Source organism: Xenopus laevis, chromosome 2L, assembly GCF_017654675.1.
Source record: "Xenopus laevis strain J_2021 chromosome 2L, Xenopus_laevis_v10.1, whole genome shotgun sequence".
Lineage (NCBI taxonomy): Eukaryota > Metazoa > Chordata > Amphibia > Anura > Pipidae > Xenopus > Xenopus laevis.
Window position 1 is genome coordinate 166,250,079 of NC_054373.1, and position 121,896 is coordinate 166,371,974.

General features: G+C 40.9%; 1 protein-coding gene across 4 annotated transcripts; it reads left to right on the forward strand.

The window, feature by feature from the left end:
- Positions 1 to 66,468: 66,468 nt before the first annotated feature.
- Positions 66,469 to 119,373, forward strand: LOC108708716 (spermatogenesis-associated protein 13). Of its 4 annotated transcripts, XM_018247722.2 has the most exons (13): positions 66,469 to 66,856; positions 70,767 to 72,509; positions 89,633 to 90,001; positions 93,356 to 93,500; positions 103,664 to 103,800; positions 104,752 to 104,931; positions 105,188 to 105,373; positions 105,601 to 105,780; positions 106,902 to 107,134; positions 111,239 to 111,368; positions 112,540 to 112,912; positions 116,026 to 116,100; positions 118,757 to 119,373. In XM_018247722.2, exons 2-13 carry the CDS (start codon positions 70,923 to 70,925, stop codon positions 118,927 to 118,929), a joined length of 3,768 nt encoding a protein of 1,255 aa, XP_018103211.1. In that variant the 5' UTR covers positions 66,469 to 66,856; positions 70,767 to 70,922; the 3' UTR covers positions 118,930 to 119,373. The 4 variants fall into 4 exon arrangements, with proteins under 4 accessions (XP_018103211.1, XP_018103212.1, XP_041438598.1 ...); XM_018247723.2 differs by lacking the exon at positions 89,633 to 90,001 and having other exon boundaries at positions 66,471 to 66,856; XM_041582664.1 differs by lacking the exons at positions 66,469 to 66,856; positions 70,767 to 72,509; positions 89,633 to 90,001 and adding an exon at positions 72,588 to 73,778.
- The last annotated feature ends 2,523 nt before the right edge of the window (positions 119,374 to 121,896 follow it).

Sequence of the window (121,896 nt, forward strand, 5' to 3'; positions counted from 1 at the left end):
TTTATGTTCTGCAAAGACAAGAAACATCCCTTTTTTATGAGTCTTACCAAAACAGTCATACACAGTGGAACTGCATGTTCCTTAGCTCCTTAGAACATTCTTTGCAACATAAGGCCAATTTTGTATTTATTTTTTTAATTATCTGTATTAATTACTAATCAGCCGTATATGGTGATATTTCTACTCTACGTGTACTGTATATTGTGAGTGGGTCCCTAAGCTCAGTAAGTGACAGCAGCACAGAGCATGTGCAGTGAATCAGCAGAAAAGAAGATGGGGAGCTACTGGGGCATCTTTGGAGACACAGATCTTTACTGCTAAAGGGCTGTGGTTGCCTTGGGCTGGTACAGAAGCACAAAACATAATGTACAACATTTCTATCCTGTATTTTCTATCCTGTATTTTCTATCCTGTATTTTCTATCCTGTATTTTCTAACCTGTATTTCTGTATTAATATATTGATAATGGGTTGAGTGCAGAGGACTCTTGTATTTGTCTATATGTATTTTGTGGTCACAGGCTCATTGCACCACCGTTTAATGTCTTGAAAAAATTAGTGGTGAGCACAATTTTCACTTGTTTGAGATGTGACAACATCTCTAAGTCTGATCATTTAAAGACTCTGATAATTTACCACTAGTATCTCATAACTTCATGGAGAAGAACATGGTTGTGTTATTCTACAACTCACCACAATGAAAACATAAGGATTTATAGCTGATTTTGTCCTATACAGCCCCAGGAGGTATGTCTGAACTGAAATGAAGATAAGTTCAACACAGCAGTGCTCTATCAAAGCGGTAACAAAGCTTCAAGGAGAAGAATGATGAACTAATGTTGGAATGTTTAAGTCTAATGGAACATGGTGTTCCAGCACTGAGAAGTGAAAATTTGATTGAGTTTGAGAGATTGTGGACTCTTGCAACTGTGATGGCTTTGCTGTAAGGAACAACTATTGGGATGTAACAACATCATCAGAAGAAACAAGAAGAACATAGAGGTCTAAGAGAGTGATGTCAAATCATCAAATTACAATCTTCAGGCCTTCAGCAGAGCTGGTGACATAAATATGTGAGCACAGCTCCTTAAATCAGATGGCACATTCATTACCATCCACATGACTATGATTTCTATTAAATGATTTCCTTTGTGACTCTTACAATCTAATTTAATTATGCTTAATGCTAGCTTGCCTAAGCTGCAGGAAATAGCAAATTGCTTCAAGATGAATCTTAGGATAAAGGTCTAATTAACCTGCACGAACACGTTTCAATGTACTAGAAAACTCTGTAGAATAAAAGTAATTTGACTGTATTAAGTCTTGTTTCCAATAACTACAATAATGGTTTATTTAACATCCCTAAATAATAGAATAGGGATACAGCGACCGTTCCCATTGCAACTCACTGCCTGAGAGTGAACTGAGTTTGATAAAGATACACCTCAGCTAATTTAGCCACATGGGAACAGAACCCCAACATAGTAATCAGATTTCTTCCCATTTCAGTTAAGGCCTTTAGAGTCTAATCACATCTAATTATTTCTTTAATGTGTCCACAAAATAAACAAATGCCACCTACAGATGCAAGAAATTCCATAACTATGTTGTTATGGTATCTCTTATCTGGAAACCTATTATCTAGAAAGCTCTGTTTATGGAGAGGACATCTCCATTTCCAGCCAATAATTTTTTTTTTTTTAAACTAAATGGCAGAGGTCCCTTGAACCATTTGTAGATGATTTTAGCCTTCATGATTTTTGGGGGTTTTTTTCGGTAATTTTTCGGTGGAAACTCAATCAATTATGGGGTTATTTACTAAACCCCGAATGCAAAATTCACGAAAAATTCTTGTTTTTTTTATAAAATCGGACTTTTAAAAAAATGTATTAAACCCCGAGGCTGGAAAACTCAGAATCTGAAATTTCAGACCTGTTGAGGTTGGATATCAGTCAACAGGAGAAGTCCCAATGATTTTTTGATCTGCGCTAGGTCTCGTACCAAACCCCGAAGTTTTGGGAGGTTTCGGTCGAAACCTCCGCAAAAATTGTGAAAATCTGAGTTTTTACCGCAAAGCAAATTTTCTGGGAAAATGTAATAAACATTCGAGCTGTGACTTTATTTGAGGTAGAAAAGAACCTCACAAACTCAACAGATTATAAATAACCCCCTAAATATTTCTGACCCATTAATCAGAAAACCCTCTATACATGTATTTAAATTTGTAAATAACCCATTCCTTTGCTTGTTCTTGGTTACTCTCTTCTTTTCTTGCAATGTACCTCAACCTTTCCATATAGAACCTCAGCATAATTCTAGACAAGAAAAGGTTTTATACACAGACGCCATACGTGAGATAGAAATGACTAATGCAAGCACATGGCAAGATCAATACACCTGTCCAGAAACACACTGATGGGGCAAGTAATCAGCCCAGAATATATGACTCAAGCTTTACATTTGGAACCAATTTCTTTCCAGCTGTTGTTGACCCACAGCTCCCCAGTCCCCCAGTCAGTCATAAGCTGATGTCGGAAGCTATGGAGGAACAACATCTGGAGAGCCTCAGATTGGAGAACCCTGATTTACATCATTAGCTCATTCCAGGATTACAATTACATTTCCAAATGTCATGGGTATGCAGTTTGCAACCCCTCAGTTAAGGGCAAGTAAAAGAGTCAGTGACTACATCATACCTTCAGCTGTTTGGGGATATTATTAATTCCTGGCTTCGTAACGGGACCGAAAGATTTAACATTGCAACACTCTTCTACACAGTCTTTTCACAGTCTTTTCAGATAGTTCAAAGAATTATGTTATGATTTGGTGCAGTTTTTATTTCTAAAGTACACTTTTTTACATTACAAATAATTCACTCTAACATATAAATTTTTATTAACACTGACTCTGTACTTTTATAAAGCGCCAGCACTCCACAATGGAACTGCTTTCAGATAAGCTATTGTTTCTCCAGCTTATTATAACTGAAGGAGTCCCAGTCGGACTTGGATTTTTACTATTGAGTGTTATTCTTATATCTACCAGGGAGCTGTTATCTTGTTACCTTCCCATTATTCTGCTGGTGGGCTACTGGGGGGATAAGGGAGGGTGTAGATATCACTCCAACTTGCAGTGTAGCAGTAAAGACTAAAGCGTGAGTGAACAGGGCCGGATTTACAAAGCAGGCGACCCTACCCGCTGCCGTTCGTTACCCCCTGTCCCCTCCCTTTTATTTGTTTTTATTGGGACTGGAGCAATTTGGATTGGCGCATGGGAGATTTAATAAACGATCATATCTCCTGCGCATTCCCAGTGTTTCTGAACGTGGGTGTGGTTGTGCAGCATGCCGCCCCCTAAAATCCTGCCACCCTAGGCCCGGGCCTTTCCACAAACCTGGGCCTATGAGTGAAGTTCATCAGAGAACATGTCATATGACTGAGGGCACCTGGTAAACTAAAAACATCTCTAGCCAGATTTCAAAATTAAATATAAAAAAAATATTATTATATTTTTATATTATTGTTATTATTATTATTATTATTATTATTATTAAAAAACTGATTTCAGTGCAGACTTCTACTGGAGCAGTGGTATTAACTGATGCGTTTTGGGGGAAAAAAACATGTTTTCCCCATGATAGAAACTGCTATGCTACCAGACTATATTATTTTTATTTATTTATTTATCATTTATTTATATACGGCCGACATGTTACGCAGTGCTTTACATTGAGCGTCAGTCATGGCTACAAGAAGCAAAGCAAGAAAAATCTGTGGTTTAAATTATAAAGGAAAAAAATGTACATAAGCTGGATATGAATTAAAATGTTCTTTTTTTTACTCTTACTAGTCCTTTAATAAAAGTTCTGTTTGAATGCTAACCCTGTGATAGCACTGATTTAATTACACCATTACCTAAGAACATATATCGGTGAGAATGTGGAACGACATGAAACCTCAGCAGCAGCAGCAGCAGCATAATGAGCAATTGAAATGAGCTGCTACTGACATTGGCTACTTTCCTGCCAAGCTCAGTGCAAAAGAAAAGGCCGTACTGTATTTGTTCTATTTAAGGTTGTCTTTTAGATCTGCTGCGAGCAGCCTGGTGTCAGGCAGAGGAAAGCACAGATCCTTGTGTAACTCCTGCTCACGGAAGTGATAACTGAGCCTCATTCTGTGGGAACAAACCCTCCAGTGCTCGCTGTTCATGCAGTACAGAAGATTCTTACAAATAATACACAGAAGGGAGTATTTACAAAGGTGGCCACACTGTGTATCCCTGCCCAGATGGCATCACAGGGTGCTCTGAACTCCTGTAAACAAGCCCTAAGATAGAAGACTGAACAGTTCTTTTTGTGATGTATAATGATCCAAGTATCATGTCTACATCAGATCATTGATATTGAATACAGGGGGCCAGGGGTCCTTTTCAAGGCTTCTACTTAGAGAAGCTCAGACGCCTGTCAGAATCAGATTTCCAGAACTAAATTGAACATGTGAAGAACATTCACAGGCACCACATGGGGATTAAATGTAAGTTTTTTAAGGTTAGAGTGAGAATGCAGTCCGCGCGAAACGCGTTAACGATCAGGCAATATATCTGTTTTAACTGTACATGGATGGGATCCATTATCCAGAAACCCATTATCCAGAAAGTTCCAAATTACGGAATGGCTGTCTCCCATAGACTCCATTTATTTCCTCTATAATAATGAAACAGTACCTTGTTCTTAATCCAAACTAAGATATATTTAATCTTTATTGGATGTAAAATCATTTTATTGGGTTTAAACCAGGAGAAAGAAATAGGAAGGCGGAAGTAGGGCAAAATGCAAAGCAATAATGGCGCCTAACGCCTCATAATATGCTAATGAGCAAGTCATGATGTCACGGTGCATGTCAGGGCACATGTGCGGCAACACTTGATGTCTAGGTAGACACGTGTATAAGCACAGGCATCTGCAGGACCTGGTACACACCCGCTGGGTGGCACAAACGAAGGCAAGAGAATGCACTGGTCAAGAATTCCTTTTATTTTGAGTATATCCACTTGTGGAGGCACATTATTTGTTAATAAATACATCTGCACTATTATATGATGTTCATATATTCATGATTATGAACATTGTATGAGTACTTGAAGACACCATGGACTCAGCATAAACTTGCCTGATGTTTTTTATTTTTAAACTTTGGTAAGTAGGCATTTTTACAACTGGGCCGGCTGAACTATCATCCTTTGTCTAACTTACCTGAAGGGTCCTCAGCAAATGCCACTTTTCTAAACAAGTTTTACAACATTCCCTACAGAGATTTGTTTTGTACCAGAGAGGCCAGCAGAGTGGACCAGTGAAGAGCAGCTGCAATGAGGAACAGCTCATCTCAATTGAAGATTCCACAGCAGTATGAGCGCTGGATGAACTTTGTTTGTACTGAAGTACTTGGAGAAGCTGCTCCATCCCAACAGAGGCCAGCCCTGGTTTCCTCCAACAAGCCAAAAACATACAAGCAGATGATCTGGTTTGTTGGTAAAGAAGAGACTGTAAAGCACCATTGGCACATGGACTTTGTAAATTATTAAGTGATCCCCATAAAGTGCTGGGTATTATCTTGTAGCTATATAAATATAATATAATAATAATTATTATTAATATTATTATAAAAGTAGAGGAAATAAAATTCAGTTTACAAATGCCATGAACTCTAACGCCTGGTATGAAAAAAAAAAGAAAAATGGGGTGAGTTATGATGTCCCTCTTTCAACCCAGTCTAGGAAGAAGGTTTCAGTAAAGCCTCAATCAGTGCCAGGACTAGACCCAAAATATAATTAAATATTACTTCAACCTACAAAAAATTCTCGCACCCAAGACATGCCTTTTTGGTATCATCATAGATGATATTGGTTTAGACTCGACAACGCGTATTCTATTTAGAACCTTGTTATTTTATGTCATGAAATCTGTTCTTTTTCATTGGATGGCCCACTCCTCTCCAACACTCACCAGTTGGCTCAATCTAATCAGATTGCATCTGATACAATTTACTTATATGGCAAGAGGGTGCCCGCATAAATATGATAAGGTTTGGGGTGAGTGGGTGGAAGCTATAAACTAATACCATTTTGTTGCTCCCCTGAGATTAAGAAGGGAAACTGAACCCTCCGCCCCAAGCTCCAGAAACTAGATGACATTATGGGGCAGATGTATGAAGGGTCGAATATCGAGGGTTAATTAACCCTCGATATTCGACTAGGAACTAAAACCGTTCGACTTCGAATATCGAAGTCGAACGATTTAGCGCAAATCCTGCGATCAAACGATCGAAGGATTATTCCTTCGATCGAACGATTAAATCCAACGATCGAAGGAATATCCTTCGATCAAAAAATCTCAGGCAAGCCTATGGGGACCTTCCCCATAGGCTAACATTGACTTCGGTAGCTTTTAGCTGCCGAAGTAGGGGGTCGAAGTTTTTCTTAAAGAGACAGTACTTCGACTATCGAATGGTCGAATAGTCGAACGATTTTTAGTTCGAATCGTTCGATTCGAAGTCGAAGTAGTAGTCGAAGGTCGAAGTAGCCCATTCGATGGTCGAAGTAGCCCAAAAAACACTTCGAAATTCAAAGTTTTTTTAATTCGAATCCTTCACTCGAGCTTCATGAATCGGCCCCTATGTGTAGACTGCTAGTAGGTGTTGAAAATAAGAATGCAATAAGTTGTTGAACCAATGTTGTCTTGTTTAATGTTGTTTTTATGTTATTAATGCAGAAATAAAAACCTTTTAAAAAAAATATTACTTTACATTGCAAAAAAATACTATGTCCCTTTCCCTTGATTTCAATGTTGTGTCCATGCCGGCAAGATCACCAGATTGAGTGAGTTCTGCTGCGGTATGACATGATTGGGCATTTGGTAGCCATATCCAGCATTACACAACAATTGCATTTCACCTACTTATCTTTATAGCCTACAAAAGTACAGGGAATACACAAACAAAGCAATAAAACAAAAATCCTGTCCACCCAGACATTAAAACATACAGTTTTCCCAGTCTGCTCTGTACCCAACTAACAGGTTTACCAGGATCAAATGATCTATTTGGTGTCACCACTGTACTCACTAAGCAAGATTTGACAAACCTTTGTTTGTACAGTGCCCTCCCTTAACCATCAAATGAAAGTGGCCTAACATATCTAGCCAATAGTAGTGCATGTTACCCACCCTCAAGCTCATTCTTTCCTAATAATGAACAATATTCCAATGATACTGGTATGATTGGTACTAAAATATCTCAGTTTGAAGCATGCATTGACACCATTAATGGAATTCTGGTTATCACAGATCATCAGTCTACTTTCTAATTGCTAGTGTCTGGTTGCTAGTGTCAGTAGTCATACAGTCAGTCTATTATTTGTTTGCTGTGGTCGGTAGTTTTACAGTCAGTCTCCTTTCTGGTTAGTAGCTGTATAGTCAGTCCAATTCTTGGTTGCTAGGTTCAGTAAGCTTTACAGTCTCCTTTCTGGTTGCCAGGGTCAGTAGCCTTACAGACATTTTTCTTTTTGTTTGCTATGATCAGTACCTGTGCCATCAGTTTACTTTATGTTTGCTAGGGTCATCAGTCTTTTTGGCTGCCAGGGTCAGTAGTCATACAGTCAGTCTATTTTGTGGTTGGTAGGGTCAGTACCAATATAGTCAGTCTACTAGGTTGCTAGGGTCAATAGACTTACAGTCGGTTTGCTTTCTGGATGTTAGGTTCAGTAGCTTTACATTCAGTCTTCTTTCTGGTCACTAGGGTCATTAGCCTTACAGTCAGTCCTTTCTGGATGCTAGGGTCAGTAGTTATACTGTCTCCTTTCTGGATGCTAGGGTCAGTAGTTATACTGTCTCCTTTCTGGATGCTAGGGTCAGTAGCTGTACAGACAGTCTACTATTTGGTTGCTAGGGTCAGTAGCTTTACAGTCAGTTTCCATTCTGTTCAGTAGATCTTACAGTCAGTCTCCTTTCTGGTTTCTAGGATCAGTAGCTGTACAGTCAGTCTATTGTTTGGTTGCTAGGGTCAGTAGCTGTACAGTCAGTCTACTTTTTGGTTGTTAGGGTCTGTAGCTTTACAGCCAATCTCCTTTCTGGTTGCTAGGGTCAGTAGCTGTTACAGTCACTCTACTTCCTAGCAGCATATCGTGGCACAATCGCAGCTTGAAAATGTATTCATGTAATGTAATACATATGCTCCTTAATGTTGCCTGTAGTATTGGTCTTCTAACCAGGAAGAGAAACAGCACCGTGTTAATAATTGCTTTGTTTGAATTAATGATTGTTTTAATTACACATGACAAGTGACCAATGTTTCAGAACAGGTCAGAAAATCCAAAATGCGCCAACGGATTGTGGCTTTTCCAAAGTCAGCTAACTGCAATTAGGAAGATTACAAAGAAGTGAGCTTTAATCATGCCGAGAAGCTTTAAAGGAAATATTAAATAGAATTCCAAGGGGTAATGAGCTGATAATGCCAAAACAAACTGAAGAGCAATGTGCAGCCCATAGCAGCTCCACTTTATTATGCCTAATGTGCGGCCCTAGCTCAGGGCTGGATGTACTTTGTACCTATGCGTATGGCACATTTTACCAGCCATGACCTTTATGTGCATTCTTGCATTACCTGTAATCAATGGCGAACATCCTAGGAATAGTCATGCCATGGGAAATACTCCCAATTATTGTCTTTTATTTATATAACATATTTACACAGTGCTACCAATATTCTCATCAGTTGCGTAACTGGTGTGCACAGGGGCCCCCTGCAAAAAAATGTCTTTGGAGGGGCCATGCACGACAATCCCTACCCGCCACACCAGAAGCCTTTTCCCTGCCCACTGCCAGATCTCTACCCCCATGCCGGCCCATTCTGATGCATTGTTGTGTCCTCCCTTCCCAATGTCCCTGCTTAAAGGTAAGTGAGAAGATGGGGAGGGATGTTTTAGAACTATAGAGGAATTGAACCCCACGGTCCAGGCCCCCTCCCCCACACCCGCAGGGTCTGCTTCTTCCATAGTTATGCTACTGATTCTCACTCTCATCAGTCCCTGCTCCAGTGAGCTTACAATCAAATGTCACTATCACATTTACACACACACACACACACACACTAGTGTCCATTTTTTCAAATGCCAGTTAACCTGTCTGTTTATGGCGTGTAAAATCCAGGCCAACACAGGGAGAACATACAACGCCTTGCAGATAATGCCCGTTTGGGAACAATAACGGGTTCGATATTATTCTAAAGTAATTTAATCTAATCTAATAACAGGTTTGATCTAAAGGCATTGGGCAGAAGGCATACTTGAGAGTTCCCACAGAGGCACATACTCATGAATGACTCTGGGTAAATGTAAACAGAGCAAGAACAAAGTATCTGACAAACATTATGATGTTTTTTTAGCCCTTGGTTCCTGGTCTTCTTTCATTGTGTGTCATTGTACAGGACCAACTTGTTCTTTTAATAAATGGGTGCTTCATAGTTACATTGAAGTACAAGTGTTGCCCATGTGAATAATGGCAATGGAATTATCTACTAAACCAGTAATAACCAATCACCAATAACCAATACCCAAACCAAGGGTAGCTAAACCCTTAAGGTGGCCATAGACGTAACAATTACGTTCTTTCTTGGAAAAGATCTTTCCAAGAAAGATCGTTCATTTCAATACACACGTGTAGAGCTGAATCATCACATATACAAATAGAAACAATAGAATTCTACCTGTATCTGATGATTCAGCACTAACAATGGCCGATGTTTGGGTAACTTCAAAGGCACCCAATCAAAATTTCCGTCCAGCCCAATCAACGATACAACCAATATCCAAGTCTTCTGCCGACATCGATCGACTCTTTTTCCACCGCACACGCACCGAATATTATACGAAATTTTGTTTTGTATTATATTATCTGTGCGTCTATGGCCACCTTTAGTAATAACAGGATCATCTTCCAGTGTCCTCTCTCCCACCTCCCAACCATGCCTGTCATTGCACACACATACAGGGGGTGGAAGGCAGCGGATGGGCTTGTTTCCATCCAGAAAATGAATAAGTGCAGCATAATTGCAGATGTAAGGATGGGTTGAGCCTGATGCATGCAATTGCACTTCGACATGAACTGGATGTGGATTACCTGGTGCTCTGCATAAAAATCAAGTAAACTATTGTCTAATGATCCAGGTCACTGTGCAAACAACGGAACCAGGGGCAATAAGCAGAGTTGTGTATAATTCCCAACAGGAGACAGGATGGACACAGTCAAGCCATATGCAACTATGTGGACATGCAATGAGTGACCTCCATGTGTAATAAAAGGCACTATTATTTTTTATTATTTTTTTTGCCCAGGAACAGCAACCTATTGCAACCAAAAATATTTTTCCTTTTAAACAGGTGACCTGTAAATGCTACCTGCTAATTAATTATGGGTTACTGATTCTGTGTAAACTTAGTGCCTTTTGTTACACAGGCCCAAATGTCTGCAGCTATTTTTGTGCACAATGTCTGCACCTGTGGTTACAACTCCTAAATAAGCCCTTATATTTTATGAATAAGTGACTGTCTTGGAGCCTGACAGTACATTAGCCTAAAGATACAGCGAAGAGATACAAACATTGCCAAACAACTTAAAGGGTACATTAAATAAACAATTCTGAATGCTGTGAAATGCGTTGAGTCAACTTGTATTTCAGGTTTAGTGATCTGTTAATGTCCCACTATTGCAGCAATCAAGAATAACTGCAAAATACCCTTCTAATTAAAGTGTTCAGCTCTGCCAACATTTCTCTCTCTATATATTTACATTCCTTATTATCTGGTGCCTTTGTAGTGCTTCTCTACTCAAAGATAATTTGTAAGCGTTTTGGCACGGGGCCCCTTTTCCTTGTGTATCCAGATGAAAAAAGTCTTTACTGCAGCGAGTATCTTGTGCTCTGTAAATACTGTAACTGATAATTATAGCTGAAACATGGAACTGGAGGAATCACTACTGAGACATAAAAACCTTTCCGGAAGAGAATTAGCTCTGCATGCCTTGACTTACAGTACATAGTGTAAATGATTCCCAGCTGTAAAACATCTGGCTCCCATCAAACCTGATGTAATTAGAGAGCTCTATTCATTGAAGGGAAAAGCCTGGAAACCCAAGAAATGGAGAGATACAATAATGGTGTCGTGGATAGTTTTGCGTCATACGTTTTACCCGGTCAGTCTTTCCTTGACCTTCTTCCATGAAAGAATGTTTTAAGGAATATTGTCCTCGGGAAATAGGTGTTACTGCCATGATCGCTTTAGGCAGTATCTGGGGGAGAAAGGGGAAGTTCTTATTTGGTGAGCCTACCAGTAGAAGGCTTTCCATCAGACAACTTATAATTATATAGCGGTTCAGCTCTATTTTTGGGGACACTAAGCTTCCTTAAGTCTTAAATATTCTATGCATTTTCAAAACAGGGGGGTTGTGGGAGCACTCTAAAGGCTTTAAAGTATATATATATAAGTATAATAAATACTATTGGATATGAACCCAAATAGGGGTTATTTTGTTACAAAGTTATGATCATAAAATTGATAAGCCACTATACCACGTCAAGGTAAACCCCGAATGGCGGTCCCTAACTTTGTAACAAAATAACCCCTGTTTTGGGTACATATGCATTAGCATTTATTATACTTATATATATATATACTTTAAAGCCTTTAGAGTGCTCCCACAACCCCCCTTTTTTGATATTGTATATTTAGCCGGAAGCTGTGGTGTAGCACCCCATACCCCCCCTTTAAACTAGTGGTGATCCTATGCTTTTAAAATTGGGCGTTTGTTTTGGGAATATCTCTCCTTTAAAAGCCTGATTGCTGGCTGGGGAGGATTTAGCCCTCAGTGAAAAAACATTGATTAAAGGTAATGCTAGAATGCACATAAAAAATAAAACAAGTTAGGGACCGCCATTCGGGGTTTACCTTGACGTGGTATGGTGGCTTATCAATTTTATGATCATAACTTTGTAACAAAATAACCCCTGTTTTGGGTACATAAGAATTAGCATTTATTATACTTATATATATACTTTAAAGCCTTTAGAGTGCTCCCACAACCCCGCTGTTTTGATATTCTATGCATTTTCCCAAATATCTTTATGAGAACCGTTACACATATATAGGATGCTTTGACCACAGAGGCCTTAGCCATCAATCAAACTCTGAGCAAAATAATAATCTGTCTCTTCAAACAACATGAATCTGATAACATAAAGTGCAAAATGTATCAGCTGTTGTCATTGTTAAAATGTAAGTGACAAAATCTCGATTCAAAATCTGCTGCTTCTGTCTGCACCCAAGCCAAGCCAATGCCAAACGCCAGCGACTTTTCTCCAGCATTGCCACATTCAGTAACAGGCGCAGGCGCCAATTCGCTAGCAAATGGGGCCTACTCTAGCGTTCATTCGCACTCTATCGACAGGCGACTTTTCGATTTGTTGAACGATCGTTACTTCGCAAATTCACTAAAGTGCGTATTTTACTGAACGTTACCTCTTTCGCCAGAGTTGACTTTGCCACCTCAGACCAGGCGAAGTGCTATAAAGAAAACTAGATCTTTCTTTATCTTCTGTCACTTACATCATACACATACTGTGTGCTGAAAATGCATTACAGTTCAAAAAAAACTTTTCCTTTTTTTAAGTGGGATTGGCTGCAAAAGTCCTAACTTCGACTTATTTTGGGTAACCGGTTTTATTAACCCTCTTGTCTTTATTAAGGTTCCCTGGACATTTGTAATAAAAAGTGGTAACTTCAAGCATTTGCACCAACATTTATAATAAAGACCTCCATACAAGTTTATATTTCCCACCCTTTGCAACATGACCTAAGCGCAAGATCACTAGCGAATTTTTGGTAGGCACAAATGAATGCTAGCGCATTTTTGATATGAAATTCTCGCATAGCCGAAGTAACACTTCTGAAAAGTCGCCGAGTTCAACGCCTGGGACGAAACTTCACATTTTAGTGAATTAGCGTATTCGTAGTGCATTTGCACTTGGCGAAGTGGTGCGAGGGGTGCGAAGCTGACGCTGGCGGAAATTCGCCTTTTAGTGAATCTGCCCCAATGTATTCAGGTGCAGGCACAATGAGCATCAGGGCAGCAGCGGAGAAGCAGATTCTCAAACTGTGGAGAAACACAGGGGTATATTTATCAAAGAGTGAAGTTAATAGGGAAGGTCCGCCACTAGAGTGAAATTCCGCCACTCTCCATTCATTTCTATGGGATTTTTATAGGCGTATTTATCAAAGGGTGAACTTTCAACCATTGATAAATACGCCTTTCAAAATCCCATAGAAATGAATTGAGAGCTGTGGAATTTCACTCTAGTGGCGGAACTTCACTCTTTGATAAATTTACCCCACAGCATCTGTCCCTAGTAGGAAAAGGCACGTGAATAAGGCGCAATGTTGGGGGGCACTAGTCACGTACTTCTATATTACTACCCCTACTCCAGGCGGTCATCACCTGGCTTATGGCCCTATTTACCATACCCCAAATTACTGTATGCCAGTATGACAAGCTTTGAGACAATGCCTACTGGGGCAAGGTTAAAACTGTAGCCCTATACCATGTATTGAGCTTTTAATACAGGTATGGGTCCCTCATCTCTGTAATAATAAAACAGTAGCTTATACTTGTAACTAAGCTGCTTGGATCCATATTGGTGCCAACAATCCTATCGTGTTTAGCAGACTTAAGGGATGGTCATCTAAATGACAGAAAGAGCCCTTATTCTGAAAATCCCAGGTCCCAGGCATTCTGGATAATAGATCCAATACCTGTATCTCTATTGAGCATAAGAAATGAAAAAATGAAGAGCAGCAATATGTCTGGCGTTGGCCTAATAACAAATAAATGTCCCACACCCCGAAGACAGAACATGATTGTTAGCATTGCCCTTTCTTTATCTTCTATTGTGTGTAAAATGCTGTGCAATTTCTGCCCACTATTCATACAAGCAAATAATATTCCCATCACACAAACGCATTCCTGTTTTGAAAATAATAAACCTTTTCTTTCACCACATATACACACTCTGACCGGTGTTTCTGGCTTATCAACCATAAAAATCTATGTTGGAAGACAACATTTTCACAAGGCTAAGCAAGCTGTAATTCTATATCTAGTGCTCACCAGTTTATAAGAAATATCATGGTTTCCAAATGTTCAGAGATCATCTCCTGATACCTCTTTGCTAGTTCTTCCCAATCTGTTGAAAATTCTATTCCTGATAGCAAAATATGGTAGGCTTTTTAATTATGATGACGGACTTTTCGAATAATTAGGGAAAATGTAAAAAGTAACATTATTTGGAGAAAATGGGGTGCATCAAAAGTTTGCAAATATTCATGCCCTTGTTTTTTGCCCACGCAGGTTCAAATAGTGGAAAGAAAAACATGTTAGGCCAGGGGTCCCCAATCATATCTACCCATGAGCCAGATTCAAATGTAAAAATAGTTGGGAACTTTGGGAAGCAATACAAGCATACAAATAGTCCCTGGTGGTGTCATATAATAGCTGTGATTGGTTATATTGCCACAAATCTGGGCCTGCTCCCCAAGGACTTCATTGGAGCTCCTTATGGGCAAGTTTGGGAACCTCAAACCTTTAAACTACACAAATGGTTAGCATTGGAACCTTCTCTGCACTTAATGAAGATAAACATTTGTGTTTGTGCACTAAAACCACCATTGCAATTGCTTTAAATCAATGTTAAACAAGCGGAATGTTTGCAGGTTTTTTTCCCTGTGTCCCTATGTTCCACTGAATAAACCACCAGGAATCCGTGAGTGCAGGGTCTCTAAGGTCAGCCATAAAAAGCAACAGCTGCCATTGAAGCAGTAGGATAGTATTAACCACGGCAACTCACAGGTCATATGGAAACATCCCTTATTTTATGGCATAATTGCAATTAGAGATAAGTGAATACTTTCTTTGTATCTGTCTCCTTCTGAATACCTTATAACTTTGTATGCTCCATAAGCTTTATCCAAGTACCTTTAGGTCTGTACCTTTGATGGGCCTCTAAATAATTCATCAGTGGATGCAATCCATTTAGCCCTTACATAGAGAGTCTTCAGAATTCCCATTTTATTCTAGGATTATGTAAACTGTAATTATTCTTCCATTGGTTAATATAATCTTAACTAGGGATGCACCGAATCCAGGATTCGGTTCGGGATTCGGCCTTTTTCAGCAAGATTCAGATTCGGGCGAATCCTTGTGCCTGGCCAAACCAAATCAAAATCCTAATTTGCATATGTAAATTAGGGACGGTAGGGAATTCATGTTATTTTTTGTCACAAAAGATGAATTTTTTCCACTTTTTCCTTTCTTTTCCTTCGGTTCGGATTCGGTTCGGTATTCGGCCGAATCTTTCTCCAAGGATTTGGGGATTCGGCCGAATCCCAAATAGTGGATTCGGTGCATCCTTAATCTTAACATCAAAATAATTGATCCGTAGTGATTATGCTGTGGATGACTATGTATTCCACTAATCGCATATTCAGAATGGAAAGAAGATTACAGTATCTAAATATTTGCTAACAGCTAGAAGTTCCTTACCCTGCATATTTTGTTTTAGGAATAGAAAATCTCAAGCATGGGAACAGCACAACATATGGATATAAACAAACTAACTACATTCCTCTACACTGACAGTTACTCTGCAAACATAAGGCCCTACCTACAGTTATAATATGCTGTAAAGTTTTTTCTGCTTTAGTATAACACACTGGGTCTTATTTACTGTGGGGAGCGACCACCATAATCTGCAACAATCTAACCATAGCCCCTCCTTGCTATGGTTAAAAAAAAAAAAGCAGTGCTTACTTAGAGGGGTCCAGCATGGACACAGAGGACCCCTGTAAACAGCAAATACAAGTAAAAAATAGTGTGCAAATTTACACTAAACCAATACTTATTAACTTTTTGACTGTACAGAAAGAAAGCAGATCTGTTGCTTTGTAATAGCCTCCAGGGGCAGCTGGAGCTGTTTAAAAACATGTATAGGTATAGTAGGGAGAGATGGTGCCTATAGTAACAGTGGTATAATAGTCTCTGGGAAGGGAGTGTGACTGTGGGATAGCAGGTATAGTAGGGAGAGATGGTGCCTATAGTAACAGTGGATAATAGTCTCTGGGAAGGGAGTGTGACTGTGGGATAGCAGGTATAGTAGGGAGAGATGGTGCCTATAGTAACAGTGGTATAATAGTCTCTGGGAAGGGAGTGTGACTGTGGGATAGCAGGTATAGTAGGGAGAGATGGTGCCTATAGTAACAGTGGATAATAGTCTCTGGGAAGGGAGTGTGACTGTGGGATAGCAGGTATAGTAGGGAGAGATGGTGCCTATAGTAACAGTGGGATAATAGTCTCTGGGAAGGGAGTGTGACTGGGGGATAGCAGGTATAGTAGGGAGAGATGGTGCCTATAGTAACAGTGGGGATAATAGTCTCTGGGAAGGGAGTGTGACTGTGGGATAGCAGGTTATAGTAGGGAGAGATGGTGGCCTATAGTAACAGTGGGGATAATAGTCTCTGGGAAGGGAGTGTGACTGTGGGATAGCAGGTATAGTAGGGAGAGATGGTGCCTATAGTAACAGTGGGATAATAGTCTCTGGGAAGGGAGTGTGACTGTGGGATAGCAGGTATAGTAGGGAGAGATGGTGCCTATAGTAACAGTGGGATAATAGTCTCTGGGAAGGGAGTGTGACTGTGGGATAGCAGGTATAGTAGGGAGAGATGTGCCTATAGTAACAGTGGGATAATAGTCTCTGGGAAGGGAGTGTGACTGGGGGATAGCAGGTATAGTAGGGAGAGATGGTGCCTATAGTAACAGTGGGAATAATAGTCTCTGGGAAGGGAGTGTGACTGTGGGATAGCAGGTATAGTAGGGAGAGCTGGTGCCTATAGTAACAGTGGGATAATAGTCTCTGGGAAGGGAGTGTGACTGTGTGATAGCAGGTATAGTAGGGAGAGATGGTGCCTATAGTAACAGTGGATAATAGTCTCTGGGAAGGGAGTGTGACTGTGGGATAGCAACATATGGATATAAACAAACTAACTACATTCCTCTACACTGACAGTTACTCTGCAAACATAAGGCCCTACCTACAGTTATAATATGCTGTAAAGTTTTTTCTGCTTTAGTATAACACACTGGGTCTTATTTACTGTGGGGAGCGACCACCATAATCTGCAACAATCTAACCATAGCCCCTCCTTGCTATGGTTAAAAAAAAAAAGCAGTGCTTACTTAGAGGGGTCCAGCATGGACACAGAGGACCCCTGTAAACAGCAAATACAAGTAAAAAATAGTGTGCAGATTTACACTAAACCAATACTTATTAACTTTTTGACTGTACAGAAAGAAAGCAGATCTGTTGCTTTGTAATAGCCTCCAGGGGCAGCTGGAGCTGTTTAAAAACATGTATAGGTATAGTAGGGAGAGATGGTGCCTATAGTAACAGTGGTATAATAGTCTCTGGGAAGGGAGTGTGACTGTGGGATAGCAGGTATAGTAGGGAGAGATGGTGCCTATAGTAACAGTGTGATAATAGTCTCTGGGAAGGGAGTGTGACTGTGGGATAGCAGGTATAGTAGGGAGAGATGGTGCCTATAGTAACAGTGGTATAATAGTCTCTGGGAAGGGAGTGTGACTGTGGGATAGCAGGTATAGTAGGGAGAGATGGTGCCTATAGTAACAGTGGTATAATAGTCTCTGGGAAGGGAGTGTGACTGTGGGATAGCAGGTATAGTAGGGAGAGATGGTGCCTATAGTAACAGTGGATAATAGTCTCTGGGAAGGGAGTGTGACTGTGGGATAGCAGATATAGTAGGGAGAGATGGTGCCTATAGTAACAGTGGATAATAGTCTCTGGGAAGGGAGTGTGACTGTGGGATAGCAGGTATAGTAGGGAGAGATGGTGCCTATAGTAACAGTGGGATAATAGTCTCTGGGAAGGGAGTGTGACTGTGGGATAGCAGGTATAGTAGGGAGAGATGGTGCCTATAGTAACAGTGGGATAATAGTCTCTGGGAAGGGAGTGTGACTGGGGGATAGCAGGTATAGTAGGGAGAAATGGTGCCTATAGTAACAGTGGGGATAATAGTCTCTGGGAAGGGAGTGTGACTGTGGAATAGCAGGTATAGTAGGGAGAGATGGTGCCTATAGTAACAGTGGATAATAGTCTCTGGGAAGGGAGTGTGACTGTGGGATAGCAGGTATAGTAGGGAGAGATGGTGCCTATAGTAACAGTGGGGATAATAGTCTCTGGGAAGGGAGTGTGACTGTGGGATAGCAGGTATAGTAGGGAGAGATGGTGCCTATAGTAACAGTGGATAATAGTCTCTGGGAAGGGAGTGTGACTGTGGGATAGCAGGTATAGTAGGGAGAGATGGTGCCTATAGTAACAGTGGGGATAATAGTCTCTGGAAGGGAGTGTGACTGTGGGATAGCAGGTATAGTAGGGAGAGATGGTGCCTATAGTAACAGTGGATAATAGTCTCTGGGAAGGGAGTGTGACTGTGGGATAGCAGGTATAGTAGGGAGAGATGGTGCCTATAGTAACAGTGGATAATAGTCTCTGGGAAGGGAGTGTGACTGTGGGATAGCAGATATAGTAGGGAGAGATGGTGCCTATAGTAACAGTGGATAATAGTCTCTGGGAAGGGAGTGTGACTGTGGGATAGCAGGTATAGTAGGGAGAGATGGTGCCTATAGTAACAGTGGGGATAATAGTCTCTGGGAAGGGAGTGTGACTGTGGGATAGCAGGTATAGTAGGGAGAGATGGTGCCTATAGTAACAGTGGGATAATAGTCTCTGGGAAGGGAGTGTGACTGTGGGATAGCAGGTATAGTAGGGAGAGATGGTGCCTATAGTAACAGTGGATAATAGTCTCTGGGAAGGGAGTGTGACTGTGGGATAGCAGGTATAGTAGGGAGAGATGGTGCCTATAGTAACAGTGGGATAATAGTCTCTGGAAAGGGAGTGTGGCTGTGGGATAGCAGGTATAGTAGGGAGAGATGTTGTCTATAGTAACAGTGACGATAAAATGGGAAGATATAATAGAAACAGATGGTGACTAATTTCTACTTATGCAAACCTGTAAGGGAATACAATCTATTTTGATCACCGAGTTCTCATTTAAATTATGTCACACTGGGTTTCTTGGTTTCTGGAACCTCTGAGACTTTTGTATCTATTGCTACACTCATGTAGAATACTGTAAGACATGTTAGGTTTGTACTGAAATACTCTGAAACATGCAATAGTATGATAAAAGTCATTACAGTGATGTCATTGCAATTTTTAATGCAAATCAGTATCCTGTTACATTTTTAAATGACTTGTAATGTTAAATGAGGTTATATGCAAAAAACAGAAATCATTGTTGATTTTTCCTGCAGATAAACATCCTGCCTAATAAATTTCTTTCACATGTTGAGCCAGAGGCTTTTGGTGCTCGGCAAAGCAAGTATCTCTCTGTAGTCTGAAAGAATAGTTTCAGGCATTGGGACAGACAAGCCTCCGGCATTTATTAATTATCTTAATATTGTACAGCACAAGAACTCAAGCAATGCCACCGTATATTAAATCTCAAAAACCGAGGGAGGTTCTGAGCTTCTATGGAAGCCAAACTAGCAACTGTAGGGACATACAATTTAATAGTCTAAAAAGCTAAGGTCAATACACTAAGGTCAATACACTAAGGTCAATACACTAAGGTCAATAGAAATTGCCTACGAACACAATCCATTTACTGATTGATGTTTCAAATATCTTTAAGGGGGAAACTCTTTCTGATGGGACCCCAAGGAGGAATAATATAAATTAAGAAAGTTCATGGTAAATACTACAGCAAACTTCTAGAATGACTGTTTTCTCAAAGGCTTTTTACCTTAGTCTATTATTACATTTCTTTAGTGTTGTAGAAAAGCAATATAAGGGCAGAGACAGACGAGAAGATTTGGGGAGATTTAGTCGCCCACGACAAATCGTCTCTTCTTCGGGTGACTCACCTCCCCGAACTGCCTCCCCACCGGCTAGAATCTAAATTGCCGGCGGGACGGCACTCGGAACACTTTGTTTTCCGTAATCGCCCGAAAATTTCCCCGTGAGATATTCCAGTCCAGGGAAGCCTACAAGAGCAATTTATTGATAAAACTGTTGGTCCCCTTTATATCTCTAGACAGATTTGCAATATTTTTGGTTGACTATCCTTAAAAAGTGAAAAAGAGGCTCCCCTGAATCCAATAAATAATGAGATTGCAAATCATAAACATTTTATTATGATAGTTATTGGATATTGGATTTAAGAGTGTACATTTGCCTCTCATTTTCTCTTTTTTAAGATTTTGCCTACTTTATTTTATTTACTTACTTTATTTATGAAAGAAAGCAGTCTATCCACTGATGCAATATGGCCATTCATGTAACTGCTTATGCATTTATGCCATATACCGGAAATATGCTACAGGTATGGGACATGTTATCCAGAATGCTTGGGACCTGGCATTTTCTAGATAATGGATTTTTTCATAATTTGGATCTTCATACCTTAAGTCTTCTAAAAAATCATGTAAACATTAAATAAACCCAATAGGCTAGTTTTACTTCTAATAAGGATTAATTATATCTTAGTTTGGATCAAGTGCAAGCTACCAGTGTCGGACTGGCCCACCGGGATACCTGGAAAAGTCCCGGTGGGCCACGGTGTCAGTGGGCCCTTATGCTGCTAGACATGTGGCCTATTTAATGGCCATTCCCTATTTCTATGAGAACAAAGAGGCTAAATAGATGGAATAATAGATTAAACTGTGTAAAGAAAAGAGACTGGGCGAATAGAGGTTGAGTGAGGAGAGGAATAAGATTAATTGGTGGGCCCCTAGTCAAAGGTTTTTGGGTGAGCCCTGGTGTCCCAGTCCGACACTGCAAGCTACTGTTTTATTATTAAAGAGAAAAAGGAAATAATTTTTAATCATTTGTATTATTCAGATAAAATGGAGTCTATGGGAAAAGGCCTTTCCTTCTGGATAATGGGTTTCTGGGTAACAGACCCCATACATGTACAGGGACATTGGGGGTCACCTCTACATCATGACCTGCAAGCTGAGACACTTGTTTGTGAACACTGCTGGCTGTTACGCAGGAAATATGAATAGAAACTCTGCATTATGGGTAAAAAATATAGGAATGTGTCGAAATTGAGCTTTGTACACTGCTGTTGGGGTTGTAAATGACCCTTGTAGAATAATTTTAAGAGGTTTATCCAAGCACTAGTCAGTGTGCAATCACAATTTAGAACCCCTTTTAATATGCTAGCAGGGTCTGAAACTCCTAATGTTTTAAGATAATGTTTAAGAGTCTTAATCTTCCTCAGAACAAAAACATTCTCTTCAAAATTCAGGCCTCAGTTTCTACAACAAGCTACCTTGCTCTTACAGCTCAAACGACAGTTGGGAAATACACATGTTGTGTTGTTTTATCCGAGCCAGAAGTTTCCTTGTGAGGCACCTTCAGAAAAAAGAAGCAAGGCATTGGTTTTCCCACTGGCGTTTCACCTTATTACTGATTTTTGGGAGATTTGTAGCTCAGATATATATCGTGGGTAACAAATCTCTCCATGTGCCATGCCCCTAAAGGTGTTTCCACTAGTTTTGTTACTACACATTATGTAATTCAAAGACTATACCACATGAGTTACAAGTCACTGAGCTATTTGTGGCGGGATACAAGTAACTTCCACTGGGACAAACTTTGCCTTCAAAGCACAATGAAACCTATTAGTAGGCAGCAACAAGCATGTAATGGTTCTTCTAGTCCGTATCTCTAGCTTCAGGGCTGCAATACAGCAGACAAACTAGGTCAGATCCTATTGCTTTCTCCGTTCCAGTTTGAATTTATCTATGTTCCTATTTCCGCACATTAACACAATGACAGCTAGTCAATATGGAACTCACCACAGGACTTGCTAATTACAGAAGACTCAATCTTAAAAAGCATTGACACATTGTCAGTAGGTTAAGCTAATTATTAAATGGGTCACTGTAGAACGCATCTACACACCACAACAGAAACCTTTTACAAATACCCACTCCTGGATGTCTGCCCTTGCCACAAGGGAAAGTACACAGGTTTGCAGGGGAGAAGCGAGTCAAACTGCCCAAACTGGTGTCTCCATCTGATTCCCTTAGACAGCAATGAGGGCAAATTTGGGCATTTTGATAACATATATGAAAAATGTAGAGGGCAATGCTCTGAACTGTTATGGATGACTTTATAGAGAACAACCATGAGCAGAGCTTCATAATCGCCTGGAAATATTCACTAGATCATTTCAGTAGTAGTTTTCAAACTGTTGTTTGAATTTTTTCAGTTTCTGTTGTCACCCAGTTTGATGATTTTCAACCAAAGCTAGAGGTCACCTCTTTGTGTGGAGCTACAGAACATTCAAAAGCTATCTTGCTTACCATAGGCTGACAGTGAATATTGGGGTTCCGAGGCTGGGCTGGATGTCAATGTATACTGATATTTTTGTCAGTGATTACGCTAATATTCTTTTAAAATATTGATGGGATCAACAGCCATAGGGGCACATCGAGTGGGTGTGTATGTCACAATCAACCTGCACTCAACCCATACACGATTTCCCTGGGCCTGACCTGGACCCGCCTTCGAAACCTCACCTGATCTGCTTCCCACAGTGTTCACTGCGCCAACCAGACGTGATGTCACGTTGACCAGAAGTGACTTCATGCCAATCGTTTTTTACCATTAGGACACTACGATTTTCCACTGTTTCCCCTGGATTGGCCACCTGTAGCCCCCCTACTTCAGAGGATCGGCTACCCGCGGACCACCCTTGCACTGGGCAAATAAAAAATAATCCATCCAAGTCCCAATCATATTGCTGCCGGACCCGATGCAGGACTCTACTGTACGTATAAAGGTTATTGTAAAAACATAGCGTGACACATTATATTGCACTTTATGACTTTAGGAACGAGTCAATATATGATCACATGACTAGTTTTAGGGAACAGGAGAGTAACTAGATTTTTCTGGTCCCTCAAGCAACATTTCCAATTAGGCCATGACCTACTCTCTGGAACTGGGACTTCTGTAGAAAGTAGGGTCAATAGTAAATGTATCAACATAAATCCCTTGTATCAATAATAGAACATTCATTAATAGGTCACATACTACTGCAAAGGGCAAAAAGGATATTTATCCATCTAGGTTCTCTTTGACTATAAACCCTGTGTCTGCTAACGGATCTGCAAAGGGGATCAGATTAGTCCACAATGATATATTAATACTATATTCAAAACAACTAATCCAACACTCTACTTGTCATATAGCTTGTGAGGCTAGAGACCACATTAATGCAAAGATGATTGTTTATAAACTGTGTAGCATGTGTGTGATTAATCTCTATATCTGTCTCACATAACAGAAGAAGAGCAATAACTTACTTGAAACATGAATACTTATCTCTTGAACAGTTGTTGAACCTAAAGTTTAAATAGAGTGCAGTGATATGTGCTCTTATAATATCCTTCCATGCAGTAAGTCTATAGCCCAAAGCAGTTCCATCCACTGTATTAGCTGCTCCTCATCTGGCTTTGTTGTTAAACAAACTCCCAGAAGGACTTGTTGTTATGGGCAAATATTGATCTTTGTTTTAGTATGCATGAGGTGGCCTTGCTTCCTTTGTATATTTCTGCAAATATTTACTATATACAGTATATGGCTATGGGTTATCTGTTTATTTGTATTTATTCATATTCATGGGAGCTGTTGTACTGCTTCCACTGTTACTATAGACTGCAGGGAAACAGGGCTCACAGCAGCCAATAAATAGTTGGTTTCACCAGCAATAGGCTTTAAACAAGTGCAAGAGCCTGGAGAGTGCCCCATGGGCCTTGGTGCAAACTGTGCACTTGGCACTCCAAAAAATTTCTGCCAAATTAGCATTTTTTAGCAGTTATTTAATCTCAACAGTTCTACATATGTATATGGTTTATAATACACAAGAGCCATGAATATCCTGTAAATGACATCCTTATAAATGGTGCTTAGATGTTATTGAAATTTGTGTATTATAATAAATAAAGTACCCATTGTTGCAAAATATGAGGATATTAGAAGTCACCTCGGCGTTCCATGATCTGTATAAAAACACTTGTCCTTTGGCCTCTTGTTTTTATATGGTCATGGAACTCCTCGGTAACTTATAATATCCTTATATTTTACAAGAGGGGATATTTTATTCACTGTATTATCTACATATATGAGTATAGTCTTCTTTTATTTTAGTCAGTAGGGAAAGCACACATTATTTTCTTACCATCCATGGAGCCCCTTAGGGCCCAGAAGCAGTGATGGGCGAATTTGTCCCATTTCACTTCGCCGAAAATTTGCAAATTTCCTGTGAAAGTTGCAAATTTCCCGTGAAATTCGCAAAACAAATTGAAGTCAATGGGCGTCCAAATAATTTTGACGTGAGACAATTTTTATGCACGCAACTATTCGTACACGCACCCAATTATTTTGACGCATCATACTTTTCAGCGGTGAATAGTCACGGCAGCTTTGGGAATTTATTTTTACGCTCGCGTCAATCCCCATCATTTTGACGCCAGCGTTAAAGTCAATGGGCGTCCAATTAATGTTCACATGCAATGGTTGACGAGCGACAAGCATCCAAATTTTTTTGGCGCCTGCGAATTTTTGCGGCAGTTTCGGGAATGTAGTTTTCCGAAGTCTCCCGAAGTTGCCTCACGAAGAAACTTCGGGCGACTTCAGAAAATGAATCGCTCAGAGTGTCATCCCGCTGGTGATTTACAGGCAGATTCAGGGAGATTAGTGCCCCAAAGAATAGGAAATTTGTCACCGGGAACTAATCTTCCCGAATCTGCTGGTGTGCCTTGACTTTAAGTGATAAACCACTTGTAGGAATTGGAATTGAGTTTTGAATTTGTCCGCCCTTACTCTGCTGAGGGAGGCTGGTGGCTATATAAATATCCTATGGGTGATTTATTTCTAGGGCCTTGACTGAATGTTGCCTTCAATATTTACTTGTATCTTATATTGTTATAATGGGGACATATTTATGGAACACTTTATAGACAGGATTCATTATCAGTCCATGTCCTATTGGAACTTGCAGTCAAAAGTTCCTATCACCTCCACACACACACTAGTGGCAGTTTCATTACGAGCCACTTGGCCTGTCTGTAAGTAGGAGAAACCCCTCTTCACCATGGGAAGAACTTACGTTTTCAGAATTCCCTTCCCTGCCATAATGTCAGGTTGATTATTATTTACCCGAACGCATGCACCTTGTGAAGGCAAATTGTTCCATATGCTTTTATGATTGTACTGTTCTTTGTAAACTGTGATATCATTATTATTAATTGTAATTTGTATGGACAGATTGAATGAGTAAAAATTGGTTTTTTTTCAATACATCACCATGATTTGGTATTCTTTGATCAGTTTGCAGAGGTTTTTCTTTACAAGAACATACATGTTCTTCAAGGCAGCAATGCTAACCCCTGAGGCACCAGGCTGCCAACTGCAGCAAGAGTTTTCTGTATGGGGTTAAAATATGGGAGATTTCCTTGTATATAATGATATGGAAATTGATGCAATGATTGCTGAAAAAGTTCCCTAGTTCTCTCCCCCGCAACATATCTCCTGGCTTTCTCCTCTCACAACCAATTCCCTCATTCTGTTCATTGCAGCAAATGCACTAGTTCTCTTCCCAGAAAAGCAAATAGCCTGATTCTCTCTCCCCTCACAACAAAATGTTCTCCCTAAGAATGAATGTGTAAACAGCCATAAAGAAGCTCTGACCTGTGTTTGTGTACAAACCTTCACACTTTGCCTGATAATTTAATTTGTAGTTCATTAGTATCCATGAGAAACACCATCCCTATAAATAGGGGTTATTATGAATAATAATAGTTATTGTTATTATTATTATATATTAAACACTTTAAGGGGCTGATTCACTAAGGGTTGAATATCGAGGGTTAAATAACCCTCGATATTCGACTAGGAATTAAAATCCTTCGACTTCGAATATCGAAGTCGAAGGATTTAGCGCAAATACTGCGATCGTGCGATCGAAGGATTATTCCTTCGATCGAACGATTAAATCCTTCGAAACAAACGATTCGAAGGATTTTAATCCAACGATCGAAGGAATATCCTTCGATCAAAAAAACTTAGGAAAGCCTATGGGGACCTTCCCCATAGGCTAACATTGACTTCGGTAGCTTTTAGCTGCCGAAGTAGGGGGTCGAAGTTTTTTTTAAAGAGACAGTACTTCGACTATCGAATGGTCGAATAGTTGAACGATTTTTACTTCGAATCCTTCGATTCAAAGTCGCAGTCGAAGGTCGAAGTAGCCCATTCGATGGTCGAAGTAGCCCAAAAAATACTTCGAAATTCGAAGTTTTTTTACTTCGAATCCTTCACTCGAATTTAGTGAATCGGCCCCTAAATGTTTTGTTCTCATGGCTTTTTGCACGATAATCGTATACTTCTTGTTTGTAGCAAAAATTGCATTTCCACATTGGTAGAGGACATATAAGGGGGAATAATTAAAAATCGTAACTGTTTAAAATTGAGTTTTTGTGAATGTTTAGTCCTGCTCACAATGTAAAATCATTCGCAAGCGAATATTACGTCGATAAGCAAAGGTTAGCGTTAACACCTGCTCTGGAGTTAGTTTATCGCAAAATACACTTTGCAATAGCAAAATTTTGTTTCATACACTGCGAATATTCACCAAAGCCAAATTAGTCGCAAACTTTGCGTTATGGTCTGTAATCATTCAAAAAGGACGCAAACATAGGGCCAGATTCAATTAGGCGAGAACAGGTTATCTCCTGGTTTATCACATGAAAAGTCATGGACGGGATTCAATTCAAGGAAATAAAACTTTTATTCAAATTCAGTTCCAGTTTTTTCCCATAGACTGCAGTGGAGTTTTGACAAGATTATCCATGAGATTAGTCCTTCTGAATTGAATTGCAACTCAAATTGAATCTTGTCCATGACTTTTCAAGTGATAAACCTTTTTCTCACTGTCTTGAATCTGGCCCATAGTCTCTTATGTTCCCAATGGTCTTTGCAAAAGTTTTTTGCACTAATGAAACATATTTTATCCCCCCAGTAGACACATGTGCACTTAACAGAGGTACAAAAGAATCCTTCTGACTTTGTCCAGATTATGAACCCATGAGTCACCCCGAGTCAGAGGTTCTTTTGTATCAGATATGTCGAATTTGGCACAGATTATGTTGAAGAGGGATCTATCTTTTACAGCTGACACAGTCCAACAAGCTCCACTTAAATCAGAAATAAGACCACAGTGCACCAGGGAACTAATGCTTTTTGTAGGTATTTGTGGCTACACAGTCAGTGAGAGGCTTGGGATGATTACGTGCAACTCCACAGACAATACAGTATAGATACATTTTTCTTTGGGTCAGTAAGGCTGAGTAAATCAGGAAGAATTTGAGGCCAAGAGGTAATATTTAGCCTTAAATAAGCATGACTGCAGGAATCTGTTACCCCTGAGCTTAGAAGTGGTATGTCTGTAGACAGGGCAGCCATCAGGGGGGGCAGGGGGGAGAGTTGTAGGGGGCCCGAGGGTAAGGGGGGCCCGGCCACACCACACTTACTTGATTAGCCAGGCCCCCATCTTTCTGAGAGCTGCTGACTTTGGGAAGGCATGGACGTTTAAGGGGCCCTGGCCACCAATTTTCTTATAATGGGGGGGGGGCCCTGGCCACCAATTTTGACCATCAATTTTTTTCTCATGTGGGGTCCTAGCCACCAATATATTTTAATGGGGGGGGCTGGCCACAAATGTTTTTTTATGGGGGGCCCATACCACCAATATCTTTTTATTTTTTATTAACATGTGGGAACCCTAGCCACAAATATTTTGTTTTTTTACTGTGTGGTGGGGGCGGACCTGTGGGGTGGGGAGGGTGGACCTGTAGGTGGGGCTTGCGGTGGGCGCAGCCCAGGGGGCCCAGGAAATTTTGTGGTATGGGGCCCTGTGATTTCTGATGGTGGTCCTGTCTGTAGAAGCCCAGAGCTTCCCATGAAAATCCATCACCGGTGGTGTGCAACCATGGGACAGCTCCTTTAATTTATAAAGAATATTTGAATAACCATTGAGAATGAATAGGATCAGCCCCAAGAGCACAAAGCATTGTAGCAGTGCTGTCCAAAGTCCTCCCATCTAGTGGGACAGTTATCTGAAATATCCCATGCTTACATGTAAGGTTATACTAAAATCATGATGCCATATAAATTGTGGAGGCCACTGGCTCGGGGATAGGTAAAGGCAGGTGAGGGCCACTTCCAGTTGTACACTTTTTTGCCAGAACTGCAGTTACTTCAATATTTTAATTCTGACCATGATCATGGAAATCAGGTTGTTGTTCCAATGCAGTACAGCAGCTGAGCCACTACTGATACTAACAGGATATAGTGTGGGACACATCAGGGCTCATTTACAACCACAGTCACAAAAAATGTAGTTGTATTCACAAGTGTGGCAGTCCCACCTCCCAAATAGTGGGCCTACTGAGGCAGGGGAACCCTGCAGGCTGTTTCAATAAGTGTAGCAGATAGGGATGCTCAAAATCCACTATTTTGAATACGGCCGAAACCCCAATCCTTCGTGAAAGATTCGGCAGAACCGAATCCTTATTTAGGGGTGGCAAGGGGAAAAAATGTTTTACTTCCTTGTTTTATGACAAAAAGTCACGCAATTTCTCTGCATATACAAATTAGGATTCGGATTCCTGGATTTGGCGCATCCCTAGTAGCAGACTTAAGAATCACACACCAACGTCAAAGTGCAATCCAGAATTACAGCACAATTGTGTCTGGTTTACAACTGTGTCAAAACTCTCCCCTGCTGCCTCAACAATAAAATTGTTGGAAAAGACGCTGCATTGTTGGTTAAAAACATGGTAGATTGTGCCCAAAATTGCAGTTTGTACAATGCACTTGTGTCTGTAAATAACCCCTTTTGTATGTGGAATTCAACTATGGTCAGTTCCAATACCCAGGTTCTTATAGATACTGTATGTACAGTATTTGCTGTTGATATTTTGGAGTGGTCCTAAATGAAACCAACTAAACTTTGTCAGGCTTCTGCCAGTCTGTACAAATCATGTCGCTACTGCAGTGATCCCCAACCTGTAGCTCGTGAGTAACATGTTGCTCTCCAACCCCTTGGATGTTGCTCCCAGTGGCCTCAAAGCAGGAGCTTATTTTTGAATTCCAGACATGGAGGCAAGTTTTAGTTGTACAAAAACCAGGTGCACTGCCAAACAGAGCCTCAATGTAGGTTGACAATCCACATAGAGGCTACCAAATGGCCAATCACAGCACTTATTTGGCACCCCAAGAACATTTTTTATGCTAGTGTTGCTCCCCAACTCCTTTTACTTCTGAATGTTGCTCATGGGTTCAAAAGGTTGGGGATCCCTGCGCTACTAGGTGCCTGCATCCGATGCCAGTAAATGTGTAACTATCTGTGCCTTCCTCGTTTCACTGTACAGCAGCCCATGGACAAGATTCTCCACCCATTCTATATAAAGAATATCATTGTTCCTGAATTTAGAGCTGGGAGAGATCAACTTCAGTAAAGCCTCAATGCTCATTAAAAACCTAATTAAAGGGACAGGCATAAAAACCACCACATGACTATACACCAGGCAATGAAAAACTGGTTTTGCAACTCTTCAGTAAACATAATGCACATGCTTTCTATGTACATCTAAACCATAATACATCCATTTAATACATATATAATATATATATATATAATTAAAATAAGATTTTGCATTCTGCAGCTTCTCTTTAAATGGAAACTATAGCTGGCTTCCCTTATGTTTAATAAATTGTCTTAATTTCCTCTTTCTTTTTGCCCATAAATTTCACTTGCAGATCCAAAGAATTATGAAATTCCTCCATATGTTTTGCCACTGTTGCTTGTCTAGAATTCTCTGCTATATTCAGATGTAACATCATTCTCATTTTACAGCTCTCTTTGTTATACTCACACTCTCTTTTTAGCAAATCCAGTTCACCTCCTCCAAGTATACTGCACATGTCTAACTACTTCTTATATTACATTTATTGTATGACAGTTCATGTATGGCTTTTGTCAGTGGCTATTCAAAAAAACACTGCCTTCCAATGTTTCACACCTCCCATGAATATTGCGTTTGGCAGCAATGCATTCATAAAGCACAGGCAGTGGGAGGCACACAAGCAACTCTCTCCTGCCTCCCCCCCTAACTTTATTGACTCACAAATTAGGAAGCACTGGCCCTAGCCTTCTATACGTACAGGGCTTGTTCCTTAAAGGAGAACAAAACCCTAAAAATGTATATGGTTAAAAATGCCATATTTTACATACTGAACTGAACTGAATTGTACCAGCCTAAAGTTTCAGCTTCTTAATAGCAGCAATAATACAGGACCAGGACTTTAAACTTGTCACAGGGGGTCACCATCTTGGAAAGTGTTTGTGGCACTCACATGATCAGTGGGCTCTGAGCAGCTGTTGAGAAGCTAAGCTTAGGGGTTGTCACTAATTATCCAGCAGAAAATGAGGTTGGTCTGTAATATAAGCTGATGCTACAGGGCTGATTATTAAATTCTGATGGTAATTGCACTGATTTCTGTGCTGCCATGTAGAACAGACTGCTGTAGGAGCTACGGTGAGGATAAGGTGCAAGTGTGAAAGTCATGGTGGTTTGAGCATTTTTTTTTGCACTTTGCACCCTGCTACACCTCTAGAAAACCTTCTAGTGTCTTGAAGATATCAAATCAAAGATGGTATTGTACATTTGTATATTCTAATTGCTTAATGCAGTGATCCCCAACCAGTGGCTCCCTAGCAACATGTTGCTCCCAGTGGCCTCAAAGCAGGGGCTTATTTTTGAATTCCTGGTTTGGAGGCAAGTTTTGTTTGTATAAAAACCAAGTGTACTGCCAAATAGAACCTCCTGTAGGCTGCCAGGCCACATAAGGCTACCAAATAGCAAATCACAGCCCTAATTTAGCACCCTTTTTTGTGCTTGTGTTGCTCCCCAACTCTTTCTACATTTGAATGTGACTCACGGGTAAAAAAGATTGGGGATCCTTGTCTTAATAGATGGAACTCATATCATTTACATGGTTCTTGTACAGCATTTACAAAGCTGCCACTAATGCAATTAAAATAGAACATAATAGAAGCCACAGTATGAGCGCCAGCTTAAATTTCTTTTATGGAATGGAAACAGTAGAGCACAGCAAACCATTCTTATAGGATGGGGTTTGTATTCATGCATTACTGAAAGAGTCATGACAACAAAAGGCATTTATTACTTTAGGGAAGTTCCTGTACATTTGTCTCTTTAAAAATATATCATCAATATATCAATATCGTTCTACATTGTATCTACAAATGTATTGTTATTGCTACTTTTTAATACTCATATTTCGATTCAGGTGCTCTCCTATTAATTTTTCAGTCTCTTATTTAAATCAGTCCATGGTTTCTAGGGTAATTTGGACCCTAGCAACCAAATTGCTGAAATTGCAAACTGGAGAGCTACTGAATAAAAAGCTAAATAACTCAAAAACAAGCAAATAATAACAACTAAAAAACAATTGCAAATTTTCTCACTCTGTACATCATACTAAAATTCATTTAAAGGTGAACAACCCCTTTAAAGGGAAACTATACCCCTCAATATTGCAGGTGTCAGATGAGGAAGCACACATAGTATATTATTATATATATTATCTGCATTTTATTCTACCAGAGGATGCATTTGATCCATATTATGTATGACCGTGCAGAATAACACTGCAGAGAACATGGATAACAGTGTAATGTTGTAAACCTGCTCAGCACTTCTGCATTTCCATGAATTTACATGATTTTTATTAATGATTAATTTTTAGAAGGATTAGTTAAATCGCCTGTGGAAAGTCACTTGATACCAGTCATGTGAATTGAACTGTGCAGCCAGGCCTATCATGATTATTGTTTTAGCATATTTAACACATCTCGCTCACATATTCCCTGCTTTTTAGTATGGCATTTCCAGGTGTATTCATTGGTGTCTACTGGAACTGCATGATGAGAATATTCACTGGGTATAGGAATACATCTATAAAAATATATGAATATATACTGGCTAATCTGCCGCAAATGGGGACTATGTTTAAAAGGGATTTTAACCTTTACATTTAGTAAGTTATAAATGTACCTATGCAAAGCCCTTTCAGGTGGTCTTCATTATTTATTTTGCATAGTTCTAATTGTTAGGGTGGTGGCACAAGTGGCTACTCAGGGAGATTACTCGCCCATTGACAAATCTCCTCTTCTTCAGGCGACTAATCTCCCTGAAATGCTTTCCCGTCGGCTACAATGTAAATCACTGGTCAGATTGCACTCGGATCGCTTTGGTTTTCCGAAGTCGCCCAAAGTTTCCTCGTTCCTTCTAGCCAGCAGAAAGGTATTTCGGGGAGATTAGTCACCCGAAGAAGAGGAGATGTCACTGGATGACTAATCTCCCCAAGTAGCCATGTGTGCCACCAACCTTAATGTTACTGACCACAGGCAGCAACCAAAAAAAAAAAAGATCCTTATCACTATTGTTGTAATCCTTTATTTTACTTTATATTCTCATTAGCTTTTTGGGGCACAGTGAGCATGTGCAGAGCCTCTGACACTTTGAACAAAATGCAAGATTATCAAATAAGAGATTAACGGCTCGGATCATTGCTGCTATATAGATGCTGAACCTTTAGGCTTGTGCAGTAAGTTCAGTATTTGAATATGGCATTTCTAGCCATATTAATTTTTAGGGTTTAGTTCTCCTTTAAAATAAAGATGTCCGTGTCATACTAGAAAATACATTTTAAGGGGAACTACCCCTTTTACACAAGGATATACAATCTCCGGCCACTCCTACTTTTGCAGGACTACAGCTCCCAGCATTACCTGCAGCTTCTTAACATAACCAGCTCAGCTTTTACTGTATATAATCAGCCCAAAACCAGTGGGAAGCATCTGCAATTAGTTCCCTGGCAAATAACTGGATTTCTTAGTAAATTTTCCATATACATGGCTCTTGCTAATGGCTGTGACCCCGGCAGCCAGCTAATGTGCACACGTGCTCCTACTAATCATAGGTTCCAACAGAGGGGACTTTGTGTGTCCCGAATAACAAGTTGGACAGAAATGCTTGTATTTCCTGTTGGTGCACTTTAAGGTTTGCTGTAGGGCGATACGTCAGCAACTGTACAAAGACCACACATGAGCTCATTCCACTATGAGAACATAACATTACATGTTGGCATTAATTGATGGCAAAAATAGTGCTGCCCTTAGTGGTGGGGCCCCAGGCTAAATAGACTGTAGGGAATTCTTTTTATCTCAGCAAAGAATGACTATTCAGCTTAAAGCATTCTTGCTTATTTCATTCTGGGCTATTTGTCTCTGATCAGACCCCCTCCAGAGACAGTTTTATTATTAAATAAAAGTATCTATAGCAGCCAATCAAAATCTAGCTTTTATCAAATAGACAATAAAATCAAATATGACAACTACCACCTATGTTAGTAAATGAATCCTGTTCCTACAATGAATTATATATAATGATGTTGAATTTACAGTATAGGGATAATGACACTCCATGAATTCCGACCAGCACTCCAATTGAGAACTACCAATCTGTCCTTCTCCTACTGCAGCTGCTTCCTGTTCATTTTAAGGAAAAAAAGTTTTCCTGAAGGGATCCCCAACAAAAAGCTCCTCTATCTATCATAGTGCATGTCTTACTTTAATGGATGCTAAAGTCACTGCAGGAGGGCAAAGACATTTTGTCCACTGAGGCTTCCCCTAGGATGGAGGTCCCCAACCTTTTTTTTTAGCTTTGAGCAACATTCAGATGTAAAAAGAGTTGGGGAGAAACGCAAGCATATAAAATGTTTCTGGGTGGCTCAAAATAAGGGCTGTGCTATTTGGTAGCCTCTATTTAGACTGGCAGCCTACAGGAAGCTCTCTTTAGCAGTACATCTGTTTTTATACATCCAAAATTTGCCTCCATACCAGGAATTCAAAAATAAGCACCTGCTTTGAGGTCAATGGGAGCAACATCCAAGGGGTTGGTGAGCAACATGATGCTCAAGATCCACTGGTTGAGGAACACTGTCCTAAGAAGACTGTGATGGTCATAATGCCCCATGTGTCTGATAATCATAATCTTTGGAGATTAAGGGAATGGTTAAAGTTCACCATGAAATTAAACTACTAAGGCAGTGCATGTCTGAAATAAGACATTAACTCCAACATTCTGCAGTGGACATTGCCCTGATAGATCAGCTTTTCCCTGTGGAGACACTTACCCTACCAGCGTGTTATTTCCAGCCATAGGTTAGCAATAGGTCAGCACTGGAAAAAAAAGCAGACAGAGCAATAGTTTGCATAGCTATGATTTCATTGTATGTCACTAAAGCATCAACTGGCAGAGCTGGGACATCCATCTTGAAAATAAATGATGGAGCCAAATAATTTGTTTCAAAAGCATATCATGTGGAATTGTTGGGGTATTAAGATGCACTGAATCCCAGATTCAAACCTTTGTCTATGTTTTGAAAATTCGAACATGCAAAGTAAGCTTCAGTTGACTGTTTTGTGGAGGAATCGGTATTTCTCTCATCTAGTACTGAGAGGTGGATGAAGGACACACATAAATGTCTGGTACAGTCAAGGGCTTTTATCTTTCCAAATAGTACTCCAATAAAGTATCATCCTACTCCTTGATGGCCCAATCCAGGTAGTTTGTTCTTTACAGAAGCAACTTACATGTTAGGAGTTAGGGGGCTCCTTAGCAATGTGTCAGACCCTGGCTTTAGAGATCAATGTCTATGCTTGCTGAGCTACAGACTTGCTAAAGGTCACCATAAAATTACCTAGTGCATAATGAAAGTATAGAAATACTGAAAGTATAGAAGTACTTGGTTGGTTTTGTGTTATTGCCTTCTTTGGAGACACCGAGTAGACATTTAGGTGTATGGCCACTGGCATAACTATAGAGGAAGCAGACCTGAAATCCTGAGGGAGGGGGTCGGAGTGCGCGCAGGATTCCCTATACACACCAGGAATATTTTTCTTGCAGGGGGGGCACGCTGTTGTCACGCACCTGTGTAAGGCTCTGCTGGGATTCAAGCCAGGGACCTGGGTTTCTGGCTATATGCTTTAACCATTGGGCCAGGTGAGTAGCTAGCAAGCTTGCTTATTACCTGGCCTTTCCATTCTATTCCCAGCAGCAGCCTTATTGTTGGGTCAGGTTCATCCTTTTCACTCTTTTTTTTAACCAGCCTAACTGCTAGTTGATCCAGAGGAAGGCAAAAAAAAAACCCATCAAAGCCTCTCTAATTCACCCCAGAGGGGGAAAAAATTCCTTCTAAACTCCAAAATGGCAATCGGACTAGTCCCTGAATATAGTCTGGATCTGGTCCCTGGCCTTGCCTCATATTGTTTCTATCCTCTTCTCCACTCTTCGGGTTTCTGCTTCTAGTCTCTCATGCTCCTGGTTCTGGTCCACTCTATCCTGCTCCAGTTTGTCCCATTTAAGTCTGTCCCACTTCTGTCTGTCCTGCTTGCTTCAGCCACTCTGGCCCAGCTCCTGTCTGTCCCACTCTATTGGCCTGGACTTGTCCTGCTCCTGTCTGCCTGCTCTCTTCACCCACACAATCCTGCTCCTGTCAGCACTGTATCTGCTCCTGCCTGAAGGACTCATCTTCCTACCTCCTTCTCCTCCTTAGCACCCCTTACCTGTCCTTGACATTAGACCTGTTTGCAGTCCATATGTGCCTTTAGCATTGACATTATAAGGGCAACTACTGGCCTGTCCCTTTATTCTTATATGCCTCTAACAGAGACAAACTTGAGTAGGCTCATGTATAGGCTTTAAAACCCAATGTCTTAGCCCACTGGGTCTCTATTCCTTTATTAACTTTATATATGGGGTAAAAATAAGCCATGAGTGTAATCCAATGCATAGAAGGTGCAGATTTTAAATTGGACAACAAAACTTATTCTTGTAAAGTCAAGAGCGTTTGTTTCTTCTAATAAATATTCATTTTTAAAATGTATTTTTAATTTTATAATATAAAACGTATCTCTATTTGTAGATGTCTAGATGTGTAATATGCAACATATTTTCCGGCAAATACATTACACCTACTGACTTTCTCCAGCAGTCATAGTCCAGTCTTGCTCAGATATAGGGAATCACTATCATCATGCTCTTAATGTTCCTTTATCAATGTTTTATAGTGATTGGTGAGTGAACTGTTTTTTCTGGGTGCTGATTTATTATTATAATCTATTTTGTAACACGGGAAAAAACAGTGTAAAGTTTATCTTAACAAGTGAAGAGTAAAATATTATCCATAGCTTGATACCTGTACAACAAGATTTCTTGACACCGAATGACCATATAGAATCATTCAGGCTCTACTGGTTGGGCATTTCAGTTTGAATTATGCTGAGTTGCCTTTAATGTTCTGTTATATCTGTTAATATACCAGGACTTCCATAAATATAGAGGTTTGGTTTTGATGTTTGACCAAATCTACGAGGGACATTCTTATTTTGCCAACATAGAAAAATTGCATACCAGTATAAATGTTTAAGACCAAAAAACCCGGCCTTTGTAATCCATTCATTTAGTTTGTGTTTTGCCCTCAGTCAATCCTTTAGAACAGCATTAAAATTTTTATTATTTAGACAGGTCAGAGCAGAAACTGGTAATGGAGAATCTTATGACCCCCAACCAGTGGCTCGTGAACAACATGTTGCTCACCAACCCCTTGGATGTTGCGCCCAGTGGCCTCAAAGAAGGTGCTTATTTTTGTATTCCAGGCTTGGAGACAAGTTTTAGTTGCATAAAAACCCGGTGTACTGCCAAACAGAGCCTCCTATAGACCAGAAGTCCAATAGAGGCTACCAAATAGCCAATCACAACACTAGTTTGGCATCCCCAAGAACTTTTTTTATGCTTATGATGCTTACCAACTCCTTTTACATTTGAATGTGGCTCACTAGTAAAAAAAAATGTGGGGACCCCTGATCTATGGCATACACAGTATTGTATTTTGTATTCTAGCGCCAGTAGCCTACAGTCTAGTGCACAGAATTTTATGAACATTGCACACTGGTGCACTACTGATATATTTCACAAGGGGCACCATTTACCCAAAGGCAAACCCTGTCCCCATTGTAAAATGCTTACAAATGAATTCCTTGGTGACCACCTTCTTCCAATCCCCACCTCTCTAAAATGACAGTTCAAACTCCAGCTATCAGTGTCTCTCTGGCTTCATACATGTACACTTCTTCACAACTTAGTAACACACCTTGAGGCGATCATCCATACATTTCCTGTTGTCACTGTTCAGATGCCTCTGGGGATGTCTCACATAATCCTGATCTCTGTTTCTTTTTTAGCTTATTTCACTCTCAATTTCCATTCTCGTTTCTCTGACTGTGGGAAAAAATCACTATTCATCAACATATTTCTTCTCTCTCTTCCAATAAGGCTAGTTTAGCTAGAAGTCAGTAGTTTTTCATGGCAATATCTCTTACTTATCGTGGTTTGCTGTGCTTTTAGTAGAGCCTTTACTTTATGAATTTATGAATTGAAATCAATGTGTGAAGGTAACTAAAGATGGCCATATACAGGTGCAGACAGACCCGACGTGCTTTCACGAACGATATCTGGCCGAAAGTCGGGCAGGATTAAAAATCCCATCAGATCGCTACTGCATCTATTCGTTGATGCGGTCCTGCAATCTGACTGCCCGTGTTGGCTACATTATGATCCGATCGTTGGGCCTTAGGTGTAATTGCGAATGCAAATGTACAAAAGGTTACTGAGAAAGAGCCATGAAGCAGAGCTTGCTGCAAATAGTATTTTATTCCCATGACATTTTTCGGGCTACAAGCCCTTTTTCAAGTGTAAATTACAACTCACAAAGTGCAGATATTTATAGTGATACAGGAAGGTGACATCACCTCCTGGTTCACTATAAATATTTCCACTTTGTGAGTAGTAGTTTATACAGTCGGATTGAAATGTCATACAGAGAAATCAGAGGAGTCTTTGGGTAGTCAAAGGTCCACAAATGAGGTCTACATCTGGCCAATGGACCTCCAGCTTGACAGTTCTGCCCTAGTCAATCAATTGAGGCATCTGAACATGCAAAGGGGAGTGCTGGGAGGAACAGGATCAGGTGGAGTTTGGGATCAAAACTTACTAGTCACCCTGGGATCATTAAGCAGTGGGCTATGAACTTTGGTTGTGAGTCGTGAGCCTTCTTCTGCTCAACCCAGCTATTAAACCCTGTGCCAATGTATCTGTCTACTAAGCAGAGCTAGCTGCAGTAATAGGGTTGTTCGAGCCCTACTGGAAAAGTGTATTTTAAAAACACATTTGAAATGCATTATCTGTTATGATTATTTGTAATGCTAAGAATACGCTAAGAATACACTTGCATTTTTGCTAGTGTTACTTTGGCTGTGCGAGCATTTCATAGCGAAGATGTGCTAGCGTTCATTTGTGCCTAGCGAAACTTCGCTAGTGATTTGCATAGGACGGGAAATTTATTATAAATGTTGCTGCAAATGGTTTAAGCTACCACCGGTTTATGTTACACATGTCCAGGGAACCTTAATAAAAACAAGAAAGTTAATATAATGTCCTACACTGTAAAATGAATGTTCCATATGCAATAAAATGTGTGGAGAAAGCCGCTTACTCAGAAAAGTAGGACTTTTGCAGCCAATTCCGCTTAAAAAAAAGGAAAAGTCACCAGCGTTTTTTGAACTTTAATACATTTTCAGCACTCAGGATATGATGTAAGAGACAGAAGATTGAGGCAGATCTATCTGCTTTATAGCACTTTGCCTGGTCTGAGGTGGCGAACGCAACTCTGGGGAAAGAGCTAAAGTTCAGTAAAATACTCATTTTGGTGAATTTGTGGAGTAAAGTCGGTTTGCTAGCGAATTGGCGCCTGCACCTGTTAGTGAATTGCAGGTGGCAACGCTGACGAAAAGTCGCTAGCGTTAGCCATTTTGCTCTTTAGTAAATCTGCCTCTTGGGCTCTCCCTTTAAAACTCAGCAATCAGATTAAGGACCAGATTCAATTCGATATAGGCTCCAAACAGACTTTGGGCCAGATTCAATTCAGTGAGAAAAAGTTATCTCATGGTTTATCACATGAAAACTCATGAACAAGATTCAATATGAGGAAGAAAAACTTTTCTCCTAATTCAGTTTTTTTGCCATAGACCTCAATAGAGTTTTCATGTGATAAACTGTGAGATACATTTTCTGAATTTAATTGCATCTAAAATTAAATCTCATCCATGACTTTTCATGTGATAAGCCTTTTTCTAACTGTTTTTAATCTGGCCCTAAGTAGGAATAAAAAAGGTCAAAAAGAATTTAAAGAAAGTCTGTGGCCTCTGTTGCCTATAGGTTTATAAACTGCAGTGAACATTTTTCAGGTAGTTCTAGGGAATGCTCTAGGCATAGGGTGGTGAATGCTGTGGGTGTTGTTAGCATTGAGTCTTGTTCATAAAACCAGAAAATCAAGTTCATAATGAATATTGTGACTAATATCATGTACAACACCCTTGCCCAAAGTTACATATTTAATAAAGCCATGCAGAATTAGTTGTATTCAGGAGAACCATGGGCAGTTGTCACGAAACAGAAAATTGTTCCAAATGCACATGCGCCTCCAAGCTGGTCTCAATCAGAAGATTTCCGTAGAGAAGAAGATGGCGTTGTGAACTCCGATGCCTGACTCTGCACCGAGGGGTAAGTAAAACATTAGGGGCATTTGCCCAGGGTAACACTTAGGCTGGGGGGAGGAGGGAGGGGGTCTATGAAGGGTAGGGTTTTTTAAGTTTAGGGTTGAATTCTCCTTTAAACCCAGACAACTACCTTTTCCTTGGAGTTCCTCCTTCATTTGGAAGACTGGAATAACTCCCTCTCGACAGGAACAAAACAGGTCTATTTGCAACCAAGCCTTAGAATGGGCATTGTCTTTGTGATATCAGAACAACTCAAGTACTTCATTCCCCTGGTAAACCTCCTATATCTGGGCCTAACTGAGAACTGCCATATAAAGCATCACTTCTGACAATTTATCTGTACATGTTCATCAGGAGAATCACATGTTCTAGCACAGTGTTCCTCAACCAGTGGCTCATTAGCAAGATATTACTCACCAACCCCTTGGATGTTGCTCCCAGTGGCCTCAAAGCAGGTGCTTATTTTTGAATTCCAGCCTTGGAGGCAAGTTTTAGTTGTATAAAAACCAGGTGCACTGCTAAACAGAGTCTCAATGTAGGTTGACAAACCACATAGGGGCTACCAAATGGGCAATCACAGCTCTTATTGGCATCCTCTGGTACTTTTTTATTTTTGTGTTGCTCCCCAACACTTTTTTTTAACACTGAACTGTTTTATTGATTTTCTAAAAGGTAGAAGAGAAAAAATATAGTAGGAAGTTAACTTACATAAAAAGGAAAACAAAAATGCATGGGGATTACAAGAGAAAAAAAAGAAATGAAAAAAGGAAAAGAAAATGGTGGCTGGGTTATTTTCAAGTATGCTGCTGTTCCTCTCCCCAACACTTTTTACATTTGAATGCAGTAAAAAAGTTTGGGGACCCCTGTTTTAGCATAAAACTGCTCATATTGTCCCATCTAACTGTGGGTCTATAGGTTAGGGCCAGACGATCTCCACAGATCTCCTCCGCTCCCTGCATCCGGAAGAATTGCAACTTTTTGCATTTTGTGCAAAATCCACCCTGCTTGAAGAAAAGAAGGGGAGCAGCAGGGCAGTAGAGAATCCACAATCATAGCCTTCATTTGGCCCAGCCTTAGGGCTAGTCCACACGAGGAGATTCGGGAAGATTTTGTCGCCTGGCAACTAATCGCCTCGTCTTTTCAGCGACTATCTGCCCAAACTGCCTCAGCGTTTTTTCCCCATAGGCTACAATGAAAAGTCGCCTGCGCTAATGCACACGCGGCAATGCGTTTTCAATTAGCGCCCAAAGTTGCTTCAGTGTGGCCTTACCATTAAACCAACTGCCTATCTACTACCTCTGGGAGAAATGATGCATCCTGAAAATCTAACAGCAATAAATAAAGCAGCAGGTTTCCAGTCTTGATAAGGCAAGATAGTAAAAGGGGATTTACTGATAACCGAGCCCTATTGATTCCTAACACATACTAGCCTGGGTTACTCTTTATGGCCACTTGACTCTTCTTTTTGTGACTACTATCACTGCATCTGCAGAAAGTGGTGGGGAGTTGCCTCTAATGAGGGACTGGCTGCTCTTACGCTTATCAATAAATACAATGCCTATTTCTACTAATGGGGCCACTGGGGAGTTTCAGCTCAGCAAGAATCCATTGTCCTCTCTATTGCAATAGGTTTATTGCCGTGTCATATGAATGTGACATACAGGAGCAGATTTATGAAAGCTTGAACTATGGAATACAGAAGCCTTCCCAGCAGTTAAATCTTGTGTTAGGAGTTATCAAAACTTAAATGACAGGAGAGTTATCAATGCTGATAAAGGACAGTCAGTTATGAGACAGCACAGTCAGTCAAGCTAAGAATATTGGTTTCTAAATGTGTGTATTAAAAAGGCTCGTCAGTGATCCATTTTTATTAGTACTAAAGTTTGAAAGGTACAAAGTCAACTTTGCCTTAACGTATTGTAATATAATGATAATTTTGTTACCATGATAAGCGATTTGGTGGTTTTTGCCCATAAAAATTCACCCTCATAGCAATGTAAGGGTATATCCAATGAAAATATACTTGCATGGTGGTTGGTGCCACAAATGTATTGTTACATAGTCGGTTGGTTGAATAATAGGTTGGTTGAAAAAAATAATAAAGTCCATCAAGATCAACCCCTTCAAATGTTGTGGGGTTATGCTGTTGTTGGGGCTCATCACTGGGATCTTTGGCCTGGGCCACCAGTACCTCATCACATTTACATATCAAAGGGGATCACCCGAAAAAATGATTTCAAATTGTATTTTATCACATTAGTCAAGCAAAATGAACTAGGGGTGCACCGAATCCACTAAGTGGGATACTGCTGAATCCCCCAATCCTTTGTGAAATATCAGCCGTATACTGAACCGAATCTGGATCCTAATTTGCAAATGCAAATTAGGGGCGGGAAGGAAAAAGTAGAAACAATTGTTTTCATTTCCTTGTTTTGTGACAAAAAGTCACACAATTTCCCTTCCTGCCCCTAATTTACATATGCAAATTAGGATTCGCGTTCGGCCGAATCTGAATCCTACTTTTAAAGGCTGAATCCTGGCTGATGCATCCCTAAATTACACTATATAAATTATTTAAATTGTGTTTCCTTCGGTCTGGCAATTATAGAAAGTGGCAGGAGCCATTATGTGGACACTGTTATTAAAGCAAGCCTTGCATCATCTCAAAATCTTTCTCACTGTATTGAATCTGGCCCAATGACTTCTAACGATGCTTATCGAGGAGAGTGTCAGCAGAAAAAATAAAGAGGTTGAGGAGTAGAAGAGCAATAGCTTGGAGAATAGGGCAATGTTCTAAGGTTTTTTGGTAGGCCTCTGGCATCCCAGTCCAACAGTGGGGGTACCAACTATCTCTATTAACTGTCAAACTGTCTATGGCAGGAAGATATCTATGCTCAAAATAAGCATTTATTGTTTAACCAAGCATGGTAGCATTGTATGAATACCAACTTAGTGATATTGAATATTTGGTGCACACAATAAGCTATATAGGGCAAAAGATTCTCCATAGAAATACAGTATATTCTCTGTAAAGGTTAACTGTACTCATCTGAAATATCTCTGTGTGTGCAGTAAATGTTGCCAAAGCATAATGCTTTCAGTAACTGAGTAGTAATAATGGTTATAAATTCCATATGAAATATTTCAGTGTACACACGGCCATCATGATGTAATGTGGTTTCTGGTGGTCCCACAAGGAGACTATTATACACTAACTGCCTGGTATTAGAACCACAACTTCTTTAGTATGCTCTATCCCTATACCAATCTGTATCTGATATTATAATAATAATTATACAACTAAGGTTTAATTAGTATGTGCTGAAGCCTCAAACAAAACCAGCCTGTAGGCTCCAACCCACCCTATACTGGAATGACTAAGTAAGACAAGGACAGTTATTTATTTATACACGATTCAGGAGTCACTGAAATTTTTTAAAAAATGCTTAATTTTAAATTCAAAAGATGCTGATGCTTTGTAAGCATCAGGCGATAGATGAGCTGACTTAGTTTCCATTCCACCAGTGGAATTTTATCCTGATAGAAAAACTGAGATGTTATTTATATAGTTTAAGTGCACTGATACCATAAAAAGTTAGTATGTTACAGATACAGGTAATGGAACGCAATCTACAGACTGCAAGTCACCCCAACAACTAGATTTTGAAACTTATTTATGCATTGCCGCTGTCAGGTGCAAGAATAGAAAACATTTGGCACTAATTCTCACTGCCCTTGCATTCTAGGTTGTATGTCTGCAAAATCTGCAGTGCGGAAATATTTCCTGCCCAAGTCTAAAATCTATTGGGGTAACACAATTTACCAGAAAACACCACCTGCTGGTCTTTCTGAGCTTTCTTACCCCCTTGCAGTGGTTCCCAATCTTTGGAGCTGGCCTCTCAAGGAAACTTTGGGACAGAAGCCAGTTAGGGTAAAACTGGAGGAGAAAGCTCGTTTACTTTCTAGAAACAACTGAAGCCCTAGTTTGAAAGTCAATTATGATGAGGTTTTTGGGTAGAAACATTTAATGCCCTAAATGATTAACACATCAATATTTTATTATACCTGCAACCTTGTTATGGGCATTGGGGGGCACTGGCCAAACGTTTGACCTCCAATGGGGTCTTGAACTAAAAAATTATGATAACTACTGCTTTAGGGCAATGGCAAACAAGGTATTTCAATCTTGCAGGGAAAGTGGAGGAACACAGATAATTCATCCTCCATTGACTTGACTGGTAATCTCCTTGATCCAGTTGCAGATCAGACAATTACAGAATAACTGTGTTTCTGCATCTGGGCAATTAGCACGTTGGGAACACGTCCCAGCATTTTGTATTATCTTTTTGCTGCTAATCGTTCCCTGTCTGCCACTGCCCTTAAACTGCCCTTTTACCCAAGGAATCTGTTCTGCTGTTTGATATATAGTCATACAGATATTATCTTCTAGGAAGAAGTTGTCTTTGCACTCCCTTATTATAGTAACTAATATATTTGTGCAGGTCAAGAAAAACTCAGCCCACATTCAACCCAAACCCACTCACAACCAACCCAAACCCACTCACAGCCAACCTCAACCCACCCGCACTCGCTAGCAGCCAACCCGAACCCGTCTGCACCGCCTTCTCCCTACTATTTATAGACCCCTGTAAAACTGGAAGCAGGAAGACAATAGTGTAAGGCCGCGACCTGCAAATGGTGTGCCGAGGTCAACCCAAACCCATCGACCCGCAGGTATTGGGCTGGCCCGTACATCACCTGTAACTAGGGTAGCCTCCTTTTATAGAAGAAAAATACCACTCTTGTTCCTCTTATCTGTTCTACCACCTCTCATCACATTTGCACCAAGCATTATTATTACTGGTTAGACCACTTAGCACCTCTAATAGTAATCCAGTAATTGCCACGAAATATTATGTTCCACAATTCCCAGTCTAAAAGTGCTCCTAACTCTCACTTGATGTTAGAAAGATCAATGAGTCCCTTGTGTAGAGCCATATTATTCATCATTTCTATTAGCCAGGTTGTGGATGGATCAAAGTTTCTCTTTTTCATCTAAATTGATTATTCCGAGGGTTATGTCACGTAATTGAGCTATATGCAGTCTCATGGGCAGCGACAGAATAGAAAATATGGAGACTTATTAGTAATTTTAGTTGCCAACAGTTAGAAGGACATTTCTAATTAGAAGGCTGGCTTTGATGTGGGGAAACCTGGTGTGCTTTCCAGGGCTAATGTTTATCTACTGAGGAGACGTTCTTCCAGATTTTATAACACTTTATGGTTCTGCTTCAATGATTTCACTCAATGGCCTTAAATAACCCCTAACCAAGTTGGCTGATTTCGTGCTTTTTTGCTTTTGTGGTAGCATTTTTCTCTGTAGGAGTATATTTATTGCCGTTGCCAGTGTCTGTAGTATACAAAGTGTCTCCAAACCAGTTTAATATCACCCAACTAGACTTTACAAGATAACTGTAAGGTTTATGGCACATTTGACCAGAGCATTTCCCAGAAAGCATAAAACCATACACAATCACTCAAAGTATTGTATTGATTTAATAACACCTATAACATCAGTGGGGTAACCATATTATTTTATCGACTGATGTTATACACAATTATAGGTAAAAAAGAACAGCAAAAAAAGTGAAGGTAAAGAACCGTAAGAGGAAACACAGGTCGTCATTTACATAAAGGAATTGTTATAATACTATAAAATACATTGGAGTCAATACACAAAATTCTGCTGCACTTTTTGTGTTAAATGTAGTAAAATAAAACACATTTCCACTGAATTTTAAGGAAAAGACAATTCCCTGGCTGTTACCAAAGGAAATGGTTCTTTATGGCTATGGCCGTAAGGATGTGGCTGCTAAGTGTCAGGTTTCAGGGGATGCTGGAGATGCCTCTAAATAGGGTCTTTGACTTTTTCTTAAATCTTTTCTATAATGAATTCATAGGGATTCAGTTGTAGCAGGTCTAGCAGAAAACAGAAAAAATGGTACGAAAAATACATAAAGGGTAGAAATACAAAATCCGAACTCAATCATAATAAATGAGCAGTCACCACAGCGGAGAGCATCCAAGCCTTAACTTGAAATGACTTGAAAGAAATTAATGAACTAAAGCAGTGGGAAAAGCAAATAGGATACTAGTCTGTACTGGGGGAGCTATTAGTAGGGGGAAGGGGGTTATTTTGGCACTTTACAGGTCATTGCTTTCACCTTGACCGTGGCATTCAATGTTGGAGACCTCCTTTGCATAATATAGAAACTATTCAAAGAAGAGCTAATTAAATGGTGCACAATATTAAGTTCTAAATGTAATGTAGTAAAGATATATATATGTCAGCACTCTCATCTGTTATGCAGAAAAAATATATATATACAGTGGTGTGAAAAACTATTTGCCCCCTTCCTGATTTCTTATTCTTTTGCATGTTTGTCACACAAAATGTTTCTGATCATCAAACACATTTAACTATTAGTCAAAGATAACACAAGTAAACACAAAATGCAGTTTTTAAATGAGGGTTTTTATTATTTAGGGAGAAAAGAAATCCAAACCTGTGTGAAAAAGTAATTGCCCCCTGAACCTAATAACTGGTTGGGGCACCCTTAGCAGCAATAACTGCAATCAAGCGTTTGCGATAACTTGCAACGAGTCTTTTACAGCGCTCTGGAGGAATTTTGGCCCATTCATCTTTGCAGAATTGTTGTAATTCAGCTTTATTTGAGGGTTTTCTAGCATGAACCGCCTTTTTAAGGTCATGCCACAACATCTCAATAGGATTCAGGTCAGGACTTTGACTAGGCCACTCCAAAGTCTTCATTTTGTTTTTCTTCAGCCATTCAGAGGTGGATTTGCTGGTGTGTTTTGGGTCATTGTCCTGCTGCAGCACCCAAGATCGCTTCAGCTTGAGTTGACGAACAGATGGCCGGACATTCTCCTTCAGGATTTTTTGGTAGACAGTAGAATTCATGGTTCCATCTATCACAGCAAGTCTTCCAGGTCCTGAAGCAGCAAAACAACCCCAGACCATCACACTACCACCACCATATTTTACTGTTGGTATGATGTTCTTTTTCTGAAATGCTGTGTTACTTTTCCTCCAGATGTAACGGGACGCGCACCTTCCAAAAAGTTCAACTTTTGTCTCGTCGGTGCACAAGGTATTTTCCCAAAAGTCTTGGCAATCATTGAGATGTTTTTTAGCAAAATTGAGACGAGCCTTAATGTTCTTTTTGCTTAAAAGTGGTTTGCGCCTTGGAAATGTGCCATGCAGGCCGTTTTTGCCCAGTCTCTTTCTAATGAGTCGTGAACACTGACCTTAATTGAGGCAAGTGAGGCCTGCAGTTCTTTAGATGTTGTCCTGGGGTCTTTTGTGGCCTCTCGGATGAGTTGTCTCTGCGCTCTTGGGGTCATTTTGGTCGGCCGGCCACTCCTGGGAAGGTTCACCACTGTTCCATGTTTTTGCCATTTGTGGATAATGACTCTCACTGTGGTTCGCTGGAGTCCCAAAGCTTTAGAAATGGCTTTATAACCTTTGAAATTGAACTCAGGTGTGATAAACCACAGTTAAGTTATTTTTTAACAAGGGGGGCAATCACTTTTTCACACAGGCCCATGTAGATTTGGAGTTTTTTTTCTCCCTTAATAACGTAAACCTTCATTTAAAAACTGCATTTTGTGTTCAATTATGTTATCTTTGACTAATAGTTAACGGTTTTTGATGAGCAGAAACATTTAAGTGTGACAAACATGCAAAAGAATAAGAAATCAGGAAGGGGGCAAATAGTTTTTCACACCACTGTATAATTTCCATATAACCACGGCGTAAGGGCAATGTATAACTAGGTCTGTCCAACATTTTCTATGTAGTGAGTTGTAGTGAGTTGCTGCTAAAGGAGTCGTGTTGTGCGGGCCAGCCCGAAACCCATGGGTTCAGGTCACGGGTGGGTTCACGCTGAGCTCTTCTCCTGCTCTCCCCACCCGGATCTAGACTCACATCCACCCCACCCATTTTGTGACATCACTGCAGGGCGGGTCAGGCGCTGGTCTATAAATAGAGGGGGGAACAACGGGCTGGGAGCAGGTTGGGAGGTACTATAGGCACCATCTCTCCCTACTATACCTGCTATCCAACAGTCACACTCCCTTCCCAGAGACTATTATTCCACTGTTACTATAGGCACCATCTCTCCCTACTATACCTGCTATCCAACAGCCACACTCCCTTCCCAGAGACTATTATCCCACTGTTACTATAGGCACCATCTCTCCCTACTATACTTGCTATCCAACAGTCACACTCCTTTCCCAGAGATTATTATCCCCACTGTTACTATAGGCACCATCTCTCCCTACTATACCTGCTATCCCACAGCCACACTCCCTTCCCAGAGACTATTATCCACTGTTACTATAGGCACCATCTCTCCCTACTATACCTGCTATCCCACAGCCACACTCCCTTCCCAGAGACTATTATCCTCTGTTACTATAGGCACCATCTCTCCCTACTATACTTAGCTATCCCACAGCCACAGTCCCTTCCCAGAGACTATTATCCCACTGCTACTATAGACGCCATCTCTCCCTACTATACCTGCTATCCCACAGTCACACTCCCTTCCCAGAGACTATTATCCAACTGTTACTAAAGGCACCATCTCTCTCCCTACTATACCTGCTATCCCACAGTCATACTCCCTTCCCAGAGACTATTATCCCACTGTTACTATAGACACCATCTCTCCCTACTATACCTGCTATCCCACAGTCACACTCCCTTCCCAGAGACTATTATCCAACTGTTACTAAAGGCACCATCTCTCTCCCTACTATACCTGCTATCCCACAGTCATACTCCCTTCCCAGAGACTATTATCCCACTGTTACTATAGACACCATCTCTCCCTACTATACCTGCTATCCCACAGTCACACTCCCTTCCCAGAGACTATTATCCAACTGTTACTAAAGGCACCATCTCTCTCCCTACTATACCTGCTATCCCACAGTCATACTCCCTTCCCAGAGACTATTATCCCACTGTTACTATAGACACCATCTCTCCCTACTATACCTGCTATCCCACAGTCACACTCCCTTCCCAGAGACTATTATCCACTGTTACTATAGGCACCATCTCTCCCTACTATACCTGCTATCCCACAGTCACACTCCCTTCCCAGAGATTATTATCCCACTGTTACTATAGACACCATCTCTCCCTACTATACCTACTATCCCACAGCCACACTCCCTTCCCAGAGACTATTATCCAACTGTTACTAAAGGCACCATCTCTCTCCCTACTATACCTGCTATCCCACAGTCATACTCCCTTCCCAGAGACTATTATCCCACTGTTACTATAGACACCATCTCTCCCTACTATACCTGCTATCCCACAGTCACACTCCCTTCCCAGAGACTATTATCCACTGTTACTATAGGCACCATCTCTCCCTACTATACCTGCTATCCCACAGTCACACTCCCTTCCCAGAGGCTATTATCCCACTGTTACTATAGACACCATCTCTCCCTACTATACCTACTATCCCACAGCCACACTCCCTTCCCAGAGGCTATTAACCTGAGTACTGGTGCTGCTATTTGGGGGGGGGAGGGGTAGACACACCTGTTTACCACCCCCAAGACAGCTCTGCCCAAACCTACATAAGGTTCCTCCTCCTATAATAAAAGAAAGCAAAAGTTAAAGACTAATTGTGTTTAATGTTACCATGGCGTCATTCATGCTTCCCCGGCAGTACAAATGATTTACAACACTGAGTGAAATGTAGCACAGCAATCTTAATGACAGAACAATCATTCCACTTGTCACACAATATACAATTAATGCCTCTTCTCTCCCATGAAGGATGTGGTATAGTGCAGAACTAGGCTAATTAATAACTATGAAAACAAACAGCATTCTTTGTATTCTGAATTAGTTCTGGGTGGAGAATAAATAAAATGTTTCACAGCACAGGAGGGATAAAGTTCTTATTATTCTTATGCTTTGATGTTGAATAGAAAGAACATGTTTAAAAATAAATATATATGTTGTAAATTTACACCTGAGTACCCCTCAAAGGGGTTGTTCACCTTTAAATGAACTTAGGCACTGATAATCTGAGGCAGTTTGCAATTGGTCTATTTTATTGGCTTTTCAGTTATTTCACTTTCTGTTCAGTAGATTTCCAGTTTGATTTCTCAGCAGATATCTGATTTTTAGAATCTTATTTACTCTAGCAACCAGGCAGTGAAAGAGTGGAATATGAATAGGTGAGATGCTCAATAGAAAGTTATAAAAAGTAGCAATAACAATAAAATTGTAGCTTCACAGAGCAATAGTTTTCTGGCTGCCAGGGTCAGTTGATAAGAGTCAGCAGAAGGAAACATAAATATAATTCAAAAACTATAGCAGATAAATAATGAAGACCAGTTGCAAAGTTACTAGAAATAGGACAATCGATAACATACTAAAAGTTAATTGAAATGTGAACCATCCCTAGAAACTTCGCCACCCACTTAAGGGTAGGACTCCATGGGCGATTTCCGTGGGATCCGACGCGCTGCACAAAAACGCAGGCATCACGTTGGATGCGACAGAAATAAGGTAAGTAATGCAAATGTCGGATTAAGTCGCAGCGTTGATCCAACGCGCACGACTGTCAGATGCCGACGCAGCATGTAGCATCTGCATTCAACAGTCATGTTGCGTCGGATCAATGCTGCGACACCATCCAACAATGCTATTACCTTATTTCTGTCACATACTACGTGACGCCTGCGTTTTTGCGCAGTGGGTTGGATCCTGCGGAAATCACCCTACCCTTAGACCACAGAGCTGTACCTCTGCGAGTTAGGGCTGCCATCTGTCTGGGGCTGTCCAGTTTAAAACATCGTGCTGGTTTTTAAAGTTTAGAAAACTGGGCAAAATGTTCTGATGGGTGTTAGCGTGACATCATAACTACACCTCTAGCATCACCAGACACACCCTGATATCACGGTGCCACACCTCTGATTTCATGGGTGTTATAATTGGGCTTGGTACCAGTGGCGTAACTATTGAGCAACAGGGGGGGGCGGACTGTGGGCTCTGTTTCCTCTATAGCTAATAAGAAAACCCCCTCCTCCCCAGCCACTCTCTTGCCGGAAAAGAAGGGGACGCAAGCCGGGGCAGGACTTGGGCGGATTTGGGACAGGCTAATTGGAGGCAGGGCTGGAAGTGGGCGGGAGGATGGGGGGCCCAGCGCATTCTAGTTATGTGACTGCTTGGTACCACTCAGTCCTTCCTGCCTTCAGTTCCAAATCGAGCGCTTCTGCGATTTCTGATGCAGGGAAAACCTGGAGCTACCCAAACCTCCGAATCAGGCGGTAGCTCCAATCACTGCAGTTCACGATTTGTGCTGAAGCACACGTGCAGTTATGTCACTTTTGGCACCATTGTGGTAGGTGCAGTGCAAGTACACCAAGAGCTTCACTCCTTTGCAACCACAACGGCACCGATTGTGCTCGAAATTGCACTTTACTGCGGATGTACATGTGCCCTCATATGTTTCCAGTCAACTCTTTGATCCAAGCTGTGAGTCCATTTATACGCAGCATAGATGAGAGAGCTGGCTGCAGTAGAGAAAATGTTAATCTATCAGCAAATTTTGATTCAATACATTTTGCACTAAATAATTTATAATGCAATTACCTTTTTAAACTGCCTGTTTAACTCCTTGTGAATTCCTCACAAGGGATGGCCTTTCCATCCGTTACTGTCATGTTCTGGATGATGAGCAGCATGGTATTTCCTTAGTCGTCTCTGCTATTCTCATGAGCTGGGAGAAGCCTCGCTACAAAGGATTAAAATCAACATGCACCGCATTAAAAGTCAGAAATATATTTCCCTGTTTATCAGGGAATTATGTTTGGCAGATGGTACTAAATGCACATATGTAGATTTCTAGGCTGCATACAATGCCCCCAGACTTCTCATGAGCTGTTATATAATTCTACAGTGATATAGATAATGTGTTTCACATAAAGGGCTCATTTACAAAGTTGTGCAAAAACCAAGGACAAAGCACTGTGGGTTTTTTTTTTTGCACCTTACACCTTGTTCCGTGGGTTGCACCCTTAAATGCATGTCATGTGATCCAGAAAGGAGTTTTCTCCAGTATAGGCTGAATAATTGAATAATGAGGGATAGGCTGACAAAGCTAGTGACAGTCTCAAACTGAAAATCGGACGATCGGCAATACATGCAGAGAAATTATCGTCAGACGTCAGAAATTTTCGAACCTGTCCGATCGACTAAACGACCGATCTCCGCTGGACGAAAAATGTCGGGACTCTCCACACACGTTCCGAAAATCATACGAATCCTCGATTTGTACGATGAGATCTTTGCGTCTATCCAGCTTTAGGGTTTTGTAAATGAAGCCAAGGGTATCTATTTTGATACACTTGGGACCTGTTATCCAGAATGCATGTGACCTGGAGTTTTCTGGATAACAGATCTTTCCATAATTTGGATCTTCATGTCTAGTAGAAAATCTAGTAGAAAATCATGTAAACATTAAATAAAGCCAATAGGTTGGTTTTGCTTCCAATAAGGATTAATTATATCTCAGTTTGGATCAAGTACAAGGTATTGTTTTTTTATTACGGGTATGGGATCCGTTATCCGGAAAAGCTCTCCCATAGACTCCATTTATCCAAATAATCCGGATTTCTAAAAATGATTCCCTTTTTCTCTGTAATAATAAAACCGTACTTGATCCAAACTAAGACAAACTGAGATATAATTAATCCTTATTGGAAGCAAAACCAGCCTATTGGGCTTATTTGATGTTTACATGATTTTCTTGTAGACTTAAGGTATGAAGATGCAAATTACGGAAAGATCAATTATCCGAAAAACCCAGGATCCGAGCATTCTGGATAACAGGTCCCATACAGTACCTGTACAGAAAAAAAAGGAAATCATTTTTAAAAAGTCTACGGGAGACAGCCTTTCTGTAATTCGAAGCTTTCTGTATAATAGGTTTCCGGATAATCGGATCCCATATCTGTAGTGTCTATAGTGCTTAACCCTGGGAGTTGTAGTTCTAACATCAGAAACGGAAGATTCCTAAATCCAGCAGAGGTCCCGTACCTTGGAATAATTACAGCAAACAACTTTGCTCTACTGGTTTGTCAGGGAACCACCTACCAATAAGTAATCCATTTAGCTGAACTTTTGCCGTGTGTTGCTTTGCTCAGGCAACCATACCCACCCCAAACACCCATAGGAAAAATAATTAAGCAAGAAGATAAAAACCTCTTAAATAAAACACCATCCTGTAACTGTATCTAACAGAGTAACGTTTCACTAACGACTCCTGAATCTCCCACAGTCTAGAATATCAGCATTGAATTACATCCCCTGCCAGACTCGACCTAATCCATTATCCTGTATAGAAGGGTGTTACCTACCCAAGCGCCCATAAAATTCTCCTTTTCTTTCATTTAGCGTTTTCATTTAAATACATGCAGATCCAGTTCGGCCCTTGTTAATTTATTCAATTACAAAGTACAACCCGAAACCAGGTTTTCTTTGCTGACTGACCTTGGTATATTCACAGCAAGGGAATTTTAATCAGATTTAACAGCAGCTTCATAGAACAACTCACTGGTACATAACACACAAGTAACAGCTCCCTGCATGCTGTTTATTATGTGAGTGGCAGCACTGTATTAAAGCTATATACCCACAGGAATGAAAGTGCTGGCTGCCAGCTTAGCTAGATTGTGAATAAGGACAAAGGCTTGTGTATTCTTTGTTCCCTATCACTTTAGATTGTAAGCTCTTGCGTGCAGGGCCCTCTGATACAGCTGTTTCATTTGGTAAGGTGGTCATACATAGTATAATAAAACCTGTTGATTTGGTCTTTCCCGACTGAGTCGGCAGCTTATTGGCCTGTGTATGGGGCCCTCCAATTAGCTGCCCGACTGATATCTGGTTAAAAATAGGGCAGATATTGATTAGGCAGATATGGCCAGGGCATAATTATAGAGGGAGCAGACTCTGCAACGCCTGGGAGGGCAGGTGGTATAGGGGTTTTAGTGAGACACCGACTTATAAGCAATTTAGAAAACAATTATCTTATTACCAACGTTTAGGGGAATCCTAACATGATTTTGCTGTGGTGCCCAATGACTTCTAGTTTGGCACTGTCCTGCATAATATAAAATGATTGTAAAGCATTACATAACTTGCTGGCACTCAGGGGCCACAGAAAATTATTCCACTTGGTTTTGATGAGGCCAAGCTGTAACTGAGTCCCATCTGCATTAAAAATGTTTACTGAGGGGAATTGGGGGGGTATCATGGTGATGCCTCTATTGGCACTATATATAAATGATGAAAACAAAGACCTACCGTACATAATTTATTCTTGATTGGGGTTCATATAGCAGTCTAGTTAAGAGAGTGCAATCTCTTTGAATTAGTGATGTGGACCCCCCTTTTCCAACACAAAACGGTTAAGGAGACATATAGGATAAATTAGAAAAAAACTATTTTTTAGGCAATTATGAGTAATATATGGTGTTGCTTTTACATGGTGCTACAAATTATTATTATCTTAAAAAATAGCCCCTTTATTGGAGCTCCCTATAGATGTTCACTGGTCCCTGTCTGTGTTTCAAATGAGGGGTGGGCGTGTCCTAATGGTCCCTGCCAGAAGCACAGTAAGAGGGGGACAGCCAATCACAGCCCTGCAGTCACACAAGCATAGACAGGCTTCAGTTCCCTATCAGGTCCTGCTAGCTGTTGATTGGTTCCTGTCCTACAGTGCAGTGAGCTGAGAGGCACCGGCTCCCCTGCACAGCCTGGGAATTCAGGAAATGGAAGGGAGGGATTATTAGGGTTTTTGCATAAATATTCAATAACTCTACCCTGAAACACTACTTTTTAAAGCACATTCCTTCTGTATCTAAATGAGTATAATGCTCTGGTACATTCTTATTTTATACACAAAATGTCTCCTTTAAGCGTGAGGAAATAAGGGGGAGGCATCGGGGCTGGTATCTGAGGTCCTTAACGTGTTCCTGATGCCAATTACAGGTATGGGACCTGTTATCAAGAGTACTCAGGACCTGGGGCTTTTGGAATAATGGATCTTTCCATAATTTTGACACTAGAAAATCATGTAACCATTAAATAAACTTAGGCTGGTTTTGCTTCCCAAATGGATTAATTATATGTTAGTTGGGATCAAGAACAAGGTACTGTTTTATTATTACAGAGAAAAAGGAAATCATTTTTAGAAATTTGGATTATTTGGACACAATGGAGTCTCTGGGAGATGGCCTTTCTGTAATTTGGATCTTTCTGAATAGCAGGTTTCTGGATAACAGATCTCATACAGTGGCATAATTAGATTTTACTGGGCCCCACAGCAAATAATTTTTCAGGTCCCCAAAATGTGTAGAGGTTGACCTGAAATTTATTGAAATTGTATATGAATTAGGGCCTCACGGGGCCCCTATACCTCATGGGCCCCCCTGGTCTGCTTCCTCTGTAGTTACACCTCTAATCCCATACCTGTATTGTGAGAGGCATTTGTTGAAATAATTCATCATCTGGGAACCCCGAAACCTGCAAGCCTCCAGAATCCTCTGGGTCTGCTGTCTTTATTGTTGTGCCACCGGGGCAGGATAAGAACTGACACAGCCAGCACTGAAATCCCAGATGTACATGAAAATATTTGGGCCCCATTCCCTATTTACTGTAATTTATTTAGCCACCTTGGGGGCTAAATAAATTACAGTTTATCCTGCTTATTTGTGAAATAAGCAGGATAGAACGTTCAGTTAAAGGGGAGGTTCACCTTTACGTTAACTTTTAGTATGTTATAGAATGGACAATTCTTTAGTAACTTTTCAATTAGTCTTTATTATTTTTTTTATAGTTTTTATACTTCCCATCTGACTGTTTCCAGTTTTCAAACTGGAAAGTTTTAGATGGGATCACTAACCCCATCTAAAAACAAATGCTCTGTAAGGCAACAAATGTATTGTTATTGCTACTTTTTATTAATCGTCTTTCTATTCAGGCCTCTCCTATTCATATTCCAGTCTCTTATTCAAATCAATGCATGGTTGCTAAAGTAATCTGGACCCTAGCAACCAGATTGCCAAAATTACAAACTAGATAGCTGCTGAATAAAAAACTAAACTCAAAAACCACAAATAATAAAAACCAATTGCAAATGGTCTCGGAATATCACTCTCTGCCAGAGTCCTGCGCAACCCAAACCCGGACCCGCAACTCGCATACTTACCAGCTTGAACAAACTACACGACTCGCAAGTACCTTATCCGCAAACCAATCCGCGACCCGCTGACCATCAAGAAACAAGAAGTGCTGTCATTGTAAACCGGAAGTGACATCATTAGAAGTAGGCATGATCAGAAAAAAAGGAGTTAAACAGGAAGTGCTCAGAAAAAAAGGAGTACGGTAAAACTCGCTATTGAGAAGACCTGTGACCGCCCCACGACCTGCAAACCCGGAGAACCGCTGACCCGCAACAATACCCGCTCCCGAAACTTCTACCTGCAACCCACAGGGTACCCACTGCAGGACTCTAATCTCTGCATCATACTAAAAGTTAACTCAAAGGTGAACAACCCCTTTAATATAAGCAGGGCCGGATTTGACTAAGCGGTGCCAGAGGCCAACTTGATCCCAGTGCCGGCCGCTTACGCTCATCTCCACCCCCGCTCCCCATTGCCGCAGGGTCCTATCGCCAGCCGCAGCGCCCTAAGGCACAGAATCACTGGGGAGCTTTGCGTCCCCAGCGTGTCTAAGGATGCGGCCTAAAATTTCGCCGCCCTAGGCCCAGCTATATTGTTGTAACCAGGGCCGCTCCGGCCATGAGGCAAGGTGAGAATCTTGCCTCAGGCGGCACGGAGCGGCCAGTTACCAGGGGCGGCAAAAAGCCGCCTCTGGTAACTTTAAGAGCCGAATTTCCATTTTTTAAAACGGAAATTCGGCTATTCTAGCGCAGCGAGCGCAATAGCGCTCACTGCACTAGCGATGCGGCCCCTCCTCCACCCGCTCCGACGCTGGTAGTTAGAAGAGCGGAGCAGGAGGAGGGGCGGCATTGGGGCTGCAGCCCCTGAAACGTGCCTGGTTGTAACAATGAAATTGTCTGATCCCCTGCTACATTCTAGATCAGTGATCCCCAACCAGTAGCTTGCGAGCAACATGTTGCTCACCAATCCCTTGGATGTTGCTCCCAGTGGCCTCAAAGCAGGTGCTTATTTTTGAATTCCTGACTAAAGGTGGCCATAGACACACAGATAATATCGTACGAAACAAATTTTCGTCCGAAATTCGTTGAGTGTATGGTGGAAAAAGAGCCGACCGATATGGGCAGAAGACTTGGATATCAGTCGGCTCGTCGATCGGGCTGGACAGAAAATTTAGATTGGGTGCCTTTGAAGGGACCCAAACATCGGCCATTGTTAGTGCTGAATCATCAGATACAGGTAGAATTCTATTGTTTCTTCCTGTATATCTACATGTATATCTGACGATTCAGCTCTACACGTGTGTATTGACACGAACGATCTTTCTTGGAAAGATCTTTTCCAAAAAAGATCGTAATTGTTACTTCTATGGCCACCTTTAGAGGCAAGTTTTGGTTTCATAAAAAACAGGTGTACTGCCAAACAGAACCTTCTGTAGGCTACCAGTCCATAGAGGGGCTACCAATTAGCTGATCACAGCCCTTATTTGGAACCCCATGGACTTTCTCATGCTTCTGTTGCTCTCCAACTCTTTTTACATTTAAATGTGGCTCACGAGTAAAAAAGGTTGAGGACCCCTATTCAAGAGCCTCCTTCCATCCACACCCTGTATTTATGCCCCTGCTAACATAAACCATGGGCCACCTTTAGACTTTTCATTGACTACACGTATGGCAATCCCATTTGTAAAGAAATTTTAGGAGAGCTCCTGGGATGACATCACAGGCTATAAAATTTCAAAATATTGTATTATTTTGTTATATTTCTGTTATACTTATCTCAGGTTTATATATACATGACTATACACAACATAAGCTATTTAGTTATCTTTAGGGTTGCCACCTTTTAAAAAAAAAAAAATTACCGGCCAGTGGTGGGGGCGGGAATTAAGGGGCCGACCATGATGCAAAAAGGAGCGGAGCCGGCGGGGTGTGACACAAAAGGGGCGGGGCCACATGTAGTGCCACAAACGGGGCGTGGCCCCATTGCTAAAGCCGAAGAAAATGTACGTTTTCACCGGCGGGCATAGGCTTTTGTAAATAGAATTACAAATTACCGGCAGCTACATTTCCGGTAAATTTGTAATACCAGCCCTGGCAGGTGTTTTACTGGCTAGGCCGGTAAAATACCGGCTGGGTGGCAACCCTATCTTCCAATAGTGGGATATAATATATGATTTGTCCCTTTTGTAAGCCAAAGATTTCTCTGCCAGTGAGCAGAGGCCCTTAATATTCCTGTTCACTGCAAGCAGAAGCCCCTTTATATACACCCAGTTATTTGCACCCGGTCAAAAACTGGGCTACATGCACCTAGAGGCAGCTCTTGAGATTTAAGTTATATAGAGAAAAGTTATATAGAGATAAGTTATATAATATAAGAGCTGACTATAGCCAGACACTACTAGTTGGTTACTTGATCCTACTTTTCCAGTCTAGAGAACAATGTTGATAGAGCTGTATTGTGACTAGATAGGATTACAGAGGGTGTGGATCATTAGGAAACTAAACACAATCACACACACACAGGTCAGTTGATAAGCACTACTTAGCTCTGACTAAGCTCTGAGAGTCCACATTTATATTAGTAATGCAGCTTATATGGCTGTTTATATTAAGCTGGGCATACATATGGAGATCTGCTCACTTAGTGACTTGAGGTTGGCGATATCGGGCTGATCCGATCGTGGGCCCTAAGGATTTTTAACCCAGCCGATCAAATTCTGCCTGACTTTTGACCAGATATCGATATGGGAAGTTATTGGGCTCTTTAGCAATTTTCTAGGGTTTGACTGTTCAGTTGGAGACACAAGAAGGATCAATATTGATACCCCAGGGAGTAAAGGTGGCCATACACGGGCCGATAAAAGCTGCCGACAGACCGTGTCGGCAGCTTATTGGCCCGTGTATGGGGGCCCCCGACGGGCTTCCCCGATCGAGATCTGGCCGAAAGTCGGCCAGATCTCGATCGGATGGGATTAAAAATCCCGTCGGATCGCGGCCGCATCTGTTCGTTGATGCGGTCCCGCGATCCGACCGCCCGTTTGGCGAACGCTAGGATCCGATCGTTGGGCCCTAGGGCCCACGATCGGATCAGCCCGATATTGCCCACCTCAAGGTGGGCATATCGGAGGGAGATCCGCTCGTTTGGCGACATCGCCAAACGAGCGGATCTATCCGTGTATGGCCACCTTAAGTGATAGTAAGCAGTAATGGCCATAAGTGCAGGTGCATAAGACAGTCGGGATTGGACAGGTGGTAATGGCAGGACCCCAATATGAGCTGAGCCTTATGACACTTCCTCACTTACACATCTGAATTTGGGAGAGGGGGGGCATATATGTGCCTTCCCCTACCCACCCACTTCCATCTATTATGGCTTCATACATTGAAGGACTTTGTGATGCTGAGACTCTATCATGGGCACTATTAGCCAAAATACAATGTATATTTGTACCTGAAATCAGTGAGAGATGTTTAATAGAGCAGCTCTCAAAAATGTGTGGAGTGAAAAGACAAGGTACTGGCACACAGTAGCACATGCAACAGGGGATTGACCCCTACGTATTTATTGTGTCAAGCAAAGGTTCACAACGTTTCGGGGGCTGGCCCCTTCGTCAGGTGATTAAAGGGGTGGTTCACCTTTAAGTTATGTTATTGTATGGCTGATTCTAAGCAGATTTTCAATTGGTCTTATTTATTTTTATATATAGTTTTTATAGAATTATTGGCCTTCTTCTTCTAACTGTTTCCAGCTTTCAACTGGGCACTTACCCTATCTAAAAAGCAAATGCTCTGTAAGGCTACAAATGTATTGTTATTACTACTTGTTATTACACATCTATCTATTCAGACCCTCTCCTTTTCATACGTCAGTCTCTTATTCAAATCAATACATGGTTGCTAGGGTAATTTGGGACCTAGCAACCAGACACAAACTGGAGAACTGCGTTATAAGAAGCTAAATAACTCAAAAAACACAGATAATAAAAAATAAATTCCAATTGCACATTGTCTCAGAATATCACCCTCTAATCTAAATCATACAATTTAAATTGAACATTTTTTTTTTAATTTAAGGGTTGTATTTATGGAGCTGGGGTACATACTCAGGACTGGACTGGGATTCAAAATAGGCCCTGGCATTACTAGTACACAGAGGCCCAAACAAGTCAACTCTGCTCCTTGAGCCATTGGCCTTAATCCGGCCATAGACTCAAAGATCCGCTCGTTTGGCGACATTGTCAAACGAGCGGATCTTTCCCCGATATGCCACTAACGGCATGGCTATAATGGGGGTAATTCGAACGATCAAATTAGGATACGCCAAGGGGCTCAGATGGGTCAGTCGGTTAAAATTCAAACCTTCCCGATCGATATCGTGGCCAGATATTGATCGGGAAGACCCGTCGGAAGCCCTAATACACGGGCAGATAAACTGTCAAATTGGTCCAAACTACCGATATCGGATTATCTGCCCGTGTATGGCCACCTTAACTCCCACATGTAGTAAAAAGTGCAATGTTGACCCTGGTGCAGTAAAGCAAAGCAAACAAAATGATGTTTCATTTTCAACATGTTACTAGTAACTGCTACCTGCTTTTTGGTTGCTATTGGTGACTAGACCTGTAGCAATTTTTACACCTTAAAAGGGTATGGCTATGGTTGGACTAAACAATCAGGGTTTGTCCAAATCCAAATCCTGCAAAAATTGATAGGTTTCAACCAAATCCCAAACAGTATCCTGGACTGAGTGCATCCTTAAAAATCAGCACATAGTTGCTCTTTAGAGAATCCAAGCCATTACAGAGCATTTATCTCCTGGATGTAGGGAGAACCAGTTGTTTTCACAAATATAACAAAGCAGGAAGAAAATGAGCACTTGCCTAACTTGATGTCTCACAGTGATGTATTGCATCTACTGCTTGGAAATGTGTTGGTTTATTGCTCTCTAACAATAACGAGCATTTAGTACTGCACTGGTCCCAATGTCCTTTTTAACATCACTGATAATGCTTCAATTTGGTATTTGCCATGAGCAATGTGATGGCTAAATGATAGATTGAGTCATACACTTCCCAGCATTCACTGATCAATGGGCTTTTCAGAGTTGGGTTTACACTTATTTGCATAGGAAACCAACTTTTGACTTTATTTATCAGTCTGCATTTGGCTTTCCAAGCCCAAACATCTAGATATTTGCTATTTTGCATTCCATTGTTTGGCTTTGTTTCCTCAACTATAGATTTGAACGTTCAGGGTTTGTACAACCTCAAAATTGCATTTCAGACTTGAAACAGCCAGTTACTGCTGAACCTAGCCTAGAGAGGAGGCCATGAGAAAACAAACTGAGCTACTGCTGGACTTAGCTTAGGGAGGAGGCCAGGAGAAAGCAGACTGATTTGCTGCTGTACCTAGCCTAGAGTGGTCATTATAGAACAGATTAGGTTACTGTTGAACCTAACAAATATACTGATTCACTGTGGTGTGTGTCTCTCCTGCTGGAACATTGTCCAAAAAATGAATGTAAATTTCAAAATGTTCCTTATTTCATTAAAAAGTCATTCACAGTAGTCTAATCCCAAACAGACCCGCAGTCCAAGGGCCATATATAGACTTACTGTTAGTTGAGAAAGGAGCCCAAGGTGCCCAAGGTGGGCACTTACTGTTGAACCTAACCTATAAAGAAGGCCATGAGAGAACAGTCAGTTACTGCTGAACCTAGCCTAGAGAGGAGGCTATGAGAGAATGGACTGAGTTACTGCTGAACCTAGCCTAGGGAGGAGGCCATGAGAGAACAGACTGAGTTACTGCTGAACCTAGCCTAGAGTGGAGGCTATGAGAGAACACACTGAGTTATTGTTGAACCTAGCCATGTGAGAACTGAAATCATGACATTTAGGTCTAGCTATTCTGGATATTTAGCAAAATATTATGCACAGAAAGTTGGCTCCACTCTTACCCAACTGACTTAGCAACTGCAGTGACAGCAAATGAGCAGAATTATGGCTAAAAAGAACCAGGACTGGCACACTTTCATGTCATTAGAATGATCAGCTAAATATCAGTACAATTCAGCTATGCACAATTTGGCATCATCTGATCCAACCATAGTCAGACTGTGCAAGTTGATGTGTCGCTGGATCCTGATTTGTTTGCTGTTTCTTCTTGCCTGAGGATCATTTGTCACTCTGCAGGGGGCCCACACATGCAACAGGTATGGCTGGACACTGACTAAACTGCACAAACTATCTGGATGTGTCGGACCAGTGTTAAATACTTTACACATTCAGGGTTAACAGTTCTGTGCATAGGAGACAAAGGTGTCCTATTGTTTCCAACAATGGAGCAAGAGAAATCTTAATAAATGTCATTAACAGGCTTAAGGAACAAGCAAACAAGGCAGAACAGCTGTCAGAACCCTACATATGTGTATTAGCCAGCGACAGCACACACACAACACAACACTCTTCAGGAAAGTGTTAGAGGTTTAACAGGAAGAACAAAGGAAAGATAATATTCATTTATCCCAATCTTTCCCTATTGCAACTAACGTTATCAGCTGATTTATTTACACTGCAGTATAATAGTAAATGGGGAAATCTTAAATCCATCAATTCTCCCAAAAAAATTCCAAGGTACTCACCTGGGGAAAAATAATACAGGTATTGGATCTGTTATCTGGAAACCCATTATCCAGAAAGCTCCAAATTATGGAAAGGCCGTCTCCCATTTAATCCAAATAATCCTAATTTTTAAAAAAGATTTCCTGTAATAATAAAACAGTACCTTGTACTTGATCCCAACTAAGATATAATTAATCCTTTCTAGAAACACAACAATCCTATTGGCTTTAAATAATATGTAAATAATTTTGTAGTAGACTTAAGACTCTTATGGAGATCCAAATAATGGAATATGCCTTATTTGAAAAACCCCAGGTCCTGAGCATTCTGGATAACAGATCCCATGTAGTACAAGAGAGCAATGCGGAAGAAGCTGCAACTATGGCCTTTAAATGGAAAAAAAGGGGGGAAAAGAAAGTGTGTATTGATCTTGTCCTGTGGGAAAAGATTTTTTCTCTATGTAGATTATTTAATGTTTCAACAGTATTAAAGATAAAATGTTACTGACTATATCTAATGTAAATCCTAATTAGTAGGGATGCACTAAATCCATCAACATCACAAATACCGAATCCCTTACAAAAAATTCAGACAAATGCAAAGAATCTGGAAAATAACATTTGAGAGATATCCCCAAAAATCTTCTTCCTGCTTTGACCGGCGCATGCGCAGTAGGAGCATTTCGCCGGTACGATCTACTGCACATGCGCCAAAAGTCACAAAGTGAAATCGGAAAACTGTCGGTAGATCTGTACCGGCGAAATGCTCCTATTGCGCATGCGCCAAAACGCCGGTCAAAGCAGGAAGAAGATCGCGTGGAAGAAGATGGTGCCTGTGAACTCCCTGGACTGGACCTGCGCAGAAGGGTAAGTAACAAGTTAGGGGCATTTGCCCAGCTGGACAGGTAGGCCAGGGGGGAGGAGGGAGGGTGGGCAACACACAGGAGGGGGGGAGGGTTTTTGCGCCGACTGGGTTTCCTTCTCCTTTAAGCTTAGTTAACAGACATGCAGTCTACCTGATGCATTCACTGTAGTAGGAACTGTCTATAAGTGCAGCTGTTGGACACATGGTGGGACAATGTAGTATCAGGTACAATGTTTGCCAAAGGTCTTGTAACCCTTAGCAACTGATCAAATGTTTGCTTTCAAACAGCAGACCAGGATGCTACCTGCTGATTAGTTTATTGGGGTACTTATACTGGAGGAAATTCTACACTGACAATTTCAGACTTACACAGGGCTGGGGTTCCATGTTCCCTTCTAGCCTGGTTGACATTTGCAAAGAGTCTGTATGTTCCTCCTGTGTCCGTGTGAGTTTCATCAGGGTGCCCTGGTTTCCCCCCACACTTCATAAACATACAGGCAGGTTAAGTGGCTCTTGATAAAATGTATTAAACAAAAATCTGTTATAGGGAAGGCTCTGAAATATGGTACCAGGACCGAACTGTGGGTACTATCAGGGCAGAGATACTCGTAGAGATTAGTCACCGAGCGACAAATCGCCTATTCTTCGGGCGACTAATCTCCTTCAACTGCCTTCCCACCGGCTAAAAACTAAATCGCCAGTGGGATGGCACTTGGAGCACTTTGTTTTTCGAAGTCGCCCGAAGTTGGCTCGTGAGGCTACTTCAGAAAATGAAGTACTCCAAGTGCCATCCCACCGGTGATTTTGATTCTAACCGGCGGGAAGGCCGTTCGGGGAGATAAGTCGCCCGAAGAAGAGGAGATTTGTTGCCTAAACCTCCCCTAATCTCCACGTGTGTCTCTGTCCTAACAATTAAAGAGGAATAGTGCAGAAAGCCAATTTAAACACCACCAAAGTGTAATGAGTCCAGTTGCAAAAACAAAAATAATAAAGGAGAGGATATACTCACAGTTCATCCCAGTCTATGGGTATATAGAACAACAGCAAAATTTTGGATTTGTCCTCAAAAACAAAATAAGGCAAAAAGTAGTTAAAAATACAAGTACATTTTTTAGGACATTACAGGTGGAGGCCTATAGTCTGTGGGTTATGTAGAGTTGCCACCTTTGCTGATGGCTAAACCCGAACAAGGGGGGGGGCAGATAGCATCGGGGGTGGGGCAGTGATGTAGGAACAGACATGATGGCATCAGAGGTGGGCACAGTGATGTTGGTGGAGTTACGACACCGGGGCGAGTTCAAAACCCCACAGATGGCAACCCTATCTCTAGCTATATTCTGCTTTATGACTAAGCCCAATCCTTTAATTACAGGTATGAGATCTATTATACGGAAATCAGTTATCCAGAAAGTTCTGCTAATTTACAGCAATGCTAATTTTGAAAAAACATTCTTAGTTTTGATTGTTTTGCCTTTTTTTTTTTGGATCTGTAATAATAAGAAATGAACTGCACTTGATAGTAACTAAGCCATGTTGAAGCGAGTATCTTAGTATTTAAATGCTTTTTATGTATTGGCCAGATTATTGTTCGGGTTTCATAAGGCTGAAAACAGAACAGAAAGTTCAGACCAGTGGCGGAACTACTGGGGGAGCAGGGGGTGCGAGCGGGCCAGGGCCCGCACCCCCTCAGAGCCCGTGCACCGCTGAAAATGCGGCCGTACGGAGGGGGACGGGCCCGGCTGTGCGTCACGCACCAGGGCCCGCCCCCCTCTAGTGATACTACTGGTTCAGACCCGAACAGGCCTTACAAAAAACGAACTGTTCGAGTGACTCGAACAGGTGGCAACCCTAGGGTTCTGCAAATGCCTGAAGGGCTGCTGTAAAATGCCATAGAAAGTGACTATTACGTGGGCTGGTGGGGGCTGTTTGGGCCTCTGTGTAATTGAAATGCCAGGGCCTATTTTATATCCCAGTCCAGAAGTGCCGTCTATGTCGAGTTTTGTTATTGGATAAAGTGGGACACTGGAGACTGAGCACCTGGCAGGGGGAGGAGCGAGCGTTGAGCTAGATTGGTCTCTTCCTTTTTTCGTGTTTATACAGTAACACTGCCATTTCCAGTAGGGTAAAATCGAGCGCAAATCCAGATAGGCCCCATGTGTCCCCCTTTTCTCATATATAGATCCAGCTGTAGATGGGTGCTATTTATATGTATGGGGCTCCCCAGGTATAATCCTTGGCAGGCCCGGACTGGCAAATGCCAGAGGGGCTGCTATAAGATGCCATAGAAATTCAGTATTTAGTGGGCTGGTGGGGGCTGTTTGGACCTCTATGTGGACTGATTGGGCCTCTGTGTACCTGAAATGCCAGGGCCTGTTTTAATTCTCAGTCCAGACCTGATCCTTGGCTCATGGGTGCTGGTGTAGGTGCCAGGGTGTCACCCTGTATATATATATTTTTTCAGGAGGGTATAAGATATATTCATAAATAGTAGGAAGTTTCACTTGTGGTATTACTTTCCCTTGAATGGATTGAGATGCAGGGGGAGCAGGTATAATAGATAGAGAAGAGTCTGTACCGCAGAGCCTCTCACCTGGAGGCCTGTCACAGTGGGGGGCAGCTGGGAAAGGAAGGGGCCCTATTGATTGTCTGTGGGGGGCCACTAAATGCTGTTTGTTATTCTCAGTCTGATCTGATTCTGCCTGGGGCTGTGAGGGTCTCTAATCCATTTTTATCCCCGCCCCCTCCTGTCGCACACCCTCGCCCCGCCCACATTTACTCTCTGCTCGTTCTGAGCTGCAGCCGCCGCTGCCAGACTCGTCTTGGGACTGATCGCTCCTACTTCCCCGGCTTCTCTCCTCGGATTTATCCTCGGCTTTTTATCCCTCCATTGGACCCGTACTAACAGCCAGGATTTACGCACGTGGATTTAATTCTGTCTATCCGAGCGATGTGTCTGGGGGGACTCGGCTCAGGGAGAGCCGCCTGCAGTCTTGGGACGGAACCGGCACCGTGTGTAGTAGTATAGTAGTACTGAGCTGCTCGAGAGCTGCTGGAACAGGTACAGTAAGTGCTACATGCAGCCCTGCTACTATATAGTCTGCTGTACTGCACCCCATCACTAGCAATGCTCCTCCACACCTGTGTCTAATAACCCTATAAGCTAACAATCTATTACATGTTCTATCATTAGCCCAGACCCCGTTAGCAATCTTTTGCACACCTATCATCAGCCCAGAACTGCTGCCTCTACCAACCAATATAACAATCTATTTCACCCCCAACATTAACCTCCTACTAACTGGTGTGCTAGACTTAAAATGTGCCTTATGAGCTATGTAGCAGATGAGCTTACACTCTAGTGCACCCTATATATGATGCTGCTCCCCTCTGTAGCCAGTACCAGAAAGCGAACAGTCCGGGAACCCCAGTGTGGCACTTTTTGGAGGTTGATGGGAGTTATACCTAGGGCTGCGCTGTGTGACCTTTCACAGAATTCCTGCCAATCTCCAGCAGGGTGACAGGAGTTCACACAGGGGCGCTGGGAGTTTGATATAAGCCAGGTGCCAGCGTTACACCTGTTGCTGGGAGCGCTCTGCTGGTGGATCAGGAAATGTGCACTGACTATGCAGCACTCTGGCTGTCACAGGGTTAACCAGCTCCCAGAGCAGAGTGTAGGGTTGTCATGCTGATCAGTGCTGGGAGTTGCTGATCTGTTGTGAGAGTTGCTGGTTGGTGCTGGGAGTTGCTGGTTGGTGCTGGGAGTTGCTGATCAGTGCTGGGAGTTGCTGATCAGTGCTGGGAGTTGCTGATCAGTGCTGGGAGTTGCTGATCAATGCAGGGAGTTGCGGTTGTTTAATAACTGCCGGATTGGAATCTTTGCCCATACTTAGTGGGTTTAAAACATCGCTGCCCCAATGGGGGCTGTTATTCTGCACAACTACAAAAAGCTTTAGCATTTCTGTTCCCATTGCTCCCACGGATCCACGACTTGAGCTGAAAGTATAAATACATGAAAAGGAGCAGCAGGTCCTTCTGGTTTTGGGACAGGATTACTCGACACAACAGGGCACTTGATAGGGAGGAATAAGGCTCTTAATCCTGGGAAGACTTGTTACCCCAAGCATTGAAGTGTGTGCCGGCCGCCCCCCCCCTGCTAATCTCTGTGTGCATCTTCCCAACTTCTCTGGTTGCTAAGGGGCTTCACTTCCTGTTTGTCCTTCCCAAATTCCCATGCTTCGCCCAGAAACCAGCGCAGGGACCAGACAAAGGCTTTACCAGACTGAAAGGCTTTTGTGCTGCTTACTGGCTCTTATTACCATAAAAGTGATGGGTTTCTAGTCCTCAAACATGCAAATGGCCCATCTGATGGCACTTCAACGTGAGGCACCCCGTACTTCTCCCCCCACAGCACCACCAACGCTCTGAGATTCTCTTTTTTTTCCTTTAATTAGTTTGAAAAATCCCCAGTACATGAAACTATTTTGCTTAGAAACTGTCCAAGGATAAGCTGCTTGCAGGCGGCTTGATTAGCCCTGTGTCAGTAATGGAGGTCACTGCTGTGACTGTTCCACCGCAGGCGATATATGGCGTATTATGTACCCTCTCAGGGAATAAAAAACGACTGTCAAATACTGTATATGGATATGGGATTAGGTTACCAAGGACTTCAATAACGGTATACAGGCCCATAGCCGAGTTAATTTTATCTACATTTTACAGCAGGGGAGTATATTATTTTCTCTTAAAGCAAAAGTTCTGCCAAGTCATGCAATGGAAGTGACATCATTACAATGATGACATCACAAAGCACCATTTTTTAAGGATATACATACAGGTTATATGTGGGTCTTGTTTATTATAAGACTATAATATCTCAGTGATGAGGTCTGTGTCCTTTTAAAGGAAGAAGGGGGTGAAAATCCCCTCCCCCCGGGGGGGGCTGCATTGCTAGGGGCCTCTTCTTCTCTACCTCCACTTCTATCTAATTTAGAGCTGCAGATTATAGCTAACTGGAGAGGAGCACTCCACCAGACATGATATACTGAGATGTAGGGTAGGAGGCCATTGCTATAATTAATATTGTATACAGTTATGGGATCTCTTATATGAAAACCCGTTATCCAGAAAGCTCCAAATTACAGAAAGGCTGCCTCCCATAGACTCCGTTTTATCCAAATAATCCAAAAAGTGATTTTCTTTTTCTTCTTAATAATACAATAGTGCCTCATACTTGATCCAAACTAAGATATAATTAATCCTTATTGGAAGCAAAACCAGCCTATTGGGGTTATTTAATGTTTACATGATTTTCTAGTAGACTTAAGATATGAAGATCCAAATTACGGAAAGATCCGTTATCAGGAAAACCACAGGTCCTGAGCATTCTGGATAACAGGTCCCATACCTGTATATTTTCTTTACTTCTGAAAGACCAAATCCCAACCAGCTCCACCTGTTCATCACATCCCCAGGCTCCACCCTGGCTTTCTACCGAAGCAACAGTGTTGTAATCCGTTGATACGACATTCCCTAACATTATAAATGTACATAGGAATGTGGGTATGTGTCAACTGCCATAGTGAAACACATCTGTTTATCCATATGGGGTATAGGTACCCAATATGTACTTCCTAGTGCCATATGAAATGACAGTTAGTTGACCCGCACAAGTTTTCTTTCCCCACACTGGGAGTGAAACAAATGCTATAAAGGGTCTAGTGGAGCTATGTGGTGTTCATGGAAGTGACTGTGGGCAGTACAATACAGATTTGTGTTGGGGTTTGTGTGTGCCGAGGCTAGGTGCGGTGCCAGCATCGACTCATTCAGGCTTGGGAGCATTACCTGGCAACGTAACTGATTAACAGCTCCTGCTTGGGAAATAAATCAAGCTCATGTAATTGTACCTTTAGCCCCTGTGTGAGCTGGATCCTGGCTCTCGTTTTGCCTTTCCCAACTGCAGAATAAATATGCAAGCATGTAGTTTAATCTCCGTGTATTTACCCTGGCTACCAGGATTTACATTCTAGTCTATTAATCAGCAAAGCATTTCCCACAGGGTAATACCGCAGGCCCCACAAACAAAGTACCTTTCATTTAAGGAAAAAAAAAAAGATCTGGAAGTTGTGTTTTGAATTCTCTCCCAAAATTTCCACCCAGCGAAACGGTTTGACTTCACCCACTCTAAAAATATCCCCGCTGAAATACTCTGCCCGTCTTCAAGCTTTTTTTCATATAAGCAGCTCACAATACTTTGCTTATTTAGCCAGGGCATGCTGTTTCTTTCTTTCTTTCTTTTTTTCTTGTCTTCTTTCTTTTCAACTTATTTATTAAAGCTAGTCTAAAAAGGAAGATGGGCAGAAATGCTATATTTTATAGGCTGGACTTACTGTACCAACCCAGAGGTTCGGCAGCCCTTTAACCGTAATGATCCAGGCTTTCAAAGTTGGGTATTTTAGGCTATTAGTATTTGTCAGGTGGTCCCTAAGCTCAGATAAATGACAGCAGCCCAGAACATGTTTTGGGAATCAACAGAAACGAAGATGGGAATCCACCAGGTGTATCTATGGAGGCACAGATCTTCCCTACTATAGGACTGTAGTCACCTTGAGCTAGTAAAGAAGCTATTTCTAGCCTACTTTTTTGCTAAGCTGTAGTTCTCCTTTAATTGTTTCTCCATACAAGTTACAATTATAAATGACCCCACTCTATTCCTTTTTTAAACCCTGAACCTTGGGGTGATAACAAAAAGATAACAGTGTGGTTCATTTTATTTAACTGTTACAATAGCACTGACACCCAAAACCCGGCAACTTCAAAGGGGCCTTTTTTAAACATTTTTGCTGTGCCTTAAAGTACATTATTTTCTACATGACACGTCCAGCTTCCATTAAAGATGTCTCCCGCTAAAGTCTTAACAATGTACTCTTAACAGCAACAAAAGCTCACTGCTCGCTCACTTTGTTTTACAGGGGCAAGCAGAAGAGTGACCTATGGAGTTCCCCGGACAATAGATGTAAAGACAAGGCACAAAAGAGGTCCAGCCAATGACAGCCGGGATCTCAAGACAATCTATGGATACGGCTTATTGTTTCTGAACCTGAGATTGCCCCTACCCCGATGCTCACATGGTTGAGAGTATGACGTCACTCTGCAATGGCTGTGAGAATGGCACAGTAGCTAATTCTCAAGCTATAGATAATGGCGACTTGAGAACTTTAACTGATGGGACCGGCCATGGTGGAGAACCTAGCACCAACCAAGATGATCTACACAATGATAATCAGAACTCTTCTAAGATTGTGTACTTTTTTACCACCTCCAAACAAAGGACCAACCTGAATAATGACCGTCCCCGTTCCATGATGGCTGTGGGCAACTCATCGACGTGGAATGCTTTGTCTTCCTTGAGAAAGATGGGCTCCTTCAAGAAACTGAAGTCGTCAGTTCTGCAGGGAATCCAAGCAAAAGAAAATGCCAATATTATAAGTGACCATGAGACGGAGGTTCAGAAGTGTAAGCCTTGCAGAATGCCTATATCAAAGTCCATGCAGGATGGATATAATCTGGCCGATGGGTTACAGTCTGATGGATCAGATGCAGAGGAAACCGATAATGCCTTCTTGAGGAGCACTCATAGATCTCGCAGCATCAGGCGCGCCTACGGATCTGGCCGTATTCATTTATCAGATACAGACAAAGCTTGTGCCTCACAAAGTCCCCTCAGGCCCTTGTCGCCGGTTGGCCAAGAGCACAGTAATTGTGAAATCATAGTGAAAGACCTAAAAGGCAGTCAGGTTATTTACAGGCGGAGTAAAAGTACGGACAACTTGAATTTTCTCAAAAAGAGCTCGTTCAAGCGGAAATCTACCTCCAATCTAACGGACATCAAGTTCAACAGCGAGAAAGAAATTGTACAAAAGGCGTCACTTTGCACTTCTCCAGATTCAGACAGGACGGCCACGACTCCAGAAAGAAGGTCAAAGCGCTGGAGAAGTCCCATTAGGGCGAAAGACTTTGACCGGGTGTTGAAAATAATGAGCAATGTCACTGATGGGCATTGGAAAAGAGAGGGGAGTAGGTGCACATCCCCGGCCCCTGAGGAATCCCATAGAAGTAGGCCAAATAGTCGCTTGCATGATGATTACTCCAGGAGAGTGTCCAGCAGTGCCGACACAGAGAGACGGAGGTCTGCTCTTAATGCCCCCTCCCCAGTTCCTTTTGCTGTATGCCGTCTTAGCTATACCGATTCCAACATGGATTATCTAGACTCTGAAGCCCAAGTGAAATCTGCAGAGAGTAGACAGTGTTCTGAAAGCCTCTGTACAGAACCCTCTAATAAATCCGATACAAGCAGTAGCTTGAACCAGTTGGATAATGAGGTTTTCTATGCAGACGGTGAGGATCCAAAACATCACACTCCATCTGTCTCCGGTACCCCTGTCCGACCCACTGCTCCCAAGCCTCAGAGCCCCAGTATGGAACTGTACAAGTCAGCCATTTCCATCCATTGCCAAAACCACAGCACTTTGTCACTGAGCTCTATGGAAAGTGATGAAAGAACAGAACCAGCCGCCCCTAAGGTTGAGAAGAGCCCCCCGTCCTTTAAAGACTCTGCAAAGCTGACTTACTATGACGATGGTAATGAAGATAGTGGAATCAGCAGCCACTCTCAGCTGAGTCTCAATGCGGTCAGTGAAGAGAAACAAGAAGAGGTAAGAATGAGGGTAGGACCAGATCAAAATCAATCAGGAGCTTTTGTTTGTTTGACACTATTTTATATAATGCTATATACTGTTTTTTAGGTATCTTGTGAAATATTTAGTGACGGCAGTTACCTTTTTTTAGCTCTAATACTGTGCAGGTTGCAAAAACTTTATTGTTAGGTGTAGCACAGATTTTGCCAACTATTCAAATAAATTCTGGTTAAAACTGTCAACAATTCCAATTCCTTACAGAGTATTAGAATAGAATTATCCTTCAGTAAATCTGAAGCAGGTCTTACCCCCAGCAAATGACATTTTTAAGGGTGGGTGTGTAATAGTGCGGCTCTATCTCCGCACACAATTTTCTGATTTGTATTTGGGGAAAATGAAGCATTGGAAATACTGACTGTAATGAATTGCATCACATCCCAAGCAAGCAAGTACCAATACATAACGCAGCAAGAATTGTACAAGGGGGTGGTGTAACGTTTGCTGTGCTGCTGCCCTCTGGTGGTCAAAACAATCAATATGAACAGTTGTCAATTTTCATGTTTCTTTCTGAGTTTTTTACCCCAGGAGAATTCACATTGGAAATGACCAGGTGAATCACATGTGAGGTTCCTTCGCTGCCAGAGAAAATACCACTACCTTTCTGCACCACCCCATGCCATTAAACGGGTGGTTCACCTTTTAGTTAACGTTTAGTTTATGTTTAGATATGAATGGCAGGATTGTTCCGCCGCCAACATGGAAATATGCAGCTTAGTTATGATCATAGAATTTTTTGTTTAAAAACAGAAATAATGATAATTGGGACTTCCATATTTTGGAGCTTTCTGGATATTGGGCTTCTGGATAGAAGAACCCATAGCATTGCTTTTAGTTGCTTAGGGTGCCCTTGTGTAGCTGGGTGGTTTGCGCAATTGAACTTCTAGTTTCTTAGTGTTGGCTCTGAGGTTTGCACTGTTCTAGGCATGACATGAGCATGGCGCTGAGAGACAATGACTGGGTTGAGAAATTAGGAAGGAAGTGTAATTGCACATGTAAAAACTTGTTGCAAAACCTTCCATGCTGAGAATTCTATTTCAGCTTCTGCACTGAGGGAGGATCTTGCACATCCGAGTGTGTAAGTCTTCAGTCAAGAAAAAAAGCAGAATTGTGTATTAGGCGGCACAGAGATCATGCTAAGTATCGTTTCTCTGTGGGCAACTGCTACTTTCTGTGTGAGCCATGGATGCCATCCTGCAAGCTAGGAAAAGGATTTATCCCGACCATCTGGTGAGTAGCTGATAACATAGCTACCACCTTACAGTGCGGGTAGTCTAGTCGCTTACATGCACCAAGTATAGCAGGTATAGTAGGGAGAGATGGTGCCTATAGTAACAGTGGGATAATAGTCTCTGGGAAGGGAGTGTGACTGTGGGATAGCAGGTATAGTAGGGAGAGATGGTGCCTATAGTAACAGTGGATAATAGTCTCTGGGAAGGGAGTGTGACTGTGGGATAGCAGGTATAGTAGGGAGAGATGGTGCCTATAGTAACAGTGGGATAATAGTCTCTGGGAAGGGAGTGTGACTGTGGGATAGCAGGTATAGTAGGGAGAGATGGTGCCTATAGTAACAGTGGATAATAGTCTCTGGGAAGGGAGTGTGACTGTGGGATAGCAGGTATAGTAGGGAGATATGGTGCCTATAGTAACAGTGGGATAATAGTCTCTGGGAAGGGAGTGTGGCTGTGGGATAACCGGTATAGTAGGGAGAGATGGTGCCTATAGTAACAGTGGGATAATAGTCTCTGGGAAGGGAGTGTGACTGTGGGATAGCAGGTATAGTAGGGAGAGATGGTGCCTATAGTAACAGTGGATAATAGTCTCTGGGAAGGGAGTGTGACTGTGGGATAGCAGGTATAGTAGGGAGAGATGGTGCCTATAGTAACAGTGGGATAATAGTCTCTGGGAAGGGAGTGTGACTGTGGGATAGCAGGTATAGTAGGGAGAGATGGTGCCTATAGTAACAGTGGATAATAGTCTCTGGGAAGGGAGTGTGACTGTGGGATAGCAGGTATAGTAGGGAGATATGGTGCCTATAGTAACAGTGGGATAATAGTCTCTGGGAAGGGAGTGTGGCTGTGGGATAACCGGTATAGTAGGGAGAGATGGTGCCTATAGTAACAGTGGGATAATAGTCTCTGGGAAGGGAGTGTGACTGTGGGATAGCAGGTATAGTAGGGAGAGATGGTGCCTATAGTAACAGTGGGATAATAGTCTCTGGGAAGGGAGTGTGACTGTGGGATAGCAGGTATAGTAGGGAGAGATGGTGCCTATAGTAACAGTGGATAATAGTCTCTGGGAAGGGAGTGTGACTGTGGGATAGCAGGTATAGTAGGGAGAGATGGTGCCTATAGTAACAGTGGATAATAGTCTCTGTGAAAGGAGTGTGGCTGTGGGATAGCAGGTATAGTAGGGAGAGATGTTCCCTATAGTAACAGTAGGATAATAGTCTCTGTGAAGGGACAGGGTTACTAGAAGTATTTTAGGGCAACTAGAACCCTTTATACCAATTTCCTGCAACCTGCGTCAGCAGCATTAGACGACTCTGAGCCTATTCAAACTCTTCTGCATCGTATAATACTGCATTCTATCTACACAAAACAGAAAAGCTTCAGCTTTGTGTGTTTGACGCGTTCACTATCATTTGAATGCAGAATTTACCATCTGTGTTTAAATAATGAATTGTACATGGTATGCTGGTGTAAATCCTTATATGAGAGAACTTGATTCCGTGACAATGCTTTTTGTGAAAATGACACTTAGCTAGATTATTATCTGGAACAGTACGAATGAATTCCTGGACACTGACGGTCTCCTATCTATAAATACTGTAACAATAAGTAGAAATAGGTAACTGTATGTCATTCTAGGACTACTATAAATAGTGATGGGCGAATTTGGGGTGCTTTGCTTCACCAAAAAATGTGCGAATTTCCCGCAAAATCCACAAAATGGTGAAAAATTGGCAAACCAGCTGGCAAAAATGTGCTGGCATCAAAAAAACGGACGCCGGCGTCCATTTTTTTGATGCTGGTGAATTTTTGCAGTTTTTTCATGAATTTATTCGCTGGCGGCGAATCGCGGGAATTCGCCACGAATTCCTGCCTGCCGAATAAATTCGCCCATCACTAACTATAAACCTTCCTTTCTTCAACGTTATTTTCTGGTTGGTTTCTACTTTGAGTCATTTCACTAATTTTGAAACAAAGAGGAACTCTGAACTTAAAGTAACAGTAACGCCAAAAATGTAAAGGGTTTTACAGTGTTAAAAATATAATGCAGTGTTGCACTGCACTGGAAAAACTGGTGTATTTGCTTCAGAAACACTACTATTGTTTATATAAATAAGCTGCTGTGTAGCAATGGGGGCAGCCATTCAAAGCTGAAAAACGAGAAAAGGCACAGGATACACAGCAGATTACAGATAAGATCTGTACTATACAATGGGAGTCTACAGAGGTTATCTGTTAGTTACTGTGTATCCTGTGCTTGAATGGCAGCCCCTTGGCTACACATTAACATTTTTATAAACGAAAGTAGTATTTCTGAAGCAAATACACCAGTGTTACCAGTGCAGAGCAACAGTACATTATACTGTCAACAATTGACCTTTTTGGTGTTACTGTTCCTTTAACATTGCAGGTAAAGTTGCTGTACCATGTTAGCCAGTAAAAATGTTACAGGGCAACCCTTTTGAAATAAAAAAAATAATAAAAATGTTATAAAGGCTATACCTTTATTGGCTAACTAATATAATCATAGCCAATAAAGGTATCACCTTTATACCATTTTTGTTATTTTTTTTTTATTTCAAAAGGGTTGCCCTGCCAGGTTTTTATGAGTCTCAGTTGGAGGGGGGATGCCGGACTAAAATAGGGCTCTTAGATACAAGGGCATAATATATTTCTTTTTGCTTATATACATGTAAGCACATCAGTGGGAGCTGCTATATTGCTTGATACAGTGCCCATATGAAGTGTACAATAAGTGCGCCTATAGGGAATAAGGCAAATGCTAATGTTCACTTAAGTCTGTACATACCTGTAGGGAAGGAAAGCTGCAAATAGGGGGTGTGCCGATCAGAGCACCTTTGTCTACCTAGTCCTTATCTAGAGCTAATAAAGATATAAAAAGGATGCCGCAAATACTTAATGCTCACGATATTAAACAAAAGACAGTAACCAAATGAACTCAAATGAACTCAAATCCTATATGTCACCCCTGGGAGCTGTACTTATTGCTTCTCTACTGTTTTAGGGCCATACATAGAGTCCAATGGAATGAATGTTAAAAGGATACTGTCATGGGAAAACATGTTCTTTTCAAAATGCATCAGTTAATAGTGCTGCTCTAGCAGAATTCTGCACTGAAATCAGTTTCTCAAAAGAGAAAACAGATTTTTTTTATATTTAATTTTGAAATCTGACATGGGGCTAGACATATTGTCAGTTTCCCAGCTGCCCCCAATCATGTGACTTGTGCTCTGATAAACTTCAATCACTCTTTACTACTGTACTGCAAGTTGTAGTGATATCACCCCCTTCCCCTCAGCAGCCTAACAGAACAATGGGAAGGTAACCAGATAACCGCTCCCTAGCACAAGATAACAGCTCCTTGATAGATCTAAGAACAACACTTAATAGTAAAATCCAGGTCCCACTGCAACACATTCCATTACATTGAGTAGGAGAAACAACAACCTGCCAGAAAGCAGTTCCATCCTAAAGTGCAGGCTCTTTTTGACATGACCAGGCAAAATGACCTGAGATGGCGCCTACGCACCAATATAACAACTTAAAAAAAATACACTTGCTGGTTCACGAATTACATTATTTTATATTGTACAGTGAATTATTTGCAGTGTAAACAGTGTCATTTAGAAATAAAAATTACACCATAAAAATCACAACAGAATCCCTTTAATTTTTTTTTTACTGGATACTTTATACAGGTATGGGACACCTGTTATACAGAATGCTTGGGGCCTGGGGTTTTCTGGATAAGGTATTAAGGAAAAAAACATTTATACATTAAATCAGGGAGTGACTACAGAGGAAGCAGACCCTGCGGCTGCAAGGGGGGGGGGGCAGGAGGTATAGGGCCCCATGAGGCCCTAATTCATATACAATTTCAATAAATATTGGTGAAACAGGTCAACCTAGACATTTTGGGGGCCTGAAAAATAATTTGCTGTTGAGCCCAGTAATATCTAGTTACACCACTGCATTCAATAAACCACTTGTTGGGATCAAGTAAAAGGTACTGCTTTATTATTAAAGAGAAAAAGGAAATCGTTTTTGATTATTTGGATAACGGGTTTTCTGGATAACGGATCCCATACCTGTACAAAAGCTGCTGTAGAAAGGTTGTATCAAATCTTTGGACAAGAAATGCCCCCTGGATACCTCTACTGAGCTCCCTGGGGGTTGGCTTATTTAAGCTGAACTATTTGATTAAAATTGAGTCTATGGGAGATGGCCTTCCTGTCATTCAGAGCTTTCTGGATAATGGATTTCCAGATAACAGATCCCATACCTGTATGGGTCTTTTGTCCCAATTAGAAGGCAATTCAGCTGCTGATATGTTTTTTTACTTGTTGGTGGAAGCCAGAGGAAACCCACCCACAACGTTCTGATCAGATTCAGAACCAAAACCCCATCACTGCGAGGGAGCAATGATATCCATAGTGCAGTTGTGTCATTTATGTGATGCAGATATGGGATCTGTTATACAGAATATACGAGACCTGGGGTTTTCCAGAATAAAGGATCTTTCCTGAATTTTAATCTTCGTACCTTTAATCATGTAAACATTAAATAAACCCAATAGGCTGGCTTTGCTTCCAATAGGGATTATTTATATCGTAGTTGGGATCAAGTACACGATACTGTTTTATTATTACAGAGAAAAAGGAAATAATTTGGATAAAATGGAGTCTATAGGAGACAGCCTTTCCATAATTCAGAGCTTTCTGGATAATGGGTTTTCTGGATAACGGATCCCATACCTGTACAATAGCTGTTGTGTTTAGAAAGGTTTTATCAAATCTTTGGACAAGAAATGCCCCCTGGATACCTCTACTGAGCTCCCTGGGGGTTGGCTTATAGCAGTCGGTCACAGGCAGCCAATCACTTCCTACCCAGTGTCTGAAGAGCAGAAAGTGGAGGGTCACATACAGGAGGTATAAACTTGTACAGAGGAAGCAGAATTCTTTAACTGCCATGGGAAAATAATATGTTTAAGCTTTTTAATGCAAACCCGTGTTCTGGCTGTAGACAGCATTATTAAGGCCAAGAAGCCTAATGGAGTGGGTGGCCTCAATCTAATAAATAGAACTGGCCGTGTCTGGGTTTATGGCTGCCAGTTTGGCATCCTCCCTACACCTTTTTAGTCTTTTACAGCTCAATGGGCTGCTGATCCCTCTGATCCGGTGGGGATTAAATGCATGTGCAACGGCTGCTATGCTGGGGACTTCACTAATGATGTTGCTAAGTTGGTTGCTAAAACCATTTCTGTAACTTAAGCCTTAAAGTAGCCATCTGTGCTCGTTCATTAGCCAAGCAGCACTGCGCCTGTTATTTTTTGGCTCCGGGGATACTACTGCCCTTAATGATCAACAGCCAGAATAGCTGTAAATCACACTGCTCGTTAGAGCTGATTAACCCATGTCGGCACCAGAATTGCTCTGGTGCAGTAACCCACGGCAACCAAGCATTTGTTTCTTACTTTCTGGTTGCTATGAGATTCTGTTCTGGAGCAGTCAGATTATCAGACTTCCCTCGGCTGTAATGGTGCCAGCAGATTGGAGGGGAGCCAGTGGTTTCCAGTGTTCCGAAAGGAAATACGGCCTCAGCCTGGTAATTATAGAGCTGTAAGTTTGTAGTGGGAAAAATATGTGACATTTTTGTTACAAGATCACATACAGGACTTTTGTATCCTCTAAAGCAGCAGTGTTGGCAGATTAGCCAATTTGTTATAGTTAGACTGGGAACCATATAATCCACAACTGGCCCATGATCCTCTCCAACTGGATCTCTCTGCTGTAACTAACTGCATTAAAAATGTGGTCGTTAAAGGGGTTGTTTTCTTCTGAGTTAACTTTTAGTATGATGTAGAGAGTTATGTTCTGAGGCAATTTGTACTCGGTTTTCATTTTTTTATTATTTGTAGTTTTTGAGTTATTTAGCTTTTTGTTCAGCAGCTCTCCTGTTTGCAGTTTCAACATTGATGTTGCTAGGGCCCAAATTACCCTAGCAACCATGCACTGATTTGAATAAGAAACTGGAATATGAACAGGAGAGGCCTGACTAGAAAGATGAGTAATAAAAAGTAGCAATAACAATAAATATGTAGCCTTACAGAGCATTTGTTTTTAGATGGGGCCAGTGGCCACCCTTTTGAAAACTGGAAAGATTAAGAAGAAGAAGGCAAATAACTCAGAAACCATAGAAAATAAATAATGAAGACGAATTGAAAGGTTGCTTAAAAATATCTACAACATACTAAAAGTTTACGTGATGGGATTTTTGGTACAATGATAAAACTGGACATCGGATTGGCTGATCAGAGACACAAATGTTGGCAATGTGTCAGAAATGATATTATGCACATGGCCTTTTGGGGCTACAAGTCACATTTTGGACACATTTTCAAAAGAAGTTAAGGGCAGGAAAACAAAACAACCTATACATACTTAACGGAGACTGAGTATATAAAACAACCACCCCCCAATCTCTCATGTTACAGTTGTGCTCTTAGTGAAGACTTGGAAAATCTGTTTTGGTCCCATTATACAGAAAGCTCCAAATTACAGAAAGGTTGTATCCCATAGACTCCATTTTATCCAAATTTGATTTCCTTTTTCTCTGTAATAATAAAACAGTACCTTGTACTTGATCCTAACTAAATTATAATTAATCCTTAATGGAAGCGAAACCGGCCCATTGGGTTTATTTAATGTTTACATGGTTTTCTAGTAGACTTAAGGTATGATGATTCAAATTACAGAAAGAAGCACTATCTGTAAAACCCCAGGTCCCAAGCATTCTGGATAACAGGTCCCATACCTTTTACTTTCTCTTTAAAAGCAAACAAGTGGGGCTAAAAACAGCAGCAATGCCTCTACTTTACTGCAATAAATAAAATAAATAAAACCAGTCTGTGTTTGTATAATAGGACCGGTAGGTGTGTGTGTGTGTGTTGATGCAGTCAAACACAACCTGGCCGTCAAATGGCCTTTTGTACACAAGTTAACACTCTGTTGATTGCCTGTTCTTCTTGCACACTTCTGGAAAAGCCGGCTAAACATCACTAGTAGGGGTGAAGCTTTCAGCCATCTTGGTCCTCTTTAGCTTTGTGCTTGTTCATATTGACCAGCTCAATTTTTGGTGGGTTTGAAAAAGTTTTAGCAGTTGGACATTTCTGGTACAGGTATGGGATCTGTTATCCGGAAAGTTCCAAATTATGGAAAGGCCGTCTCTTATAGACTCTCATATTGAAATTTTTTAAAATGATTCCTTTTTACTCTGTAATAATAAAACAGGTGCTTGTACTTGATCCCAACTAAGATATAATTATTCCTTATTGGAAGCAAAACCAGAATATTGGGTTTATTTAATGTTTTCTAGTAGACTTAAGGTATGAAGATCCAAATTATGGAAAGATCAGTTATCCGGAAAACCCCAAGTCCCGAGCATTCTGAATAACGGATCCCATACCTCTATTTAAAGGGGTGGTTCACCTTTAAGTTTACATTTAGCATGTTATTGAATGGCTAATTCTAAGCATCTTTTCAAGTGGCCTTCATTTTTTCTTTTTTTTTTTATAGTTTTTGAATTATTTACAGCTGCTGTCTTCTGACCAATGATGGGCGAATTTCTCCAGTTTCGGTTCGCTGAAAAATGTGCGAATTTCCAGTCAATGGGCGCTTATTAATTGTCGCCGATGTCAGAAATATCGCAGGCGTCAAAAAGCAAAAAAGAAACAAATGCTTTGTAAGGCTAGAAATGTATTGCTTTTTTTCATTACGCCTCTTTCTTTTCTGGCCTCTCCTATTCATATTCCACTCTCTTATTTAAATAAAGTTGCAAACAGGAGAGCTGCTGAATAAAAAGCTAACTCCAAAACCACAAATAATAATAAAATAAAAAGCGATTATAACCAATATGGCCAATCTGTGACCTGACTTGAGGAATATGGTGCATTGAAGCAAGACTGGCTTACAGGACATTACTATACATGAAATTGCAAGGAAGGAACAAGTCCATACATAATTGCAAGCATTGTTATGACAATAACTACTTTTTAAATACAGAAGCATATTCACCAATATTTTATTTATGTTTTTATTGTCAAATCTGTACCTGGCAACCTCTGGGTACAGGAATGTAAAGGAAACATGTATCCTGTATTTACCTTCCATTAATTAACCTTAAATCGAGCATTGTAACTAAGGGGTCACTGGGTAAAGCAGCACTGATACAGTTGCACCATGGGAAAATTAAACCAAGCTTTTAAAGGGGTTGTTCCCCTTTAAATTAACTTTTAGTATGATGTAGAGAGAGAGATTCTGAGACAATTTGCAATTGGTTCTCACTTTGTATTATTTGAGGTTTTTGGGTTATTTAGCTTTTAATTCGGCAGCTCTCTGTTTTCTCGCCATTTCAGCAATCTGTTGCTAGGGTCAAAATTACCCTAGCTACCATGCATTGATTTGAATAAGAGCCTGGAATATGAGTAGGAGAGGCCTGAATAGAAAGATGAGTAATAAAAAGAAGCAATAACAATACCTTTGTAGCCTTACAGAGCCTGTGTTTTTAGTTGGGGTCAGTGACCCCCATCTGAAAGCTGGAAAGAATCAGAAGAAGGCAAATAATTAAAACTATTAAAAAAGAAGACCAATTGAAAAGTTGCATAGAACTATGACATACTAAAAGTTAACTGAAAACCTTTAATATCTACTATTTATTGTCGGTGGGCAAATTGTAATTAACACCTATTGCAGCTTTTATTGGTATGTCCAAGTGAATTTGCTTATCCAGATCAGAATGGGATAAATGTCCGATAGCATCACTGCTGGCTGATTAAGCTTCACTCGTGAACTTGAGGAAAACAACCCACTGTAGCAAGGCTGGCATGCTGTGCCCCCCTCCGCAGATTAGTACTTTTTTTTTTTATTTTATGCTTTATGTAATCTATTCTTTGTAATGGTGGCCATACACAGGCAGAATAAAGCTTACAATATCGGTCTTTTGGCTTCTGCTGACCAGAGGAAAATCTTGGAAGCGGATATCTTTTCTGTGCAGAATACACTAAACCTCTCCTTAGCCAGCTTTAAGGCACTGCCATATATGTCAATGTTTATACTGTTCCTTTACAAAAGTCCCATTGTATGTTTCTTTCACCCCTTACAAAGGAGCAGTTCGAACATGCGGTGTGTTGCTAGCGCAGTGCACATTCTGACTCCTACTGGAATTAGCCCGGTTATCAGTGACTCACAGCATCGATATGTTGGTTGTAGCTGGAAAAACATGTTAGGTTGAGGAACTCACTAATTCTCATCTTTCATACTCATTGATCTATAGCATCAATCATGTGAAACAAATCTGTAAAATGTATGGAATACATGTGGATATATATGATCCACTGTTTTCATGTGACCGGGTTTTCTAGCAATGGAAAGTTGCTTTCTTGCCATTGCACTCAACCCATATAGGGTTACCACCTGTCTAGATTTCACCCGGACAGACGTTTTTTGGAAGGGCTGCCCGGGTGAAAAGTTCAAATTAGGAAAGTGAAGTGAGTGATCAGCCAATCCCTGAATGCCACGTTGTCAGTCCCGCCCCTGACATCACCTGCCCCGCCTCTCTAAAGCCACCCAAAAAAAGGTGGCAACCCTAAACCCTTATGTGTTAGTGATGCTAAAGGCTGCATTGGCTATAAAATACCTCTACAGGTATGGGATTGTTATCTGGTAACCCAGAAAGCTCGAATTGCAAAAGGCCGCCCCCCACAGAAATTGTTTTCCTTTTTCTCTGTAATAATAAAACAGTAGCTTGTACTTGATCCCAACTAAGATATAATTAATCCCTATTGGAAGAAAAAACCAGCCTATTGAATGTATTTGATGTTTTCATGATTTTCTAGTAGACTTAATGTATGAAAATCCAAATTATGGAAAAATCCATTATCCGGAAAACCCCTGGTCCCGAGTATTCTGGATAAAAGGTCCCATACATGTATTAAAACGAACCTGCTACTTCTCCATGCAGAATGGGTTTTTTTCTGCTCTGTAGTGTGTCTGGGGCTTCCTCTATTGCAAAGGCGCGTGTTTAACTTTAAATGCAAGGCCAGATTTCCTTTTTTGGTGCCCTTAGGCCGCCTGGGTCTTAGCACCTGCCTGCAAACACGTGTACTCCCCCCGCGAGCTGAAGTGCCGGCCCTTAGGCCACCAGGTCCAACCACCCCCTCGCGAGTGCACACACTCAGGCGGCTCCCCTGTGCTCCTCTACATGAGACTGGGCCGTCCCTCAAATTTTGCTGCCCTAGGCCCAGTAGCGTAACTAGAGGGGGGCGGGCCCTGGTGCGTGACGTGCAGCCGGGCCCCGCCCCCCTCCGTACGGCCCGCGTTTTCAGTGGCGCCCAGGCCTATGTAGCCTTGCCACAAATCTGGGCCTGTTTGAATAGCAGCTACTTTATTCTTACACCTCCCTGCAAACATTGGACTATTGGCAGTTGTGAGGTTGATTTATTAAGAATAATTGTGATACTTCTCCATGCAGAGTGTTCTTTCTGCTCTGCAGTGTGTCTGGGAGTGGGGCTTCCTCTATTGCACAAGCAGGTGTTTAGTTTTAACTGCCAGTTACTTTATTTTACCACCTCCCTGAAATACTACAGAGCAAAGCACAACCTCGGGGTATTTTTATTATGTCAGTAATCCAGTGCTGCCTCTAGTTTCACTTGATACCTTGATTACATTGATATTATTAGGCACACCCCCAAAGGAATTCCTTCCTTAAAACAGATCTGCTGATAAAAGACAACAAAAACTAATTGCAACGATACTTGATATGTTCTGTTTGATTTTCGGAATTTTTTTTTCCTGATTATTTTTATCTAAAAATAGGGGCATTTCACACTGGGCGTTAGAAATATCTATACACCCAGAAATATCTATACACTCAGAAATATCTATACACCCAGAGAGAGATAAGAGATAAAGTGCCACCGCTGATAGCTTAAAGGCTGTGCTATATATGGATCCTACTGAGGCCCTCCTATGTACACATGGACTAATGTTATCATTGGCTCTCATGGCGCTCCATGTCCTTACCATGTAATGTCACTAAGATGAATCATTATAACAACTTTTCCCATTGAAATGAATGTTGTGACATATTGTGCCATGGTGTGACTTATGAGCCTTGTTAACCAAAGTATCTTCAGAAGTGGCTAGTGGGGTTGTTCATCTTTAAGTTAACGTTTATTATGTTATAGAATGGCAAATTTTAAGCAACTTTTCAAGTGGTCTTTATTTTTATTTTTATAGTTTTTGAATTATTTGCCATCTTCTTCTGACTCTTTCCAGCTTTAAAATGGGGGTCACTGACCCCATCTAAAAACAAATGCTCTGTAAGGCAACGCATTTATTGTTATTGCTACTTTTTATTACTCATCTTTCTATTCAGTCCTCTCCTATTCATATTCGAGTCTCTTATTCAAATCAATGCATGGTTGCTAGGGTCATTAGTTCCCTAGCAACCAGATGGCTGAAACTAGAGACCTGCTGAATAAAAAGCTAAATAACTTGCACAAATAATAAAAAATGAAAACCAATTGCAAATTGTCTCAGAATATCACTCTCTACATCATACTAAAAGTTAATTTAAAGGTGAATAATAGTTATGGGCGAATTCGATGAAAAAGGCAGACAGTTACAGTGAAATTTGCGGAACAGCGAAAAATTCGCGAAACGCATTGAAGTTAATGGGCATCAAATTAATTTTGACACTCCGCAATTTTGACACCCAATACTATTTTTTTTTATGCGCGCCTATTTTGTCCAAATGCATTAAAGTCAATGGGCGTCCGAATTATTTTGACGCGCGACAGTTTTTATGCACGCGACTATTCTGACACGCAACCAAATTTTTTTGACGCAGCAGATTCTTCGGCATTGAATTTTTGCTGCAGTTTTGCGAATTTACTCATCAACGGCAAAACGCAGAAATTCGCAGCAAATTCGAGCCTGACGAATTTATTCACCCATCACTAATGAACAACCCATTTAATAGTGGAATGGAATTCTATTTGTAGTCCAATAGAAAAGGTATAAATTGTAACCTTTTTTAAAGTATCCCCGGAGTAGAAAAAGTACTGTATATGCCCTTTCTGGCCTAAACTGAGCCCTGGGCACATTGAAAACAGTAACCGCATTTTACACCTATGGAAACGTTTCTCTGTCAGGTTTCCAGGACGTTTCTTTGTGCCGCTCTCTGTGGTTGGTAAATAGAAGGGGTTAAGTTGCTTACGTTGGACAGACGCTGTGTGACAAGGTACAAGGCCCACGTGCAAATAAAGTGAGCAAATAATACTTAGGCTCTCAATGTGGCTGAGGGGGAAAAAGTTACTTCTCTGTGGGAAAATTTGCTCTAAATGCTGAGGAGCCGGGATGCCATCACTTAGCTGCCTGCCGTTCCAGTGTATGTTCGAGACGCCATTGCCGGGCTCAGACACAAAGGTGGGTAGGCCATGTTGGAACAGAAGAGAAGGATTGTGGTTAATATATTCTGCAGACTTAAAATCTCTATATTTACCCTCTGCAGCTCAGGTTATGTACTTCCTATTCCTATATTTTTCTTCCCTGTTCTTAACTTGGCTTGACCAACTTTTTGTCCTGAGACAACCTTATTTTCATCTGCTGTTGAACTACAATCCCCAGCATTCCACCACCTCGACTGCTGCAGGACCACAGGTGACACACAACCTATATCCAGAATCCACAGCTATGCAATTGTCATTCACCATAGTAGATAATCACAATGCAAGTCAACAGACTAGACAGAGGTTCCCATCACAGAGGGGACATGCCTGGTATAATCCTTTGCCGGGAATTTTGTTGAAGTGTGACGCTAGGCTTGGCTGTTGCTGTGCCTAAAAATATCCGTGCGCAGTGGTGCATGTGCCGCACAAAAGAAAATAAAGATACAATGATCAGCCCTGAGTTTTGTTTTGTATAAACAGCTTTATAGTTAACATGGGAGGCTGGCAATGAAAGCCTTGTTTTTTTTGTAAAATAAATTCAATTTTTGCTTGCTTAGGAAAGTGCTGTCAAATAGGGTCCTTCTGTCCCCTGTTACACCCCTGTGTGCAATCATAAGAGTCATTTATTAATTATTGACGTTTTAATTACATTAGAAATCTATATATCCAGGTGTGTCAGCATACCTCCCAACATTTTGTAAGTAAAAAGAGGGACAAAATTTTTTTTCCCGCATGTAGCGCAGCAATTTTTTGACCCCACCCCTTTCTGTGGCCACACCCCCTAATTACCATGTTTGTTTTACAAAATTTGGCAGGTTATGAAAGTTAGAAAATATTTCTCCTTATCTAAACTGTGTTTTGTGTCTCAAAATTGTTACAAAGTATCTTATTTGCACCTGTTAGCTATTCTGTGCTCTCTGCTAAAAGCCAATTAAGTGAGAAACTTTGTTTCTTTTTCTGGCTGTTCAGTGCATAGAAAAGAGGGACTTTCCAGTACAAATGAGGGACTGCGGGTTGAGCTGTCAAAAGAGGGACTGTCCCTCCGAAAAAGGGACAGTTGGGAGGTATGTGTCAGGGTTGTAAATTGTTCTTATATCCTAGAAGGCATATTAAAAGGCAGTGCTGGGGAAACATATTTGCTTTTGGTGTTCATGCTATCCCATTCGTGTGAACCCGGTAGTGTTTTACATGGGAAGTTCTCCTCCCAGTACCTTCTGCGTGCCACCAGGCAACAAAGCTTTATATAAGAAAGGAACTTGTCTGACTTCTGTGCATTGTGCAGTTGGCTTGCAATTGAAGCAATGTGTTTTCAAGTCAGTTATGATTGATAGCAAGGGTGGTACTATTGCCTTTGTTCTGAAATGTGACTTTTAACCACCCCCACCACCCAAAAAAGTGATATATTTTCAGCTTTTGGCTACCCTATAATCAGTCGCACCCAGTCCACAGTCCGAAACACTGTTGGAATAGTATTGTCCTCTACAGTTGCACATTGGTTGTAATCATTGGCCATTTTCATACCTCCCAACTGTCCTATTTTGAGCGGGACAGTCCTGCTTTTGACAGCTCAGTCCCACATTGTTACTGAAATGTCCCGACTTTCTCCTTTTGATCTCCTGCACTGAACAGCCAGAAACCGATACAAAGTTTCTAAATTAATTGGTTTTTGGCAGAGAGCCCAGAAAAGATACTTAGATACTTTTGTAACAATTTAAGATAAGAAGGTCTCTTGGGGAACCTGTGATTTGCAGCTTAAAGGGCAATTCACCTTCATTATTCAAACTCTAATAAAATAAAAACCACAGAAATGTGTTCAAACTTCCATAACATGCCAAATTTTGTAAATGGAAAGGGTAATTGGGGGAGCGTGACAACAAAAATGGGCTGGTCTTTTTGTCCATCTTTCTATTTCTAAAATGTTGGGAGGTATGGCCGTTCTTACCATGGTACAGGTCCAGACTGAGAATTAAAATAGGCCCTGGCATTTCAGGTACACAGAGGCCCAATCAGCCCCCACCAGCCCACTAAATACTGACTTTCTATGGGACCTTATAGCAGCCCCTCTGGCATTTGCCAGAACCCACAGATTGCCAGTCCGGGCCTGCCATGGTGTATCATGGTTTAGTTAGCTGTTTTGGTATTTTGGTAATAAATATTTGCAGTGAGCTGCTTTTGTGCCATTAGAGATGTTCTGAGGCAGGGCTGTCCAACTGGAGGCTTGCAGGTCAGATTTGACCTTCCAAAGGAAGTTTATAGCCTTCAATCTACTCCACAGAGCACTATATGACATTATTTTAATTCAATCCAGACTTCCAACAAACTGGTTGATATATGTAACTGGCTCACAACATGTACTAAGTTGGACAGCACTGTTCTATGGTTTTGTGTGTCATTGTGGCCCCTAGCAACCTTACTCTGCACTCATTTGCAGCTAGCAAGTGCTAAAGAGTCATAGTTGGTGGTAAATGTCTCCAGTGTTGGACTGGGACAGCAGAAGGGCTGGGAGAAATCCAGTGGGCACCTTCACCCCAGGCCTGCTGCCTGCCTGGCTTTTGTGCAGGGGAAACTGGTCATGGCAGTGGCAGGGCAGTGGGTAGGAAGTTTGGGGGCAGGGGCCTCCTTGTCTGAAGTGGTGGGCCCATGGGAGATAGCCCCTGGTGGGTCACAGACACTGAATGTCTCTGATGTGTCTTTACCCTTCAAGAGAATAAGTCATGCCTAAAATGTACTACTTAACTCCAGCCAATGCAATTTCTAAAGGTGGAAAGGTTTTCAGGAATTTATTTTGTCCACTTTTATTACATTATGAAATCCACCGTATCTGAAATCCTCAGTGTGTGTGCATTGTTGACATTGTTGAATTTCAGCAGTATTGTAATCAAAATGAGTCCTAGATAGCCACATGTAGGCTAATTCTTGCTATGCACATGAGGTCCATGTTGTGACCTGATCATCAGCTGAGTAGGTGGAAGGACTTTGCAACATACTTGCCAGGCATCGGGTTAAAGAAGTATGGGATCCAATACAACTGTAAAGCCCACAGGCCAACATCTGGGACTGAAAGGCAAAGTCATGTGCATAGTGAATTCTAGATGTATAAATGTATTTCAAGCCCTTCATCAATTTTATATTGCTAACATTTCAAAATGAGTCACTTTTTGTTGTTTTCCTGTAACTCAGTTTAAGTGTCATTGAGGTTATCACTTTTTTCATTATATGTTGCATTCTCTCAATGTTCTGCTCCGTTTTCCAACCTGTTCCTTATGTAATGGTACTGAATTTCTCCAATGCACCTTATTTGCACTGTTCACCTTTTTGAAAAGGTTGACCATGAAGAACCCTTCAAGAAATCTCCACCGCAAGAGGATGAAAAAAAGTCTGATTCTCAAAAAGTGGCATCTCGAAGATGGAGCTCTGCAAAATGCAGGCCTCGACAGAGGCCACTGTCCGACTACGGTCAGTCTGCTATCCGTAGCTTCTCCATTCCAGAAGATTCTATTGCTACCGAGTCCCAAGAAACCGATAGTGGGAAGTGTAGGTTTCCCTCACAGTCTTTTAGTGAGGAAACGCGGGCGCAAGAGCATATCCCTAAGTACCAAATGAACTGTAGAAGACGTCCCATCTCTGTCATAGGTGGGGTCAACTTTTTTGCAACAAGCGAGGATGAAGAAATGGGAGCTATGATTCAACAAGTAAGGGCTCTTGGAAAGCATGACATGGCTGCAAAATCAAACCTTTCAACTCTCTTCAAAATCTTCCTGGGAATGGTGCTTTCTAACCTAGATAGATTTCTCCCTGTAATCCTCGATAGTCTTCCCTGAATGAAATAATAAAATGTGCATGTTATCTTACTAACCCCTGATTTCCTCTGCTTTCCAATTAATCATCTTCCTTCAGCTCATCTGATGTAATCAGTTTAAATGTCTTCAGCTGATTTGCTATGGCTCATGTATTGAAATCTGTGCATAATCCTGTAAAATGTTATCCGAAGAACTGGCGACTCTAGGTTGGCAGTAGGACAGTTACATGCCACTCACATTTCTTCACAGGGTTTTTTTTATACCTGATGCCCTCCAGTTCCTAATTTCTTCATACAGCTTTGAACTGTGGTTGGGTGCAAGTAGATCCAGTGCAGCATCATAATTAGGATAATTAGGAGGATGTAGCACAAGTAGATGTGTGGGATGCAAATAAAGCAAGACAAAAATGAGATGAGGGAAAGACTATCCTGTCTAAATACTGGAGAAAGTTGGACACACTTATGGATTGGCAACTTTCAAAATTCGATAGTTATCTTGCCCATTAAGTAGGTTAGGCTTGTGTTGGCTGAGATAACACCCTCATCTCAATCATGATGTTGTTCTGTTATTGCAGTCACTTCTTTTGCCACTACTTTTGGAAAAGATACTCACTTTTCTGCATCTTTCTGCCCTTTAAATAAGATTGGTACCATTTCTTTACAAGTTGACCCAGTAGGGAGTAGGGATTTTCTTCACTCCTTAGTACAGCCTTCCAACAATTAAGGATCTGAAAAGTTTGCAGAAATAGGATAATGATTTTGTTCCTTCCCATTTATCAGAAGTCCAAGTAGATATTAGTTCACAGTGGCCATCCCTGGATATTATTAATACATTCAGCCAGGTGAGTTAAATCCTCTCCATGCCATGACATTATAGTACTGAAGGCCAATAGGCATGTGTAATAAAGGACATTATTGCAAAAATACGTACATTGTAAAGCAAGGAGTAAAATATTATGCCTACTTTTCTCCTTTTGGTTGTCTATAGAAATGAACAAAATGGTGAATTATAAGTGCAAAGAACAGTCACAGTATTTTTCTCGATTTTAAAGCATTGCCTCTTATTTTTTGCAAAAATGCAAGATGTTGTATTTCCCAAGTATAATAGCTCTTTCTCCATTCTAGACAGATTCGACACCTTCTTCATTTCTGAATGATTGCATTCCTTATATTTTTAAATACACAACATCTTTTGGCTCTTAAAATAGTTTGTGTTATTGTGTTATTTTTGTTCAGTCCACCCTTTCAAAATAGTTAAAATAATAATACTAAGGCAGGTTTCATTGCAGTAAGTCACTAAGTACAAGTAAAAAATGTGTTTTAGGAAATACGAAACAACTTGATGCACTTGGGTGGAAATGCTGAATCGTGTTTGGACATAATTTGTCAACATCCAGATATCTCAACTTTTTCTAATCAGCGTTCAGAGTTTGCTTTTCGTCTAGCACTTTCCCTCCTTTTATATTTCCACACCGTGTTTTCATATGGTTTGCAGAATGAATGCAAATCTTTCTTAGTATGACAACAAAACAACAAACAAGTTGGTGTAAACGTTCCTAATTTTTTCCTTAATACGCCTAAAGAGTCCCATTGTCTATTTTTTACCTGAATATTTCCAAAGTAATTAAATTAAAAGAAACCTTAGGGGCATATTTACTAAGGGTCGAATATCGAGGGTTAATAAACCCTCGAATTCGACCCTCGAAGTAAATCCTACGAATTCGAATATCGAATTAGAAGGATTTACCGCAAATCCTACGATCGATCGAAGGAAAAATCATTCGATCGAATGATGAAATCCTTCGAATCGAAGGATTTTAATCGATCGTTCGAAGGATTTTTCTTCGATCAAAAAAACCTTAGAAAACTGATGGGGAAGGTCCCCATAGGCTAACATTGTACCTCCGTAGGTTTAAACTGCAGAAGTATGTAGTCGAAGTTTTTTTTTAGAGAGACAGTACTTCAACTATTGAATGGTCAAATAGTCGAGCGATTTTTAGTTTGAATCGTTCGAATCGAAGTCGTAGTCGAAGGTCGTAGTAGCCTATTCGATGGTCAAAGTACCCAAAAAAATACTTTGAAATTCTTAGTTTTTTTACTTCGAATCCTTCACTCGAGCTTAGTAAATGTGCCCCCACATGTAGGCTTTTTTTTTTTTGGAATGTCTTCTGCATTCCTGGTTTGGTTGGGCATTATGGACATTTTTAACCATACAGCCTAATAGTCTTACCATATATATAATCTAAAGGACCAAACTATTAAATTGCAGTTGATCTGCCTAAAGTAAAACTACCTCTGGTCATGCATGATGACATTGAGAGCCATAGCCCATCGTTCTTCCTCTCAAAATAGAAATTAGCCATAACCATGTATTGACCAGTTATACAGTATGGGATTCGTTATCCAGAAAGCTCTGAAAAGCCGTCTCCCATAGGCTCCATTTTATCCAAAAATAATGATTTCCTTTTTCCCCCTGTAACAATAAAACAGTACCTTGTATTTGATCCAAACTAAGATATAATTAATCATTAGTGGAAGCAAAACAAGCCTATTGGGTTTATTTAATGTTTAAAACATTTTCTAGTAGACTTAAGATATGAATATCCAAATTATGGAAAGATTCGTTATCTGGAAAACCCCAGGTCCCCAGCATTCTGGATAGTAGGTACCTGTGAGGGCAAATCAGTCCGATATCTCGAAAGTTGACCAGTATATGGCCACTTCAAGATCTGACTTTTCTAGCTATTCCACCCCTTCCTCTTGGGCAAGAAGGGAAAGTGTAGGCCAATGGATATAAACAATATTGTATTAGCCGTGTTAAAAGATGTACAAACTGACCAGAGGAAGAATTCATGGTCTAAATATAAGCTAGTAAGAGCAAAACTAAACAACATATAATTAACATTTGGTGATTATGTGATTTGGTGATTCGGGCTTACCCTTCTGCTTATACTGGTGGCAATGTCATGATAATGTCTTCCTAATCTTTGGCAATTTCAATTCTATGGAAAAATGTGGGATCCTTTTTTTTTTTTTTGGAAAAGGTTTTGCCCTTGGTTTTAGCCAGTACTCTATTCTACCTTTGGTCCGATCATTAAAGCGACTCATGTTTTTAGATTGTACCACTTTCCTCACTGTTTAAGAGATGCTAAAGAGGTGCCACAAATAAAATAAATAAACAATGGTGTTTTTTTTTAATGTGTTTGGGATTTTGCTAATTGTATGCTTTTTTATGTCTTATTGGCAGTCTGTTCCTCGACCCCCAATTCCAGCCCACAAGGTTCCTCCGTACAAGGCTGTCTCTGCCCGTTTAAGACCTTTTGCCTTGTCCCAGAGCACACCAATAGGCCTAGATCGAGTTGGACGTCAACAACAACTAAGGGCTTCTAACGGTAAGTTCAAAGTATTCTTTTACTCTGACGAGCAATGTGCTAGATTATTTTTGCAAACAAGTTTGCTTATGTTTCCACAAATGTTTAATATCTATTTAATTATTTTACTAGGTATGTAATAGCTAGTGTATTATATCTTAGAGCAGTGATCCCCAACTAGAGGCTAACCAAGTTACTCACCAACCCCTTGGATGTTGCTCTCAGTGGACTCAAAGCAGGTGCTTATTTTTGATTTCCAGGCTTGGAGGCAAGTTTTGGTTGCATGAAAAATAGGTGTACTGCCAAACAGAGGCTGCCAGTCCACATAGGAGCTACTAATAACCAATCACAGCCCAGATTTGGCACCCCAAGGATCTTTTTGCATGCTTATAGTTACATAGTTACATAGTTACATTGGGTTGAAAAAAGACAAAGTCCATCAAGTTCAACCCCTCCAAATGAAAACCCAGCATCCATACACACACCCCTCCCTACTTTTAATTAAAATTCTATATACCCATACCTATACTAACTATAGAGCTTAGTATCACAACAGCCTTTGATATTATGTCTGTCCAAAAAATCATCCAATCCATTCTTATAGTCATTAACTGAATCAGCATCACAACATCACCCGGCAGTGCATTATGTTGCTCTCCAACTTTTTTTTTTTTTACATTTGAATATGGCTCGTGGGTATAAAAGGTTGGGGATCCTGTCTTAAGATGGCCATAGACTCAAAAATCTTCTCGTTTGGCGACATCGCCAAACAAGCGGATCTTTCCCCGATATGCCACTAACGGCATGGCTATATCGGGGGTAATCCGAACGTTCGACCATATGGTCGAACGATCGATTTACAATAAACCAAGGGGCTCCGATGGGTCGGTCGGGTAAAAATCAAACCTTCCCGATCGATATCGTGGCCAGATATCGATCAGGAAGACCCGTCGGAAGCCTCCATACACGGGCAGATAAGTCAAATTGGTCTAAACGACCGATATCGGCAGCTTTATCTGCCTGTGTATGGCCACCTTTAGAGTATTTTTAATTGGCCATTGGTGTGTCCTATACAATCTCTTGTTGTTTGTCTGAATTGTGGTTTTACTGACTGTGCTCCAAATTGTGGCCTCATTGCCTGTGCCCTGACTGTACTGTTGGTTGAAATGGTTGATATTTTTTTTTTTAACAATGGCATCCATTTATAAACAGAACACCACTTAGATAAAATGCCAGTGTGATGGGCGCTAGATGTAAATTGTTCACAGGAATGTTGTCAGTATTTGAAATGCAAACCTTGGAAGAATTTCACAATTAGAAAAAAATAGGCGTTAGGAAAGATAAAGAACCCATTAACAGAATACTTTATTCCCAAATAAAGTAAAGTGTTAGTTGGATCTTTTTACCCATTTTAACCATGGTGTTAGTTTGAAAAGCTGGACCTGGTATGTAATATTACGCATAAAAATTATTTTATTCTAACATTCTGAAAAAGAGTGCAGAATTATGGTTACGGTATAAATGACACTTTATTATGACACAGGTCTAGGATCCGTTATCCGGAAACCCGTTATCCAGAAAGCTCCAAATTACAGGAAGACCATCTCCCATAGACTCTATTTTAAACAAATAATTTTTTAAAAATGATTTCCTGTTTCTCTATACTAATAAAACGTGTTTCTAACTAAGATATAATTAATCTTCATTGGAAGCAGAACGATCCCTATTGGGTTTATTTAATGTTTTAATATTTTTTTTTTACAAACATTTATGACGTTAGAATCAAATGTCTGTTCAACCAGTTTTATTCTACCCTCAGACCAAGCATTTCCTTCTTCCTTTCTCCCATTTTATTGTGATTAAATTCTGCATTCCCAAGAACTAAATCATTTCGATTTTGGTTCTAGCCAGAATTCCTCTTTCCTTTGTCACCGGTATTCTCTCTAGGCGACTGTGATAACATCTAAAGCATTTTTTAAATAAATAAAGGATGTTTGCGACTAAGCATTCAAAATTGGGGTCATTATCTGAAGAGTGGTCATTTTCATATTTAGAGAACAAATGGATGCAGGAAACAGATTCTGAAAAATAAAAGCTGCGTGGAAATAAAATAGTTGTTTGAGTGTGGGATTTCACCTGCAGAATTATCCTATTCATAAATGCGAGGCTATCAAAACCAATTCGGCAGGTAAACAAGTATTGAATAACCAGGATACAATCTTGTTATTGTTCTCTTTATGAACAAAACCACTCTCTGTATACACAGAAATCAAGGAAAGAAATGAGATCACTTTATGGTTAAAATGGAGGAGAACAAAGCAGAGCCTATAGATGGAGGCGATTGCTTAGGAAGATGTATGTTTTTGTTACATTAGCTTTTGAATGATCACTTAAAGGGGTTGTTCACCTTTGAGTTAACTTTTACTAAAGCTGGCCATAGATGTTGAGATTTTTAAAAGATCAGATCCTGATCGTGAGACCAATATCTTCTCAGAACGATCGTACGAATTTACCATCAACTAAAAAGACCAATTTGCCAGGAAAACAAAGGGGAGCTGCCTGCTTGGCCCTGCAAACATAGAGAGATTGCACTGGGACCGACAAAGATTTTTTGACCTGGCCGATCAATTTCCCGACAGATGTCGGCCGAAAAATCGTAAAATGTACGATCGTTCGAATACCACTAACCGCACGATAATTTCGAAGGATTGGTCGGACTTCCCTAAAATCGGTCGTTCGGCAAGAAGAATCGTCGCGTCTATGGGGACCTTAAGATGTAGAGAGGGATATTCTGAGACAATTTGCAATTGGTTTTCATTATTTATTATTTGTGGTTTTTGAGTTATTTAGCTTTTTATTCAGCAGCTCTCCAGTTTGTAATTCCAGCAATTTGGATGCTAGGATTGAAATTCCCCTAGCAACCATGCCTTGATTTGAATAAGAGATTGGAATATGAATAGGAGAGGCCTGAACAGAAAGATGAGTAATAAAAAGTATCAATAACAATACATCTGTAGCCTTAGGGTAGGGACACACTGGGCGATTTGGGGAGATTTAGTCGCCTGGCGACTAATCGCAGCGACTTTTCTCCCCGAATGCCTCCCCTCACTCTGCGCCTGGATAAAATGAAAAGTCGCCGGCGCTAATCACACACGGCAATTCGTTTTCCGAAATCGCCCGAAGTTGCCTCACGAGGAAACTTCGGGCGACTTCGGAAAACAAATCGCCGCGTGTGATTAGCGCAGGCGATTTTTCATTTTATCCAGGCGCAGAGTGAGGGGAGGCATTCGGGGAAGATTGGTCGTGGAAAGTCACGGCGATTAGTCGCCAGGCGACTAAATCTCCCCAAATCGCCCAGTGTGTCCCTACCCTTATAGAGCATTTGGTTTTAGATGGGGTCAGTGACCCCCATTTGATAGCTGGAACAATCAGAAAAAGAATTCAAATATAAAAAAGAAAAGTTCCTTAGAACTGGCCATTCCATAACCTTCTAAAAGTTAAAAATGTTATATGAAATGGTCAACGTTATCAAGAAAAAAATGTTTGAGTCTGAAATCAATGCAGAAGTAGGTTTGTAGTTTAGTTATAGTTAGTGTTGCGATTGTATAGGGAAATGCTCACACAGCAGTTCTGCCATGCTTTTTGGTTGAGATTCTGCTTATTGTTCCTGTCTGAAAACCATTGTTTCCATCTGCAAGAACTGTTAGGGCAATGACAGACACCAATTTTGGGTGTTTCATCAAAGGTTTTAGTAGCTTAACTGTCAATATACAACACCCGGAATCATATCCAATTAATTTCAGTGCCTTTTGAACATGCTGTCTTTCTTGAGAGACAATCGTCTGACCTGCAAGTGCTACGAGCCAGTCTAAACGATTGCCATTAAGATCAATGGTACTGATATGGGATCCTTTATCCAGAAAGCTCTGAATGACGGGAAGGCTGTCTCCCGTAGACCCCATTTTATCCAAATAATCAGAATTTTAAAAAAAATATTTAATTTTTCTCTGTAAAACAGCACACTGTACTCAATCTAAACTAAGATATTATTAATCCCTATTGGAGTTTATTTAATATTTAAATGATTTTCTAGTAGACCCAAGTCATGAAGATCCAAATTACAGAAAGATCGATTATCCAGAAATCCCCAGGTCCCGAGCATTCTGGACAACAGGTCCCATTCCTCTACACAATCCCAACGATAACTACTCAGGATCTTGCTTCCACTAGGCCTGGCTAGCTCGCAACTAAAGATGGCTCTGGATGCCAATACCACTGGCCTTCTCCGTGGATATCACAAAGCAATATCTTCTTTTGATGAAATTTATTGCTGTTGCCAAAATACTTGGCTAAAAACACAAGGGTAATATGGTCTGAGTATTGAAGCTCATGTATTAACATGTTATTTGATCACTGTTCTGTTGGGGCTGAGGGAAGCAGATTGGTGTTTACTTTTTATAATAGTGGTGATTGTTCCTGATCGGGGTCCCCAGCCATCAATACGGGTGTCACTCAAGTGATGTCTTTGCAAGGGGACTGACCTTTGTGGCCAGTTAATAAAAAGCTCCATTGTGTGTGATAATGCTGAAAAGACTCTTCTAATCCCTCCTGTGAGTGGAAGCCAATGTCTGGCACGCTATGTGTTAAAACTCCCACAATCCTCAGAGAACTAGTGTCCAGCTCAAATGGCAAAGACTCGTAGTTCTTTGGTGAAACCTGCCGAGTCTGTTCTCAACCGATTCGAGAAAGAGGAGGCTGCTGTCCGCCAGTGGAGTTTGGCTAGTTATTTCAGCCACTCTGTGGCCCTAGCCTTAGATATCAAACACTCAAGTCATCATCTCTGACACCTGACTGCCCACTATCCTTTAAAAAAAAAAAAAAGTGGCCCTACTCATAGTAAGAGGAGGCTAGGGCCACACTAGGGGCCGAAAACAGCTATCTGAACTACATTGGCTTATTTCATCTCTACCGCAGGCAGTAGCCTCCTCTCCTCCACATTGAATCGAATCCGCACAAACAGACTTCTTTTGGCAGATTTTGGCTCAAAATGCAGAGACTCACGGTTCTTCGCCGAAACCCGCAGAGTCTGTTCACACCAATTCAATCCGGAGGAGAGAGGAGGCAGCGTATTCCAGCTAGCTGATTTTGGCCCTAGCCAGAAAGACAAATGGACCATGATAGTTAAAGAAAGGATATATCATGAAAAAATTCTAATATGAGTTGAATTCCTTGGATACATATTTTTCAGGTTGGTAGGAATTAACTGAACATGTTATGTTTCCCTGGGTCACATTTACAACAAGGCATTTCTTGTTTGTTTGTTTTTTAATTGTCACCCAATACAGCCACTCACATCTGTTGCCACCTGTCTAATCTATGAATTCTGCCAAACCCTCTTAAACTTGTGTTATGTATTAAATCTGAGGCAGCACAGTGGGAGGTATTTATTTTCCATCAGGGGATTAACCGTTCTTTTATTCTCCAGGAATGCCGTACCAAGCAACATTCCTAAATGAAATTTCAAAACACTTTTTCCCCCACCCCTTATCAGCCTAAACCATGGCCATTGCAGCCTGTGTTAAATCTCGATTAGCCCATAACCCTGTTCTAAGCCCTTTTACATTTAGGGTAAGGGCTCACCGGGCGATTCGGGAGATTTAGTCGCCTGGCGACTAATCGCCTCTTCTTTGGGGCGACTGATCTCCCCGAATGCCTTCCCTCTGTCTTGCTCCTGCTATAATGAAAAGTCGCCTGTGGCATGGCACACGCGGCTCTTTGTGAGGCGACTTCGGAATACGCTGTGTGCCATGCCGCAGGCGACTTTTCATTCTTGCCGGCGCAAGACAGAGAGAAGGCGTTCAGGGAGATTAGTCGCCCCAAAGAAGAGGCGATTAGTCGCCAGGCGACTAAATATCCCCGAATCTCCAGGTGTGCCCTTACCTTATAGCAACTAGTTGCACCCTTTACGTTAGAGGGCGTCTCTTTTAATCTCTTTGTCATATAGTTCCCCATGTAGATGCCAGATTGACTACAGATTATTTTTAACAACTCTTTGGGGGTTGTGACCATGAATTGTTCAGTAAATATCCCCCACGTAGTGTAAGCAAGTCAATTGGTAAAATATAGATAAAGTGAGCCAAAACAAATTTACATATAATCCATAAAGAGTAATAACTGTCTATTGATTTGTCTGCGCCCGTCAGCACCCAGACTTTTGCTTTGTCATTGAAGCGCAACCTTTACATTTCCCTTTATGCTCAATTGCGCAAGTTAATAAGCCAACATTTAGATCCTGTGGCCAGTACTGTGGGCAGATCTCTTGGCAGCCGCTGCCAGTCTGTAGACTGCATCCCCATCAATGCTATTTTATTGTTTCCTTCCCTACGGGTACCCCATGGTGGCGTCAGAAAGCAGTGAAATTTTCAGCCACGGGGAGTTTGTAGCTGTCAGCTCTATCCTGTGTGGCCTGAGAGGCAGTTGAGCGAGGTGCCAGGCATGAATAAGCTCTGTCCCCGGCAGCTCTAGCAGAGCCATGTGAGAAAGAAGCTTTTCAAGCTCTTAATGGTTCTGCTTTTTTTTTTTTTTTTTTTTTTTTTTTTTAAGAAAAAAGGCCAAACCCCTTTTTGTGCGTATTTTTAGCAAACAGCATGGTAGCCAGAGGGGAAATGGCACGCTTTTGGAGTCTGGAGAGCCTTCACATGGGTGGGTATGTGTGGAAGTGGTACATGTCTCTGTCTGTCTCTGCTTTAGGTATGGTTTATCATTCCGTGTGCGGATTTGGTAGCTAAACGTGGGCTGCCGGCAGTAACTGGCAGCTGGGATTACATGTTCTGCAGTGCAATACTGCATGGAACAGCTTGGCTGGAGTGAGAGAGAGCGAGAATCAGTAGGGATTCTATTCCACTTTTTTTTCTATGTTTAAATGCAAGAATATCTGTTTAACCCTTTCTCGTGTGCATGATGGGAGGGGGGGGATGAAATGGTTTTGCGGTAACCGGAGAAATCATTTTAGAAACTTTGCAGTGTTCTGATTTTGATTCATTGTGATGCAGATGTCGCCACTGTAGGTGGTTATGCTCAGCAATATGAGAAATTGCAGAATAAATTGCTGTAATGTGTTTTATTTTATTTTATTTAAATCAGGTCTGACATCCTAGCTGGTTAAACTACAACTCCCAGTACACCGTGGGATTTTTCAAGGCTGCTGGGAGTGGTCGTTCAGCAGCTAGAGGGCTGCAGGTTGAACAGCCGTGGTTTGTGTGTTGAGCCTGCTACTACATGGAGAGAGAACATGAAGCTTTTTGGGACTATACATCCCTCCACCTTCCACTCTTGCAATTAGAATATAAATAGTATATTTATAATAACCAGCATTGCATCAACAGCAGTAAAATTGCTGGGGCAACCTATCTCGCTCTCTCTCGTCGCCTTATTCTAAAGGTTTAATAAAGCATCACAGGACTGAATGGTTCTGCGCAGCTGAGATGCCACTTCTGCTTGCTGTGACTCAGAGTGTATTCACAGGGAGAGCTTGTTAGCAAGTGTCTGCATAGCAATGCGTGGGCATGATCAATCGCCAGGAGGAGAACTTAACCCATTCCCTGTGTGGTGACATCTAGGTCTGTAATTCTGCCATTCGGTGAATCATTTCTTTCCCTATAATATCCAGCAACGATTTTGATTTTTCTCATGTGTCTTTGAGGAGCGAGACTTGCCTTGCTGGTGCGGAGAGGATTGCCGCGGTATATGCTCTTGTTGGTTCTTCAGAATTGAACGTACTCTTGCCAGGATTTTTCCCAGTTCCTTGACTATGTGATAGGCCCTATAAAACACTCACTACTTTCCCTGGGGACAGATAATAATGCTACTTTATATTCTTCATCCTTCTAAAGGGGCAACGGAAATCAATGCACCCCCTACAATTTCTTAAAGGGATACTGTCATGGGATAAACATTTTTTTCAAAATACATTAGTTCCAGCAGAATTCAGAAATCCATTTCTCAAAAGAGCAAACAGATTTTTTTATATTAAATTTTGAAATCTGACTTGGGGCTAGACATTTTGTCAGTTTCCCAGCTGCACCCAGTCGTGTGATTGATAAACTTCAGTCACTCTGTCCTGCAAGTTGGAGTGATATCACCCCCCCCAGCAGCCAACAACAGAACAATGGGAAGGTAACCAGATAACCGCTCTCTAAAACAAGATAACAGCTGTCTGGTAGATCTAAGAACAGCAATCAATAGTAAAAATCCAGGTCCCACTGCAACACATTCAGTTACATTGAGTAGGAGAAACAGCAGCCTGTCAGAAAGCATTTCTCTCCTAAAGTGCTGGCTCTTTCTGAAAGCACATGACCAGACAAAATGACCTGAGATGCACCTACACCCCAATATTACAACTTAAAAAAAATACACTTGCTGGTTCAGGAATTAAATTTTGTATTGTAGAGTGAATTATTTTCAGTATAACAGTGTATTTTAGAAATAAAAACCACATCATAAAAATCATGACAGAATCCCTTTAATGGTTTTGTGAACCTCACAAGACACCGACATGAAGGCTTAACAAGTGCAATGCTGGTGTTTATTTACTGCTATTTAATAACACTAGAAGAACATTTTCATCTTCTATAAAACTGACTGGTTGTGTATGTGGTGTGTAATGTGCCAGAGATGTGTTAAAAGCATATTCATCTTTTCAGATTAATGCTAAACCTAATGTTATGGCTTCCATTGGAGCTTTAGTTCCTCAAGAACTGGCATAAGACAAAGATTCAGACCTTGAACCCAACACTTTTGCTTGGCTCTTGATGGATCATCTGAAGCAACAACTTTAGTTGAGTAGGACATATCTTTTCATGGGCATCAAATCTAGTCTGACTTTTTCTCTATTTCCTACTGCAAGAGGAGACAGTAATGGGTTTTGACAAAGAAATGTTTCTTTTACTCCGTTTTCGTGTTATATAAAATTGATCAGAAGACCTCAGTTGTGTATATAGTGTGTAATGTGCCAGCAATGTGTTACAAGCAGATACTGTTGGAGCTTTAGCTCAAGAACTGGGATTAGACAAAGATTCAGACCTTGAACTCAACGCTTCTTCTTGGCTCTTGGTGGTTCATCTCAAGCAGCAACTTTAGTGTGGGACATATCTAATCAGGGGCATCAAATCCAGTATTTCCTTGTCTCTTACTGAAAGAACTCATTGAACCTGACCATATATACATGGAGACAATAAAAGTTCTTTTTTATGAGAGCTTTTTGCTTTTGAATGTAACCCACCTGTAGATGTCTTACTCACATCTCACCTCAATTTATCCTTTAATGCCATTGTTCTGTTTGTCTAAATATTCACCACCAAAGGATGTTTGACTCCAGTAAGTGGCCAGTTTATACCCTCTGCTATTTCTATAAAATATTCATGCTTCTTGGTCATTACCACATCCATTTTGCAATTTCAGAGGTTTCTTCAATCTCATTTTACATTGTAAGATGGTATGTCTTTATCTTTTTGATAATCAAGGTCTAAAATAACATTAGTGGCCTCCCTTTGAAACCCAATGCCTTAATAATGTTATTATTGCTAAGAATGGAAATAAGAAATGGTGCAGACTGCAACTCGTGGTACTCAAGATGAGCTTTAAACCCCCCCCCCCCCCGCCATATTCCACTCACCCATCTCTATCACTCTCAGCTTGAAATAACCTGAGATAATGAACTGGTTACCATGCAACAAGAGCCAAGGTCTTCCTCAGCTCCTTATCAGATGGCAAGTGATCTCTGTAGTTCCATATTAATCAGTTTTTGCTCTCTCATCATTTTTGATGATTCAGATGTGACAAAGGTATCCTCTTGTAACTACTTTAAATCTTGGCTACACACAACTGACTTCTGTTCATGGTGGAAATATTGTAATAATACCTGTATAGGTTCACCAAATCCAGCTGAACCTAATCGCAACTCAATGTAAATCATATTAGAACAGATTTTGCAGAAATTTAAAGAAATAATTTGGTGTGAGAGCTTTGCATTATATGGCTTCTGGTGACTAGTATTGCCTTACCAACGATGCTTGATTGTTTTTATGAATTAGAAGACTTTCTGGAGCTGTTTAGGCCTCTGTAATTCTGCACAATGCATTTCAATATTTCAGGAACTTAATAATCTGTTGGTTTTGTGTGCACAGTTTCAGCAGATGGAGGGGCTGAGTCTTCTGCTTTGGTTGATGACAATGGGAGTGAAGAGGACTATAGCTATGAAGAGCTTTGCCAAGCCAATCCCAGATATCTGCATCCAGGAGGAGAGCAGCTAGCAATTAATGAGGTGCGTATTCATACTGTTTCATCCAGTTACTTAGGTACTAACAGAAAAAGGAAAATATCTACCCTGAATCCTTTCTTGTACCTTCACTGACATGGAGTAAAGTCATGTCAATCCACATGCAATATTATCATTCAACCATGCTGGTGTTATTACATTTGTTAGCCTTAAAGGAGAACTCAAGCTTAACTAAAAAAAAGTAGCCTAGATATGTTGTACATTATGTTTTGTGCTTCTGTGCCAGCCCAAGGCCACCACAACCCTTTAGCAGTGTTTCCAAAGATGCCCCAGTAGCTCCCCATCTGCTTTTCTGCTGATTCACTGCACATGCTCTGTGCTGCTGTCACTTACTGAGCTTAGGGACCCACTCACAATATACAGTACACATAGAATAGAAATGTCACAATATAAGACTGATTAATAATTAATACAGATAATTACTACATGGCAGCACAGAAACCAGTGCAATTAGCATCAGAATTGAATAATCAGCCCTGTAGCATCAGCTTATATTACAGACCAACCTCATTTTCTGCTGGATAATTAGTGACGACCCCTAAGCTTAGCTTCTCAACAGCTGCTCAGAGCCCACTGAGCATGTGAATGTTGCAGACTCTTTCTAAGATGGTGACCCACTGTGACGGATTTGAAGTCCTGGACCATTGCTGCTATTGACAAGCTGGATCTTTAGACTGGTGCAATAAGTTCAGAATATAAAATATGGCATTTTTAGCCATATTTATTTTATGGTTTAGTTCTCCTTTAAGATATTGACGGGCTATGCGCATTCTCCACCAGTCCATTTGTGCAGCCTGTGATAAAGTTTAAAAGAAACCCTCATTTAAATTCTGGTATCAAGTTTTTTTGTTCACCTCAAAAATGAACATTAGAGCCTGCCCTAGGGTACTTGCTACAGCAAATGCACTCTTAATCTTTCATTTTGTTGTCTTTTAGTTGATAAGTGATGGCAGTGTGGTGTATGCGGAAGCTCTGTGGGATCATGTCACAATGGATGATCAAGAACTGGCCTTCAAGGCAGGAGAGGTCATCCATGTTCTCGAGGCATCTAATAAGGACTGGTGGTGGGGCAGAATTCGGGACCGTGAGGCCTGGTTTCCTGCTAGCTTCGTACGGGTAAGATCTTCAGTCCATGTCAATGTCTGTGTAACCCACTTTAATGGTTTCTGCCAACTCATAGATGTAAACTCTTGCTTTCTATATTCTGCAGAATGCTAATAATGAATACACTTCAGCAAGCCTTTTCTGTATCTTAATCCTGAACAGTAGCTCATTTAGTCATCCATTTCCATAACTCTGCTACATGGAATATTCTAGAGTATTTTTCCCTTCTTAGGAAAGAGAATGGAAAGATTGTGTTTTTGTCCTTTAGTTACGTGTCAACCAGGAGGATGTATCTGAAAACTCTTGTAGCTTCCATGAAGAAGATCATGACATGGCTGTTTCAAAGTCCCGCCACAAGAACGCTGAGAACATGGACCAGATGAGGGCTAATGTAGTTCGGGAAATAATGGACACAGAGCGGGTCTACATCAAGCATCTAAAAGATATATGTGAGGTACAGTTCAAAACCTATGTTTGCACCTGAAAACATATGATGGAGACAGACAAGCTTATAATATAGTCTTCTTGTGTGAGGCCCATGTAGATGTAGCCAATAAACATTGTCCAGGGATCTTTGGCATAAATGTGAAGGAGGACATGCATTTTTTTACAGGACCTTTATTGTCGTCATTTCTCTTGTCGAGCTTCAAGAATATTAAGATGTGCTTTCTTTTCGTTCAGGGATACATCAAGCAGTGTCGGAAACACACCAGCATGTTCACGGAAGGTCAGCTCAACACCATATTTGGAAACATTGAAGACATTTACAAGTTCCAAAAGAACTTCTTAAAAGATCTTGAGAAGAAACACAACAAAGATGAACCTCACTTGAGCGAAATCGGGGACTGTTTTCTCAATAATGTAAGTTTTACTTTACATTTTAGAACGGCCAACGGGAAGGATCCAGAATAAATGACTCTATCATTCGGTCAAATCTACTTCTGCTGTATGAAAGAAAATGTTTTGCTTATAGGAGTTGTAAAGCTTACGGGCATAGCTTAATATATTGCAAATTAACTCTCTTGCCCAAGTTGTATACAAATAACAGTTGAGGCCAAATATTGTTTTGGGTGTTACTAAACATGTAATTCTAAAACTATAATGTGCACATTGATCATTCCGTCTGGTAATGGACCAGACAAGGTGTATATCCCATGATATAGGGGTCTTTGTTGTTGTGGTTTGCTGGGAAATGCACACGACCTGCAGCAAAAACAGATTTCACAGAAACATCTGGTACACAAGGCCACTCTATTTAACATTGGATGCATCAAAAAGACTGCCCTGTCTTTACCTTATTATAAGGCTACAGTATATTATAATAATCAGAAAAGGAAAAAACATCCCTGGAGTGTATCCAAAAAGTCTATAGTCTCACCAGTATAAACGTGGGGGTCTGGGTGCAAATGCCCCAGACCTATAGCTCAAGGTGGTAGTATTAAACCAAAGAAAGAAGATGGCAGGCACTCACAAATCCCACGGACAGGTAGGTAAAAGAACTGGAAACTTTAACACACCACCTTAAGCATTTCTTGCACTAAGGCACTTAGTCATATGACTAAAAACTGGACTTAGAACTGGAAAAGTAGACAAACACACAGCCTTAATCGTTTCGTGTGCTAAGGCAAGAAACGCGTAAGACTGTGTGTTTATCTACTTTTGGCCTAAATAAAGTTTCCAGTTCTTATACCTGCTTGTCCATGGGATTTGTGAGGGCCTGTCATCTTCTTTCTTTGGTTGAATACAGTATATCATACTCTAGCTAGCTTTACACATTTTCCTAAAGGTGAAGTGCAGTGCAATAGAAAATCGCTTCCCTTGCCTGGTGTAAAAGTATGTGCAAGTAATCTCTTGCAATTAGTCCTTTAATTCCATTGTTTTCATATGCTATCTTTCCAGCAGCTTTGTAATCCATTAGGAAGTGTGTTAGAAGAGAGTCCTTTTCAATATTAATTTCAATACTTGTCTTCATTCTTCTCCAGCAAGATGGTTTTTCCATCTACTCTGAGTACTGTAACAATCATCCCAATGCGTGCTCGGAGTTGTCCAACCTGATGAAGCAAGGGAAGTACCGTCACTTTTTCGAGGCCTGCAGGCTTCTGCAGCAGATGATAGATATTGCTATTGATGGTTTCCTACTGACCCCTGTGCAGAAGATCTGTAAATACCCACTACAGTTAGCGGAGTTGTTGAAGTATACAACTCAGGAGCACAGGTAAATGTAATATTTGTTTTTATATGGTGTAGCCCTCCCTGTACTAGTGGGAGAAGCATTTATGTAGCCCAGTTGTCATTTAGGTTGATAGCACCCTATCTGACCCACATGAAATGTGTCAGATAGACCTCAAAAGGTGAACGATAGAGTTCTGTGCCAAAATACTCCTTCTGGAAATGACTTCTACATGCTGGGCCAAATCTGGATAAACCAAGCAGTTGGTTCCTGGAAGCATAATGGAAGACATTGCAGGCCTACTGGGAGAGGACTGCATCAATCTGGACATCACCCTAAGGAATTTTTTCGAGTCTGCCCTATTGATAGTTTTCAGCCAGATATCAATCAATCCCCATACATGGACAGTTCAGCTCCTGACTTTGTCTGAAGGGTCCAAATCGGAAGCTTAGATGCACCCATGGTATGGCCAACTTTAGTCTAGGTTTCAACAACTGCCACTTGCTTGGATTAATAGCATAGGAGCAAGTGCTCCCTCTTTGGGCCCTAAGAAGCAGTATTTTTCACCCCTTGCAATTGTGTCTTCATCAGTTTTCATAGGGGTTCAGAACATTTGCAACAAGCGGTACAACAGTCACGATATGCATTGTCTTAGAAAAGCTTTTCAGTATAACTCTGTCCTGGATCTTGTCACATTACCAAATATTCTAACCTCTGTAAATGAGGCTGGTTCCTGAATAATATATGGAAACAAGTATGACATGTCTACTAGTCATGTTGTGTTCCCTTGGTGGAATGTTCCGGGACAGATTTCTCAGCTTGCAAACAACGAGCTGCCAGTGCTCCCTTTTCAATTAGGACATTCATCAAGTTTGGCTTTTGCTGTTATTTTGACGTCCCCCCCCATGCTTATTGTTTCCTCGCCATAGAAACGTATGCCTAATTCCCTTTTCTCTTATCAATGATTTTAAGTATATCGTGTGACCGAGTGGCTTCCCTTCGTGTGAGTGAATGGGGTGCCCTGTCCGCTGTACAATGGCAGTACTGTTGCAGTGGGTTTTTGGGACCCAGCAGGGGGAGAGTGTGGAACTAGCCATGTGTGACAGCAACAAAATAAGAGAATTCTTTCACTAGGGGCTCGGGGGTAGCATTTTCCTGACCCTCATCTTCAAGTGCTCTGTTATGGGAAATTAAAAAATTAAAGGGGGGGGGGATGGAATGAATGCATTTGCCATTTACATCTGTAACGGAATGTGATCTGAAAACCCTATTGACATTTGACTGCTGTTAGCATTTGCAGAGATCCCGAGGGTATATTTATAAAGGGAAAGTCACGCTAAAGGGACAATTATTTTTCTGTAAATAAAGCGTTTCTTGGCCATGGTATTCCTATTTCATTTAAAATCGGTCACGCATGGAATTGTCCAGTCTTTGATCAATATTGACACCCAAATGGTGAGCCAATACGGTCCTGTTTTTCTAGACCCTCCAAAATATTGGATCGTTTTAATGACCTGTACAGATCTATCAGGAGAGGAGGACATCCATGGAACCATTCAGCCCTGATAGTATTTCCCAGCCTTCCTGATTGATATCTTGCTGCTCCCTGACCAGGTGTTTGGCCCATAACGCAGGCTTCAACAAATTTCTGACCCCTATGTTAGTACTGGTATGGGACCTGTTAATCAGAATGTTTTCTGGATAACGGATCTTTCCTTAATTTGGATCAGCATACCTTAAGTCTACAAGACAATCATGTATACATTAAAGGGCATGTAAAGTCTAAAATAGAATAAGGCTTGAAATGCTGTATTTTGTAGACTAAATATAAACATGAACTTACTGCACCACAAGCCTAATCAAACAAATAATTTATGCTTTCAAAGTTGGCTACAGGGGGTCACCATCTTGTAACTTTGTTATACATCTTTGCAAGACTAAGACTGTGCACATGCTCAGTGTGATCTGGGCTGCTTAGGGATCATCATAAACAAAGCTGCTTGAGTTCTGCATGGCTGGGAAGTAAGGCGGGGGCTCCCCCTGCTGTTCATAAGTATGATTGTTTCCCTGCTCAGCAGTTAGGGACTGTCTGACAATTCCTATCCACAGCAGTAAATGAAGGGAGAATTTCACTGCATACAGTCAGGTTTCTTATAAAAACGGTACACATTTTTTAATTAAAGTATATTGGAGATAGGTTTCTTTTTCCTTAAAGAAAGTAAAAATTGGATTTTATTTTTTTGCAGTTACATGTCCTTTAAGGGGCCCATTTATTAAACCTCAATTTTTTTTTCTGGTAAAGATTTTTAGGGGGCAAAACTCAAATTTTTTGTGGAAAAAAAGAAACTTGGATTTTTAGCGATTAATCATACCCCAAAGCTGCTAAAAATCTGAAAATACGTCATCTCAAACCTGTCGAGGTCATGTAGTAGTCAATGTCAGATGTCCCTGATGTTGTTTCTTGACATTCTGATTTGTGTGGGATAATCCGAAAAAAAGTGGTTTTCATTCGATTATCTGAAAAAGTCGCGATTTCGTAGCAAAAATTCAATAAAATCAAGTTTTTGGGGGCAAATCATACAATGCAAATTGATGCTCGATTTTGTTGCAATGTTTTGACTCTCCAATTTTTTTGAGAAAAAAATTATTGATAAAGGAGTTCAGTTCATGGAAGGGAGTTTGATTGGATTTGTTTTCATAAAAGAATGTGATTTTTTTTTTTTTTTGTAAATACGCATCTAAATAAACCCAATAGGCTGCTTTTGCTTCCAATAAGGATTAATTAAATCTCAGTTGGGATCAAGTACAAGCTACTGTTTTATTATTACAGAGAAAAAGGAATTTTTTTAAAAAATCCGGATTATTTGGATAAAACTGTCACAACATGTCACTCGCAAGGCACTGGTTGGGGATCACTGGTGTAGGCCATGTTATTGTAGTGGACTAATGTAATAATGCTAGGGTTCCCATGTTTGCTGCTAAAATGTACTGGTGGGTGCAGGGGGTGACATAAAGAGGCTTGGATTGGGATCGAGAGGGGCATGCCTGGGCAGAATAGAGGGGAGTCTATGGGAGACAGAATTTCTGTATTTCAGAGCTGTCTGGATAACAGGTTTCCATACATGCACAATACAAAAACCACTATATTCTAAATGCTAACCTATTATACAGCCAAACATGTCCCTACAGCACAGTGCATAACAGCTGCCATTGCTACAAAAAAAGTTATTGAAGCAAATTACATTTTATATTGTGTTTTTATGAATTTGAAGCGGAAGTAAACGCCCCCAAAAATAATGTTTATTATATGTAACATTTTTTTATAGTACTTTCCTGAACAATTTACATTATTTTTCTGTTCTGCAGCCTTTTCATTACATTTGCACTTTTACGCAGCTAATTTCATGCTTTCTGAGATTAGTCGCTAATGTAGGCTGCATCTCTTGTCACTATGCTACACCCTTTATTATATCTAGCATTCTCCATTCTGTAATATCAAAAGAACTAGGCTTTTGTGGTTTTGGGTAACATATTTGCACAGCGCTGTGACTCAAAATTAAAGTCCACCCATGGTGCTATCTGCAATGGCCAATAGGGGTTATATTCTAACCCGGGTGGGATTAAAACCACTAAGAGGTTACCCCATCTGCCCCTCAATACTACAGTGCTAACTAATTCAGTAAATAAATTGTAGCCTTTTTTGTGCTTTGCGCACTTCATGGGGCATTGTAAATTAGGTCTAATACTGTATGTCCTTCCCATGATTGTGTGGGTTTCCAATGGGTAATCTGGTTTCCTCCCACACTCCAAAAACATACAGGCAGGTTAATTGGCTACTGATTGTCCATAGTGTGTATGAATGAGATTAGGGACCTTAGATTGTAAGCTCCACTGCTTTATATAAGCAGAAAAAGTAATCATCTTAGTAGAGGCAAGCAAAATGGCAGCAGACAGTGTGATATTTACTCCTTTCTGTTCAGTTGTTACTTTGATTTCTAACTGCAATTTGCAAGATGTGAAAATCATATTTCAAGCTTCATCTCGTTTTGTCCTAATTTCTTCCAAGGTGAAAAGTAAATTGCTTTTACAGAGGTGCAAATGTAATTGGAAAGTATCAAGAGTAATTAAAGCTTCCTGTTTATTTTCCAGCGATTACAGCAAAATAAAAGAAGCTTACGAAGCCATGAAAAATGTTGCTTGTTTAATTAATGAGCGAAAAAGGCGCCTGGAAAGCATAGACAAGATTGCCCGCTGGCAGGTTTCCATCGTCGGTTGGGAGGTAAGTGGTACTAGAAATCAGGATTTTGTCTTGCAGAAAGAGTAGGTCAGGAGTCCACAACCTTTTTTTACACATGAGCCACATTCAAATGTAAAAAGAGTTGGGGAGTAATGCAAGTATGAAAATATTCCCTGGGGGTGCCAAATAAGGGCTGTTATTGGCTATTTGTTATCTCCTGTTTAGACTGACAGCCTATAGGAGTCTCTTCTTGGCAGCACACCTAATTTTTATGTAATTAAAACTCGAGGCCTGGAATTTAACAATAAGCTCCTGCTTTGAGGCCACCAAGAGCATCTTAGGAGTTGGTAAACAACATGTTACTCGCAAGCTACTGGTTGGGGATCACTGGTGTAGGCCATGTTATCGTAGTGGACTAATGTAATAATGCTAGGGTTCCCATGTTTTCTGCTAAAATGTACTGGTGGGTGCAGTGGGTGACATAAAGAGGCTTGGATTGGGATGGAGAGGGCATGCCTAGGCAGATTAGAGGGGAGCAGGCCATAAAAGTGGTGGAGTTTGGGTTTAATGAGGGTCATGATTGGGCAGGCATATGGGGCATAACTGGCTGGATTGGGGGTTTAATTAGGCAGGTTATGAGCATGACAACAGGTGACCCCCCCTAAAAAAACTACCAGCAATAACATTACCAGTAGATTTTTATTGAAGATATTGGCCACTGTTTCATGACTAGGCTGGTGGCCAGTACTGCAAATATTTTTCACTCCAGAGTAACTTCCCTTGATTGATTCAGTACTGTAAACGTGGCCATGATAAATGCTGCTGACTCAGCACCTCCAGACAGAGTTAGAAGCTAAATGTAATGCACATAGGGTCCTACTGACCAGTCCTCTTAGTATCTTATTGACTTATGTATGAGACCCTTCAGATGACCTTCCCAACGAGATTTGTATTGGGCAGGTTATAAAATATCATGAAGTATAGAGCATGTCATGGGCCCTCATTAGGATCTGATTGAACAGATTGGCACCTAATTGGTGACCAAATCAGGCAAAGATTCACTTGTTTGCCAGACAAGCATATCTATTGGTGGATGGCCAATTTTTGAGTAATGAAGGATTCTTTGCTTTTCAAAACGTTAATTCATAAATCCTAATGTTGGCTATAAAGAGACAATACTTTAAAAAGAGGGGATTTTTATTTCCTGTAACAGGGACAAGATATATTGGCCAGAAGTTCAGAACTGATTCACTCTGGAGAGCTGACGATGATAATTAAACAAGGAAAGAGCCAACAAAGGACGTTCTTCCTCTTTGACCATCAAATGGTCTTCTGCAAGAAAGATCTGCTGCGCAGGGACATCCTGTATTACAAGGGGCGGATTGACATGGACGAGATGGAGTTTGCCGATGTTGAAGATGGGAAGGATCGGGACTTTAATCTGAATATCAAGAACGCCTTTAAAGTCATGAATCGATTAACAGACGAGGTCAATCTTTTTTGTGCAAAAAAACAAGAGGACAAACAAAGGTGGATCCAGGCCTTCTTGGATGAAAGGAAAAGAGTTCAGGATGACAAAGCTATGGGTAAGCAAGTAATGCAGATAATGCAAGTCACTGATGCCAGGGGTTTCCAAACTGTGGGGATGGCTGCCTTGTGGGGGGGAGGCTGATCATTAGTTAGGGTTAGCTTTGGAAAGAATGTTCTCCTGTAGATACCTTGAAGCTCAACTGAAGGGTTAGATTTGCTGTTGTACATATTCCTCAGTCTAAAGTCAACTTTTCCTTATGCCTGTAATCTTGTTATGAGTTTAGGGGGCCCAGGAAACTTTTGGAATTTTAAAGGGGGGCTTAAACCAAAAAATGGCAACTGAGATGTTCAGGAAAGAAGCATTTTCCAGCAATGGATGTTTGCTGATTGGTTGCTATGGGTAATGTCTTTGGCTCATATTCCGACCATAGGACTGTGTAACCCTCATATTGTGCAATGAAGTTATGGGGAACTCTGGTTTGGAAGCAATTTTTTATCAGTAGAAATGGATGTGCCTTGCCTCTCCTCGTCATTTTATTTACACTTTCACTAATAGCAGTCCACCTCGCTAGAACATGCCCCATCAGCCAAACAATTACCCTCTAATACACTCAAGTTGCTTAGTCTGGGACACACAACACGATTTTTCCGCAGAAGTAGAATATTAGTAGAATATTAAATATCTCACAAAATAAAAGTTTCAGCAAAATTTCTATATTTGCCTTTATAGCAATGCTGAATATATTTTTATGTATCTACAGAGCTCAGAAGTGAACAGGATTTTATTCCTTGATATATTTGTTATCACAAATAAATCTGTTAATTGACCCAAGAATATCCAATAACCAGTCATAAGGTTTATAAAGTAATTTGATGCTGCACCTGTCTGTAGTACAAAGTGATTTCTTTGGGACCCATATCTTAATATAGTCAGAGGCAGCTTCATGTTTCTTGAAAAATGGCAATACGTTTTATTGGAAAAGGATGAGGCATAATCAAGAGAAGACTGAATTTAATTAATAATGGTGCGGCTTATACAACAAAATCTGTTTCATTTTTTAGAGCAGGAGTTTATCTAAACATAATGAAATTCCATGCTCCATGGCAGACAATAATTACAAACAGGACTGCCTGTAATGGGGATGAGATACATTAATGGTATTAGATAAACTGTTAAGTGTTAATTAAAGGCTATTATCCCTCTGTTACTATAGGCACCGTCTCTCCCTACTATACCTGCTATCCCACAGTCACACTCCCTTCCCAGAGACTATTATCCCACTGTTACTATAGGCACCACTTCTCCCTACTATACCTGCTATCCCACAGTCACACTCCCTTCCCAGAGACTATTATCCACTGTTACTATAGGCACCATCTCTCCCTACTATACCTGATATCCCATAGTCACACTCCCTTCCCAGAGACTATTATCCACTGTTACTATAGGCACCATCTCTCCCTACTATACCTGCTATCCCACAGTCACACTCCCTTCCCAGAGACTATTATCCACTGTTACTATAGGCACCATCTCTCCCTACTATACCTGCTATCCCACAGCCACACTCCCTTCCCAGAGACTATTATCCCACTGTTACTATAGGCACCATCTCTCCCTACTATACCTGCTATCCCACAGTCACACTCCCTTCATAGCTTTGTATCAAGTAGAGGCCAGAATAATTAACAAAGCTCAGTAGCAAAGCTGACTTCTTTCAGTGTATTTAGTGGGATCAGCAAAGAGACCCTTCTGGATAACAGGAGTTGGAAGTTTTATTGAGATGGAAGTGTTTGAATCAGTTTATTAGAGTAGTTATTTGGTGAAACGCATTCATGTGTTGTACCTACTGTAGGTATATAGATTTATGCAAGCAGCCAGTATTGCCCCCTTCTCCTTATACTGTTGAGAGGATCATATTTTTGTTGACGTGAAAATCTCTTGCTTACTTTGCCTTCATATATTTCTGCATGCATGTTTGTGACTGTGACAACATGGTCTGTCTTCTACAATAACAGAAAAATGAATGTCTAGCCTCTTATACCAATAGAGTATTCAGCCCAGGTGCTGTTTTATTTAAAAATAGCTGATGGGGTTGGATTGAGCAAAGAATATGTTTGGGTTTTTCAGTTTATTGGTAGCATAGCACTGCAGGCTGTGTGACATGTTAAAAAGCAATACAACTATTAAACCAAAAAATTACTTGCCCTTTAATAGTAAGGTAGAAACCTGGCCATGGCCTATAATGACTTTTTATTAATTTATACCATGCCTTATATAAATGGCTGTATACACATACATTATTGTAAGTTTAAAGGGCACATTCACTTCAGAATTAATACTTGGTACATAGTGAAAATTTAAAATTTTACAATTTATTTTCTATTCTTTGTGATATTTGAATGATGTGCCTGTTTGTTCTGCTGCTCTTCAGTTTGGAATTTAAACCATTATCTAGTTGTTAAGGTCCCACTTACCCTAGCAACCAGGCAGGGATGTAAGTGACACACTGGGAGAAGAGTACGGGTGCGTCTGAATTAGGGATGCACCGAATCCAGGATTCGGTTCAGGTTTCGGCCTTTTTCAGCAGGATTCGGATTCGGCAGTAGCGATCCTAGAGGGGGCGGGCCCTGGTGCGTGACGCACAGCTGGGCCCCGCCCCCCTCCGCATGGCCCACATTGTCAATGGCACGCGGGCTGCCGGGGGACCCTGGGGGGTGCGGGCCCTGGCCCGCTCGCACCCCCTGCTCCCCCGGTAGTTCCACCACTGGGATTCGGCCGAATCCTTCTGCCTGGCCAAACCGAATCCAAATCCAAATTTGCATATGCAATTTGGGGCTTGGAGGGAAATCGCGTGACTTTTTGTCACAAGGAAGTAAAAAATGTTTTCCCCTTCCCAGCCCTAATTTGCATATGCAAATTAGGATTTGGTTTCGGTTCTGTATTCAGCCGAATATTTCGCGAAGGATTTGGAGGTTCGGCCGAATCCAAAATAGTGGATTCGGTGCATCCCTAGTCTGAATATAAAGATAAGCAAGAACACATAAACATGAAATATCTATATTATTATAAATACCCAAAATGATGAAATGACCACACTGAGAGCAGGAATAATGGAGATTTATGCTTTCCCTGTGCTCTGTGTATAACCCTTGTTCTTCATCACAGGGATGGAGATCTCCGAAGACCAAAAGAAGCAAGCAATGCACAACGCCAAGAAATCAAGGCAGGGGAAGATGAAAGGTGAGTGGTTTGTGTAAATACCTTCGATAACCCAACATCACCCGGTGCTTCTGGTACTTGCCATATAAGCGGTTCTTCACCTTCCAACACTATTTTCAGTTCAGTTGGTTTCAGACAGTTCACCAGAAATAAAGACTTTTTCCAATCACTTTCTGTGTGTGACCGTTTTTCTAATATTAAAGTGTAAAATGTAAAATGGGAAATTGTTTTCAATCTGAAAACAATTGAACTGAAAAAAAGTGTTTGGAAGGTGAACAACCCCTTTAAGACGACCATACACTGCCAGATACAGTAACCAATCAAAAGGTGGTGTACAACACCTGATTGGTTGCTATGAGTTACTAGACCCTGGAGCAAACTAAATGCCTTTCATTACATTGCTCTCTTTGTTCTACACCTTGCGTGACACTGATATATAAAAGGCCATAAGTGACATTGTAGACAAGAGCCATAGAAGAAAGTCCTAGTCCCACGCTGGGCATGTCCCAAAGTGATCCAACTTTTTCTGCTTTGTGCCCTGTCTGTACTTTATGGGGTCAACATTCCATCGCTGCACAGAAGAAATGGCCCCTCTGGCAATATGTAACCTTGACCCTCAGACACACTTTTATAATTGACTGGAAATCCCATTGAATTTTAGCTTATAAGCCTTGGTGCATGAAGAGAAGGCAAAGTTCACAGTCAATCAGACGTTATATGTCGGTAACCTTCCTTCCCAGCCAGTGCCCTTCATACTGATTCTTTTCCATCAGGAAAATTTCTCATTGGCAGCCGGTGCTTATTGCTGTTAGCTGCTTCCATCTGATTCCTGAGATCAAGTATCACTGGAAAATAAAGGGGGTTGTAAAAGCGACTGCGTTGTATAGTAGGGTCGCATCTTGTTTATGGGAAGGATTCTGGTTTCAGCACTTACATCGCTGGAGATCCCCAACCTTCTAATCCAGGGATCCCCACCCCAACCTTTTGAACCCATGAGCAACATTCAGAAGTAAAAGGAGTTGGGGAGCAACACAAGCATGAAATGTTCTTGGGGTGCAAATAATTGGCCATTTAGTAGCCCGTATGTGGATTGTCAGCCTACATTGAGACTCTGTTTGACAGTGCACCTGGTTTTTTTACAACCAAAACTTGCCTCCAAGTCTGGAATTCAAAAATAAGCTCCTGCTTTGAGGCCACTGGGAGCAACATCCAAGGGGTTGGAGAGTAACATGTTACTCACGAGCTACTGATTGGGGAGCACTGTAAGCCATTAGGCCAATGCTCCTGTTGAAGGGAAGCTGATGTAGATGTATATACAGATATAAATAGATAGATGTATAGATATAGATGTATATACTGAAGATATTTAACCCTTGTTATCTGTCCTTTGTACTTTTTAGCAATACTTTTTATTCCCTCCAAAAAAGCCCCTGCGATGCTGTGAACCCCAACACATATGCCCCTCACTTCACTCCCCTAAAACTGGTTCTATTGACCAACTAAACCAACAATTGTGCACCTTTCTGTGCAATGTTTATATAACATCATAACAGAAAATCTTGTAAACAATAATGAATAATATATGTGTTGTATTTCACTCTGGGCTAAAAATGAACTTCAAAAAATAGCCCCTTTATTGGAGCTGCCCATAGATCTGTCTGCAGAGACAGGCTTCAATCTCCTATGCGGTCAGCCTAGCTGCTGACTGGTTCCTATCCAAGATCATTGTGCTAAGCACCACCGGCTCCCCTGCACAGCCTGGGAAAGGAGGCAGCAGAAAGGGAATAGATGGACGGGACTAGTAGGGTTTTTGGAGAAATTTTCAAAAAATCAGCCCAAACCAGGGGTGATCCTGGCCCCTCCGCCGCCTGAGGCAGCTTGGTGTTGCAGCCGCCCCCTCCCTGGTGCGCTCACCTTTTTGGTCAGGGGGTCCACGAGGGCAGAAGAGAGGGCCAGGACGCTAGCACAGAGAGCATAATTGCGCTCTCTGCGCTAGAATAGCCGAATTTCGGGTTTGAAAACCAGAAATTCAGCTCTTAAAGTACCAGGAGCGGCATTTTTCCCACCCCTGGTACCTAGTGGGGCGCTGCCGCCTGAGACAAGTTACTCAACTGGCCTCATTGGCGGAGCGCCCCTGGCCCAAACCACGTTTTTTTTTTTTTTTTTAATTTTTAATACAATTCCTTCTATATTTAAATGAGTATAATGCACTGCCACATTCTTGTTTATTCAGAATATGTCCCCTTTAACAGCTTGGTTCACCTTTAAGTTAGCTGTTAGTATGTTGCAGAATGGCCAATTCTAAGCAATTTTTCAGTTGGTCTTCATATTTTTTTTTTTTATAGTTTTTGAACTATTTGCCTTCTTAGAAAGCTTTCAAGTAGGGTTTACTCACCCCATCTAAAAACAAATGCACTGTAAGGCTACAAATGTATTGTTATTGCTACTCGTTATTACTCATCTTTTTATTCAGACCTCTCCTATTCCTAAACCAGACTATTATTCAAATCAATGCATGGTTGCTAGGGTAATTTGGACCATAGCAACCAGATTGCAGAAATTGCAAACTGCAGAGCTGCTGAATAAAAAGCTAAATAACTTGATGTTTGTCTTATTTTCATCCTCAGCTCCTATATATCCATGTTAAACTTTTTTTTATCTGTTGTTCCTCCCCAAGGAGTATCTTACAGTGGAGTTCCTTCTCATCAGAACTTGCACCCGATTCACCAGCGCCACATCACCGTGCCTACCAGCATTCCCCAGCAGCAGGTATTTGCACTGGCAGAACCCAAGCGCAAGAATTCTCCCTTCTGGAGCACAATCACCAAACTTACCCCATTCAAGAAATAAGACTCAACACTGAGAAGCCTCTAAAACTGCTGCCCTCCAGGTGGCGCTGAGTTGGGTCCTGGGTATTGCCAGTCAGTAGCTGGCAGACGACTGGAACCCTGATCTAAATGAAGAACTGTTTTCTGGACTACAGAATTCTGCATCCAAGCACAAGTTCAGCATTTCAAGGTCAAATTCCCTTAAACGGAGAATGGAAATCACTGAATTAAACAAGAGATAATGAAGGAACAAAGCAAATGAAGAAATGCCAAAAAAATGTGAAATAACTTGACGCAAAAGAGGGATTTATTGTGCCGTGTGTAATATAAGAATGTTTCAGTATAAATACTTCTAGTGACTATTTAATTTATTGCTATGGACTGGCTGAGCTTGATTTAGGGGTGTTTTTAAAACTGTAAATATTATTGTTTTTTGTTTTCATTTGTAATGAAATTGGCCAGATTATTTTACCTTTGTTCTTTTCCATGGTACTGAATGGCATTTTTAAGGCAAAGACAAACACTCAGATTCGGGGAGATTTATTTGCCAGGTGATAAATCGCCTCTTCTTTGGGGCGAGTAATCTCCCCTAATTCGCCGGAGGGATGGCACTCAGAGCACTTCGTTTTCTGTCGTCGCCCGAAGTTTCCTCATGAAGCAACCTCGGAAAACGAAGCACACCAATTGCCATCCCGCCATCGATTTACATTGTAGCCAGCGGGAGGCAGTTCGGGGAGATTAGTCACCCCGAAGAAGAGGAGACTTGTCGCTGGGCTACTAATCTCCCTGAATCTGAGCACGTGACTCTGCCCTTAACTTCAATGCCAAAACCTCACCGCCTTTTATGGTCATAGTGAATGCAGCCTAAAAATGATGCAGCCTGGTTTTATTTATAAAGACACTTACTAAAGGGGAAGCATAACCTGGCACATAGTAAGCATCTTAAAATTAAAAAAAAAAAAAATATATATATATATATATATATATATATATATATAGAGCAACAAAAACCGCACACAAAGGACTTGTATAAGTGAAAAAAGATGACCAATTTATTGCGACGTTTCGGCTCCTGTACTTGAGCCTTCTTCAGGTGGTTCACACACCACCTGAAGAAGGCTCAAGTACAGGAGCCGAAACGTCGCAATAAATTGGTCATCTTTTTTCACTTATACAAGTCCTTTGTGTGCGGTTTTTGTTGCTCTATAAATTTTTTAAGTTAACCTGCACCTAGGCAATTACCTTAATGATTTGAGTGCTCCAGCTACATGCATAATTATATATATATATATATATATATATATATATATATATATATATATATATATATATATATATATATATATATATATATATATATATATATATATATATATATATATATATATAAAAATACACAAAAGCCATGAATATCTTGTAAATTATATCCTTATAAACGGTGAGTTCTGATGTCATCAGTTATAAACGGTGAGTTCTGATGTCATTTCTGTCACATGACTCACTGAAATTTGTGTATTATAATAAATAAAGTACCCCCAATTGCAAAAATATGAGGATATTAGAAGTTACCTCGGGGTTCCATGACCTACGGCCTCGTGTTTTTATATGGTCATGAAACTCCTCGATAATTTATAATATCCTTATATTTTACAAGAAGGGGTACTTTATTCGCTATATATATATATATATATATATATATATATAGCAACGCCCCCCTAGCCACCCACATTGAATGTGGCCTTCCTTTAACTTAACTTCTGCTTCCATTCTGCAAACTGGCACAGGATACATTGCATTGGGGGTTTATTTCAGATTCAGATTACAAGCTATGGCTGGTTGCTAAATTAGACCTCCCAGTATCCCACTTGCTATCTAAACTGCTGAGCATGCTGAGAATTGTAGTGTAGCATAAGTAAATGAATAGTGGCATGGAACACTTAATTAAGCCAGGTTTTCTGGGTGCCTTTTAATTTAATTTTTTTTGGGACAGAATGATGACCTTATGCCACAGGTGTTTTGTTGTCGTGTCTCAGGGAAAAAGGCATGTTAACGAAACATATTTTGGATGTTTTCCTTTAAACTGCCATTTAAGGGAATAACATTGTACACAGCATTCAGTGGAAGCTGCCATATTACCTTAAATATGGTAAATAAAAGGCCAGTGGTGCTTGGGAATAATTTAGCTGCTTTAAGCACCATGTTTTTCGAAGCCCAAAGCAGCACCTAGGGCCAGATTTATCTTCCTTGAGCCCAGAGGCCCACATTTTTAAATTCCTACCTAACCCCCTCCGGATGCGCCCCCACAACGTGCAAATGCATTTTTATTTTTTTACACCTGGAAGAATAGGGGCAGGACGCGTAGGAGGTCTCTGACCCCATCGCTCCAGTGCAGGTGTGGCTGGGTCGCATGCCGCTCCTTAATTCGTGCTGCCTTAGGCCCGGGCCGTTGTGGCCTTGTCATAGACTTTAATGCCTATCACCTGACAAGCACTCATGTTTGCTCTTGTCACACTGTAGTAGCCTGAAAAAGTATGTGTGTGCAGATTCACTATTCCTTTAGCCCTATGCTGTACCTTGGTTCTACCCCTAATTCCTCCCCAAACCATTGGCATAAAAGGGGTTGTTCACCTTGACATTAACTTTTACTATGTTATAGAATGACCAGTTCTAAAAAAACTTTTCAATTGGTCCTCGTTGTTTATTTTTTATAGTTAAAATAATTTTCCTTCTTGTGACTCTTTCCAGCTTTCAAATGAGGGTCAACGACCCTATCAAAAAAACAGGTGCTCTGTAAGGCTACAGATTTATAGTTATTGCTACTTTTTGTTACTCATCTTTCTATTCAGTCCCTCTCCGATTCATATTCCATTCACTTGTTTGCCGAAACTTCAAACTGGAGAGCTGCAGAATAAAAACCTAAATAACGACAAATAATAAAAAAAAAAAAATTCAAACCAGTTGCAAATCAGAATATCACTCTCTACGTGAT

Bases quoted from the DNA above. Each gene is read 5' to 3' on its own strand.
- LOC108708716 (XM_018247722.2), top strand. From the start codon at position 70,923: ATGGTTGAGAGTATGACGTCACTCTGCAATGGCTGTGAGAATGGCACA. The intron at 107,135-111,238 runs GTAAATGTAATA...TTTATTTTCCAG, and splicing joins TATACAACTCAGGAGCACAG to CGATTACAGCAAAATAAAAG. The intron at 111,369-112,539 runs GTAAGTGGTACT...TTCCTGTAACAG, and splicing joins TTTCCATCGTCGGTTGGGAG to GGACAAGATATATTGGCCAG.